Here is a 122,924-nt window from a genome sequence, read left to right on the forward strand (position 1 = left end):
ACTAGCTGGCCTTTTGTTATTTGACATTTCCCAGGAAGACAACGTAATTACGATTGTGTGCACAATGGAACCAACATCCATGTCTGCGACGGTATCCATAATACACATTCCACTATGCAGGTTCCTTCCTCCAAATATTAAGAAGAGATCCTCTTTTGTTTATAGCAGCTTAACCCAGGACAGTGTGCAATGCAAGTCCTCCTCTGTACTTCTTTCTTACAAGGGATAAAAAAACCCCACATACGAGTTCAGACTTTTAGACACTGTAAACAAAAATATTACAAAAAGTATTTTTTATTTTAAATTTCAATAGGTGGTATTATACATAATTCAATCAGTATGCCATGATCCAATCTAGTACCGCTATCCTTTGACATCAAGCTTTACCTGTTTTATACAGGCGGTGGCATCCTTGTTGCCCTTCCCGAGCAGGTCAAAGAGAAGTGGTATGAAAGACACGAGAAGGATGCAGTGCCTCACTGAATGCCAGCACACCAGCCAACTGGCATCACTTACTGAACAACTGAAATTTAGGTTGTGGACGGAGTGATCTTTAATCTCTGACATATATGTACTATACACCTTTCTGTGTGTATATGTAATACAAATATATGGAATAGAAATTATCTTACTAAAACTTAAATTTCAACTGTGCATAGGAGTTCAGAAGTGATTTGGCTGCTTGTCTGCCCATTTGGAGAGGCAACTCCTTCCAGGTAAGCTGACCCCACACTGTAGATTTGGTCAGTGACGGAAGCACAATTTGCCAATAACTATGTGCTGTGATGGTAGGCCTTCCACCATGTAGTTATGGTTCACTTTTGCTGATCTGACAGATCATATCTAAGGAAACTGACTGACGTGTTGCCAGTTTATAGCAACTTCATACTTAGAAGTAATGAAAGTAACAGTGTAGCTGCCTGTGGCAAGCTTGGGGATACCTTTCTAGTGCTGAAAATCCCCCCAACTCTAATCCAGCACCTCACAATACCAGGTACTTCCAGGTACGGGGCACACAAGAACATTACTCCCACCTCCCACAATACAGTGCTTTTCAGCCAATTACTTGGGGGGGCTACAAATCAGTATACCAATACTGACTGAGAAAGCCAGATGTGGGGTGTTGGGTCACTGGGGGCTACAATGATAGGAGTAGGCACCATGTTCATCTAGAAGCTGCAGTTACTTTCAATACTTCGTTCTAAGTAGAAAGTCACTTTAAGGCAGGCTTGATAAGTAGGCAGTCACGAGAGCGGCACAGTGCGGTTTTGCTTCCACTTTCATTCATTCAGTTTGCACTAAAATTAAAATTGACACTGCTAGCTTACCATCTGCTTTAGCATTAATCAGACTGGTATCAATGCAGCAAAAGCCACATCAGATCATATCATAATTCATATCATGGAAGCTAGGCCCACAAGAAACTCAATTTGGCAACAGGAGAGCTGCGATGGCACCTTGTGACCAATGTGGGATCGTACAGTGCAGACAGGAATGGCCGTGAAGTCCTTCCATAAATGAAAGCAGCACACGCTAGTGGCACATCTACCCTCTGATTTGCATTTCTCCTTAAATCTTCATCCAGAAGCCTTCTTTTAAAAGCAGTGACTGGAGTCTCCTCCTGGTCTGTGGCACCCTGTGTGTTGCTACATGGAGGTAACTGCAGAAACCAGCGTTCTTCAGGATTATTCTTGGAAGTCTTTCTGTGCACATTTCAGAACACAAAAATTTTGTCTCTTTCTACGGCATCCAGATCATCATCCAGATACAGCAAAACCTGTGAAGAAAGGGTGTAGTTGTCAAAAGAAAGATTTATAAAGACAATACAAATTAGATAAATGATATGACTGCAAAAAAAATGTTCATGCTGACTACTGTAACTAAAAATGTGAGGCTACAATTCTGGATCTTACATTAAAGTGTCACGAAGGGCATTTTTTTTTAATTTGGATATAGTAAGGGAGAGTTATAATCTCTATCAATGTTTTAGTCATCTGGATAACATTGGGCAAAAAAAAAAAATCCTCCACAAAAATATTTTGCCTTTAGTGACACTTTGAAGTGCACCTATGCCCACACTATGGGTGATATTAAAGTTTGTTTTTTAATTTTTTTTTTTTTTTTAAACAAACTTGTAATATATACCTAATTAAAAGAAATAAAGCGAGCGCTCATAATAATCAGCTGCTAGGACACTCAAAGAAATCACCAGATCTCATATCATAAGTATTAAAATATATAGTGCAGCGCTGTATTAGAAATCTGTAAACAAATGTATGAACAAAGGAGCAAAGAGTTCATAAATCCTCCATGAATGCGACAAGGGTTTTTGTAAGAAAACTTGCAGTGAGAATCCTCTCTATGTCAAAATAGGTGACTGGAACCATATAGATAAAATGCGCACTCACCGACCGCACATTTAAAATGCGCATGTATATGACCATCTAACAGGTGATGAGCCAGACACACGGACCATCCCTTAAAGGTGGATCATCAGACTTGGGTGTAGTAATATGTGGCCAGGACCAAGGAACACTTAGAGCCAGTAAGTGAGGGCGGATGAGCTCCTTCTTCTGGATGCAAGGTGCACTAGGAACCAGCTGCTAATGATCTGAAACCCTCGGAGAGAGGGTTGAAAACAGAGAGGGAGTGCCAATAGTGTAGTAGGTTTCAAATGGATTTATTAGGTCACAAGTAGGATAACAGCCAGGGGTACATGTGTACATATACTGCCAATGTGAAAGCAATAAAAGGACATGCACTGACCTGGCACAATAAGAAGCCGCCGGACCTCCTCGTGGCATTCCCCCTCTGATGATGTGCCGTAGCACGAAAGGCCTCAGGAGGAGCCAACAGCACGTGTGACTTTCCTGCACCGCCGTGACCACGAGGAGGTCCGGCGGCTTCTTATTTTGCCAGGTCAGTGCATGTCCTTTTATTGCTTTCACATTGGCAGTATATGTACACATGTACCCCTGGCTGTTATCCTACTTGTGACCTAATAAATCCATTTGAAACCTACTACACTATTGGCACTCCCTCTCTGTTTTCAACCCTCTCTCCGAGGGTTTCTGATCATTAGCAGCTGGATCCTAGTGCACCTGCTCTGTGCAGTGGTTTTGCAATGAGCAACGCTAATCTTTTTCTTCTCGGGTCCTTCACCGGCGCTCCTGGCCCCTCCCCCTTATCCAGTGCCCCCAATAGCAAGCCACTTGCTATGGGAGTACTGATGCATGGTCGTTCCTGAGCCCTGCTCCATGTGTTCATAAGACACAAAGAGCTGCGACTCGGCCCTGCCCCTGCTCTTTCCTCACTGGTGGTGCTTGACAGGAGTGGGAGCCAATGGATCCCACTGCTGTGTCCCAGCCAATGAGAAGAGAGAGACCTGGGAGAGCCGAGGCTCCCATGCACGTTGCTGGATCAAGAGGGGGCCCAAGGGAGCATTAGGGGGGCTAAGGGGGAGCAGCACACAGAAGATTTTTTTACCTTCATGCATAGAATGTATGAAAATGAAAATGGTTGTAAAGGCTAAAGGTTTTTTAACAATTTACTTATACTTTAGGCCAGGGGTAGCCACCCTAAAGAGTTGGAGATCTACCTGAACAACATGGGAGAAGTCAAAGATCACCAGGCAGAGTGCCACCTCCTTATACGCGATTTAAACCTCTAACTGCCATACTACCATGTCAAAATCGCATGCATTGCACGACAATCATGGATTTAAATCAGGTGGTTAGGAGGCAACTTATCACCGCCTCACCACCCAATATGCTCGGATCATTTTTCAGAGGAGCAGCAGCTCTTCGTTGCATTTGGCAGCTGCATCCTTAGGATTCGGTCACATGTAAAGTTGTGGGGCGGTATAACCCTGCAGTTAAGTCGCATTTTACCACCCCCAACCCCTACCCCCTTTAGCTGCTGAGGCAGGAGCCAAAGGTGTACACATGCTGCAGCAGGGATTAATTTCCCTGTTGCTTTTGGTGGGTGCTACCGCCTGCCAATTATGACCCATTCAAGTAAATGGGGCCACAATGCTGCCCATTTTAACCCCTTGTTTTCTGTACTGCACAAGGTTTCAGGACACTTGCAGAGTGGCCTCATTCACTTGAATTGGCCATGCTTAGCAGGTGCTACACCCACCACCCATGACAGGGCATACAACTCCTGCTGTGGCTGTACACCCCTGGCCATTGCAGCTAAACGGGGTGTGGTTGGGGCAGGGGTGTACATGTACATGTGCCAACAGGGTCCATCAGACAGTACATAGGCTTTAAAATAAAAACAGCCGTGCCGGATCTCCATGTGAGGTTATGCATTCTCAAAAGTCCTCAAAGATCCTAATGGTCCCTGCTGAACCTCGATCAATGTATGTGGTTGTACAAAAGTCAATCTAATCGATCAACTTCTGTACAACTAGCATGTCATGTTTCTCCTCAATGATCAGTGTTGCTGGCTACAGCCGGCAACAATGATCATTGTAATCTGAACGTGGGGGAAGACTCCCTTCTGTCAGAATACAATACCACAGGGGGAAGGAATTCCCCCATCCACAACAAATATGTGGATGCGAGTCAAGGCATTTTCTTTCGTTCAGCCTGCTGGTTGCATAATGTATGGGCTGCCTTAGAAACACTTGCAGACTGTTCACATTAGAGGCATGGCAGGCTGTTAAGATTTTGCTCTCCATAGGAAAAAAGCGGAGATTGTATTGTGAGCTTTCATTTCTCCACAATGCTTGTAGATACAGAGATGACCGAGAACTTGATTTAAATTGACACTAAACTATATCCTTATTTTCCTAAATAAATCCGTACACATCCATGACTGGTCCTGTAATCTATTTTTATGAAATAATTTCTGTGTTTTTCTGCCTCCTTATAAAAACCTCAGTGAGAACCCAAACCTCACTTCTCCTCTCTCACTTCCATTTGCACAGAACAAGCAGTGCACATTAGTCGCAGTCATCTGCACTGCTCCATGCACACTACAAATCCCATCCCAAGACTGAGCAAAGTAGAGTGGCTATGTACCTACATACAGTGGGACAATAGAGAGCGAACGTTTCTCTAAGCTAAATTTGGATTTCTGAGAGCAATAGAAGGTACTTTTTTTTCTTAGGCAGGAAAGCATACTTGGGGGGGGGGAATTTTATATATATAATTTAAACCAGTTTAGAGTCACGTGTTCAGAATGTAAATACTTTTGTTTTGGGAATCTTTTCAAGAAAGAATGATATTCATGGTCCTTAAAGAAGTCATTGCTGCCTTGTGCACATATGAACAATCCTTTAACTGCTCCAATGAAACCTGTACTGAGAAAGTATGGACACGGCCACTGCTAAACTGTCCTGCAAATACCAGTATCCGGATACTGGAACAAGTATGCAGATTAGGAGCTCTGACTTTACCCTGATTTCCCTTATCTGTACGTTTGTCTAACTTTTAAAGCTTTTGACCCAGCAGTATAGTTAAACACACCTGGGACCAAGGGCAAGAATATAGGCCGGGGCCCTTGACCTCGTTCCCACTGCTCTAAAATTAACATTCCCAACCATTTTTTCCCCCGTACAGCTAACATGTTCATCCAATTACATCCTCTAGGTAAACCCATACCCATCAAAACCCCTCCTCTGTATCTACCCCCACCCCCACATACAACTCCCATATCCCCCTCCATCTTGCCTAGCTTGACCTTGTTCTTCAAGCCCCCCAGAAGAACCAGAACCTAGTACTACCTACAACACTTTATTCACTCTTTATCGACCACAGGAATTTTACAATTTTCAGCTATGGGCGTACTCGTTCAACAAGAACTCTTTACACCAGTGTGATATGTATTATGTGGAGAAGGAGCAGTCTACACCTTTTTATTGGTTCTATTGGCTCTCCAAAAATTAATTTCCTGCATATTTTAAGGCAAAATGATTACGTAAAAAAACAGTTCTAACAGATATAAAATATGCTATCTGCTAAATGCAGTTGACTATTCTGTAAGATGAGAAAACTCACAAGGAAGGAACCGAACATAGCAATGGAGGAGAGGAAATGCCAGATGTCATGATCATCGAAGAATCCAAGCAATATGCACTCTCTGTTGTGTTCACGAGACTCAGCTGGGGTTTTCTGAACACAAAACAAACAATTAATAAAAACGCAGAACTGCAGAGAACACATTTAAATAAGCAATTTGTAGAATACCACTTGGCACATGAAACTAAATTTTCCCTCACATTGCGGAGATTTTCTCACTTTCTGTTGTGTCTCTGGGACAGGAATTGAAGGAAAATCTCCCCAGCAGGACACTGTTTTTACCCATTCCATGCATATGATCTAACAAAGAGACAACCTGATAGTGGAATAAATATGGTCTTGTTCCAGTGTTGATATCTTCATTTGTTGCAACTGCCTAGCATTAGAAGGTGTTCTCCAGCATGGAGTACTGCTGTGAACATTGATAGTGATTCCTCCCCATGTGGTGCCTTTGTGGTCCCAGGTTGGTTTGATCGGTTTCATTGGTGACCGTTCCATTTTTCCATCTTTGCCCTTGCCTCCACAGTTTGTACAGAGTGTGGTCTCCATCAGCACAAAAAATAATATTTACCCCCAAAAATAATATTTAAACACAACTTCAATGGCTTATGGATAAAGTATTATGTTGCTATAAATCCATGTATTATGATATGGTTTTCTCTTTTCTTTATCAGTTAAATCCAATTGCACCCTGTAAATCCCTGAAGAAGCTCTTTCTGCGAAATGAATTGGGGGATTAGCATCTCCCTTGATGGTCTTTACTCTGCTATCTATGCCAGTATCCATACAATATATAGTGGATATGAAAAATCTATACACCCCTATAAAAAATGTCAGATTTCTGTGATGTACAAAAATGAGACAAAGATAAATCATTTCAGAACTTTTTCCACCTTTAATGCAAACTATAAACTGTACAACAAACTGAAATCTTTTAGGGGGGGGAGTAAACTTAAATAAACTAACATAATGTGGTTGCATAAGTGTGCACACCCTCTTATAACTGGGGATGTAGCTGTGTTCAGAATTAAGCAATCACATTCAAAATCATGTTAAATAGGAGATTATTATTATTATTATACAGGATTTATATAGCGCCAACAGTTTGCTCAGCGCTTTACAATATAGGAGTCAGTACACACCTGCCATCATTTAAAGTACCTCCGATTAACCCCAAATAAAGTTCAGCTGTTCTAGTAGGTTTTTCCTGACATTTTCTTAGTCGCATTCCCACAGCATTAGATATACCATGGAACACAGTGAAGTCATCAAGTGCAGAAAATATGGCGCAACAGTGACATTACCAAGATCTGGAAGTCCCTCAAAAATTGAGGAAAAGACAAGAAGAAAACTGGTCTGGGAGGCTGCCAAGAGACCTACAGTAACAATAAAGGAGCTGCAGGAATATCTGAAAAGTACCGGCTGTGTGGTACAACAATATGACAACAATCTCCCATATTCTTCATATGTCTCGGCTATGGAGTAGAGTGGCAAGTCGGCCTTTTCTAATGGAGAAAAACATCCAAGCCCGACTAAATTTTGCAAAAACACATCTGAAGTCTCCCAAAAGCATGTGGGAAAATGTGTTATGAGCAAAAAAGTTCAACCTTGGTTTCATCAGACCATAATTCCAAAACATATGTTTGGCGCAAAAACAACACTGCACATCACCAAAAGAACACCATACCAACAGTGAAGCATGGTGGTGGTAGCATCATGCTTTGGGACTGTTTTTCTTCAAACTGGAACTGGGGCCTTAGTCAAGGTAGAGGGAATTATGAACAGTTCCAAATACCAGTCAATATTGGCACAACATCTTCAGGCTTCTTCTAGAAAGCTGAACATGAAGAGGAACTTCATCTTTCAGTATGACAACGACCCAAAGCATACATCCAAATCAACAAAGGAATGGCTTCACCAGAAGAAGATTAAAGTTTTGGAATGGCCCAGCCAGAGCCCAGACCTGAATCCGATGGAAAATCTGTGGGGTGATCTGAAGAGGACTGTGCACAGGAGATGCCCTCACAATCTGACAGATTTGGAGTGTTTTTGCAAGGAAGAGTGGGCAAATATTGCCACGTCAAGACGTGCCATGCTGATAGACTCATACCCAAAAAGACTGAGTGCTGGACTCAAATCAAAAGGTGCTTCAACAAAGTATTAGTTTTAGGGTGTGCACACTTATGCAACTGTATTTTAGTTTTTTATTTTTACTTCCCTCCACCGAAAAGATTTCAGTTTGTTGTTCAACTGAGTTGTACAGTTTATAGGATACTTCAAAAAGGTAGAAAAAATTCAGAAATGATTTATCTTTGTCTCATTTTTTTACATTACAGAAACCTGACATTTTAACAGGGGTGTGTAGACTTTTTATATCCACTGTATGTAACATATATATATATATCTTTACCCAATGGGAGGGGTCACCGAGTGTGGATATATCGTTGATTGGTATATTCAGATGTTTTATGGGGTCCATACCCCAGATACATTTTCAACATGATTTGTAATAAAGATATATTGTTTTAGTTAATTTTGTGTCTTGTTTTTTCCTGAGGGTGAAGTTTCAAGAACCGTTAAAATCCCACTTACTCTTCATTTTGTACATTGACAGTGTACACAGTATATATTCCATGAGATAAAATATTTTAATTAGCATGATAAAGAAATTGTTATTGAACGATTGCCATATAGACTATGAGGTGAATTTATAAGAAAATCTGTAGAGCTGTTCGTCCTGTACGAATGGCAGAAAAATTAAATGTTATTAACCGCTTGCCGCCCTGCCACTGTGTATATACGTGTGCAGGGCGGCAGTGGAGCGCAAAACCACGTTTTAAAACGGGTTCCGCGCTCCCAACACTTTCGCCGGCAGGGGGCGGGCGCGCGCGCTCCCGCCGACCCGCGGGTGACACTATTTGATCCAGGAGGGATCAATCATTAGATTTCAGCCAGTGATTTCTGGCTGAAATCACATGATCGGTCCCTGTCCTATCCTGTCCTGTGTTGACAAATACACAGGGCAGGATATGATGTCATTCTTCTCTGCCTGGACACATTCCGTTCCAGACAGAGAAGAAGACATCCAAAAAGTGAGTACACAAGCACTACACTACAGTTAGAACACTCTAGGACACATTTAACCCCCTGATCGCCCCCCCCTCCAGTTAACCCTACACTGCCCTGTCACCAGTGTTACTGATCAGTGAAGCGATTTTTACTGATCAGTGTCGCTGGCGACTTCCGATAGAGTTAGCGCCCCTCCCAGATAGCGCCAGTTTGCCCGCCAGTACACCAGTAATCCCGTTTAACCCCTTGATCGCCCCCCCCCCCTCCAGTTAACCCCTTCACTGCCTGTCACCCAGTGTCACTGATCAGTGAACCAATTTTTACTGATCACTGTATCAGTGTCGCTGGCGACTTCCGATAGAGTTAGCGCCCCTCCCAGATAGCGCCAGTTTGCCCGCCAGTACACCAGTAATCCCGTTTAACCCCTTGATCGCCCCCCCCCCCTCCAGTTAACCCCTTCACTGCCCTGTCACCCAGTGTCACTGATCAGTGAACCAATTTTTACTGATCACTGTATCAGTGTCGCTGGCGACTTCCGATAGAGTTAGCGCCACTCCCAGATAGCGCCAGTTTGCCCGCCAGTACACCAGTAATCCCGTTTAACCCCTTGATCACCCCCCCCCTCCAGTTAACCCCTTCACTGCCCTGTCACCAGTGTCACTGATCAGTGAACCAATTTTTACTGATCACTGTATCAGTGTCGCTGGCGACTTCCGATAGAGTTAGCGCCCCTCCCAGATAGCGCCAGTTTGCCCGCCAGTACACCAGTAATCCCGTTTAACCCCTTGATCGCCCCCCCCCCCCAGTTAACCCCTGCACTGCCCTGTCACCCAGTGTCACTGATCAGTGAACCAATTTTTACTGATCACTGTATCAGTGTCGCTGGCGACTTCCGATAGAGTTAGCGCCACTCCCAGATAGCGCCAGTTTGCCCGCCAGTACACCAGTAATCCCGTTTAACCCCTTGATCACCCCCCCCCTCCAGTTAACCCCTTCACTGCCCTGTCACCAGTGTCACTGATCAGTGAACCAATTTTTACTGATCACTGTATCAGTGTCGCTGGCGACTTCCGATAGAGTTAGCGCCCCTCCCAGATAGCGCCAGTTTGCCCGCCAGTACACCAGTAATCCCGTTTAACCCCTTGATCGCCCCCCCCCCCCAGTTAACCCCTGCACTGTCCTGTCACCCAGTGTCACTGATCAGTGAACCAATTTTTACTGATCACTGTATCAGTGTCGCTGGCGACTTCCGATAGAGTTAGCGCCCCTCCCAGATAGCGCCAGCTTGCCCGCCAGTACACCAGTAATCCCGTTTAACCCCTTGATCGCCCCCCCAGTTAACCCCTTCACTGCCCTGTCACCAGTGTCACTGATCAGTGAAGCAATTTTTACTGATCACTGTATCAGTGTCGCTGGCGACTTCCGATAGTGTTAGCGCCCCTCCCAGATAGCGCCAGATTGCCCGCCAGTACACCAGTAATCCCGTTTAACCCCTTGATCACCCCCCCCTTCAGTTAACCCCTTCACTGCCCTGTCACCAGTGTCACTGATCAGTGAACCAATTTTTACTGATCACTGTATCAGTGTCGCTGGCGACTTCCGATAGTGTTAGCGCCCCTCCCAGATAGTGCCAGTTTGCCCGCTAGTGCACCAGAAATCCCATTTAACCCCTTGATCACCCCCCCCCCCCCAGTTAACCCCTTCACTGCCCTGTCACCAGTGTCATTGATTACAGTGAACAGATTTTTACTGATCACTGTATTAGTGTCACTGGTGACTTCCGATAGTGTTAGCGCCCCTCCTAGATAGCGCCAGTTTGCCTGCTAATGCACGGGATTTTTTTTACCAAAAACATGTAGCAAAATACATTTTGGCTTAAATTTATGACTTTGAGTTTACGATATATTTTTTATAGCTGAAAGTAGAAAATATTGTTTTTTTTCAAAATTTTTGTGGTTTTTTTGTTTATAGCGCAAAAAATAAAAAGCGCACAGGTGAACAAATACCACCAAAAGAAAGCTCTATTTGTGTGAAAAAAAGGACGTAATTTTCGTTTGGGTGCAGCATTGCATGACTGCGCAATTATCATTTGAGTTAGTGCAGCGCTGTATAGCAAAAAAAGGCATAAATTACAGTATCTATACCATAGTTTGTAGACGCTATAACTTTCACACAAAGCGATCAATATACACTTATTGGGATTTTTTTTACCAAAAACATGGAGCAGAATACATTTTGGCTTAAATTTATGACTAACTTTGAGTTTACGATATATTTTTTATAGCTGAAAGTAGAAAATATTGTTTTTTTTCAAAAATTTCGTGTTTTTTTTGTTTATAGCGCAAAAAATAAAAAGCGCACAGGTGATCAAATACCACCAAAAGAAAGCTCTATTTGTGTGAAAAAAAGGACGTAAATTTTGTTTGGGTACAGCATTGCATGACCGCGCAATTATCATTTGAATTAGTGCAGCGCCAAACAGCAAAAAAAGGCCTGGTCATTAAGGGGGGTAAATCCTCTGGGGCTCAAGTGGTTAAACACTTTCTTCTCCAAGGTGGATGTTCCTAATTCATTAAAACAGTGTGAATAATAAAAAATAACGCATCAGGGTGTATTCACACCTGCAAATGCACCCTGCCTGCAATTATATGTGAAAACCCCAAGGGGAGTGGGGTGCAGGGAAGGTGTCTGTGATTACCTGTGAGAGATGGCCCTGCTGAAAGCTGAATGAATGGGAGGCTGCCGGTTCCTGAAGCAGAAGAGATTGCATGCGAGTGGGTGTGATTAGTTGCAGGAGTCGGCAGTCTCCCATTGCTTTCAATGGGGCTGCCTTTTGCAGCTAATCGCGGGAACCCCTGCTAGGGCTCTTGCATATAATCGGAAGCAAATTGTATTTGTAGGTGTGAATGCACCCTTATGGCCATTGGATGGAGACTACAATCATAGGGAATAAATACTTATTTATTCTGATCGTTAGCTCCATTTAGTGGCAAAGTTCATCTTTTAAAGAAAGCAGGTGATATTTTAACAACTTCAGCTGCCTATATTATATCTCTGCAGAGCTGTGCTTTTTTTGAAAATCATGATCAGCTGTGTAGATATAGATAAAATATGTATTTAGAAACTATAAGCTTCTATTGCTTTAATGTAAGGAATATGAAAGGCTAATAAAGTGACTTTCCATTGACGACCAGTGCATGCATGTGCCGATACAGAATAGAAGGGTTAGGAAGAATCCAGCCATGGAGTGTGGTGATGGACGTACCACACAGTGAAGATAACTGGACAGCACTGTTTTAAGTAAGTATATTATATAATTAAACTGCTGGGGGAGGGGAGAGGATGGAAAGGGTACTTCTAGTGTAATTATGTGTTAATTAAAGTTTAAAGCCTGTAAATTATGCTCTGTTTGGGGTGCCTTATTACAAGGGCAAACTCACACTAGCCACAAAGAAAAAATTCAGTTTTTCTGAGCAGGTATTGATCACAGCTGAGGGGTGGTGCCTTGCGTTTTACAATGCATGGCACCATTTCCCCCATTATTTTTCTAAACTTTAATGGAATGTCACAAAGTGACATTAGGGGTTGTGACAAACCCAACCGAGACAGGGGCTTTTGGAGGGGTCTGCAGGCTAGCCTCGTACCTACTGACCATGGGCCCTGGCATCTGAGTGGTCTTTATTCTTTGGGAGGTGTGTGCCTGGGGGGACCTTTGGAGTAGTTTTACTGCGGATCCAAGTCCATGTCTCTCTGAAACATACAGACTCTGAGAACGGGAGGACCCGCATACAGATTTGGGGCCTCTGTGCCAAAACCAGCATTGTCTGCTTCACCTCCCTCCTAGACTCAAGAGCAGATGTTAATATAATCAGCTCAAAACAACCTGATGCTGAGGTCTCCTGCTGTAATCTGTTTATTAAGGTGTTTACTGTTGTGTCTTTCCCCCACTGTTGAGTTAATTGAGTCACCTATTGTTTCTGTCTGTTGGCTAGTCCAGCTTGAGGTTCCTACATGATGAGATTAGTCTTGTATCAACTTTTGTCCGTTGCCTAATCATTGTGAGATGTTTATCCCAATATGTAATATTTGTTTTTATTGTTCATGTGGCGACTTCCTCAATTTCTGAAGTGTATAGAAACGTGTACTTTTGTTAAAGTAGTTCCTGTTTGCACCTACGTTAGTGTCATCTAGTTCTTGGGTGCAATGTCCAGCTATAATACGTTGGTCCTGTGTCCCAGTGCTGAGGAAGCAGTTTTCTGACGGAATCACCCAGGGGGTGCAAGGTGGTCCATCACAGGGGTTATTAACTAAAACTTGAGAGTGAAAAATCTGGTGCAGCTCTGCATAGAAACCAATGTGCTTCCAGGTTTTATTGACAAATCTTAATTGCACAAGCTGAAGTTAGAAGCTGATTGGCTACCATGCACAGCTGCACCACATTCTGAGTGCATCAGTTTTAGTAAATCCCCCCCTTCCTATTCAATTCTATACACAGCAGCTCATAGAATGGCAGGGTAACACAAACAGCTGCAAAACAGTGAGGAAAAATGCAGACATGGGCAAACAGGACATTGAGAAAACCATTGTTTTCTTCGTGATCTTGTGGAAAGCTGCTATTTTCTTCTACAGAAAAACTCAGCTCTTAGAGCTAGTGTGAACCTACTTTGCTAATCTTCCCTACATTGCTAATCCCTAACTGGGTCTCCTCTGTGCTTCTCACCTCCTTAACATATTTTTTACCAGCTTGAGTACATTATATATTTTATGCTTACCTGCCAAGTGCTGAGCCCCTGGAAGAAGAAGAACAGAGCGAATCCCCAAACCACAGACGTACAGATGATACAAATCAGTGGGGCAGGAAGTATACGCTCCCCACTGCGTAGCTAATAAAATTTAGGAAAAAAGGAACAAAAAAAAAAAAACAAAACATTATATGGACAGATTGCAGTAATCTCCTACTGCTACAAAAGGAACCTGTATCAAAAATATATATCCCAGCGCCAAAAAGAAAATACTAAGTGATTATGCAGCTGTGCAACAGTGAAAAACACCAATAATAAACAACAAAACAGCGCAAAATCCAAAAACAAAAATTACATAAGTAAACAAAAACAAAATTAATAAGAAGTGTCCATATAAAAATAAGTCCTTATCCCCATCAGAACCAGTAATAAATATTCAAAATGTGCTTTCACCTATCCACCACGTGAGAAATAATATTGACCACACTCACCAGATGAAGGTGAGTAATGAGCCTTATAGGATATAAGGGGTCCTATAATCCCTCCAAAAGAGATCAAATCTTCTTTTTCACCCTGCTTAGGTATATAAATCGTCTCCACTTTATTCCTCCATGTATTCCTCAATGGTGTATAGAGAAAGAAACTACATAGTGTAATACTGCCACTTCATATAAAATATAAAGATTTGAGTGGGCTTATTCTATCTTTATAGGTGGAAGCACATTTTGAATATGTATTACTGCTTCTGATGGGAATAAGGACTTATTTTTATATGGACACTTATTATTAATTTTGTTTTTGTTTACTTATGTAATTTTTGTTTTTGGATTTTGTGCTGTTTTGTTGTTGTTTATAAAAAGGAACCTGTAGACTTATTAAACATTATTATAGAATTTTTCATTACTGCTCTGGAGATCCTGCAAACAACCACTTTCTATTGCTGGCTATAGTTGTCCAGAAAGGTGCCTCTGCCTGGTAGATGAGGTTATCAGTCATTAGTTCTGTACAGAATTTACATTGTTAGATCTTTTTTTTTTTTTTTTTTTTTTTACTCGCTTTAGAGTTTGCAGTGCCAGGAGTGTTAATCTGTGTGCAATTGTGGGACTATCTTATGTGTTTTCGGCACAATCTAGGGCACGCTGGTTGAATATGGAAAATGTAACCTTCTCTGAACAAGAGGCCCAGGTTTGGTGGTTAAGCCATCAAGGGACAGTTGGATCTGAATCGTTGTGATAAGACTGCCCTCAATTGTCCACAACCCTTCGCTATCATCATTCATTTAGGGGGTAATGACCTAAGGAGGGAAAGAATGGCAGGGCTAATAGAAAGGATGCAATGGCATATGCAGTGGATGATTGGACAATTCCCTAATACAAAAATAGTCTTTTCACACATCATAGACAGGCATTGTTGGAGAAAACCCAGAGTCAAGAATGTAGAAAGTTTTAGTCAAGAAGTTGGGAAGGTTTTATATGGGGACAATGAATTTGTCTATCATCATTATGGCTTGGGGGGCTAGGACTTGAGGCTATTTAGGAAAAACAAGGTGCATCTAAGTGACAAAGGGTGTGACATCTTTTTGGGGGGTCTACAGGAAATAACTGCATCATGCATAAGTAGAGTGGCTTAAGGTTGATACATGAAGTAGAAAGTTTTTTTTTAGCAAGAGTGTGAATTCCTGCATATGCTAAAGTGTGGAAAATAAGTAAATCATAAAGCTGAGTGCATGCTTTGTGTGATTGCATAGGGCCAATATCCCCATCCATTGCATTCCTGCCCCAGTGGGAGGCATTCCTCCGACAAGCTAATGAGGCTTAGCTTACTTATATGTCCCGGTAAAGGAGAAGAATGGGACATTGTCCACCAAATGGCAAGTTAGTAAGTAAGCTTTTGTACCATCTGCTTCTGGGGAATGAAGTAAGCAAAGAGATGTGAAGTAGTGGAGGACCATGCCTGTGATGTGAGGTAAGGTAAGGGGAGTCAGAGGTGAAAACAGCATCTCAGGGTCCACCTCTTCCAGCAATTATGCTATGTTATTCCCCTAATAGTAGATGTAATAAAGGATGAGTGGTCAGCTATTGCTAGGGGGGGGGGGGGTGGAGTTGCATGAAGGGAGTCTCTCTGTGGCCCTCCTGATGACCATGGTTAAGATCACTGAAACGTCCACATTTATATTGTATTTCTTTGGAAAAATTATTTTCATAAGAGTGAAACTTATGATTTTAGTGCATATAGTCAAGACTCATGTAGATAAATGAAAATCCTCATTTATGCAATGCTGAAGAGTTTGTGCCTTCCCTAACTCATCTGTGTATAAGGAATGAATGTTTGTGATCAGTAATGATCAAAGGAGGGAGTTGTATAGGGATAACTATGATCCTTACGAGTCACATATATAGAGTATTACAAGCTGACTATATATACTCCATTTCATCTAATCAGGGATGCTTAAAATTGTTTACTGCAAATGAAACACACATATCTAGATTGTAACTGTGCCAGCAGGCTTGTGTTACATTTTATGGGGAGTGTGCGCCTTGGTCCTTTAATGTGATATGTTGCTATTTGATAAGAAAGGCTATATAAGCAGAGAATAACTGTATGGAAAGTTGAATACAGTGACGGCGGACACTGTATTTACAATATACGTATATGCAACAATAAATATAATTTGGAGCCTTGACTTGTCTGCAGGTAATTATTCAAGTTTCCTAAAAAAATAAAGGAACTTGAGTAGGCGGTACAATCCTCCCTATACAAAGCAAAGCTGTAATATAAAGCTGCTGTACAGACCGCTCCATAGAAGGTAACTACGCATATTTTGTGATGGATACACTATGATCCTAAGTACAGTATGTAACTTTCCATATTGTATAGTTAATAGTTCAAGGAATAGAGCAGTGTTTCTCAACCGGGGGTTCTGCCGCAAATCAACATTGTGGCGGATGTATACCGCCAAATGTTGTTTGCAGTAGTGTCCTTAATGCACACTGACAGTCAGTACTGTCAGCGCGCATTGATACCTGATGCTTCCTCCTTGGTTCCGGCTCCTGTGAACTCAGAGGGAGGTGCCGGGAGCACTGCACAGAGCGGGAGGTGTCACTTTCTAAGGCAGCGCTGATCACAAGACGGTAAGAGGGAGCACAAGGCGCGAGCCTGTGACTGGAACACTAGGTGAGATCTCAATGACTCTGTGTAGCAGTGCTAGCAGAATGTAGGGAAGGGGGTGCAGAGGGATGGAGCACTGTGTGTGTAGGGCAGCAGTCAATACAGACTGGAGGTTGAGCAGAGGGAAGGCTTCATCTGCATTCACTTGGACCATACACAAGATATCACCTCCTGATCAAGCCACGTGTTCCCACTCTTTGCACTCCACTCGATGTCACCCTTTGAATTCACAGGAACCACAACTACAGAGGAGGCATCAGGTATCAATGCGCACTGTCAGTGCATATTAATAAACAAAATTGGGTGGACATACAGTACATCTGCCACAATATGGATCTGCAGTGGAACCCCATGTGAGAAACCATGTGTTGCAGAACTGTGCAGGTGGACATACAGTACATCTGCCACAATATGGATCTGCAGTGGAACCCCATGTGAGAAACCATGTGTTGCAGAACTGTGCAGGGAAGCATACTGTCATTTACTGCACAGTTCCCCACAGGTCCTCCTCTTCTGTTTGTCTCAGGCTGTTAAATGTAATATCACCTGGGATAGCCAAGAGGAGGACTAGTGGAGATCAAGGAGAAAAGGCATGTTACAACAGCTTCCCTGCACTGCTCTGCATTTGTTTGTTAATTGTTGTTATATCTACAGTTCGCTGTTCAGATCCAATGTTCCATGAGCTGTAGATCTGAACATTTTTTTTTCGGGAGTTCTCAGACATCTCAAACTTTTTGCCAAGGGTTCCTCCATGGAAAAAAGGAGAAACACTGGAATAGAGAAATCACCAACAGTGATCACATCGTACAGACAGACCCAATCACAGCCCATCTGCACCATTAACTGTGGCCAATCACAGCTAATCACAAAAGTAATCACTGAATTAATAGATTTCATTCAGAAAAAAAATGGTTGCTTATAACAGTGAAATTTACAGTTATAAGCAATCATAGGGTGTTATTAAAAGAAAAAAAAACTAGATCACCGCCCCAGAGTAGTACGGTGTTACTATGGTAACACTATTTCTCTGATAACAGTATGTAAAAAAAACAAAATTAAAAAAAAGGAAAAAAAAAAAAAAATTATAATATATATATATACTGTATATATATATTTTTTTTTTTAACATACTGTCATCAGCAGATAGTGACTGTCCGCTACAGAGGCCTTCTTATTGAAAGCAAAGCTGTAATATAAAGTTGCGGTACAGACAGCTCTCATATTTTGTGATTTATACTCTATGGACCTAAGTATGTAACTTTCCAAATTGTATAGGTATTAGTTTAAGGAACAGAGTGGACACCATCATACAAACCTTCCCAGCATTCCATCTCTTACCTTCATGATAATGTAGAAGGCAAAATATAGTAACAAGTTACAAATTCCAATGGCGAGAAGATATGAGGCAAAATCGTTAGGACGTACAATAAGGCCATATGCAGCCCTGCAGACAAAGTAAATACTTGTATTACCAGATAGAAGTACAGGCAGAGAGTAAAGTGCTACAACAATACCAATGAACATGCCGGTAAAATAAGAAAATGATTAAAAGCTGAACTCCGGTTACAACTGCAGCAAAAACTTGCCATTAGGGTGTCCATACTTATTAAACTCAACAATTACAGCTTTTTGTTTAGGAAAGTATAAATAAGTGGTCCCACACAGCCAATCCACTTCAGCTGGTTGTGTGGCCACCTCCTTGCTGATATCATGTACTAAGCAGCACCAATAGTGACTATTGGTACTGTATTGTATGTAATGGTATCAAAGGGCAGCCCACGTTCTTTCTCACCGTGTGAGGAAAAAAAAAAATGAAGGCAAGTATTCCTCTGCACTATCTTACCCCCACTACTAAGCAAACAGTAATGCATAAATGTTTCTATGTTAAAGTGTTACTAAACCCAGGACCCTGCATTCACTATATTTGGTCTCCCCAGACCCTGCATTCACTATATCTGGTCTCCTACAGTACACACAACAGGGAAATGCAATTATTTTAGTAAATAAACTGTGAAATACCTTTTCTCATTAGCAGTTAGAGCAGTCATATGACTTCTATCAGTGTCCAGCCCAGCACTAGCTAAAGCTTGTAGGAGTTTTCTTTCTGCTCTAGGAGGATACAAATCCCCTGACCTCTGTCTGGACAGTGCTGATTGGCCCTGTGCTGATCACATGCACTCTCCCAAGAAAATAAAAAGAAAAACTTTCTAGCAATATACACCAAACTGAGCATGTGCATGCCTACGGTTTAGTCTGGAGATAAGTGGTGGTCGCTTGAAAAAGGGGAGGAACAGAGAAGAAAGGATCAAACTGACTTTTTACACAATGCAGAGGATAACCCCTTAGGTTCCACAGTGAGTATAACAAGCATGCTTTACTGCATATACAGACTGATTTTACTGTTGTGGGTTTAGTAACACTTTAACTTAAGATTTAAAAGGTAACTATTTTGGCAAGAAAGATTAGGTTGGGGAGGGGGCCTTTGTGCATGCAAGGACAGAATATTCCCTATATTGGTGTAAAATTATATTTATATCATTTTACATTTAAGAATGCGAAAAAATAATTGTATGCAAACTACGTTTACCAAATGATTGAATCTGATGGAATTGAAGGCTGATCAAATGATTGTAATTATTATAAACTCTTATGACTCAAGCAAAATATTTACTATTGTGTTTACTTACAAAGACCAGTTTATGATGTTTCCCATGACAAGTAGCACCATGCGGTCCTGAAAGAAGTGGGAAAAGTTGATCTTAATTACTCTGGGGATGGGAAGCATGTATAGGAGAAAGTAAATATTTTTGTCTGCAATGAAGCTGTGTAGAATGCATCTCATAGCTGCTATGGTCACTTGTGATCATTTTATCAATTAATTCATTAGGGAAGCTCTCACCCTTAAAGTGATTGTAAAGGTTCATAATTTTTTAATTTAAAATAAAGAGATGTTATACTTACCTGTTCTGTGCAAAGATATTGCACTGAGCAGGCCCTTACCTACTAAATTTCAGTCCCCCCACCAGTGTTGTCCACATCTTCTTTCTCTGGGTGGCCCCTCAGCAAGCTGGATGCTAAGGAGGCACCTGTGAGGGCGTGTGTCAGGAATGGACTGCCCAGCAATAGTGGGACTCACCTGCCTTATGAGCTGCAGTACCAGGGCTGGCCAGCGGGTGCTCCCAGCAATCAGAGACTCAACCTTGCAGCCAGTCAAACACCTGGAACTGATTATACTGGTGTATTTAAGGGATGGCCAGACCTGCAGACTCTGCCTTGGTGTGTGTTTTTCCTGGGCCCTGTATCCTGTTCCTGCATCCTGTTCCTGTCTTGTCGCTGACCCTGCCTGATCTGACCTCTGCTGACTTCTCCTGCTCTGACCCCGGCTCGTTCCTGACCATCCCTCTGCCTGACCCTCTGTACCACTCTGCCCGCTACCTGCTGAACCTGGCTTGTGACCCCGACCATTCTCCGCTTGCTCCCCCTGTACCTACCTGCCCGATTGATATTGACCCGGCCTGCCTGACGACGCTTGCATTGTATTTACTGTCATCTGTGGGTGGTTGGTTTGGTTTGTTTGCACTGTGTTATGTTTTAGTATTGCACTGCGTTTATGTTTGTATTGTTAGTGTTATTACATTGTTTATAACATATCTGAAGTCTGCGTTTCCCTGCGTCAGTCACACACCTCTGGTCATACCCAGGAGCCCTGACATTACACCAAGGCCAATCCTGACCAGACGTGGCTGCACAGGGAAGCCATCTTGGCTTGTTGAATATAACCCTATAATGTTGCGCTCCCAAAACATATATATAATCACTAATCTATGTCCTGAGAACATATGCAAAAAAGTGAAAAAATTATATAATGAATACCTTAACCAAATAACATATAAAATTAACTTAATTCATTTTTTTTTTTTTTTTTTTTTAAATGTCCGTGATTATACTCAAATAAATTCTGTGATTAAAGAGTACCTAAATTAATATTACTTCAAAAAAAGAAATATATACAAATGATATAAATAAGTATAAATAAATAAATTAATTGATATAACTGTGAAAACAGTGTCCCATATAAACAAAAGTGACTTTGTGCTTTAATTAATCTTCAATCCATGATTGCATGTAAATCCGTGACTGATTGTGAATCCTCCCATTAGTGCAGATGTATGCTCACCTCCTTATCTGCCTATAATTAGGCTATATGCGCTTTCGGTTCTCCTCCTATGGAACCTGCTTGATTAAGACTCTTTCTTTTGGAATACTGGATATCCGTTGTTGCTGATATATGCTCTGGGATTGATCCCTGCTCCAGAGGATTGAACTCCTCTATAATCTCATCTCCATACGACTCTCCACATAGGAAAAAGATCTATACATGGTGTTTTATCCTTTTTAAAGATTGGCTTTATTGACTCCAAGTATTACACTCACATGTGTTGTATTCAAATAAAAGCGTATCACAATGTAGACCGAATCCTTCACTGACTGTAAGAGGCATGCACCCGTGGTCCGGCAAGCGAACTGACTCCCTCCGAGTGACGTTGCAGTCCCACCCCTACGCATTACGCCACAGGGGGATCAAATCCCCCTGATGAAGCCACGTGACCAGTGGCGTAACGCGTAGGGGTGGTACTGCAACGTCACTCGGAGGGAGTCCGTTCGCTTGCCGGACCACGGGTGCATGCCTCTTACAGTCAGTAGAGGACTCGGTCTACATTGTGATACGCTTGTATTTGAATACAACACATGTGAGTGTAATACTTGGAGTCAATAAAGCCAATCTTTAAAAAGGATAAAACACCATGTATAGATCTTTTTCCTATGTGGAGAGTCGTATGGAGATGAGATTATAGAGGAGTTCAATCCTCTGGAGCAGGGATCAATCCCAGAGCATATATCAGCAACAACGGATATCCAGTATTCCAAAAGAAAGAGTCTTAAGCAGGTTCCATAGGAGGAGAACCGAAAGCGCATATAGCCTAATTATAGGCAGATAAGGAGGTGAGCGTACATCTGCACTAATGGGAGGATTCACAATCAGTCACGGATTTACATGCAATCATGGATTGAAGATTAATTAAAGCACAAAGTCACTTTTGTTTATATGGGACACTGTTTTCACAGTTATATCAATTAATTTATTTATTTATACTTATTTATATCATTTGTATATATTTCTTTTTTTGAAGTAATATTAATTTAGGTACTCTTTAATCACAGAATTTGAGTATAATCACGGACATTTAAAAAAAAAAAAAAAAAAAAAGAAATTAATTAAGTTAATTTTATATGTTATTTGGTTAAGGTATTCATTATATAATTTTTTCACTTTTTTGCATATGTTCTCAGGACATAGATTAGTGATTATATATATGTTTTGGGAGCGCAACATTATAGGGTTATATTCACTATTTTTTACACATTGGTAGTTATGTGTCAGATGTTTGCGATCCCACCATATAGAGGATATACATTTTATGTTGTATATTAGGGTGACCTTTTGTTTTTTGGCTCGCAAGATACTTTAAACATCTTGGCTTGTTGCTGGGAAGGATGGATCTTGATGAGGTTGTGTATTTATATCTGCTAGTGTTTGATGACAGAGAGTATGCTTATCAAACTCTGAAGGAGTATCCCCGGGATGAACTGCTAGAATGTATACGGCTCGCTCATGTTCTAGTAGATCAGGGCACAGAATTCTCTGAGGTGCAGCCATTGATTCAGATTTGTGCGGAGTTGGTTTCATCTGGTACCCCCGAATGCAGGGATGAATTTTTGCCGCCATTAAGTGCCGACCAGGTAGAGTCCCTGGTATGGTTATTAGAGGATGATGTGGATTGCTTCTTGGAGCATTATGCTGCATGTTCACCACAGGTACTAAGAGATTGTATAAACGCAGTGCAGTCTTTGGTCAGACAGGCTTTGTGTAAGCTCAGCTTTGTTCAACCCATACTGCAGGCATGGACAGATTTGTTGCACCCAGCCTCAGTCAGCTTACAAAAACCCTTCTAATCTATTTCCTCAAAGTTCTATTCCTGCATTCCCAACAGCTCCTCCTGCCCTGCTATCTACCGCATGTCAGTACCCTGTTCCCACTCACTGCACCTATCCTGCCTTTAACCCTGTAAAGAAGCCCTCTGTAGCAACTGCTCCCTCCCCTGTTCCATCCTCCAGCTCTTCTCTGTCTCCAGCTGCTCCATTCGTTTGCAGACCTGCGTTTACTTGCAGTGCTCCAGTAGTTAAAACCAGAAAAAAGCGAAAATTCTTTCCAACCAATACCATCCTGCCAGTATCCAAACCGGTGAGCCTGCCGTCTGAGAACCTGCCTTCCGTGGTTCAGCCTGATGCCTCTACGCAGCCTGATGCCTCTACGCAGCCTGATGCCTCTACGCAGCCTGATGCCTGCATTCAGCCTGATGCCTCTACCCAGCATGATGAACTGATCCAGCCTGACGATCCTATTAGGCCAGTTGACTCGATGCCCGCTGTTGATCCAGATGATCCGGTACCTGATCCGGTGCCCGCTGTCGTGCCAATTGACTCAGAGCCCGCTGTCGTACCTGGTGACTCGGTGTCCACTGCCTTGCCAGATGACGCGGTGCCCGCTGGCGAGCCAAATGACCTGATGCCTGGTGACCCAGTGCCCGCTGTCATACCTGGTGACCCGATGCCCTCTGTCGAGCCAGACAATCCGGTACCTGATGACCCGGTGCCCGCTGTCGTGCCAATTGACTCAGAGCCCACTGTCGTGCCTGGTGACTCGGTGCCCGCCGCTCCGCCTGGGGGCCCGAGACCTGTCGCTCCGCCTGGGGGTCCGGCGCCCGCCGCTCCGCCTGGGGGTCCGGCGCCCGCCGCTCCGCCTGGGGGCCCGGCGCCCGCCGCTCCGCCTGGGGGCCCGGCGCCCGTCGCTCCGCCCGGTGGCCCGCTGCCTGCTGCTTTGCCTGGTAATCCGATGTGCCTCTGCCCGGAGTCCAGCCCGATGTGCCTCTGCCCAGAGTCCAGCCCGATGTGCCTCTGCCCAGAGTCCAGCCCGATGTGCCTCTGCCCAGAGTCCAGCCCGATGTGCCTCTGCCCAGAGTCCAGCCCGATGTGCCTCTGCCCAGAGTCCAGCCCGATGTGCCTCTGCCCAGAGTCCAGCCCGATGTGCCTCTGCCCAGAGTCCAGCCCGATGTGCCTCTGCCCAGAGTCCAGCCCGATGTGCCTCTGCCCAGAGTCCAGCCCGATGTGCCTCTGCCCAGAGTCCAGCCCGATGTGCCTCTGCCCAGAGTCCAGCCCGATGTGCCTCTGCCCAGAGTCCAGCCCGATGTGCCTCTGCCCAGAGTCCAGCCCGATGTGCCTCTGCCCAGAGTCCAGCCCGATGTGCCTCTGCCCAGAGTCCAGCCCGATGTGCCTCTGCCCAGAGTCCAGCCCGATGTGCCTCTGCCCAGAGTCCAGCCCGATGTGCCTCTGCCCAGAGTCCAGCCCGATGTGCCTCTGCCCAGAGTCCAGCCCGATGTGCCTCTGCCCAGAGTCCAGCCCGATGTGCCTCTGCCCAGAGTCCAGCCCGATGTGCCTCTGCCCAGAGTCCAGCCCGATGTGCCTCTGCCCAGAGTCCAGCCCGATGTGCCTCTGCCCAGAGTCCAGCCCGATGTGCCTCTGCCCAGAGTCCAGCCCGATGTGCCTCTGCCCAGAGTCCAGCCCGATGTGCCTCTGCCCGGAGTCCAGCCCGATGTGCCTCTGCCCGGAGTCCAGCCCGATGTGCCTCTGCCCGGAGTCCTGCCCGGTGTGCCGCTGCCCGGTGTGCCTCTGCCCGGAGTCCTGCCCGGTGTGCCGCTGCCCGGTGTGCCGCTGCCCGGAGTCCTGCCCGGTGTGCCGCTGCCCGGAGTCCTGCCCGGTGTGCCAGTCTTTGATATCCCGCCAGTTACCAGACCCGGGCGGTGGAACATTTTGCCCAGCTAGGACTGTTTGGAGCGTCCTGAGGCCGCTCCTTGAGGGGGGGGTACTGTCAGGAATGGACTGGCCAGCAATAGTAGGACTCACCTGCCTTATGAGCTGCAGTACCAGGGCTGGCCAGCGGGTGCTCCCAGCAATCAGAGACTCAACCTTGCAGCCAGTCAAACACCTGGAACTGATTATACTGGTGTATTTAAGGGATGGCCAGACCTGCAGACTCTGCCTTGGTGTGTGTTTTTCCCGGGCCCTGTATCCTGTTCCTGCATCCTGTTCCTGTCTTGTCGCTGACCCTGCCTGATCTGACCTCTGCTGACTTCTCCTGCTCTGACCCCGGCTTGTTCCTGACCATCCCTCTGCCTGACCCTCTGTACCACTCTGCCCGCTACCTGCTGAACCTGGCTTGTGACCCCGACCATTCTCCGCTTGCTCCCCCTGTACCTACCTGCCCGATTGATATTGACCCGGCCTGCCTGACGACGCTTGCATTGTATGTACTGTCATCTGTGGGTGGTTGGTTTGGTTTGTTTGCACTGTGTTATGTTTTAGTATTGCACTGCGTTTATGTTTGTATTGTTAGTGTTAATAAATTACATTGTTTATAACATATCTGAAGCCTGCGTTTCCCTGCGTCAGTCACACACCTCTGGTCATACCCTGGAGCCCTGACAGCGTGCTTCCAAGCCAGGCTGTGTGCCTCAATAGACGCTTATAATGCCGGTAAGCTCCACCATAGAACTCATCACAGGCATTTAACTGACAGCAGCAGGAGCCTATGGCTCCCACTGCTCTCAGTGTCTCTTGTGAGACCAGAAGAGGAGTGCAGTGTTGCAGCCAGGACAGCGCTGGATCAGTGACTCAGTAAGGTAGGTATTTAGCAATGGGGGTAGGTAGTAAGGAGTTTTTTTTACCTTAATGCAGATAATTCATTAAGGTAAGAAAAACATTTTAAGTTTAGAATCACTGTTCATCTGTTAATATAAGCCAAGCAATATGATGTAAAGAAAGAGAATGCACTTGCATTGATGTATAAGTGTATATTCTGCCCTGTATTGATGAAGCCCAGTTCACTGCTATCCCACTTTTGAATGTGGCTTAGTAATTGTATCAGACAGAGGAATGATGGTGGGCAAGTCTTCTTTCCTGAAGTTATAGAAGTTGAGCTTCTTGTAACAAAGTGAAACTAGTTCCAGAGAGGCACATAGAACAGGGCTGTCTGGCTAACAAAGACAATACTAAGCCCCTTGTCATGTTTAGATGTTTATAATACAGGATAAAGAAAGGGCGCACCAGCCTTGCGCATTACCTAAAAAAAAAAAAACAACTTTATTTATAAAATGTAGCCGATGTATACTCACAAACGCCAAACAGACACAGGCATATCTTAACCGACATTAGTCCATGGTCTGGAGAAGAGAGAGCCTCTGAGGAAGAGGGGATCCCCCCTCGAAACATGTCAGCCATTTGTGAGCATCCTCTTGCATGTGGGACTCTCACAGTACTCCAGACCATGGACTAATGTCGGTTAAAGTGGAGCTCCACCCAAAAGGGGAAGTTCCGCTTTAAAGACTGGTCCCCCGATCCCCATTAAGGATTGGCACCTTTGGGGGGCAGGAGCAGGTACCCGAATTTGACCGGTAGTGGAATGTGTCCTCCCTTCCTCCCTCGCCATAGTCTTTTGGGACAAGTGAAAGGTCCCAGAAGAGTACAGGACCATTCAGGAAGCACAGCACTACTCATGCATGCGCAGTGGGTACCTGGCTGTGAAGCTGCAAGCTGTCACAGCCAGGTGCCCACACTGAAGATGTCGGTACCCAGGGAGAGAAGACGGCCTGTAAAATGGGCTGCAGGGGAGACACCGCGGGACAGGTGAGTGTTTTTTTTTTTAAAGTCAGCAGCTACAGTTTTTGTAGCTGCTTACTTTTATTTTGTGACAGCATGAGTGGAACTCCGCTTTAAGATATGCCTGTGTATTTTTGAGAATACATCTGCTACATTTTAGAAAAAGTTTGTTTTGGGGTAATGCGCAAGGCTGGTGCGCCCCTTTCTTTTTCTTGATTTATAGTGCTAGTTTGGGCTACCCCAGCCCTCAGGGGGCTGCATGGCACTGCACAATCGAATTGAATGCAAAGCTGTATGAACATTCTTCCACGTATGCCAGATCCAGTCTTTTGAGCGTAGCAAGTTTTTCTTCTTTTCGGTGAAAATGTTTAGATGTTTGCTGTGAGGTGCAAGGGCTCATTATCTTCCACTGCTGAAAGGTTTTCATTTAAAAATTGGGGTCTGGTCACAGGGTCTAACTATGCAAGCACAAAACTCAAAAAAAATTGAATTGTGTGTAAAATATATGTTCCTGATACAGAAATGCACCCAAAACCATTAGAACATGACTATTAAAATGTGATACTATAAAACAACTGTCAGGGACCCCAGAGCTGGCCACGATCGTGTACGAGTCTGCGCATGCGCGGTGTGCCCGGCCGCACTAGCGTACGAGCATTGGGACCAGGGCACCCGCGATTGCAGTGGCGCACTCGCGATCGCGAGCCTGGCACCAATCAGGGCGCAGGGAGCCCTATTTAAAACAGGTCAGGGCTGTGTTTAGTTGCCGTATGGTCTTACCTGTATCCTGATTTCCTGCATTGTAGAATGTCTTGCTGCCGACCCTGCCTAACCCTGATTTGCTGTCTGTCTCCTGTTCTGATCCCTGGCTTGTCTGACCATTCTCCTGCTTAACCCTGCACGTTCTGATCTCCTGTTAACGAACCCGGCTTGTAACCTGTTTATCCCTCTGCCTGCTGATTTTGTACCACGCCGCCACCACCGTTACCGATCCGGCCAGCCCGACGCTGCTCTTACCTCCTCACATCAGGCTCTCACCTGCTACACACCTCCAGCGGTGCTTCTACCGCAACTGGGTGAACCCAGGGGCCGTGACCTGGTCTCGGCCTGCTCCAAGTCCATCCCCACCATCAGGGGCCCTGGTGAACAAGCAGGTTGGGGCTTAGATTCCGCGCCTTGGGGGATTCCGTCCTGTGGAGCGCTAGAGGCTACCACTGGTAGGAACCTAACAACAACAAAATTATCAACCAGGGAGTCTGTTTCTTCTAAAGAAAAATCGGGGCAGTCTTCTGCCAATAATTATAATAATAGCGCATTTATATAGCGCCAACAGTTTGTGCAGCACTTTACAAAATGAAGGTAGACATTACAGTTACAAAACAACTTGGTACAAGAGGAAACAGAGGGCCCTAATGACTCTTATTTGTTGACTCAAAGGCCACGACAAGCATAGAAATAAAACTGGACAATGGAAACACATACCCTATCCTGAAAATATAGAAGCACTTACCACATACATTGGGGGGCTACACTGGCGAACACAATCTGTGTATAGAACCTGAAGGATCCTGCGAATAATTCCAGAATCTGAAGGGTTACAAGAGAGTGAACATGGCATTGATTAGAAGGTAAGTCACAGATTGATCGAAATCTTCTTGCACTCATATGTTAAACAGTATATTACCTAGCCTCCAGCGACCCACATAATACAGCTGAGTGCTCAGAACCAGAGTAAACACTATATGGATCACAGAGAATACAATCCAGAAAATGGTATTTCCTTTCCCAAATACCTAGAACAACAAAAGAGACAACAGAAACTCAGGACTTACAAGAGATCACTTGCACATATATACATTTAACTGAAAACATGCTGAGGTTTACAAAATAAGCAGATGGAGTACAAAAATGTGCTGCTAAGTTACGCTGGCCATAGCTGGGTAGAATTTCAAAAGAAAAATCTTGGTAAGAGAATGTTCTAAGAAAGTTTGTTCATTTTTCTAATCATTAGACAGGTCAAATCAATGTTCATATTTGACCACAGTGATGAGAAAATTAAAAGGAGCAGGATGGAAACATTTTTCTTAAACAAGCAAATTTGAACAGTGTATGTGGTTTTCATTCAGTATAGTCCATTCATTCCGCTCTCCAGGCTCCTTCATCTATGTGATGTGGCGGTGTCCTAAATTACATAGGTACTGTAATGCGATTCTCCATACTTTGAATTTTGTTTTTAGGTTATCCTATACCTTGGACTCACTGTTTTGCTTATTAGGTTAAAATGGATGAAGAGCTTGTCCCACCCACTATGCAGTACTTTGTTGCCTTTCCCAAGCTAGAAAACTTATAGCTCACAGATAATTATTGGCACTCCCACCTTCCCATTCTGATTGGATACAAGTAGTAAATTATATCATACTGAAAGAAAAATATATCTATACCAAATGAGGATGTCCAAACAAATTTGATAAGGTTTGGGAACCTTGGTTGGGTACCCCAGGATTGGGGGCTCCAACACTAATAATGGACAGGTTGCTAGGGTAGTCTAGGCAGTTCTTACATTGATTTACTGTTGTACCATTAGCTGGAGATGAAGGTCACTCTCTTTTGTTATTGGGCCTGCTGTGTTGACCTCAAATTTTTATTATAGACGGTATGCTGCCACCTGGACAGCATAGGTAGATGTGCTGAAGTGCTACCTAAACAAATGACCTCAGTCAAGAGGGTTGCATATACAGGTGAAACTCAAAAAATGTGAATATCGTGCAAAAGTTCATTTATTTCAGTAATGCAACTTAAAAGGTGAAACTAATATATGAGATAGACTCATTACATGCAAAGCAAGATAGTTCAAGCCGTGACTTGTCATAATTGTGATGATTATGGATTACAGCTCATGAAAACCCCAAATCCACAATCTCGGAAAATTAGAATATTATGAAAAGGTGCAATATTCTAGGCTCAAAGTGTCCCACTCTAATCAGCTAATTAAGCCTTAACACCTGCAGAGGGTTCCTGAGCCTTTAAATGGTGTCTCAGTCTGGTTCAGTAGGAATCACAATCATGGGAAAGACTGCTGACCTGACAGTTGTGCAGAAAACCATCATGGACACCCTCCATAAGGAGGGAAAGCCTCAAAAGGTAATTGCAAAAGAAGTTGGATGTTCCCAAAGTGCTGTATCAAAGAACATTAATAGAAAGTTATGTGGAAGGGAAAAGTGTGGAAGAAAAAGCTGCACAAGCAGCAGAGATGACCGCAGCCTGGAGAGGATTGTCAGGAAAAGGCCATTCAAAAGTGTTGGGGACTTTCACAAGGAGTGGACTGAGGCTGGAGTCAGTGCATCAAGAGCCACCACACACAGACGGATCCTGGACATGGGCTTCAAATGTTGTATTCCTCTTGTCAAGCTGCTCCTGAACAACAAACAACGTCAGAAGCGTCTTACCTGGGATAAAGAAAAACACACCTAGTCTGTTGCTCAGTGGTCCAAAGTTCTCTTTTCTGATGAGAGCAACTTTTGCATCTCATTTGGAAACCAAGGACCCAGAGTATGGAGGAAGAATGGAGAGGCACACACTGCAAGATGCTTGAAGTCCAGTGTGAAGTTTCCACAGTCTGTGTTGATTTGGGGAGCCATGTCATCTACTGGTGTTGGTCCACTGTGCTTCATTAAGTCCAGGGTCAACGCAGCCATCTACCAGGAGATTTTGGAGCACTTCATGCTTCCTTCCACAGATGAGCTTTATGGGGATGCTGACTTCATTTTCCAGCAGGACTTGGCACCTGCCCGCACTGCCAAAAGCACCAAAACCTGGTTGAATGACCGTGGGATTACTGTGCTTGATTGGCCAGCAAACTCGCCTGACCTGAACCCCATAGATAATCTATGGGGCATTGCCAAGAGAAAGATGAGAGACATGAGACTGAACAATGCAGAAGAGCTGAAGGCCGCTATTGAAGCATCCTGGTCTTCCATAACACCTCAGCAGTGCCACAGGCCGATAGCTTCCATGCCACGCCGCATTGAGGCAGTAATTGCTGCAAAAGGGGCCCAAACCAAGTACTGAGTACATATGCATGCTTATACTTTTCAGAGGTCCGATATTGTTCTATGTACAATCCTTGTTTTATTGATTGCATGTAATATTCTAATTTTCTGAGATTGTGGATTTGGGGTTTTCATGAGCTGTAAGCCATAATCATCACAATTATGACAAATCACGGCTTGAACTGTCTTGCTTTGCATGTAATGAGTCTATCTCATATATTAGTTTCACCTTTTAAGTTGCATTACTGAAATAAGTGAACTTTTGCACGATATTCTAATTTTTCGAGTTTCACCTGTAAGTATCTTTATTGCTTATAGGGGTATATTATAGGACTGTTTATTATATTGTCTTGATTTGATTGCACATATACAGTGTTGAGAGAGCTTACATGGCACACCGTTTGTTTACACTTTACTATTGCTAATAGGTATGTTGGGCTCCAGGTCTCTACTGTTTGGTGGCCTTGGGGTGGTTGGGTTAGGGGTTAATCTTGCAACTTGTATGTAGCACACATGGATTTTTGTATGTTTCTTTTTGTAATTGAAATGTAAAAAACTTCTCTCATCTTTTTACTCATTAAAAATGATTTGATAAAAAAAAAAGAAAAAGAAAAAAAAGCCCATTAATTTCAAAATAAAAATGTTAAAAGCAAGCAAAATCTTTCAAATGACATTTAAATGTTCTGAGAATTTTCATACACCTTTTCCTAAGACTTTTCCTAAGAATTTTTGTTCACATTTCTACCCATCTATGGCAAGCTTTAGATGAATTGCCTAGATTTCCATAGGTGTAAAATCAGACTGCCAACATTTGTGGAGGCTCTCCAGGCCCTCTTCATATTTTACAGAGGTCTACCATTACACTGTTAATTATAATACTAAGACTGTGTAATAAACATGATACTCAAACAGCAATATTTTATTTGCAGTTGTGTGAAATCAACTGAACTCTGGGAAAAATAAAAAATTACCCTTGCATTGTGGCTCCCAACACTGAAGGGGCTAAATGTTCATTAAGTCTATGTCTAGGGAGAACAGAGAAAGCAATTATACCTACCCTTTTCTTGCTCCATCAACAGCCAAAGCTCTTCTCCTCTCTCCAACGCTATGGTTAGTGAACAGGCCCTCAGCATTCTCACTTCAGATGCAAGAATACTGGTCCTGCATTGTAAGTGATGGTTTTGGAGTGTTTGCGGCCAACAGAGTGGCAAATAAAAAAATAAAAAAAAGTGGCTTTAGGGTGAAGCTGGGAAGAATATAATAGGTGTAGTTGTTTGTTTTGTTCTCCCCAGACAAAATGATCATTTAATGCTTGAAGTGTGGGGGGAACTCATTAGAAGGGTAATTTTTTTATTTTTTCTTGAGTTTAGCTTTAAGTAGAATATCAACTAAAGTGGGTGGAAGGCCCCCACAGCCAAATCCTTAGCTCTGACAGGTGTGTCTTGTATACATGTCCCCAGTTTTTGTCCCAGGGGTAATGGTAAATATGACAAATAGCAAGTTAGGAAAGTCCCATTTGCACCATGTTACACACTAAATGATGTGCAAAAGTGGAGTGTGTGTGTGCGCGTATGTGTGTGTTTCATTATATATATATTTATTACAAACAAGGCTCCCTCTTAAATAACTTAGCTTTTTTAATCTTGCAAGGTTCCTTTAACTGACATATCCAAAGGGTACCACCGTTTGCCATTTGAGTATTCACAGTGTAGCAAAAAAGCATTACTACATTGTATAACTTGTGTGCTGTTCTGCTAGTATCCATTTACATAGCAGCAGAATAATCTGCTCCTGTGATAGCAAACAAGCCCTGGCAAAGGTAAGTAAAAAAAATGACAACAGAGTCAATTGAAAACAAATAAACAGAAGGTTGCGATTGGTTTAGTTTGAAAAATTTTATCTTTTAATGTTTTTAAGCATTGTTGGGCAGTTTGTACCTCTACATATTTATATACAGCATCTATAATAATACGTAATATGTATGTATGTATGTATGTATGTATGTATACACATTTTATATATATATATATATATATATATATATATATATATATATATATATATATATATATATATATATATATATATATATATATATATATATAATCACAAAATGTCAGCTAAACTGAGAAGTGAATTTTTGACAACGAGACTATGTACATACCACACCGAGGACGGAGAAGAAGATAACAATGGCTAGGCAGGCATATGCACTGTATGCACTGGCATTAATATCAGGATGCCTTTTCTGATACAACTTCAGCATGCAGAGACCAGCAATCATATACATGAAGGAAGTATCTAAAAAGGAAGATAAATTAGAAGATGAATTAGGCAACACAATGGCATTAAAGGGCTTGGTGAGAAGACAGGAAATATCTGTATATAGGAGATGAATGGGCGAAGACAAACCAAACTGGAAGTTGGTATAGTTGGGGCACACATGATAGCATGCACTGAGTAGTCCCTCCATCATCAGAGCAGTGCCCATGGCATAGAAAAGACCAAAGTGTTTGGGAATCCCACATTCCTGTGTGCGGAAAAAAAAAAAGAAAAGACAATGAGAACTCACTACAGAAATAAATAAAAAAAAAAAAAGTTCAGGTGAAAAGACTGTATCAGATCCTTTATGTACAAACTTTGAGGAAAAAAAAAGTCTGAATACAATTAGCCATATTCAAGGTTCCTGCATGACTGGTTCCAAATGTAATCTCTCTTAATCTGATATATAATAATGGCTCATTTGCTATGAAACAACACACAACACTGTTGACATACTGATAATAAACTACTTGAAAATAATGATTCCTATCCAGAAGTATGTGAACCTCTGAATGTACCCCAATTTATGCCAGTGTACCTCAGGGTAAACATGGCCATGACAAGTTACCGGAGACAAAAAAAGCAGAAAAGCACTTAAAAGTGAACAACTGCACCGGTAACAACTGTCGAAGGAGGAATTTCCTCTGGCTTTCAGAATGTATCCTCTCACTTTCATTGGGACAAGAAGCGAGAAGAAATTGGGCTGAGTACAGCCAGTAATATAAAAAGTATTTTCTGTCTAAAGTTACACTTTAAATACATCAAAACATTGAAATGTCAAACCTTTATCTTTGTTTGTGATGTTATACGACTTACCTCCAGCTGTCCCCTGGTGTACATGCGGTTACGGTTATAACTTAGCTCTCTCTGCAGCACAATGATTAGGAAAAGCAACCCCAACATGATGTACCCTAGGTTGCTTAAAATGTTGTTAAATGCACTAAAAGTAACAAAAAGAATAACAATCAGCATAAGAAGCAACATTCAGGCATGAACAACTGTGAACTAAACCTTCACTGATGTTGAAGCAGTGAGAATACGTCATCAATGGGAAAGCGGTACAGTTATTTCTACATTCAGCATCTGCATGAAATTGTCCATCTTTTAACAATTATTTGGTTTATAATTATGAGAATAAGAGCGGCTTCACACTGCCCCAAAAACTGCAGGTTAGCTGCACTTTAGCAAGCGTGAAGCCGCCCTAAGGCTGAATTCTGGTTAAATATTAGAAAACACCACTTAGTAAAATGATGTACAGTGTGTATGTAAAGGCAAAATGTAATTTCAAGTACAGCTACTGTAAGTATCCAGACAGGTCTTTATATTGATGTACAGTGTGTATGTAAAGGCAAAATGTAATTTCAAGTACAGCTGCTGTAAGTATCCAGACAGGTCTTTATATTGGCTTCTTGTGAACTTCAGTACAGCAGCGCTCAGACTGGGAGAAGTTTGAGCCATCTCAGGATCTATTGCACAGCATGGTCCTACCAATCTAGCACTATAAACATGGTTACAGGACCAAGAAAGACACACCCCCTGATGAACATGAGCCAGAGCTCTCCAATCAGCAGGGGGCATGAGCTTTACAGATTACAGAGCTATAGATATGACTCAGCAGGGGGCGTGTGCTGGACCTCTGCAGAGAGACCACTGCTTCCACACACAGCACAAGAGTCCTGCTTGGCAGCTCCACCCACATGGCTGCATCATTCATTCACAGGGTTCTGTGAATGTACCGTCAGCCACTGTAGCCGACGGCTTGTATTCCTCAATAAACTGAGAGGGTACTGGTGAGTGCTCTTGTAGTTCATGAATTCTTCCTGTCATTCAGTAACTGTCTGCCCATACAGGATGTTCGAGCAGACAGTGTACTGAGAGTATGCAGAAGTCTGGCATTGCACCATAGATCTGCTACAAAAAAAGGATGTGCATTTATAATTTTTTCATAAAAGGTGAACTTATCCTTTAAAAATAAACACTTTTTTTTACAGATATACATTTAATTCACGGTGCTTTAGTGATAAAAAGTGTTTGCTAAGGATAGCAGCCTTGTGAATAGGAATGGCCAGCTGTCGTTATGTAAATGACGGCCTTTGTCTAAGCTGCATGCTCATTCACAGCCCTAGGAGCTGGAAAGGGCCCCTCCTCTGATACATTCAGCTGTATGTGTGCTTGGAATAGCAAATAAACTTGTGCACAGCACAGCAGCAGAATTAATAGGCGAATACAGGAGGAGAACCAACTTCACTGCACCATCTTCTGGCTCAAAATCATACATTCTAAATATTATTATACGATATTTTAGATGTATCCGACTAAAAATGTTAAGGCTTTGAAATAATAAAATCTGTAGATAAAAGCATGATACAGTCCCTTTAAGTAATGCACATTGTTATCCATGATTAGTGATGAGCTTGGGCATGTCTGGACTGGGATCTGACCTGTGTGTGCAAGCCTGCCAGGAGATGTCACCTGTAAGGCCCAATCATCTGTGGCCGGGGAACTCCCCGTCCTGCAGCCGCACGTATATCCTTTGTATGTGTGCGATTATTGGGCAGGGAATACCCCAGCTCATCACTACTCATCAACTGTTTTGGTACTAAATGGCAGGACTAAAAACTATACACTGAATAAATCTTCACAAATACACAGCATTGTACAATTTTTTTTTTTTAAAGCCCCTAAACACAGTTCTTAGTCCAAAATCTGACACTGGTTGTAAGGCCACATGCACATTATTTTCCTTACAGGAAAAAAGCAGCAGGAAAATGTGAACAAAAGCCTTGTTTTTGCATGCACGTTTTTGCGCATTCAGTGTTCATGCATTCTATCAGCCAGAACATTCATTTGTTCAAGCCATTAGAATTTATTAACACGCATAAACACGCCTAGCATTAACATGCATTTGTGTGTTTATTCTGCCCATACGCTCCTCTTCAGATAATGCAAGTGATGGGTTTTTTTTCTGCCTCTCAAAGCCATGCCTCTAAACTCCTGTAAATACCTACAGTATGTGTGCATTAACACAGAGTTTAACATGAAAGGGCAGAAAAAACAAAAACACACCAAAATGAAAAAAAAAAATAAAGTCAAACACCTGTAAAACGGCCATTTTTGGGCTCAAGATTGCATGAGGCCTAGACCTCTGAACCTATATTAAATTTATCAATTCCCAAATATGGACAAACTGAGCTGCTGAAACAGAACCAGAAATAGGTCAGACAGCCTAATCAACATCAAGCAGGTGACAGCGGAATCATTTTAGGAATGGGCAGATGCAAGGTTAGATACAGCTTCCAGCAACGCATACCTAAGAGATCCAAGGGGATGAGCACACATGAAATTATAATAGCAAATGTCTTGATTCCCGGTTACATTCACCACCTAAAAAAGAAGGCAAACAGACCTTAATGAATGAACATTTTGATTTTGGCAAAAAATAACTACAAAGAGCATTTTTTATGCTCTCACCGTTTGGTACGTTATAACAAGCTGTATGACAGGTAGGGCGTAAAACACCGCAATTGTGGAGATATTCCTGTATAGATAGAGAACACAAACGTTTGAGAAAACAAAGTAAGTTCATGGAAAACAATACAGGGAGAAAAATTGTTTTGTGAAAATACAAAGAAACAGCGCAAATAAACACCTTATTTCAAATAATACAAACTTAAAAGTAATAAGATCAATAACAAAATGTCCAAATAAAAATTATTTTCTAAAAAATCATAATAAAAGTCCTTATTCCCAAGTGATTATATATATATATTTATTATGTGAAAAAACAAATAGTCCAAACTAGGAAATTGCTTCCACTATTCACCAGTGAAAAAACCAATAACAACCGCACTCACCAGATGGAGGGGAGTAATACACCTTTTGGGATATCTAGGAATCCCAAGCCCCCTCTAAAACCCCTGGACTCCTTTCCACCATAAATGATTTGGGAAGAACTCCTTATTGGCTCCTGCCTTGTCCTCACTCCAGACTCCAATTTGTCAGATGAAAAAACAGCATTTTTTATTGCCTCCATAGGCTCACATAAAATCCAGTGTTTCCATGCTCAATAGTAGAAACCTCACAGACTGATCAGCAGGAGATGACAGGACAATGTTCAAACAATTCTCAAAATGGCCACTTGGAACGCAACGCACAGCGTGCGTTCCACTCACCGGATATGACACGGGACGTCAAGACGGCAGACCGGAAGTGCATCAACGCATTTCGCCCCACCCACAGGGTGTTCTCCTGTGCGCTGGGCTGTGTGTATTTATAGAAAAATTGTTTTACATAGTGCCCCAGATTTGTTTGTGTTGAAGATAGCGCTGGACTGGTGCCCCTGGAGGCTACCCAGCGGCAAGTTACTGTGTGGAAGGTATAGAGGGAATTGCTTCCAATGGGTTATATCCCAATTGTAGGTGGTGGGTGATAGACACTGTTGGTGTCTAGGGCTGCTACCTTTCTGATAACGACAATGGAGGCGTGTCCAAAAAAAGTCTCACTTGATACATTTTGTTTATTGAAGATAAAAGTAAACAAGTAGACCCAACACATTTCGGCGGAGTGGCTGTCTCTGCTTCACAACACTGGTATACTCTGGAGCGGCTGATCGAATATATTTACCCCGCTCAGAGTCTAACCATTCTCCAAGAAGGAGACGACAATTCCACTGTAATGCGTTGCCTCCACTTCTTTACTCTAATCTTCAATAAACAAACTATAAAAATTCCTCAAGTGAGACTTTTTTTTGGACATCGGGCACTCCTCTCCAATCACCCAGATCTCTTTACAGATGAATGACATCAAATTATACAGTAGGTACCATTGTTGGTTAACCTACTTCTTTCTGCCCAAAATGGTTCAAAGACCATAGCATTTGAAGTAGAACTATGGCCTACCACTAAAAAATATGTGCTGCAGCACTTAAAGTGATTCTAAAGGCTTGTTTTTTTTAAGAAAAAATAAAAAACATGTCTATACTTGGTGTGTGCAGTGGTTTTACACAGAGCAGCCTGGATCCTCCTCTGCTCGGGTTCCCTACAAGCTCTCCTGGCCCCTCCCTCCTGAAGGGTGCTCCGCATGTCCATTCACACAAGGAGCCATGGCTCGGCCCCACCCCCCTCTCTTCTCATTGGCTCACTGGCTGTGATTAACAGCAGTGGTAGCCAATGGCTCCCGCTTCAGTCTCAGCCTATGAGAAGAGGGAGTCCCGGGATAGCTGAGACTCCAGTGCACATCGCTGGATCCAGAGGGGACTTAGGTGAGTATTAGGGGGGTCTGGGGGTGATGCTGCACACAGGTTTTTTACTTTCATGCATAGAATGAGTCTTTACAACCACTTTAATAATACATCCATCTGCACTTACAGTTTTTGTCTCCATACAAGGTCCCATAAATATCTGTTCATCTTGCTAGTGAGTTCCATTTACCCATTTACTGTTATTTGGTGGCAACGCTGCTGCACTGCTTCTGGCTTAAGTGCAAAGTTGTCACTACTATGTAGGCAAAGGGGTGAAAAATGTTGCAGGAGGCAGGTATATCAGCATAGTCACTGTTGATTCATAAGCCCCTAAGCTTGTCAATCAACACCTGGCCACACCTAGTCCTGCCCACTGCTTTCTTGATAGCAATGCCTCTGTTCCAGAAACCCTTCCAATGTGATCTGCAGTGTCTGGGAGGGGGGAATGTGTGACACACATATGATGGAGAATTTGGCAGCTAGGGGTGATAAAGGAAGGTGTTTATTTTATATGTCTTGAGCATCACATAGTAACTGGGTTTGGGACTTAGACATACAGGAGTCTAAGGATGCAATTTAAGAAAATGCAGCTTTAGGTAAGGTTTCGCCTATGACTTTTTTTGATATATTTAACCAGTTGCCGACTGCGCTACAGCTGAATGATGGCTACAGTGCGGTCGGCTAGTTCTGGGAGGGGGTCTATTGACATTCTCCTAAAACCTTGCCCCCCCCCCCAGAGCGAGGTAAAGAGCCAATCACAGCGGCCCTTTACCATGTGATCAGCTGTGTCCAATCACAGATGATCACAGTGTAAACAGACTTTTCGGTTATTGGCAGTCTTTTCCTCATGCGCTGTGACAGAGCGAGGAAAGGAAAGGCATTAACTGGCAATTCTCACAGGCACATTTACACTGATAATTAGGACAATGATCATCAGTGTTCTGATAAACAGTGCATCCCCATTAGTGCAGCCTAGCAGTGCCCATCAGTGTAGCCCATCAGCACAGATCAGTGCCACCTATCAGTGCCCACAGTGCAGCCTCATCAGTATCCATCAGCGAAGAAGAAAAATTACTAATTCACAAAAGTTTCTAACAGAAATGAGGAAAACATTTTTTTTGTGTCCTTACTTATTTACCAAAAACAAAAAAAACTGTGATGATTAAATACCTCCAAAAGAAAGCTGTATCTGTCTAAAAAAAAAAAAAAATTACAAAAATGTCACCTGGGTACAGTGCTGTATGACTGCACAATTGTCATTCAAAATGTGACAGAGCCGAAAGCTGAAAATTGGCCTGGGCAAGAAGGGGGTGAAAGTTCCCAGTAGGCAAGAGGTTAAATATCAGAGTTTCTTACCAGAAATATATTTGGTACTTTTTGCGCATCACGCGTTTGTCTTTTCTTGCGAGGTCAGAAACACAAAGATACTTCTAAAAGAAAAAAAAATAAAATGACAGCTATTATATTGTATGTTTATCAGATCTAAAACTTTTAAAATGTTTCAATAAAATAAAAAAATAAATCCAGTCATGATGAAACACTGCATATAAATACATAAGGTTTACATACACTTCAAAGCTCCTTTGGCTGTACGTCTATGGCTCACAGAGTTGCAGTTTATTCTGCACTCCTGTGACCTATTTTCAGCAATGGGCTAAAGCCTGCTGTCACCAGATGTCACAGTCCCAGTCCTGACTGGGGAAAGACCGTGATTATATGGTCAGGATCCACTCAGGAGCTTGGACTGGCACCTGGCTCAGCCTCTCAGGCTCTGGGAGCCAGCCACTCCCTCCCCTCCTCAGCCTGACTCTCCAATGAGCGCTGGAGGGGCAGAACAGACATCAGTGACTGATAGTCATGGCTCTCTGCTAAGAGCGGAAGGGAGAACTGAGCGCTCAGCTGTTTTTGATCGCTCAGTTCTCAGCCTTAGAGCCGACAGGAGACAGATGCAGCATCAATCCACCTAGGTAAGTTGGTCTGTTAAACATACAAATGAAAGCCTTCTGTTATATCCACTTCATAAGTGCAAAAAAGAAACTAAAACCTGCTGATCCCGACAAAACTCCTGTGCTGATTTCTGTACTAGTGTTATTAAAGTGGCAGTAAACTCAATGTTTTTAATCTGGGCCCCTGTAGCTTTATGCCATGTGTTAGTATGCACCACTACTAGACATTATGGCAGACTTACCTGTCAAAAGGAAGCCCTCCAGCTCTGCACTGTCAGTGCACGGGTGGTTCCATGTTCACCTAGTCTTCCTTCCAAGTTTGTACTTTTGGGCTGGGGTGCAGTGACGTCACTCCCAAGCATGCACATGGAGTCACAGTGCCAAGGAACAAAGCAGGTGCCATAACAGACTCTGAACTGCAAATGCCTGGCTCAGTGTACATTACCGCTAGCAGGTGGGATTTTTATAGCAGAAGAGACCCTTCTCTTCTGACATAAAATCTCTGCCTGTCAGCATTTTTTTTTTAATCCTGCTTTATCCCTGCACTTGCTACCTCCAGGAACTATAGAACACCTCCCCTATATTATGGAGAAGAGAAAAGGAAGGTGCTCTGCAGTCCTGTCCAAGGATAACAATGCTGTTCCTCCATAGATGCAGTTCAGTTCAAGAGCAAGTGTGTTATTTGTTGGATCACCAGGTGAAATCTAAGGAAATAGAGCAAACAAGTGCCGCCACCACATCTAAGGACGGGTAAGGGGCAATACATTTTTTTATCTTGTGTTTAGATATGCATTAAATTCTTATATCTTTATTATAGTTTACCTTTGTCCTGATAACATTCTTATCAGATTCTATGTCAGTCAGTGTGTCATAATCATCCTCCTCTACAGAACTCAGAGACTCCAACCTTGGACGGGACACAAGATTCTCAAGAGATTTATCTGTAAAAAGTAAGTAACCAGAAAACAAAAAATGACTCTGTGTGCATTAATATACCGTGATGTCACTGTATTCTGGCAATACATGCAATCATATATAAAATTAAAAGACGACAGTCTCTACAATGGACTTTGTAAATCTCTCTGTTCTAGATTTATGTCTTTTGTATTATAAAATTATACCATTACTTTTTTTTTTTTTTTTTATACAGATTTACCAAGAAGCCCAAAACATTACATATAATTTTTTAGCAGAGGCCATAGAGAATAAAATGGTGGTTGTTGCAATTTTTTTAAGTCACAAGCAACAGTTTTTCAAACACACAATTTTTTGGGAAAAATGCACTTTAATGAACTTTAATGCAAACAATACAATACATAACCCAATTTTTGGTACAATATAAAAGATAACGTTATGTTGAGTAAATAGACACCTAGCACATCACGCTTTAAAATTGTGCATGCTTGAGAAAAGGAGCCAAACTACAGTACTTCAAAATCTTTATAGGCAATGCTTAAACGTTTTTTTACAAGTTACAAGTTTAGAGTTACAGAGCAGGTCTAGCACTATTGCTCTCACTATAACGTCTACGGCAAAACCGCACATGTGTGGTGCAAACATCGTTTACAAATGCGGGTGCAACCTACGTTTTTACTACTTTTTTTTATTTTTAAACTGTCCTTTTAATTTTTTTAATCACTTTTATTGTTATAACAAGATATGTAAACATCCCATTGATGTGATAACAATAAAGCATGACAGGTCCTGTTTATGGAGAAATATGTGATCTATCAGACCCCAGATCTCTCCTCTACCCTTGAAAGCATCAGATAAAAAAACAAAAACGTAGTTTACATCTACCCTAAACCGGAAGAGACCAGCAGGTCGGGAAAGGGGAGCGGGGAGACAAGTGAGCACCCCCCCCTCCTGAACCATACCACATGCCCTCAACATGGGGGGGGTGCTTTGGGGTGCTCTCTCCCACCCTCAAAGCACCTTGTCCTCATGTTGATGCCCACAGCTGTGGACGGTGGTTGTGGGGGTCTGCGGGCAGGGGTCTTATCAGAATCTGGAACCACTCTTTACCAAGGGGGCCCCCAGATCCCAGCCCCCCCCACCCCATGTGAATGAGTATGGGGTACATGGTACCCCTACTCATTCACAAAAAACAAAAAGTATAGTGTGAAAAAAGACAGGACATGGTCTTTGACAAGTACTTTATTAAAAGAAAAAACTAAAAGAATGTGCCCTGCAGTAGATCCAACGTCAATCACGATGCCCACTGTTACCGCCGCTGCTGACCCAAAGCAATCCCCAATGTTGAGGGCATGTGGCCTGGTATAGTTCGAGATGGGGGGGGGGGGGGGGGGGGACTGCTCGCTTGTCTCCCTCCATTCCTAACCTGCCAGGCTGCATGCTCGAATAAGAGTCTGGTATGGATTTTGGGGGGGACCCTCACACTTTTTTTTTTTTAATTTTGGCGTGGGAGTTCCCCTCAAAATCCATACCAGACCCGAAGGGCTTGGTATGGATGGGAGGGGGGGACCCCATACCGTTTTTTAAATAATTTTTTTAATTGCCGGCAATTCTTTTACATTCAGCTGTCAGTGTGGAACCCCGCTGACAGCTGAAATATTAACACATGGTTGTCACTACTAAAATACCGTATGACTTGACAAAATAACTCATGCAGTTTTTTAGTAGAGTTTACTTTTTCTGACCTTCAGAACGGATTAATTGGTTTTCAATGCATTCCTATGGGAAATGGCGTTTCGATTTTCAAATTTTTCGCTATACGAAAAATCCTGCAGAACAAATTAAATTCGTAAACCGAGGTAATACTGTATATATATATTTTTTTACACATTTTTAAACAAAGAATCTGTCACATTATGATTATTTCCTTGGCCTTTTTCTGAGATACTGAACATGGAGAAGGTGGTGTAATGTCATTAGATTGGAGGAGGTTGAAGGATTCTGCATCATACCCAAGGCATATAGGATCTGTGTTTACAAGTTTGCTGGCTACTTTGGTGATCTGGTGAGTTCCCATTTCAGCCATACACGGTGGTAGAACACAATTTGGAGTTGAAAGAATTAGACACCAGTTACCTGTCACATTAGAATGATTTTTATGTTCTATTGATTCAGATTTTGTATGATTATTACGATTGCACTATTTTATTGAGCGCCTACTTCAATTAACTGCCCAAAACTGAGAAACAGGTGAAATAACCTAACCATGACTACAGAGGGATTTAAACCAGAGACAACCTCCTATTAGACATGCAGTCCCCCCAGGGACTAGGTGATAGTCAGGGCATTCAGTGCATCAGATGTATTGTAATGCATCCAAACATACCATAAGGTTTTACATTTATTCCAGGAATCCGTCTCTAGCGCCTGCAGCTTTCTTGCTAATTAAATCAGGTTGGTCTTATAAGTAATAAAGTTGACATATGTATTGCCTAAGGAGTACTAACTTCCTTTCATATGTATGGCATTAAGTTACCTGTATAACTGTATGAAGCCTCTGCTGAAGATACCGGACTGTCTGTACAATCTTCTGGACTTCCCACTAAACTGTTCTCTGCTACAAAAGAAAGAAGTATGTTTATATAGAAAAACATAAAAACTTAGATATAATTTTCTGTAACTCATTGAAGATTACTGGAGCCACTGTGCCTAATAAACTATATGAACATTTTCTTAATATGGGAGAAATGTCACTGGTTGCTGTGCACAAGATCCTAGTTTTTCCCAGCCCTAGTACTTGTAAATCTGTGTAACTGCTTGTAAGGCCAGTGAAGGAATCAGAGAGCACTCCGCTCCTACAGCACCACTTCCTCACTCTGCCGCTGCTCCCTCGCTGAGTGCGATCCTGTAGTATCAGCCAAAGAGGAGCAATGCCATAGGAGCAAGTGTTTTGTCTCTTTAGCAATCCTGTTGTAGGCGAGTTGCCTCCAGTTACATGACTGAAGTCTTAAGCTGGCCATACAGTGATCAAAATTTGATGGATCTAGCAGGCACATTGTGTAGACTTCCCTGCACAAAGAAGTCAGTTATTTACCCCCGGTTCACATATATGCAGCCGTGCGGGCCACGTTTTGCACGGGCACGAGAGCCCATTCATTTGAACGGACTCCCATGCCCATGACATGCAGAGAAGAAGTCCCTGCACTTCGTTTGAAAACGCAGCCCGCACGGGAACATCGGTTCCCAGTACGATTGCGTTTTCCAGTGCAGGCGGCGTGCCATTAGAACTAATGGCACCCGCTCGCAGGTCCGCATTCCTCCGTGCGGGTGGTGCGGTTGCACGGATTTTCATGCTGATCTGCAGCGGCACCACCAGCACAGGTGTGAACCCAGGGTAAAATGACTTCAGTTGAAGGCACAGGTTGGAAAATTTTCCAATGATCAGCGGCTGCAGCCACCAGTCAGTGTATCCTGACAACAGCAGGTGCTGCTGTCAGAAGACAAGGTCCCGCTGAGGGGGATCCCTCTATCTGCCTCATTTTTGTAGATGAAGAAATCTTTTTTTTTTTTTTTTTGTTTGGCCCACTGGCTGAATGAAAGAAAAGAAAAAAACATGTATAGCCAGACTTACGGTATTTTTTTTTTTTAATCAAAAGCCTGTCAGCAGCTGCAGAGTGGGTCCTTCTGTATGGAAGCAGTGGTCTCACTCCAACATGCCCCCTGTGGAGTCTGAATCATAGCCCTCAAATCAGTAAGTAGCAAGGTCTAGCTAGTAGGGGGCACTAAAGCTCTGCAAGAAGATCACCGCTTCCCCATGGGGTGCAAGGGTCCCTCTGTGCAGCTGCTGGAAGAAACTCAGGCTGTGGCTGCTTTATACATTAAAAAAAAAACAGAAGTACTTTTTGTTTTGATGCATCTCTAATGTGCTTAATAGATTAAACTGAAAGTTCAAGTGGGAACTACTCTTTATGTCTGCAAGAAAAGAATTTTAATCTCCAAACAGGGAAAGGTTTCTTCACCGAGAAAGCTGTGAAAATGTGGAATAGACTCCCTCAAGAGTTGGTTCTGGCCAGCTCAATGGATTGATTTAAAAAAGGCCTGGATTCTTTCTTAGATACACTGAATATAACTGGATACTAACATTTATAGGTAAAGTTGATCCAGGGAATATCCAACTGCCTCTCGGCATTCTTTTCCCTGCAGGAGCAAATTGGATCACGCTTTGCTGGGTTTTTTTTGCCTTCCTCTGGATCACCTGTGGGTATAGGATTATAACTTTTTTTTTTTTTTTAATGGTTGAACTGGATGGACTTTTGTCTTTTTTCAGCCAGACTAATTATGTAACTAAAGTAGATCTAAACCCTAATAGAATGATATTTAGCTTTCTAAAGTACTGAGCACAAACAATTGCCAGGTTTTTGTCTCTTTTTTTAATCTCAGTACTCAGTTCCTCTTTCAGCCACTTCCTGTCTACATTCACACACTCCAGCAGCGCCTTCACATTAGTTGTGTGGATCACCTTTGTGATACTGACAATGGTTGACCTTGCTTGCACAAGGTGTGTCAGCACAGTTTCATATGTGACAATGGGGTTGATTTACTATTATTATACAGGATTTATATAGCGCCAACGGTTTGCTCAGCGCTTTATATTATGGTGGGAGACAATACAGTAACAATACAAGAGGGATTTGAGGGCCCTGCTCCTTGCAGCTTACAATCTAGGAGGGAGGGGTGAATGGTACAGTAGGTAGTCACTGTGGGGGATGGAGTGGTTGGAAGAGTAGAGGATTCCAGAATTAGCAGAGGGTGGGAAAGGCTTCCCTGAAGAGAAAGGTTTTCAGTGATCGCCTAAAGGCAAGTAGAGTAGGTGATAGTCTGACAGATTGGGGTAGGGAGTTCCAGAAGATGGGTGACGCCCTGGAGAAGTCTTGGAGATGAGCATGGGAGGAGGAGATAAGGGAGCTAGAGAGTAGGAGATCTTGCGAGGAGCAGAGAGTACGGTTTGGGTGATATTTAGAGATAAGATCGGTTATGTAAGTTGGGGCAGTGTTGTGGATGGCTTTATATGTCATTGTTAGTTTTGAATTTTATCCATTGGGCAACTGGGAGCCAGTGGAGGGATTGGCAGAGAGGGATGGCAGATACGGAACGGTTAGTAAGGTGGATGAGTCTGGCAGCAGCATTCATGATAGACTGAAGAGGGGATAGCCTGCGATGAGGTAGGCCAATGAGGAGGGAGTTGCAATAGTCGAGGCGAGATATGACGAGGGAGTGAACAAGTTGCTTAGTGGTTACCGGGGTTAGGAACGGGCGTATCTTGGAGATGTTGCAGAGGTGAAGTCTACATGATTTTGTAAGCGATTGGATCTGGGGCTGGAAGGACAGATGGGAGTCTAGGATTACACCTAGTACCCTGGCATGAGGGGAGGGACTGATTGTGTTATTGATCTTGATGGAGAAGTCATGGGAGGGGGCACGGGCTGGAGGGAATACTAGAAGCTCAGTTTTGGAAAGGTTGAGTTTGAGGAAGTGGAGTGACATCCAAGCCGATATGTCGCTTAGTAGGCTAGCGATGCGGGGAGAAGCTGAAGGGGTGAGGTGAGGTAGACAGATAGAGATGGTAGAGATTTACTAAAGACAAATAAACTGTGCACTGCAAATGCAGTTACTCCAGAGCTTAGTAAATTAGGTTCACTTTGAAAAGAATACTCAATCACATGCAAGAAAAATAAAAAAAAACAGCACTTTTGCTTGCACATGATTGGATGATAGAAATCAGCAGAGCTTCTCCTCAGATCTAGAGCAACTGCACTTGCAGTGCATAGAATATTTCCTTTAGTAAATCAACCCCAGCATGTGAATGCAGGAGTACAAGGTGACACCTGTCTCCCTATAACAGGTACTGCTTGAACAATCTTGCATGCCAGGATTACCAGATTTTTTTTTTTCTCCACAAAATACTAATTTTCACACATTCTAGCATTTCAGTGCAGCTGATCTCCTCCAGTCTGTTCCAGCCACTTCCTGACTACATGCAATCATTATAGTGTCGCTGTGTATCAATGCTGGGAACCCCTGATGGTGAGAACAGTGGTGGGTGGTGAAAGCTAGAAATTGATACAAGTATTCAGTGGTTGTGTTTACATATACTTTAATGCAAGTGTACAAGCCGAACGCACACGTTCCTACATTAAAAATGGCTGTGTGTATAAGTGTGTGCTGGAGCAACCATCGTCTGCAACCGAACAGAATCAGCAAGGAAAAATGTCACCAGCACACTGAGGATTACCAATATGGGTCCAAAAGTTTTAATGAACAATCACATAGTTACAGCAAGGCAACGTTTCGGCGTCTCCCGGGACCCCTTCATCAGGCATGTGACATGCGAGATTCCGAAACGTTGCCTTGCTGTAACTATGTGATCGTTCATTATAACTTTTGGACCCATATTGGTGATCCTCAGTGTGCTGGTGACATTTTCCCTTACATATACTTTAAGACACAATATATATGTATATATTGCAATACACATATATATACCCTTTTGTGATATATTATAAAATAAATTAAATAAACATAAATTTAAACATAAAGTGCACAATAAAGTCCAATGAATCAGTAAAAGTGTCCAAAAAAAAGTCCAAACAGTGTCCAAAAAAGTCCCAAATTTTCCAACTTTTTCATCCAATAGAAGGATTAACTCCTCTTCCATCCAATATGCACCTCAAAGTAAAAAATACAAAATCTAGTGCATTACCTTAATAAATAAAAATAATCACCCCGAATCACAATTCACTTAAAAAAAAATTGTGCAACAGAGAAAAAAAAAAAAAGACGAAGTCCGGAAGTGACGAAACGTGTTAGTTGAGTGACGTCAAGACGCACGTACACAGACCGGAAGTGTCGCCGCGGCCATTTTGTCGGTTATCCACACATGGTTTTCCACATGGTTTGGTGGATTGAGTTTAGAACCATGTCTGGAGCTGAATATCTTGAATTTTAATGTAAGTGATTAATAAAAAGTTATCCCTATGCTTTGAATACCAGTCTTGAGACCATTCTTATCTTTCTGAGGACCTTGGAAAAATATATCTTTGAAGAGAGTATGGAGGAGTAATGATCCATAGTATTGCTTAGTATTTCAATACTCATAAAGGGTAATAGTATTTAGTACTACTGTGTGCTGGTTGATGGTATACACTGAGTTGTAGTGATCACTAAGTGCTCACAGTTTGATTTGTGTGATTATAAGCACTATAAGAAAGCAATTTGGATTGGAATAATTTATTTTATTTAAATATATAATTTTTTTTTTTCTCTGTTGCACAAATGTTTTTTTTAAGTGAATTGTGATTTGCACGGGGTGATTATTTTATTTATTAAGGTAATGCACTAGATTTTGTATTTTTTACTTTGAGGTGCATAATGGATGGAAGAGGAGTTAATCCTTCTATTGGATGAAAAAGTTGGAAAATTTGGGACATTTTTTGGACACTGTTTGGACTTTCTTTTTGGACACTTTTACTGATTCATTGGACTTTATTGTACACTTTATGTTTAAATTTATGTTTATTTAATTTATTTATTATAATATATCAAAAAAAGGTATATATATGATATTGCATTTTCTAGGGAGGAAGTATTGACTTTTTGAGGGATTATAAAGGAGAAGGGTAAATATTGATTTAGTGCAATACACAAGTGTTTCATGTAAAGCTGAACTCCAGGCAGATATAAAAGACACAAAATGAATGCAGTTTCATATTCACTAATAAATCATTAAATGGGCTGTGCTGTGGGGCAAAGCTGTGTAAATCACAGGCCTGGACAGTCATACAAATTATCTGGCAGGTATTAAAACCTCCATATTTGGGTTTCATCTGTGAATTTAGCTGTTGGCCTGAAGTTCAGCTTCAAACAGTTTCCATATGGGCAAACAACCAATCATTCGTAAATCTGTTAGAGCAGGTATTGTTAATGACTCCTGTGTGTGTAAAGAATCCATACATCACATCTATGATACATCTGGTAAACACTTACCCAGTGAGCCATACCCGCAGCCATCATATTTTTGTGCTATAGCAGATTTTCCTGTAAGAACAGACAACACAATGAAAGCAGGAATATGGAGAGACTTCCAGAGGTATAACACACTATGTACCGGGACAATGTAGAAGTCATAAAGGTTGTGACCTGTGATTAACACTGCAATTTGTTAAGGCCCATGATACCGGATATAAATTTGTAAGAAAGCACCCCACCATGACGGAATGTCCAGGGGTCACATTATGACATTTTATGTAGGTACTGGGCCAGGATTTACCATTACCATATTTATTATTTGTCAAGTTTAGTTTATCCTGACACACAGTTCACAACCTCTTTCATAAAAGTGTCCCATGCAATATACCACCACATCAACCCGACCAGACTGAGATCTTCATCTTTATTTTTCCACCAATACTATTCTGTACATATCCTGTAGAAATGCTCTCGGCACAAGGGGGAAAGGAGCAAATGTTTTCCATTTTTTTCAAATCATTATTTTTGGTGAATGTCTACTCAAACCCCCTTCTCTTAATTTTGGATGTCATGGAGGAAGGGTTACAACCCTTTTCAGGTTTTCACTGCTATCTGGGGCTTTGTTATAGAGACTTCTTATCCTGCTGACATTTTACCAGATAGGAGGTCAGGGTCCATGCACATAGCCATCCATGGCCGTACAGTGCAAACTTCAGGGGTATTTCTCTGCAGGTGATGTGAACAACCACCCCATAGACATGAATAACTGTACGTGTGGAAGGGCACAGGCATAAAACCCTGAATGCAGACAGTCTGTATGCATGCACAGATTACAAATGTACCCTCATACAGGTCTGTACAGCCATTTATGTCTTTGACACGGCTGTACGCAGCACCTGCAAGGAATTACGGCCAAAAGTTACGCTGTACGGCAACAGGTGTCCGTATGCATGCACCCCAAGAGGGAACTCCAACAACCACACAAGACAAATAAAAATGATGTCCTTTAGTAGAAGAGGGGAAGGCCAGAACCCCTGTCTGGTTTTTATCTGTTTACACCCGTGTTGCAAATTTTCACTTGTTTCCTGTTGGCGAAACCACTGTAAGCAGGGCAGGAAATTAGGGAGAATCTAACAGAGATTCTGGACAGCAGTAAAAACCCAATAGGATCTTTAATCTTTCCCCACTCTTAAAAAAAAAAAAGAAGAAGGCTCGCATGACTAATAAGTACTTTAAATTACTGCATAAACATGTCAGATTACTAAACTTGGATGAAGATATCAGTGCAGGGTCTCTTCAAGGATTTGTGAAAAACAAAACGCAGTGAGTAAACTCATATGAGAATAAAATCTTGTTAGTGAATGGTTATGTGATAAAGAAGAAGTCATACTGTAATTTCAAAGCTTTCTCAATCATACTTGAGGGCATCATTTTAATATCAGTTCTCCCCACAAATCTTACCGAGCAGTGAGGCTGCAAATGGTGAACATCGAAAGCAGAAAAATAAAGGAATAACCAGTTAAATTACAATAAACATAAGAAGATAAAGATACTTTACTAAGTGATTCAAACAAGTGAACTACGGAATATAATCTACAGGTCATTTACATTTCTTGCTTGTATTTGTGATTTCCAAAACAGTGCAATTTGCAAAGACCAGTTCAGTTCAACAAGAGAGCAACTAACCCTACCTAGTAAACTCTGCTAAAGTGTTAAAGTCAGGGATTTCCATTTCATTTTCTATTTCTCTTAATCTTTTTGAAGTAATCCCTGCAGGTTAATTACAAACTTCTTCACAGGATAGGTAGGGTGACAGTCGGTGTATACTTCCTGAATCCTGTGCTGTGTAACTCGCTCTCCCAGCTTTCTTCTTGGCCAATCACAGACCAAATTCAAATGCAGGTTTTATTCAGACATACAGAAATCTTGATATAAAACAATGCCAGAACAAAGGATTTGCTGACAGTCAGAAGCAGCAAGTAGGGTGTTCCAGAGTCACAAGCAAGTGTATTCCAGGATCACCAGTTTACAAAGGGAATGGGGATGGGCTGGTGAAATACTGCAATGTCTAAATGAAAAACTGGAAATGTTGTGGTGGAGAACTGGGCTCAAAGCTTGATGGTAGATTTGACTGTATCACGATTGTTATAGTGTGACAGCTTTCTATTGCTGGTAGGGTGGAACCCCAAAGTGGTTTCTGGGAGAGATATCTAGTATGGAAAGGAAGGATGAAAGCCCCAAGGACATAAGGTTTGGTCCAGATAGTCTATAAAACGTTGACAGTCCATGCATTTCAGGGGTCACAACAAATCCCACTTCACATGGCTATAACAGAATATAAACAATTTATAGAGACTGTTACATAAAATGTGTCTTTATTGTAGTATAGTCCTAATAAACAGTGATTTGTGTATGACCCCCAAAATGCATTTGACAGATTTTTAGGTTACAATTTCCTGAAGTATATCATAGGACAAAGTGTCTTCGACCCATTGCAATATGGTTATACTGTCACCATCAGGTGATTGGACACTGGGGGGGGGGGGGGGAGAAAAAAAAAAAAGGATGAGAAATCCCCTTCTAGGTAGTTTATAACTCCTCCCCATTAGGCAAGGCTTCAGTTTTCATAGCAGGCCATGAACCACAAAGAAAGAGGGTCAGGATAGCTGTGTCCCATCATGTACTCCAAGAAAATTTTGCAAAACTATATACACCAAAGACCAGGCAGCAGCTTTACAACCTTGAGCTACTGAAGCCTGATGTTGAAGAATTTGCCCTTTAAACCATAAGCTTGAGAAATAAGCTGACAGATACATCGGGAAATACTGGATTTGTAAGCTGCATCCTTGAATGCTTCCTTGAATCTTCAGGAATACAAAGAAGGAATCTAACTGATGAATTGCAGCACTCAACTTCAGGTGCAGTTGCAGCTGCATCTGCAGCTTAGGACAAAAATATAAAAAAAAATATACTGCTTGAAATGGAACCAAGAAACCACCTTAGGTAAAAATGATGGCTGAGGCCGTACAACCACCTTGTCATGGTGTAGCACCAGGAGCAAGTAAGACCAGGTAATTCCAAAACTCTGTTGACCAAAGTAATGGCATAAGAAGAAGGGTCAGCCACACACCGGAGAATAGATGAATATAGTGTGTATTTATTGATCCATAGGACATACAAAACACCAGGACATGAATAACGCATTTCACACGATCTCATCCAAAACTCTGTGGGCCAAAGTAATGGCAACTAGAAAAATACCCTTCTGAGTCAAAAGGACTAAATGAATATTGTTGGAGTCCTGACCAGTGAAACAATATGCATGATGCCTTGCACAAAAGCCTGTGTCAAGCAATGTGAAGCAATTGGTCTCTGAAAAGGACCAGCAAAACCAAAATCTGATCCTAGACCATACTCAAGACTAGTCCCAGAGCAACTCCAGACTGGAGAAAAGCCAGAATGCAACAATATACTTGCAAGGATGAAATTCCTTAGCATCACACAATGCAAAATAAGATTTCCAAGTTCCATAGTAAATCTTTTTAACCACTTGCCCTCCTGAGGATTTACCCCCCTTTATGACCAACGCATTTTTTTGTGTTACGGCGCTGCGTTATTTTAACTGACAATTGCACGGTAATGCAACGCTGCACCCGAATGAAATTTACGTCCTTTCTTTCCCCACACATTGAGCTTTCTTTTGGTGATATTTGATCGCCTGTGGGGTTTTTATTTTTTTTGCATAATAAGCAGAAAAAGCCTGTCAATTTTGCGAAAAAAAAAAAAACCCCAAAAAAACAAAACAAAAACAATGTTTTGGACTTTTTGCTATTAAACATGTCCAGTAAAAAAATTTCAAAAAAATCTAATTTTGTCATACATTTCGGCCAAAATGTAATCTGCTACATGTCTTTGCTAACAAAAATCCTAATACTTGTAAATTAATTGGTTTACGTGAACGTTATAGTGTTCACAAATGGCAGTATAGATACTGGGATTTTTTTTTTCTTTCTACTAGTAATGGCAGCGATCAGCGACTTTTAGGGGGACTGGGGGGGAACTAGGTCTCACTGACACCCCAGTGACACCAATACAGTGATCAGTGCTAAAAAAAAAAAAGCACTGACATTGTACTAATGGCACTGGGCAAGAAGGGTTTAATGTGAGGGGCAATAAAATGGTTAAATATGTGCTGGGAGTGTTTTACTAGGGGGCGGGTGTGTGTGCGCTTTACTGTAAGCACATTGATTGGGATGGTTGTGCCGTGCACAGCCATCCTGAGCAGTGTGCTTGAACTGACAGGGAGGAAGACTGTTTGTAAACAAACCCGTTGGTGATTGTCGGTAATCACAGTAATTAGTGTCCAGGACCCGGTGATTGACATCTGCAGCCGCGAATGGCGGCACGGGTAGGGCGCGTATCCCATACCCAGAAAGGCGACATCACGTATGTATACCTGATTTTGTGCATAGGTGCCGTCATGTAGCAGTATATCTGCTATATGGCGGCGTGGAAGCAGTTAAAGTAACCTTGCAAGTCTTCAGTAGGGTAGGAATGATTGAATCAAGACTCTCCTCCCAAGACCCTGACTTCAATAGCCATGCCGTTAATGTCAGAGACTGTAAAGAAGAATGGAAGATTGGACCGTGCAACAAAAGGTTGAGTCAATCTGGAAGAATCCAAGGGTCAGAGTACCAAGTCCTCCTGGGTTCAGAACAGGGTGACCAGAATCACTGGAATTCTTTCCACTTTAATTCTGTGAAGAAGACAAGGTAAAAGCTAGGAGAGTTGTCAGTGTATTGAGAAAGTCTACCCGAGTCCTTAGAGCAAGACATTTTTCCAGAAGGAGGCTCACTCTCGCCTGCAAGGTATCCAGCGTCAGGCCTAACTTTTCCAACTTTGGGTTGAAGCTAAGAATGACTCCTGTAAATTCAGAACCCATCCGAATCTCTCCAAAGTGTGCATCACGTGAGACACATTGGTCTCCAGCAGGTAATCAGATTGCTTCCTCAGAACTAGAGGGTACCCTGGGTATAAAGGGGCCATAGGACTGGAGCCAGAACCTTGGTGAACACTCTGGGGGCTATGAAAAGGCTAAATGGCAGGGCCACAAACTAAACGTGGCAGTCCTTCAAGGCAGACTGCAAAAACCTTTGGTGAGGTGAAAGGATTGGAACAGGTAAACATCCTTGATATCCACTGAAACCAAGAAATCTACTTGCACCAAATCATATCTGAAAGGTTTATTCTCTTTCCACAACCCTACACCCTGGTATCCTACCTTATCATGGTAAAGATGTTCACCCATTAAAGCTACACTGCCACCTTCCAGTCAGTCATCAGTCCCACGCATATCGATGCCAACACTTTCCATCATCAATATCACAGTGTATTAGTGTAGGTAAGACTAGTAAACTAGCTCATATTGCAGAGACCATTAGTGAATGCAGAGTGAAAATGTAGCAATTAAAGAGAAAATTATCAGGGCCTTCATCCTGGTATAAAAAAAGTCACAGAAAAGAACTGATAAGGGGTCCAAAAAACACCTAGGCTAGTTCACGTTACAAGGGGTAAAGTATTTTTGTTTCAAAAAGGAATAAAAATTGGCAGATCAGCAAATACCCTGTAGATTTCTATTTGAACCGCAAATGGAGAAATGTAAAACCTTATATTAACATTTAGGAATACGAGTTAAACACAAAGCTTTATTCACATCCACTGCACCAAGTTTAAATGCACTTAAGTAACCTTTTTATTACTATACCAGTGATTCCTAAAGGGTCAGCGCACAAAAAAATGATCTTACAAGTATAGGTGAAATTTAATTAGCTGATGTTTTTTTTATCCCTAGGGTACTGATGTGATGAACACTCCCCACCACAGTTGTAAGTTCTGTTCCCACTCAACTCTTGAGGTGTGTCAACAGTTCCCTTTTGCCCTGTTGCATTCTCCATGGTATAAAACATATTAAAGATCCGGTATAAATATTGGGCCTTTCCCATAATTACTGTTGTGTATGTACAGACTTCAGCACCTAAGTCTCTCAGGGACTTGGAGTTCCAGTAAGACACTAACCATGACATTTAATGTTATTTAGGCAATTTAAAGGTGAACTTTGGAAAACAAAAAAAGACTTCCTTTGCCATAAGGCGCTGCCAGCACTGCAAGGGGAAGGTACAACAGGTAAAATAAGTATTGAACACATCACCATTTTTCTCAGTAAATATATTTCCATAAGGTGCTATTGGCATGAAATTTTTCACCACATGTCAGCAACGACCCATGTAATTCATACATACAAAGATACACAACAAGCTCAGAATATAAGTTATGTGTAATAAAATGGATTGACACAGGGAAAAAAAGTATTGAACGTGGTAACTGAAATTTATTTAAAACATCGTACAAAATCCTTTGTTGGCAATGACAGCTTCAAGACGCATGGAGAAAGTAGTCGCATGCATTGCTCAGGTGTGATTTTGGCCCATTCTTCTACAGTCTTCAAATCTTGAAGGTTCCGTGGGCCTCTTCGATGAATTCTGATCTTTAGTTCTTTCCATAGATTTTCTATTGGATTCAAGTCAGGTGATTGGCTGGGTCATTCTAGCAGCTTTGTTTTCTTTCTTTGAAACCAGTTGAGTTTTCTTGGCTTTATGTTTAGGATCATTGTCTTGCTGAAATATCCACCCTCATTTCATCTTCATCATCCTGGTAGATGGCAGCAGATTTTTATCAAGAATGTGTCTTGGTACATTTTTCCATTCATCCTTCCTTCAATGAAACGTAGTCCGCCAGTAGCGTATGCTGAAAAACAGCCCCACACCATGATGTCCCCACCCCCAAACATCACTGTTGGTATGGTGTTTTTGGGGTGATGTGCAGTGCCATTCGACCTCCATAGTGTGTAATATGGCATCCCAAGAGTTCACTTTTGGTCTCATCTGACCAGACTATATTCTCCCAGTATTTCACAGGCTTCTCTAAATGTTGTGCAGCAAACTTTAAATAAGCTTCAACATGCTTTTCCTTCAGCAATGGAGTCTTGTATGGTGAGCGTGCATACAGGCCATGGCAGTTGAGAGTAAGTACAATGTTTCAAAGAAAACAATAAGTAATGCAAATTCCAGGTCTTTCTAAATCTCTCCACAAGTAGTCCTTGGCTGTTGGACAACTATTCTGATAATTCTTTTCACTCCTCTGTCAGAAATTTTGCAAAGAGCACCTGGTCATGGCCAGTTTATGGTGAAATGATGTCCTTTCCAATTCCGGATTAATGCCCCATCAGTGCTCACTGGAACATTCAGACATTTAGAAATCCTTCTGTAACCAAATGCCATCAGTATAGTTTGCAACAATAAGGTTACAAGGGTCTTGAGAGAAATGCTTGCTTTTACCCATCATGAGATGTTTATTGCATGACATCTTGGTAATGAGACACCTTTTTATAGGCCACCAGTTGAGACTGAACCAGCTGATATTAATTTGCACTGACAAGGGGCAGATTGCTTTTTAATTACTGATAGATTTCAGCTGGTGTCTCGGCTTTCTATGCCTTTTTGCACCTCCCTTTCTTCATGTGTTCAATACTTTTTCCGTGTATCATTGCATTTTATTACACATAACTTAATTTCTGAACTTGTTTTGGTTTCTTTTATGTATGGATTGCATGGGTTGTTACCGACATGTGGTGAAAATTAAATATCAATAGCACTTGTAGAAATGTATTTACTAAGAAAAATGGTAACATGTTCAGTACTTATTTTACCTGCTGTATAAGCATGTTTACTTACTTGGTCCTCTGCTCCCTTGGCAGACCATGCTCCCCTTCACTCCAGAAGCAAACTTTCCCTTGGCATTCTTGTTTTCAATGCAGGGCTATGGACCCTGCAACAGTACTGATGACTTCAAAGGACCTTAGACCGACGAGCATAGTGGAGAAGAGGATATTGCAGGAGCAGAGAATCAGGTAGGTAAAACAGCTTTTCACTGTCCCCTAGGCATAGATGAGCAGCTAACCCCTGCAATACAGCTGCAGCCCCACTGCAAGGGAGGACTTGTTAGTTTTCCAGAGTTCTGCTTTAAGACTCCAGCATCTGCCAAAAAACTCAATCACCCATTTTAGGTGGATTGCCCTTATAACATCTCTAAATGTTCTTCTAAATTTGTCAAATGACAACTGCTCCTTCCCCTAACAGCATAATTACCTGTTTCATCATTCAGAGCACCCACAGAATGCAGCAAGCCTGTGTCTTTCTTGTTTCTTCTAGATGCAAAAACACATAATAGTGAGAAAATCCATATGCAAAGTACAGCATGATTTCCCTGTATTCTGAATATACATTAGAAGCCATTAGGCAGAGGGTGAGTAATATCATCCTTAGTTTTTACAATCAGGGTACTATTCCTTATAATTCCTGAAGAGTAATATCTGACAATTAAAGTGGTTGTAAAGAATTGATAGCCCCTGCGTGGGCGTGATTTGTTGCTCCTGTGTTAATTGTTATAAATTAATAAAAACCATTGAAATACAAAGTGGTTGTAAAGGCTAAAGGTTTTTTATCTTCATGCATTTGCGACCTACTGCTGTCAATTACAGCCAGTGAGAAGAGAGCAAGGGACGGGGAAGAGCCAAGGCTCTATGTGTCTTAAGCGGGGTACACACTAAGAAAAATCGGGCGAACATTTCCACATGAGGAACAATCGTACGATTTTCTGATTCCAAACAAAAATGCCAGAAGCTCATTTATAAATCCATAACAGAGAAAACATTGCAGCTTTATTTGATGAGTGCCAATGCAGTAATCTAAACCAATTAATCAAGATTAACCTTATCCCGAAGAGACATTCGATTTCTATAGGATACTGCACTTCAGAACAAACACTTCTCAATACACGGCTGGTAATGTTTCTCAGACCAGTCAATCAAAATGAAATTTAACATCTATTTAGTTGATAAAGATTGCAAAAAAGTATATTCCCTGCTCGATCATTTATAAATGAGCCCTATAATCTCCATGTGATTGACAATACAGCATTCATCTAGCCCAAAGGTGTATATTTCTAGGATACATAAATCAGCCTGTGACCTAGGAAGCTGTATGCCACTATATTACATAGCCATGATCAGCTTTGGCATATGTCTGCACATATCCTCTCATGACTAGCCATCCATACAATGTTTTGGAGACAATGTAGAACAGATAGTGCTCTGCAATCATTTTACACGCAGTCACACTTTTCTGAACAAATCCTAGGCTCGGACCTATGTATAAGCGCCTATGCAATCTGTTATCTTTGCAAAGCAACAGCAAGTTTAGAAACACATGTGCAGATCAAAAAACGATCATTATTTCCTACAATGGCCAGTATTTTACACAACGATGGACACAAATTGTAGACATATCTAAAAAGAACGATTGGTATGGTAAAGATACAGCTTTGTGAACAGAAAGCTCTGTGACTTAGGAACTAAATTGGCTTTGCTATATTTCTCAGTAATCATAAAACATGACGGCTTCAAGGAACATTTTAATCTATTGCAATCCCTCTGCCACGTGGCAGTGCATTGGGAAAGCATTCTGCAGGCAGCATGTTTTGTGAGCTGGCTTACATAGTCGCAAAACAAGTCTACCAAATTTGATCTTTCAGTAATGTATAACCACACGACTTGCCATGTTGGTTATAGTGAGAGTCACTCCTAAAGCGAATGCCAAAATGCGTTTCAAGTAGACGCCAAAGCCAAAACAGATGTGTCTGCATTCAAAAAGGACAATCAACATGTTAAGAGAATAAAGTTCGTTGGATAGTCTATACACAATTGGACTCATCTTTGTTCTTCTTTGTGCCATGTTCAAACCTATGTTTTAAATGCACAGCAGTAATCTTTTTCTCTTGCTAAACTAATAAAAAATATTGAAAAAGGAGAATAAAGCTAAAGTTTGATCTGCTTGTATTTTGCCCTCCTTGACTCATTTTCCTCTTTCTCAACATGCTTCTGTTTTCCTGAAATACCTTACTTTAGGCCTAATGATTTTGACTGTGATTCTCTATGCACAGCAGGCAGATCATGGCTGGTGAGAGGAGCTGACAGGGTGATTTACATAGCTCCTGAAAACATTACAGCACCCTACCTCAGTACTCCACTCATCAGCCCACAGCCCTGATGCAAGCAGTGGGCTGGCTCTTAGGAGGAGTTATGCAGGTATCAAAATTCCTTGATGAGTGGGTGTCAGCCTGGAGTAGCTAGCACTGCAAGATAGGGTGCATTTGCATGCATACCACCCTAGGTAATGTCTACATGAGATGCTGAGCCTCAATGATTGAAAGAAATAAAATCCAATCAATGAAAAGGGGGTGGCCAGTAAGCCTGGGAAGGAAAGACCTGGATGATGTTAGATATCCTCCAGCCAGGAATGAGGTGGGCTCTGACCCGCTGTAGCTTTTAATGTACACTGTGAGAAACACAGAGTGTGCAGTGAAATGACAGTAAGCAATTTCAGTAAAAACCTGTACAAATCTGCAAAAAACTGAAGGAAAGGCTGGTGTTCAGCTTTAGCTCGCTGAATATTCCAACCTATTTTGAAAAACATTCCCATAAAAGGTTAGTTTATCTGCATAGAAAAAACAAAAAGGTGAACTAACACCAGACCTTACCTCCAGCGATCCTGAGTGGTCAGGCCTCTCACAACTGATCCAGCATGCTGGGGATTCCAAATGCCTGCTGTTCTCCCTCTTCTTCCTTTGTGCTTCCAGAACAGACCAAATGGATTTTGATTGATCAGCTCCATCAATGTGACAGTGCTGACCAATCAAAATCCACCTGGACCGTCCTAGTAGCACTGACAGAAAAGAGGGAGAACAGTGTGACCACTGGACCGGCTGTGGGAGCCCTTACAGCTCAGGATTACCAGAGGTAAGTGTAGTGGGAATGGGAGGTAAGTGTAGTGGGGATGGGAGGGTGGGAGGTAAGTGTAGTGGGGATGGGAGGGTGGGAGGTAAGTGTAGTGGGGATTGGGGGGGGGGGGGTCAAGTGTTAGTTCACCTTTACATTTTTATTCTTAAAAATGTTTATACCTTAACAAGCCAATCACAGTTTTTGCTTACTGAAACATTTTGGTTGCATCTGTATATTACAATCAACAGCACAGGAATTCTATAACTAAAAAGACAGGGCCTAGAGCTCAATATATCATGCTGACTGTGCGTCAAAGCAGAATAATTAGTCCCATGTTTAAATAATCACTTGTCTAAATGAAAGTTTATATCTTTACAGGTATACAGAAGTACTCCTGAATGTTTCCAATATTCACAGCTCATTGTCACCCAGAAATCTCATTGTCCTTCTAAGATCCTGCAGCCTAGGCATACTAGGATTTACCACTGAGCCCTGACTAGCTCTGATTCATCACATGGAGTTTACTCTAAACATTCTTGCCATAACATGAGGCAACAAGGAAAGAATTTTACAGATGCCATACTATTAATATCAGCTTTTACTTTGCTATTGAGAGACATATTATTGAGAGAACATTTATGAGCCACTTCTTTCTGGTTTATGTTGATTGAGAACATTCAAAGCTTACCTCCATTGCTCCAAACAATATATAAGTAGTGCAAATATGTAGAAAGACAAGAAAACACCTAAGCAGAACAGCATCCCGCCAACATAAGTAGTCCCTGAGAGAGAAAAAACAACGTAAGCATTATGAAATGGACACATAAATAATCAGCAATGCTGTCCAATCTACGTACTGCTTATGGCAGGGCTGACCAAGACTTCCAGCATCTTTTGGCGTTCTCCAGGCTCTATAGGGGTATCTGAAAAAAAAGTAATTATAATCATTAAGACTTTAATAATATCTACCATTAAAACAATCCCACCTCCACTCTGTGTAGTAGGGACATCTGGTATTGTTACATTGCCCGCCAACTCCCATTGACTACACCAATCCCCACAATCATATACACAAAATTCCTGAAAGCGGAGTCAAGCACATAATTGGGCACACCTCTCACCTATCATGTGACAGTGGCCAGGACTTGTAACCTGCTAGTCGAAGACTAGGGGCTGCAATGTGCAAGGGAAGGAAATCATGTCCTATATCCACAACTAGTGGGATTTCTATGGAAAGGTGAATAGGAGCAAGGTGATGAGTCAAGGCAAAAGTCTACTGCATTTACACCAGGGTGAAGCAATTGAGGATTTTATTTTGAACAAGCATGTTTTAAAAATAGCCTGGCATGAAAAAATTTAATTTCAATAGCAGATTTGTCCCCTTAACTGTTTAATGCATGAAGGTAAAAAACCTTGTGTGTGCAGCAGTGCACCCAGCCCACTCAATACTTACCTGTGCCTCAATGTGATCCAGCAACGTGAATGACAGCCTCAGCTGTCCTGGGTCTCTGCCTCCTCATTGGCTGAGAAAGCAAGCAGGAGCCCTTGGCTCCCACTGCTGTCAATCACAGTCAGCCAATGAGGAGAGCGAGGGGGTGGGGCCAATCCACAACTGTGTGTGTGAATGGACACATGGAGCAGCAGGTGACCCCATAGCAAGCTGCTTGCAGTGGGGGCACCCGACAGGAGGTAGGGGCCAGGAGAGCCTGCAGGGGACCTGAGAAGAGGAGGATCCAGGCTGCTCTGTGCAAAACCACTGTACACAGTAGGTGAGTATAGACATGTTTGTTATTTTCCAAAAAAAAAAAAAACAACCTTTAAAAATCGCCTTAGAAGATGTACAGCCAAAACTTGTTTGCTTGTACTTCTCCTGTGGATCACAAGAGTGCAGTTTGTCCCACCCAGGACCCTGAACCAGCACCTGGCTCAGCCTCTGTGATCTGCTGAGAACCTGAGCCAGATGGGCCCTCCTGCTCCAGGTGAGGTGGGGGAGAGAGGAGGGCTTAGGAGCAGAGAGCCGGAGACTGACAGTCCCAGCTCTCTGCTCCGAGCGGCAGGGAGAACTGAGTGATCAGTGGTGTCTGATCACTCAGTTCTCACCCTTAGAACCGGCAGGGGGGGCAAATGCAGCATCGGGTCGATGCTACATTCAGCTAGGCAGGTATAAGTAAAATTAAAAAAAAAAAAATTCCCATGCATCTCTTTAAAAGCTAATCTCCAGGCTTCATTTAACTTTGAATAGTTTGTCTGGACTAAGCTGGTCCGTAAAAAACGATTTACTTCACGAAGGCCCCTTTCACACTCCGTTGGGATCCGCCTGTTTTTCAGGTGGGCTCAATTGGACCATCCATTGTTCCCTATGGAGAAGTGGATGTAAACGTGTCCATTTACACCCGCCTGCATCTGATCTGATCAAAACAGACGAATGAGGGATCCCTTCCCCATTCGTATAGCAGATCGGATGACAGTTGGATGTAAACGGACAAGCTTTGAATTCTATGAATGAAAACAAAGCTTCCTCTGATCAGATTCCTTCCTGTGAATGGCTGAGCAGCCACCTTTATTTTGTCCTGGCAGTTGGACAGAAAGTTCCCATCACGCTGCCAGAACACAGCACTGTATACTGTATGTAGTTGAGACTACAAACAGTTTATATTGCGCACACAACTGCTGCAATTGTTAGTGAAGAGTTCATTTGGACCTGCTTGGACCATTTAAAGTTAAATGAAACCTGCAGATCAGCTTTAGCCACTTTGTCTCTGTGGATGTAAAAGAGTAGCAGCCATTAACTTATATTGACTTTCTTAAGCCTGCTCCCCGTTGTCAGGTAAAAGTGATCTGGGCAGCTATAGAGCCACCCAATCACTATTTCAGTGCAGACAGCGTAATCCCCCTTCCCACATACACGCATACAAAATTGCATTTGTGTGCAATAAAATTCATTTTAGTGTATTTTTTCCTGAAAATATAGATTTGACATACAGTTGCATAAATATGCCCTCTGCTGTAAGAAACTATATAATGTACTGGGTTTTTAAGTATTTTTATAGCCGAAAATGCAGATTTTTAACATGTGCACAAAAAAGGACTTTAGTATACAGAGCAAAGTATAAGCCCTGGCTCACAACGATGAACTTTATTGTGCGATTTGACAATTCAAAATCACATGACAAGGCGCACCCTATTTGTGGCAATGGAACCATTTTAATCACAGAGAATTTGAAAAAGGTTCCTGCACTTGGATTGAATTCTGTTCAATGAAGTCGCAAGCCTCAATTATTATACAGGATTTATATAGCGCCAACAGTTTGCTCAGCGCTTTAACTAACTGTGGGGGATGGACTGGTAGGAGGAATAGAAGATTCCATTATTGGCTGAGGGCAGAATAGGCTTCCCTGAAGAGATAGGTTTTCAGAAATCGCCTAAAAGTGAGCAGAGTAGGCGATATTCTGATAAATTGGGGTAGAGAGTTCCAGAGGATGGGGGAAGCTCTGGAGAAGTCCTGGAGATGAGCATGGGAGGAGGAGACAAGGGAGCGAGAGAGCAGGAGGGCGTGCGAGTGGAGAGTACGGTTTGGGTGATATTTGGAGACAAGATTGGTGATGTAATTTGGGGCAGAGTTATAAATGGCTTTAAATTGCACATCAAAAATAGCACTGATCAGTGCCTTTGCAATCACGCTGAAGTAGCACAATTTCAAAGCCGCACTGGTGTGAAGCAGGGCTTATAGTAATAATAGTATTAAAGCTGAACTCCAGGTAGATCGAAAAGACACAAATTAATGCACCCGTTAAATACAGATACTGTAAGTACCACAATTTTACTTGCTAACAGCCTCATGCAATCCCCTATACAGTGGCACTCAGATTGGAAGAGGGAGAGGCAGGACTGGGACCAATGAGGTGCACTGCCTGCACATGTCATGACAGAAAACATGCTGATAGGAGGAGAAGCAGCCAGTCAGCCAGCAGGTGAGAGATGACACCATTATACTCCATGTACAGTCTATGTAAAGCTGCCTGTGCTGTATTGCAGGGCTGTTAATTCTCAAGACTGGATGGATAAAAAAAACTAAATACTTTGGCATGTAAACCAGCTCTTATTTAAGTATTTCATCTGTTATTTGGCTGTTTCGCTGGAGGATCAAGAAGAAAAATGAGTGTATGATAAAGAAGGATACCTGGATTAAAGGGATAATAAGGCAGGGCTCCACCACAGGCTTCATCCTCTGTCTTTACAACGACGACAACATAGAAACCACCTTTGTTAAAATCCTTTTTCTGAAAGGTGATGAGAGGATAACAGTAAGACACAACTTTTAAAATAGGAAAAACAAAGCCGCAGCCCGCATTGTACTGATAAAATACATCACAGCACAAATGGACAAGGAACACCAACACAAACATAAAGCCATATCACATACAGTACATGGATCATTTACATTAAAGTGATGCCATGTCAAATATAATGATGGTTTACACCAGTATAGAAGATCATGTCACGTTTCATACATTGATGGAGAGCATTAAGAAAAATCTAACAGTTAAAACAAAAGCAGACAACTTTTGACGGACGTGGTAGATAACTATACCTTAAGCTTCTAGGTATATACACAAACAGATAAAGGATTAAACAAAATTAGATATTGAATATTTAGGGGAAAAAAAAAACGAACATTCAAAATTGTATAAAGGGAGAAGGGGGTGAAGCCAGTATAGAAATAAAATCTGAAGCTCAGTCACCTGCACTGTGATAGCAGCTTTTTTGGTCATTGTCTGATACATGCCGGTGAAAGCCACATTATTATCAAGGTCATATACTGGGCACTGCAAGAAAAAGGTAACAATACTTGCAAATAAAAAAAGCTATTAATGTTAGACTTTCAACTACAAACAACATTATCTAGAGTACACAAACCAACTGTGCTCTTCAACTTCACAGAAAGGTCACAACTACATATACAGTATAAATATTAACTTTACAGTCTGTTTAATCAACTCGAATACTGGAAAAAATTTTTTATATATATATATATATATATATATATATATATATATATATATATATATATATATATATATATATATAATGCTTCTGCTTGGTAGCACTAGAACAGCTTTTTTCAAGCTTTATATAGGGGAACCCTTCATATATTGTTCTGGTCTTAGGGAACCCCTAATAAAAATGCATGTACAGCTTACTGTACATTAGTGTGATGGTTAAGGAGAAGAATATACCCGACACTTGGGGTCTGTGGAAATAATCCTCCTCTTACAGATAGCTCTACAAAGATTATTTGCCAAGTTATCGGAGTAGCAGAAATTTCCCCTTGCTTTAGGAACATCTAGCAACCTCTGGAGGAGCCCTGGCTGAGAAAGGCTACACTAAAAGATGCCTACTCCTAACCTGGGTGACTCCTAGATGCCGCCCTAGAAACCAGAAAAACCCAGTGCTTTTGGGTACGGGCAAACATGGCACTTCTCCTGCATCCCACAATGCAGTAGCCATTTGCCAAGCACTGTCACGTGAGATGTGGAGTATTCCTATTTTTGGAAATCCTGGCATTCATAGCCTTTTTTGAGGGCTTTGGCAATAGAGTCAGAGCAGACATGAAAAAGCAACTTATGGTGCCTGCTGCCAACATGCCAGATTACTCTCATTTATTTTAGAAGTGCAAATTCAAGAAACCCCAGTGCATAATCTCCCCTCTAGTGTCACTTCTTCCAATGTGTTAAACAGTCAGAAGCAACTACTGCCAGTAACTGAACACTCTATGACATTATTGTCTGATAACTCCTGTAGTGCTTAAAGGAGAAATATACCCAAAACTAACTTTGGCTATACTTCTCATGTAGGTCACAGGAATTAGTTTTTTTTGCTCTCGTTTGATTCGTTTTCAGCTGACAGCGGGCTAAAGTCTGCAGTCGGCTGACATCACTCAGCCGGTCCAGGCTCAAGAAAGATCCTAACCCTATGGTAAGGATCTACCCAGAACCCTGGACCAGCACCTGGCTCAGCCTCTCAACAATCTGCAGAGAGCCTGAGCTAGCCCCTCCTGCCCCATCCACAGGCCAGCGTTCCAGTGAGCGTTAAATGGGGAAAACAGAGAGCTGGTGACTGACAGTCCCGGCTCTCTGCTCAGAGTGGAGGTGGAGAACTGAGTGATCAGCGGTGCTTGATCGCTCAGTTCCCACTGCAGTGGCGGTGGGGGACAGATGCAGCATCGGATCGATGCTGCATCCATCTAGGTGAGCATAATTTTTTTTTTTTTTAAGCCTATACTTCTCTTTTGTTTCAAATAAAGTAAAAAATTAACGTGTATGCAAACAATCAACTTCTCTTATTTGCTCGCTTTTGGTCTGGTAAATACCATCGGAAGTACTTTATTATATCTGTTAAAGTGCAAACAATACCTGTTGACCATGTTGGAAATTCAGAACTATCCTGTGCTCTCTGCTCACCTGAAGAGTCTGTTAACCCTGTTCATTTCTGTTAATTTGCTTTATAAAGAGAAGTTCAGGAATGCAAGAAAATAAAGTCAGAACTGCTGATCTGTATACCTGTTCTGGGCCAGTGACTTGGAAAGTACTGAACCATAGAATTAGCATGGCAGCCAGTTATCTAGCATTTTCAAAAGTGGTCAACAATGGTAGCCCTACATATTTCTCTCAAGACAAATTTCAATTGAAGTGACCATGTCACACACATACATATATATACATATATATATATACACATATATATATATATATATATATATATATTACATACATACATATATACATATACACACACACACACACATATATACACACACACATATATACATACACACACACACACATATATACATATATATATATATATATATATATATATATATATATATATTCCCTGTTACCTGTACAAGACTCTAAATGGTTTCTCTTCTGAACTGCCACTGTAGGACACAGTAGTGGCAAGGTGTTCAGCAAGAGGAATAAGTGAAAACTGTGGGGAACATATAAGAATGACACTCCTGGATGTTTCGGTTTCTCAGTAGATTCATGGAATAAGACTTCTTGAAAGAAGCAATGTTTGGTAGCATGTGCAAAAGGTGAGAGCTTGGGATTTCATGTTAAGGCTGTCATTGGTGATCTCTTGAAAATGCCAACTGCCTGGCTGTCCATCGCTTTAATGACCTGGAAAAAAGTATCTGGCAAATAAGTCAACGTTAACCATCTGCACATGTTCTGGGTAATATTGCTCCCTGAACACCTTTGCTTTTATTTTCCAATGATTTTTATCTGATTTTATTTGATATTTATGCGTTGAATAAGCATTAAGAAAAACATGACAAATGTTGTAGAACAAAGACACCTTTCCTTTTAAATAAATGATCTAATATGCTCCCAACCAAACAGCTCCTTGTGGTGTGTACCCACCAGAACATCTTGAATGGAGATGACAGAACAGGGGAAGGCAGACGGAGAAGAAACCTTTACAATCACAGAGTCCACCTCCGCAGGAAACACATATTTAAAATACTGCAAAGAAACAAAAGTAAAGGAGTGAGGAAGGGCAAAAAATATGTTCAACAATAACATACATGAGCTTTCATAAATTAGAAGACTTATTACTTCATAAAAGCCTGAAAGCTCTCATAACGTATACCATGTTCCATGTTTATTTTGAAGGGGAACAAAAACACATTTTGATAGTTCAAGGACCTCCGTATGCCATAACCCACTGAGCCGGTATACAGGGATTAGACAAAAATGGAAATACTACTACAGGATTTGCAGGTGTGCAACTGATGACATGTTTTTCATTGAAAGTGGAAGTGACGCAACATTCTTTTGCTTCTGCTGTGTGATGAGACACCCAACAGGTGGGAAAACACACTTTCGCCATTCACCGTGTGCGCTGCTAGTAATACAGAGTCATGTCAGAGCTTACTGAGCTACAAAGAGGGCCAGTTGTTGGTGCCACTTAGCTGGTGCCCCGGTGACTGAAACTTCCAATTTATTTGCGGTGTCGGGAGGTACAGTATCAAAGGTTATGACGGCATAAACAGTTTCTGGGAAAAAGTCATCTGAGAAGCATAAGTGCGGTCAACTGACTGAAAGAGACAAAAGGACATTGTGCAGGATTAAGTTAATCAATGTTTTCCCAGAAACTGTATATGCTGTCATAATCTTTAATACTGTACCTTGCGACACGGCAAATAAATTGGCTCAGAAAGCTCTGACATGACGCCGTATTACCAGCAGCGCATGTAGTGAATGATGAAAGTGAGGCTTCCCAGCTGTTAGGTAGGTGTCTCATCACACAGCAAAAGAGCATTACATCACTTACACTTTCAACGTGAAACATGTCATCACTTTCACACCTTTTTTTGTCCAACCCCAGTACATAGGTTGTCTATAAACTTGCACATTTGTGTAGTACAAAAAGTTAATCATAAACCTCAATACACTGCTATTCAAAGATCAATCAGGTGTATTTCCAAGATTCTAAACATTCCAGTTAGGCTGACTGTGGTTCAGAGATGCTACAATGTTTGTGACCATTTATAGAATCTGATTTCAGATACTTCAAATGTGTTGAAAAATAAGGTGACAGCCATCAGCGAATTGTGCTTTGAATATACGGTTGTACAGACTTGGCATCTTCAAGACCAGGCACCAGCATCCATATAAATTACAGCTTTAAAACAATCAACAAATGTTCAATCCCAAAATAAAACCTTGTTTGGATATGCCCACAGGCAGTGCGAGCAGCTGAAAAAATACGAAATATACAAACTATAGGTTTGTTTAGAAAAGTCATACTACTATATTTTTGAATCTGGCATTTAAAAAGGGAAACTATATTTGTTTTGGGCAGATTTTATTTGCCACTCAACATGCAATACATGCCAAAGGATTCCCATAGCCCTGTTGCTTAGCTAAAGAGTCTGCACAACAGAACTGCATGCTTTAAGACGATTTGTCGGAATGAAACGTCAGGCTGGGCTGTCCAAGAAGAGTCATTGAGATGTGTGACCAACAGACTTCTGTCATCATGTAGTCATTCCTGCTCTCTAGCTCCCTTGTCTCCTCCCCCCATGCTCATCTTCAGGACTTCTCCAGAGCCTCACCCATCCTCTGGAACTCTGTACCCCAATCTATCTGACTATCACCTACTCTGCTCACTTTTAGGCGATCTCTGAAAACCTCTCTCTTCAGGGAAGCCTATCCTGCCTTCTGCTAATAACCGAATCTTCTATTTCTCCTACCAGTCCATCCCCCACAGTTATTACTTTTTGTACCACCAGCCCCTCCCTCTTAGATTGTAAGCTCCAAGGAGCAGGGCCCTCCGAACTCTATTGTATTTAACTGTATCATTGCTGTATTGTCTCCCTTTATATTGTAAAGAGCTGAGCAAACTGTTGGTGCAATATAAATCCTGTATAATAATAATAATTAAACAGGTACCTAACCGAAGGCTTCCCCTGCTGGTTCAAAAGCACATCATTTGCCAAAGTAGAAGCACCAGAAGGCCTGCAAAGGTTGTGCCAGCTCCATTCACATCAGCTGGCAAAACACTTTATGATTTATAAAAGGTAGGGCTCTTATTACACATTACCGCACTAAACTGTAGGAAGGAGATCCCTACATGTGTGATCACATACCTTGCAGAACACCATAGGAGCCCCTTACAGCTCTCATACACAAACAGCTACATCAGGAACTGAAGCCCATCTATCACACCTCAATAATAGGCGGTCAATGATAGTGATGGACCACTAGTAAGTGGCGGGAGGGGGCAGTGTCAAGCACAATTTCAGTTTTTGAAGACTTTAGAGCTTAGGAACACCCAGGAAAATCTACAAAGTATGTAAGCATTTTCAAGTGCGTATCTTAAATGTCTGTCTGTAGTTTAGCAGATTTTAAGTGAACAAAGACTTCTTTCAAATCCAGATATCAAACATTTTGCTGCAGGGGGCAGGGAGTAGGGTTACTATTGAAACTGAGGTTCTAGTATATCTTGGCTGGTACAGGTATTATAGCAGGAGACACTTGACATTGCTGTATTTCTTTTCTCAAGGATATAGGTTTCATTATAGCATCAAGGCGTCTATAACCCAGTATATGGAAGCTTAGAGCCAAAATCTTTGGTATGCAGGTGTAGGAAACCCATCTACCTTTATTTAAATGCTGGCACAAAATGAATTTCACACAAGCGTTGAAGAGTGGTGGATTATATATTTGCAGTTATTTTGGACTTTCTTCATCTATTAAATTTTCATCTGTTTTTTTTTTAAAGATATTTATTCACGTTTTTTTCACAAATATGTATTTATATTTATTTAGCACTGCATTAGAAAATTAATCTCATGAATTATTCATACTGATTAACTGTGAGTATTATAAATATTTATTTAAAAAGGAACAGGGCATTTTATTACGTTTTTATAAAAGTCAATTAACTGTTTCTCCTCTAGTCACAGTGTTCTCTTTGCTCTGTTCTCCATTTTAAATGGCCCCCCAAGTCACACCGTTTCAGATCAAGACAATGTATCAAGAAATATAAAGTGTAAAGCTAATCATAGACTATGACAAAACACGATTGGTAACTTTTCACTCTAGATCATGACTATGTGTCCGCATGCAGTAAATGGTCTGCTGCACTTTGGGAGAACCAACAATTGGACTGGTTAGAAAATTCATTTAGACTGTTTCCCCTTGTGATAATTGGCTCCAGCACATCTGCCCACATTGCTTCTCAATAAACATGAATGTAAGATTTTACTTTTATGTTTATATACACAGCAGCTAGCTGTGTATGTAAACATACCAGGTACTGTATCCAACTGAAATATGTTGTCAAGTTCAATTGTAATGGTTCCAAGGCTATGGACATTTAAATATTTACATATCCTTTACAAGCAGTAACTTTGATTTAAAACAAACACCCACCTACCTTTGTAACCACAGGCACTATGGAGCAATTCATCCTCAAATTAACAACAGAAGCACTAAAGCCTTTCAAGTCGTTTTTTAAGCAGCACAGCTCCCTTCCCAGAGTAACTACTCTGTTTTTAGATTAGAGATTAGAGTGCTGGAAAGCTGTTGAGTGACTGCGTGGAGAGGGAGTAGGGTGAGATGACCTGCTGAGAGAATGGCTTGAAAGACTTCTGTAGTGCTTCTGCAGTTAACTTTGAAGACAAAGTGCTCCACAGTGTCTGCAGCTAATGAGGTCAGAATCTTAGCAGCTTTCACAGTACACTCTAGATTCCCCTCCCACCTCTCTCATTTACTGACATTTTTAGATAGTGCTCTGCAACCTTTAGTACTCCAAATTCACCCAATATGTTTCAATATTTTTCTCAGGTCTGTGCTGCTATGATATAGCACATTGTTTTATCTCCTTTTCAACCATCCCTCATCTCCCATGGGGCCACCAGAATAAGAAGAGAGGGGAATTTTCCTAAAGGCATACAGACAACATAAAAAAACCTAAGATCACCATAAACATCAACTGTCCGTACAACCTTTGTACAATCAACATTAGATTTATTGCAACTATGTAATACAAGGACCTACCCAATCTATCCAATCAATTTGTATCCAATCTGGCAGGCCCTTGCATTATATAGTTGGTAGATTGCACAAATAAATTGTAAAATGTGTGAGCTGAAAGGAGAACTATCTTTTTATTTTTTAACTCCTCAGAGGAACAAGTACTGTTCCCATTCCCATTCTGTCTCCATTGTTCCCTAAAAACACTTCTATATGCTGGCTGCTCCGTCCCCTTTTGAAGGCCAAATTATGGGAGTCTTGTGGGCAAGGTACATTCAGTACAATGCCCCTCCCCCCTCTAAGCTGAGTGATCGGTCACTATTATGAATGAGCAATCAGTGCTGCTTGATCATTCAAAATAGTAAAAGATCATTCAGAGCTTAGCTCTTTGCAAAGTATCTGCCCTGTATGTATACAAGCACCTGCAGATATATTACACAGAGCCTCAACTCTGAATGACTTTTGACGATTATGAATAAACAAGCAGCACTGCTCACTCATCAGTGACAGATCAGTCAAGAGATGCGGCTGTGTGTCTATCAGGGCTGATAGTATGTATACATAGCCCGACCAATGGATCGCAGAGCACTGCAGCGATGTGTGAGCTTTCACTATATAGGACTGAACGATCAGAAATGTCAGGCAGTTGCTGTGTAGCACAGTGTCAAGGTCCTACCTTTTCCCAGAGGTTATGTTACTCCATGTGCTGGCATCCATCTTGGATTTCGGCTGAGCATGGTGGGAAGCTTTTATGCCTTCAGGTCTCTGAGGTCCATCCCCCAGAGAAGTGTGGCTGAGTACATATAAGCCTGTGATCCGCACATGTGTCTTGTGTCTTTGTCTTGCTACAGCTCTGTGTATACGCTCGTGACTCTTCTGGTATTCTGACTCGGCTTGTGACTAAGACCATTCTCTGTGTTTTCCTTCGATCTGACCCTCCGTTGCTGAACCCGGCCCGTGACCTGTGATTCTCTGTCTACTGTTCTGTACTGTTTTGTCCCGTTGTTGTTGACCCGGCTTGCCTGACTACGCTATTGTCATTCTCAACAGCTACACGCCATTGGCGGCGGGCATTACCGCAGCCGGGGTGTCTCGGGGGTCGCGACCTGGTTCCTGGCTGCGTCAAGTCCATCCCCACCATCAGGGGCCCTGGTGAAGGGCAGCCTGGGACTTAGACTCCGCGCCCTGAGGGACTTCGGTCTGTTGGTGGTGGTTGTCGTCAGCCAGTGCGTTACCCTGCCACTAGGCCTACCTGTCCGTTCCACAGCCCTGCCCTGACACACAGCCCAACAATGTTGATCACTCATTCATAAAACTGAGAGCTCACACAGCCCTGCAGTGTTGTGTCATTCATTGGTCACACTGTGCATGTATAATATCAGCCTTGATGGACATGCAGCTGGCTGTGTGGTCTGTTTGTGTGAACGGTGATCCCTACTGGCAGACACCAGAGCTGTCAATCACATATCCATCTCCTTTTTATCAGTGTTGCTGAACAGGGCTGGGACACCGGTCTGACCATGCTGCTTAGAAATGAAGGGACGGATCTGAACGAGACCAAGTGCTACAGTATATGTACTTGGTCCCCTAGGGCAGTGTTTCTCATACTTTTTTGAGTCAAGGCACCCTTTAAAATTCTGAACAATCTTGAGGCACCCCATTCTTAATGTAAAAAGACTAAACTAATAGTTTTCTATAATGCAGCAACATCCAAATACGTAGTACATCCAATGCTAGAGGTGCACCTTTGCACACTGGTACGGACTAATATTCCAATTCTGGCTCTGGTTGTTAGGACGCTGGCAGCTAAAAGGTCATAATGGTACACAATGAAAACCTGTGGCTTTGTGTAACTAAAAGGCAGGCTTTATCCACCCTCTGGCTTGTATACAAATTTTATGGGCAATTTTTAGCATTTGGCCAAGGCACCCCTGAAGAAACCAGAGGGCACCCTGGTTGAAAAAGGCTGTCCTAGGGAGTTAAAAAAATGAAAATGTATTATATCCCAAAAAAATGAGAAGCATTTATGAAAAAAAAAAAAATGCTCTGTGCAGTGGTTTTGCACAGAGCAGCCCGGAGCCTCCTCTTCTCTGGTACCCTGCCGATGCTCCAAGCCCCTCCCTTCTGCCCTCATAGCAAACTGCTTGCTATGGGGGCACCTGAGTAGGCTCGCTCCAAAGCTGCTGCTCTGCATGTCCATTCACACACAGAGCCACAGCTTGGCTCCACCCACTTTCTCTCTTCACTGGCTGCGATTGACAGCAGCGAGAGCCAACGGCTCCGGCTGCTGTCTCAGCCAACAAGGAGATAGAGTTCTCGGAGAGCCAAGGTTCTTGTGCACATTGTTGGATCGCAAGGGGGCTCAGGTAAATATTGGGGGGGAGAACTGCTGCACACAAAAGGTTTTTTCACCTTCGTGCATACAATTCATGAAGATATAAATCTCGGAGCCTTTACAGCCACTATACAGTGTTGTCGGCAGTTTCATTTTTTAGCAGTCAGAAGTGACCCTGCTTGTATGGACCAGAGAGCTAGATTTGGAACAGATGTAGATTGTAAGCTCGAAAGAGCAGGGCCCTCGAACCCCTCGTGTTGTATTGTATTGTTACTGTATTGTCTCATGTTCTGTCCCCCGCGCTATTGTACAGCGCTGAGGAAACCCTTTGGCGCTATATAAATACTGTATAATAATAATAATGTATAAAAGGAGGAGTTCTGAGGTTATAAGCCAGACTCACACCACCTTTTTCTATGGAACCATGTTCTGAAAAACTGCTGCTTCCAGCAAATATAGTATACAAGAAAATATACAGATCTAGTAATAACTCATGTAATAAAATTACATTGCAAGCCTCAGTAAAGAACGCTTTATCCTGACTATGAGAGCACAATCTCTGATGACATATTTAACCCCTTCACACCTAAGAGTAAAACAATTCTTAAAGCCCAAGTAAAATTTTACAAATTTCACATGAGTTCGTAAAACCGTACATATCATCATAACTACTTTGTACATCCAGGTGAATTATACCGCGTATTTTTCTCAAGACAAATTGGGCTTTCATTTGGTGGTAAATGGTAATGGTTATATCCCGATTTTGTTTTTATTACCAACAAGGAAAACTGGCCTAAAATAGTAAAAAAAAAATCTTTTTTTTATTTAGCTGTGGGTTTCTTGTTACTACTATAACCTACCACCAAAAGACAACCCAAAATAAATTTTCCAGCTCCTGTCCAACAGCATCAATACCATATATGTGTATGTTATTTGTTGTTTGTACCTGTACTACAGCCCAGAAACAATAGTGCGCTTTTTTTTTACCTAAAACACACGGACACAAAAAAAAAAAAAAATTAAAAAAGAAATCCTGACCTTTGACCCTGAACTTGACCCGAACACTAACCCTGGCACTGAACTAGACCAAACCTTGATCAAGGTACTTTTTCTTTATTTTAGTTTTTAATATTTAACTTATTCTTTTTTTACAGTTTTCTTGAGAGAGAGAGAGAGAGAGAGAGAGAGAGAGAGAGAGAGAGAGAGAGAGAGAGAGAGACAGAGAGAGAGAGAGAGAGAGAGAGAGAGAGAGAGAGAGAGACAAGAGAGAGAGAGAGAGAGAGAGAGAGAGAGAGAGAGAGAGAGACAATGTATCTATCTCCTCCATTCAGAGAAAAAAAAAAAAACAAGGGGGGGCGGGCTTCACAGTGACTCATCACTGTGATAGCCAATCAGCAGCTATCATAGTGATCATGTGACCCAGGATCGGGAGTCCCGATCGTTCGAACGGGACAAGGGGCTCTCAGTGACACCCTGGTTTTTGTGCTGGGAGCGCGCAGTGCGGCGTACAAGACAGATACGCAAATTTGCAGCCCCATGGAAAAAAGCCCATTTCTGTGAGGCCGCGTATTTGTGTGATGTCAGCTCTCTGCAGAAACCCAACAGGAAGTGAGAGGATTCACTACAAAATGAGAGGAATTTCCAATAGATGTAACCAAAACAGGTGTCCCCATTATAAGAATACCCCTCATCTGCTGTTCCAGTGGCAACTCGCAAATGTTGGATTTCTGATCAATTTTTGTACTGGGACAAATAACAGAGTGAATCTCCCCAGCAGTGACAGACAAAGACCAGACAGAAATCCTAGCCCCCCTCCACCTTATCCAATACTAAAAAATAGGTTATACATGTACTTTAATGGAAATTTCCTGGAAAAAGTGAAAATCGTGTTATGTTGACCTCCTCCATGCATGCACACATCCTGGGTTAAACCTCAGAGTGTTCCGATTCCTCAATGGGCTGGCTCTAGTTTTCTTTAAATTCCTTGAATTTATGACGACGATCATCACCATCAACCACAGAGAGCAAAGGGAGTGAAACATTAACCGTGTAAGCCCTGGTTCACACTGAATTCAACTTTGAAATTGCGCTGCTTCACTGGAATCAGTGCGATTTGTACCTCTGATTTCACTGTGGCTTGTAACTTCATTTAACAGAAGTCAATGCAAGTCGCAATGAAATCATAAAAAATAACTATTTTTGAAATTGCACTACTTCAAATCACACGGATTAGGACAGCGCCAAAGAAATACATTAGATGCAACTTTGTAAATCTCACCTGAAGTCGCAGCGGTGTGAACCAGGGCTAAGTGACAAATATTTGTTTTTTTAGACTATGTACCTTACCTATGCTGTGTAAAGAGCACTGCTAGTTAATATTCAATATAAAATACACACAACACCAACATATCCACAACTGCAAACACATCATTCTTGTCTGGAGCCAATACACAACATATACTTGCCACCTTTTACACATTATACCTGAGGCTGAGCAGGAGTTGCATTAAAACTGAACCGTTCTTTTGTCCTACAAAGACAAAGATCCCATGAATTTCACTCTGGCAGAGACATATCACCAAACAAGCATACACAAACAGTATAGATTGCTTCTCACCGCAGTACAAAATTCTCCACGTGTGTGACACGTAGAAGGTAGGTGATATTTTTCTCCGCCAAGGTGGAAACATCCACATAGAAGGACTCCGTCTCTGCCTCTGCTCTGGTTGGTGGTTGGCACAGTGTGCGTCCAACATCCCGGTACTGGTAATTCCGCTGAAATCTAAGAAGAAAAACATGTCATTCTGTATATTATTAGTAAGGGCTCCATGTACACTGCAGCTGATAAACTCATGTTCAGGAGCTTTTCTGCAGTTTTTTTTTTTTTTTTAGCAGCCCCTGAACTCTCCCTAATGTTTTCCTATTTGTCCATGTACACTTTGTCGTTTACAGGCAGTTGCGTTTACAGTCGTTTTTTTGAACGCACCAAACTTGCATTCAGAAGTAGATTTTATCAGCATTTCAAACACCAAATGCTTGTAAATGCAGCTAACCGCGTTTAGAAGCGTTTAACTGTTCCATATCCAGATGCTGTCCGGAGCCTTTTTTCATCATCAGAAATGCATGCAAAGTGTTTTCCATGTACCGTATATACTCGAGTATAAGCCGACCCGAATATAAGCTGAGGTACCTAATTTTACCACAAAAAACTGGGAAAAACTATTGACTCGAGTATAAGCCGAGGGTGGGAAATGAGGCACCTACTAGTAATGTAAAAAATTGGTGTCAGTGGGAGGAATAGTGCCCCATCATTGGTGTCAGTGGGAGGAATAGTGCCCCATCGTTGGTGTCAGTGGGAGGAATAATGGGAGGAATAATGCCCCATCATTAGTATCAGTGGGAGGAATAGTGCCCCATCATTGGTGTCAGTGGGAGGAATAGTGCCCCATCATTGGTGTCAGTGGGAGGAATAGTGCCCCATCATTGGTGTCAGTGGGAGGAATAGTGCCCCATCATTGGTATCAGTGGGAGGAATAGTGCCCCATCATTGGTGTCAGTGGGAGGAATAGTGCCCCATCATTGGTGTCAGTGGGAGGAATAGTGCCCCATCATTGGTGTCAGTGGGAGGAATAGTGCCCCATCATTGGTGTCAGTGGGAGGAATAGTGCCCCATCATTAGTATCAGTGGGAGGAATAGTGCCTCATCATTGGTGTCAGTGGGAGGAATAGTGCCCCATCATTGGTATCACTGGGAGGAATAGTGCCCCATCGTTGGTGTCAGTGGGAGGAATAATGCCCCATCATTGGTATCAGTGGGAGGAATAGTGCCCCATCATTGGTGTCAGTGGGAGGAATAGTGCCCCATCATTAGTATCAGTGGGAGGAATAGTGCCTCATCATTGGTGTCAGTGGGAGGAATAGTGCCCCATCATTGGTATCACTGGGAGGAATAGTGCCCCATCGTTGGTGTCAGTGGGAGGAATAATGCCCCATCATTGGTATCAGTGGGAGGAATAGTGCCCCATCATTGGTGTCAGTGGGAGGAATAGTGCCCCATCATTGGTGTCAGTGGGAGGAATAGTGCCCCATCATTGGTGTCAGTGGGAGGAATAGTGCCCCATCATTGGTGTCAGTGGGAGGAATAGTGCCCCATCGTTGGTGTCAGTGGGAGGAATAATGCCCCATCATTAGTATCAGTGACACCAATGATGTGGCACTATTCCTCCCACTGACACCAATGACACTTGCTGACCCCTGTTGCAGTATGGTGGTGCTGCTGCAGCCAGCATATGTGGTTGCAGCAGCACCTCTGCACTGCACACTTACCGGCTTTTCCCTCACTCGATTTTCGCGGGTCCGCTCGGCTCCGCCTCCTCGCCCGTGATTGGCCGCCTGTGTACCTTTCCTGAGCTACAGTTCTGGCGGCCAATCACCGGTGAGGAGGCGGAGCAGAGCAGCAGGAGTGAGGGAGTGGCCGGAGTGACGGAAGGAGCAGCGCTTCCTGGAAGGATCATCGTGGGACCGGAGCCAGGTAAGAGACAGCAGCCCTCTGCCCACCCCTGTACGCGCCCCCCTTGACGGAGCCTCGCGCCCCCCCTGGGGGGCGCGCCCCACTATCTGCAGATGTTGACTCGAGTATAAGCCGAAGGGGCCGTTTTTCAGCACAAAAAATGTGCTGAAAAACTCGGCTTATACTCGAGTATATACGGTATTCGAATGGACCCGGTACACCAGCACAGTCAGTTCCAGGTTTTGTGCGAAGGAAAAAATGGCAGAACGTGCTGCATTATGCTCATGATGGGATCCATAGTGAATACAACCAGAAAAGATAGGAAATCTCAACACACACTGCTCTCTCTCTGCTTCTGCTCTCTCTGTTTCTCTCAAAACTTCTGAAATAGTTAATTTTTTTTTACTGGTTTTCAGTGCATTCTGGGTATTTTGGAAGGTCTCCTGAGGTCATTTAAAAAACGCTTCTAAATACAAACGCTCATAAACGCACATAGATGCAGTATGCAAACACGGCTAAACAGACTTTTTTTAACCGACTTTTTCAAGCAGTGCATTCTGGGCATTTTGGAAGGTCTCCTGAGGTTATCTTTAACCGCTTCCTGTCCGGACACTTTTACCCCCTTCCTGCCCAGGCCAATTTTCAGCTTTCAGCACTATCACAATTTGAATGACAATTGCGCAGTCATGCAACACTGTACCCATATGAATTTTTTACCATTTTTTTGAGACAGATAAAGCTTTATTTTGGTGGCATTTATTCACCGCTGGGATTTTTATTTTTTTTGCTATGTAAATGAAAAAGTCCAAAAATTTTGAAAAAAAGTGTTTTTCTTATAAAATTTTGCAAATAAATAATATTTCATCATAAATCTTGGCCATAATTTATTCCGTTATCTTTTTAGTAAAAAAAAAAAAAAAAAAAAAAAGGCCTAATTAGTTTATAACTAGTGGGGGGTGATGCAGATTTATTTTTTTCCTTTTACACTGATTGCTTTTACACCCATATAGGATGTAAAAGCAATAATTTCTCTTTCTCTGTCTGCATTCTTGCAGCCATTGAGAACTACTGAGTGAGCTGTGATTGGTCACAGCTTGTCATATGGTACAAGACTGTTGTGAATACCCTTTTACCATGTGACCTCTGTGATCATTCACAGATTTCACACGTAGTAAGCAATGATGTCACAAGTGACATCTTACTTACTACTTTGCATGCGATCACTGATTGTACAAGGTCCCGATCATGTGATCACTGATTGGCCAGAGGTCCCGTCCAACGATCGGTGTTTCACTGTGTCCGGAGGACACAGCGGGCACTGGATCGTGGTGCTGCGCACTCGGCGGGTGCCGTTTATGAACGGCAACCCGCCCCTGGAGTACCACCGTCCTGCCGTTTATAAACAGCAGGCGGACGGCAAGTGGTTAAAAACCGCTTCTAAACGCAAACACTCATAAACGCGCATAAATGCAGTGTGCAAACGCGACTAAACAGACGTTTTTTAACCTCCGTTTTCCAGCAGTCAGTTTCCATCATTCAGAAGTGTTTCCCAAATGTCACGTGTACATGGAGCCGTACAGTACAGGGATACGTACAGTTTGGTGTAACCATTTAGATTTCAAATATGTGTTCATTTAAAAAAGGAAATAAAAATCTTTACTTACAGTCCTCTGAGGGTAAGAGGTACTTGGAAAGACACAACTGCTTCCTTCTGTCGGACGCCAAAAAGCAATGGTGTTCCCTTCTGATTCGGCAGCACTTTAACAGAAACTCTGACCCCTTCAGTCTAGGTAAGAATAAAGACAATGCATGGCACTAAATAAATGGAAAAAAAAAATCAACAAAAATCCTTACAGTGTTACTTAACCGAGGACGCTGCATTCACTATATCTGGTCTCCCACAGTACACAGAACATGGGAATGCAATTATTTTAGTAAATATAACGGCTAAATACCTTTTCTCATCAGCATTTAGAGCAGTCTTGGGACTTCTATCAGTGTGCAGCAGAGTACTGGTTAAAACTTGTAGGAGTTTTCATTCTCTCCCTATTGTCCTATGAGGCTGCAGGACCCACGACCCTCTGCCTAGACAGCGCTGATTAGCCCTGTGCTGATCACATGCACCCTCCCAAAGAAAAAAAAAACTCTCCATAGACATACACACTAAAATGAGCATCTGCAGTGTGACTCCTAGAGCTCTGTACTATCAGCAAATTAATTGGGGACCGCAGAAGAAGGGTAGGATCAGAGAAGACAGGATCAAACTGCCTTTTTACACAATGTGGAAGATTAACCCCCTAGGTTCCACAGTGAGTATAACAAGCATGCTTTACTGCATATACAGACTGATTTTACCATTATGGGTTTAGTAACACTTTAACTAGAAAAGCTGACAGAGTCTCTAACCCATTGGCTGTCAACTCATATGATATAGGGGGCCTCAAGTGCAGTGACACACTCAAAGGGCCACATATAATATTCAGTGAATGGAATGCTACAGAAAGCTGTCAGAGACTCCCCTGGATCAATTGTGGGTATAGGATTAGAACTTTTTTTTTTTTAATGGTTGAACTGGATGGACTTTTGTCTTTTTTCAGCCAGACTAATTATGTAACTGCTGTTGTTGGAGACCAGGGACCTGCTTCAGGAGACAACCATAGACTGGTCAGTACCATATCAGTATCTAGGTACTACTGATAGATCAGTCACTACTGATAGATTACATGAGACTTCTAGAGATCAATGCTATGACAGCCCCGTAGGCCTGATTCACACCTATGCATTTTAAGGTGCTTCTTGCAGAAACGCACTACAGTCCATTTAACATGGTTTCCGGTGGGACACGATCACATCTATGCTTTTTTCAGCTGCTGCGTTTTTGGAGATGCTGCAGAAAGGCATGTAGTGCGTTTTTGAGGCATTTTGCATTTTTGTTTTATCTCCTGCCCAACAAGAGGTTGGCCAAAAAAAAAAAAAAAAAACGCGAAACCTGTGAAAACCACATGTGCAAAAATGTAAAAAGCACTGCAGAAATGGATCAAAAGCAAACTGCATCGGTGTGAACCAAGCCAGATAAATGTTTCCACTTCTGTGCTCCCAACAGTCCCCTTAAAATTACTTGTAGCACATGGGTGGTTTGGCCTCGGGGTGTCAAATCCTGGCATTTTCCAGCGCCCAGGGGGCAAAGGTGGAGCATCCAGCCCTGCTGTTAGCAGCCTGTCAAAACCTGCAACAGACTAAACCACTGCATCTAGCTGCTGCATATTTCAGCCTGTCAGCAATTTTGACAAGCTGTTAGCAGTGGGGTGGACACTGCACCTGTGGCACCTTGGCAACCTGAAAATGCTGGGGTGCATGAGGCCTTACACATTAAAGGAAAAAAACAAAAACAAAAAAAAAAAAAAAAAGATGAACGGCACAGAAAGAAACAAGAAGACAGTTAAGAAGCAATAAAACAAATGACACTATATGGGTGGTGATAAGGTGCCATACAAGTAAACAACTGCGCAAAAAAAAACATGGATTTTCAGTGCACCATAAAACAGAAAGGCCCCGAAGATTACATAATATATACTTTATTTGTACTTGTACGTTTTTAAGATTTAAAATTATGAATAAAGTCTGTGCAGAATAAAACAGGTTCTGGTAATTCACTGCTACACTCCCCTCATCATCTACCTCAGACAATAAATCATCAAAAGGGATAACCAAGCCAAGATCATAGACAGTGTATTAGTAGGGCAATCACTCCCCAAGACGAGTCCTTGAAGATTCCAGAGAAGAGTAACATCACTTTTCTATGTGTTTCCCAGCCAAACCAAGCATCGGGAGTACAGTATTATCAGAATCCAAATACATATGTGATAGTCCAGACATCATAGCTGGCCAACCACAGCCCACCAAGGCCACAGTACAGCAGACCGCTGGTGCAACAAGGCGCACACCAGATACACAAAGCCAGCGAAAAAAAAACCACACAGTCATCATACAGTAAGAGTACCAAAATATAGGTTACTCTCTGCATGGGTCCTGAGGGTCGTACTGTAAGTGCCAAAGGGCTGCCTGTGGCCCCTGGGCTCCAACCCTACCCACAGTATCCAAATACTGTAAAAGTTTGTCTGGAGTTTGGCTTTTCTCACAAGATACCGCACAGCAGGCAGGTGAACGTATTACCCCCAGCAACCTGTCACACACTAGTTCCAGCCTCCTAACCTGGTATCTGGTTTGTGGACAAAACACATTTCTTAGGATCAGTTTGACCATCCACAAGGAATGGCTGATGCTACAGACTTCCTTGTACTTTGTATTTCCACAACAAACCTTTAACGACATTTAGCAGTGTTGAAATACATTATACCTTGACTGACAGGACGAACAGGAAGAACGATTTTAAATAAACAAACCTTCACCTCTAACTGGGGAAACCCATGTATGTCTTCACTGTTATACAAATACAGTAACTGGTGTGACAAGTGTCAGGCCCAATCAGGTGACTTGTATATTGTAACATTGTAAGGCCTCGTTCACACCATCCCTGCATGAGAACTGATGGGAAAAACGTGCAGACTTCACTTGCAGAGACATCAGTTTTCATGCACATTTCAGTGCATTTTAATGAACGCTGACATCAGTTTTCATGTGCGTCAGTTACGTGCCCTGTTCACACCACAGTGTTGAGGTCACATCTGGTTTATTTTCCCGCACAGAAAACTGCATATTCCTACGCAGAAAAAAAATCCACACGATACCCATGTTATGGTGTGAACAGGACACATAGAGAACAATTGTTTTTTTTTGTGCTCTTGCAGAATGTGTGCAGAAAAACAGATGTCTGCACACCGGTGTGAACAAGGCCTAAAAACTGGACTCCAGGTATAATCCTAATTGCATACTTACATGGGTCCAACTTGGACTAACGTATGTATACATATCTCCTACCAGAGGGACCCCTCTGCAGACAATCACTGTAAGGGCTGGTTCACACCATGGTGCAGAGACGGCGGTTTTTCTGCATGCGTTCTGCAAGGGCACAACAAAATCAATTGTTCTCTATGTGCCCTGTACACACCACAACACTGGTATCACGTGAAGATTTTTTCTGCAAAGTAATCTGCAACAAGTATAGAACTCATTGAAGCACACATGAAAACTTATGTAACCTGATGTCTCTGCAAGTGAAATCTGTGCATCAGTTTCCATCAGTTTCTCTGCATGTATGATATGAACAAGGCCTAATAGTTGAAGATACTATAGTGATGACCATAATCTGCTGAGTCCTATGCCAGGTAGATGCCCCACTGCACAAATGACCACAGTGGGTCGCTCCCTTGGCACTGCCGCCATTCACAGAATGCCTTGCATTTATTTATTTTTTCTTCTCTAAAACAATGCCTTGAAAACAAGGCTTTTTCTGATTGAATGCCATGCAGTGGAGGAGCAGTGATGTCACAATCTGCACCTCATCCAATCAGAGAATGCCTTGTAGTCAATAAAAAAAATACAAGGCGTTCTGTGAACAGCGGCCATGAAAAGCAAGTAACCCACTGGGGTCAGTGTGCAGAGAAGAAGCTGCTCGGTAGAGGACCTGGAAGATGGCGGCTATCACTGTAGTGGCGCTGACTACTACAGTGATTTCCAGCTTTCACAGTGAACTCTCAGGTATGCAGTACGCATATATACATTACTCCAAGCTGGACCAATGCAAATAGATTATTCCTGGAGTTTTGTCACTTAGGCCCCTTACACATGGGGCCATCTAGCTGTTCTGCGTTTCCTGCATTCATCCCTGAACACACAGGGCCCTGAACGTGGGTGCCACTTGACACAGCATGCAGCTCCATCCAGCTTAGACTTTGACAGGCTGCAGGCAGTGGGGCTGGAGGCTGCACCTTCCCCTCTATGGCACACTGAAACGCCAGGAGGGGCGCACAACAGCCAGACGGCCCTGTGTGCAAACTGCCTCAAATGGACCACAAATGGAAATGATATTGTAGAATAATAAATAAAGTCTAAAGATCTTACTGGATATATGAATCTCTTCTCATTTCACATGCTTTTATGGATACATTTCTCCTCATTAACATGCAGACCAAGCTGTATAAGTGGTAAGGACAGGGGAAGGGACAAACTAGAAACCTTTCAGGGATACTTGAGATTTGAAGAATTATTAAACCCAACATCAAAAATAGAATATATTGCAGCTTATCAATCATTAGATTGGGTGGCTGCATTAGTTTTCTTGTTTAGGCTTTTTCCTGGTGATCTGGCCAGTAACACCTCGTGTGTTAAAATGCATCCCCACTCTGGATGAATGAGCACAGGGGGCACCTTTGGACAGAGCAATGTCAGTCGGGAGAGAAAGGGGGGGGGGGTGAAGGAGGGGTGTGTTAGATGTACTAGTCGATTTAAATACACTAACAAACTGAAGCCAAACTCCAACTAAAACACTTTATAATTAGTTACAGTAACAGTTTTTTTTTTACCTTTTTGGATTAAGATTTCACATAAATAAATAAAAGCTGTAAGCACCCCTGTCCGTGGTAAATGGTTTGTCTCATCTCTGTATCAACTGATACACATGGAAGAGAGTTTGTTCTTTTGAAAACAACAGCCTTACGCTGTCTGATTACCCTACAGGTACTGCTGATCCAGATACCCTTCATGTATAGGATTGTAGTGGCCAAACTCAGGTTTTGATGTTACCTGCTCTATCACCCATGCTAGTCCCATGGATTATGATGAGACCTTATTTTCAACACCCCTAGTGATTGGTATCGCTACCAGCAATCTTTATGCCAACGTTCTGTAATTTATATCTCCATACTATTTTGTAGTGCTTGTTTCGAATTGTAAATCTAATAAAAATGATTGAAACCGAAACACAACAGACTTACTGGCCAGATCACTGGCTTTAAATCATGTGACTGTGAAGATGGCTGTTGTAAGCACTCCCGACAGTTTTATAGTCCTATCACCAATTACTGTCACTTGGTTGGCATGGAAAAGTAGAGACATCCAGAAATTAAAGCTAAAAGAATGAATTTTCTATGTATGACAATTATAATTATTAGGGGCAATATTTTGTGTTAGTAGTCCCTTATGAAGACCTATCCCATAATATCATGTAAACTGGATTTCACCTTTACTAGAATTCTAAGGATAATAATACAATTAGGTTAGTCATACAACGCCAACAAGGCAATGACCAATCACCAACACTGAGCACAGCGACACCATATTTTGCAGTTTAAAGCAGTAGCAGAGCTGACAAGCAGATTTATGGCCTGATATATGATGTACTATACCCCTGGGGTCATTCTGTTGGAAGAAGGAAGTTTTATTAGAATGCAAAAGTCTCTGCAGATATCGCCTGATTAAAGTGCATCTAAATTCAAGAACAAAAACATATTTATTTATTTCAGGTACTTCTATAGCGCTGTCAGCTTATACAGTGCTATACACACACATATATTGTACATTCACATCAGTCCCTAACCCTTAAGGGGCGTACAATCTAAGGTCCCTAACTCACATTCATACATACACATTCTAGGGCCAATTTAGACAGGAGCCAATTAACCTACCAGTAAGTCTTTGGAGTGTGGGAGGAAACCAGAGTACCCGGGGAAACCCACGCAGGCACAGGGAGAACATGCAAACTCCAGGCAGGTGGTGCCGTGGTTGGGATTCAAACCAACGACCCTAGTACTGACAGGTGGAAGTGCTAACCATTTAGCCACTGTGCTGCCCAAAAATGGAATATATCCTTGCCTACCAGTCCTTGGATGTGGTGGCTTGATTAGTTCTCTTTTTTATACTAAAATATGTTCCGTGAGTACAGAAAATAAAGTTGATCCTGCCAGAAATATTGCATCTGTCACTTCCTGCAAACTGAACTCTCAAATAATCAGTTATCAGCTTTTCCAGCTACCTTCCATGAACTATAGAACCCTTCCTCCCTATGTTATGGAGATGGGGGAGGGGGTAGGTGCTTATAGTCCAAATCAGGGCAGTCTATGGTGACAATGCAGCTTCCCAGCAAAATGGGCAAGTGTTGTCACCCTGGGACAGGAAGTGTTATTTTCAGGATTTCCAGGTGAAAATAAATGTGAAAAAAAGAAAACTAATGCAGCCACCACACCCAAGGACTAGAAAGCTGCAATACATTACATTTTGTTTTTCAGTTTAGATATGCTGTAATAAGTGTATGTATGCTATAGATCAGGGGTGCTCAACCTCTTGAAGAGCGAGGGACACTTAAGTAATTTGGTAACCGGTCAAGGGCCACAATGAAATGAAATGGTTCAGAGATTAGAATTATTCTGATTAGCATAATGAACATTTTCCTCCTGCAACTGCTGAACGCTGGTGGGAGGGAGAAGAGGAAAAGCCATCTTTCAGCAGTTGCAGGAGGAAAATGGATTGGTTTCTGTATATGCCCCCCCCCCCTTACACTACATCAGTGGTTGGGGGGTTGTGGTAAAAACACGTCTCACCTATGGGGTTTTACCACCCTTGAAACCACAAATGTAAACAAGCCCTTAGTGTCCTGACCCCCCTATAACGCTGCTTTCACACTGATATTCTGCGGATTACCCGCACACCGTGTGCAGCGCAGTGCTTTCCTGCAGTGTTAGCTGCGCTTTGCCGTAGATTTCTATTATATCTTGTGGGTGTGGTGAACTTTCTGAAAGTGCGCAAAACCCACAGGATATAATAGAAGTCTATAGCTCAGTGCAGCTAACCCGCAGGAAACCCACATATGCACTGCGCTGCACCCACGGATCAATGTGAAATCAGTGGTGGTGTCAATATGATCATTCAATGATCGAGCTGAATAGGAATCATAAACCACAGACCTTCCTAGCAGTCAATTTAGTGAGCTTTCGAAGAATTTTGATGCTGGAAAGTCGACTGACAGTGGCGGCATTTAATGTATCAATCAAATGAATATCTGCATGTTAGTCAGACAACTAATTATTGCTGATAAATCATTTTAATTCAGTATTGTATGTGATGCATCCCTTCATGTTATAAATGATGAACTCTCTGTACCTAGATCGATCACAAATCGTTACATGTATGGCTACTCTGAGGGAATTATTTTGCATTGAATTCTAGTTTACAGTAGAACTAAAAAGGCATCTTTTTAGATTGCGATAGAGGGGAGAGAGATTAGAACACCGGTTATATTTTTTAACACTTAAACTCTGGAAGATTTTACCCCCCTTCATGACCAGGCCATTTTTTGCTACTGTAACTGGCAAATGTGCAGTCATGCTACACTGTACAAAAAGTAAACTTAGATAAATTTTTATCACACAAAAATAGAGCTTTATTTTGGTTGTATTTGTTCACCACTGGATTTTTATTTTTTATTGTATAAACGAAAAAAGGCAAAAAATATATATATATATACACACATACATACATATACACATACATACATATATACACACACATGCATATATATATATATATATATATATATATATATATATATATATATACATACATATACACACACACATATATATATATATATATATATATATATATATATATATATATATATATATATATACATATACACACACACACACACATACATACATACATGCATATACATGCACACACACAGCATCTCACAGGAGTACATTTGTGTAAATATTTTATTCTATCTTTTCACTGAAGAAATGACACTTTGCTACAATGTGACGTAGTGAGTGTACAGCTTGTATAACATGTAAATTTGCTGTCCCCTCAAAATAGCACAACACACAGCCACTAATGTCTAAACTACTGGCAACAAAAGTGAGTACACCCCTAAGTGACAATGTCCAAATTGGGCCCAAAAGTGTCAATATTTTGTTTGTCCACCATTATTTTCCAACACTGCCTTAACCCTCTTGGGCATGGAGTTCACCAGAGCTTCACAGGTTGCCACTGGAGTCCTCTTTCACTCCTCCATGACAACATCACAGAGCTGGTGGATGTTAGAGACCTTGCACTCCTCCACCTTCCGTTTGAGGATGCCCCACAGATGCTCAATAGGGTTTAGGTCTGGAGACATGCTTGGCCAGTCCATCACCTTTGCCCTCAGCTTCTTTAGCAAGGCAGTGGTCGTCTTGGAGGTGTGTTTGGGGTCGTTATGTTGGAATACTGCCCTGCGGCCCAGTCTCTGAAGGGAGGGGATCATGCTCTGTTTCAGTATGTCACAGTACATGTTGGCATTAATGTTTCCCTCAATGAACTGTAGCTCCCCAGTGCCGGCAGCACTCATCCAGCCCCAGACCATGACACTCCCACCACCATGCTTGACTGTAGACAAGACACACTTGTCTTTGTACTCCTCACCTGGTTGCCGCCACACACGCTTGACACCATCTGAACCAAATACGTTTATCTTGGTGTCATCAAACTACAGGACATGGTTCCTGTAATCCGTGTCCTTAGTCTGCTTGTCTAAAGAAAACTGTTTGCAGGCTTTCTTGTACATCATCTTTAGAAGAGGCTTCCTTCTGGGATGACAGCCATGCAGACCAATTTGATGCAGTGTTCGGCGTATGGTCTGAGCACTGACAGACCGACCCCCCACCCCTTCAACCTCTGCAGCAATGCTGGCAGCACTCATACATCTATTTCCCACAGACAACCTCTGGATATGACGCTGAGCATGTACACTCAACTTCTTTGGTCGACCATAGCGAGGCCTGTTCTGAGTGGAATCTGTCCTGTTAAACAGCTGTATGGTCTTGGCCACCATGCTGCAGCTCAGTTTCAGGGTCTTGGCAATCTTCTTATAGCCTAGGCCATCTTTATGTAGAGCAACAATTCTTTTTTTCAGATCCTCAGAGAGTTCTGTGCCATGAGGTGCCATGTTGAACTTCCAGGGACCAGTAACAGAGCGAGAGCAATAATACCAAATTTAACATACCTGCTCCCCATTCACACCTGAGACCTTGTAACACTAACGAGTCACATGACACCAGGGAGGGAAAATGGCTAATTGGGCCCAATTTGGACATTTTCACTTAGGGGTGTACTCACTTTTGTTGCCAGCGGTTTAGACATTAATGGCTGTGTGTTGAGTTATTTTGAGGGGACAGCAAATTTACATGTTATACAATCTGTACACTCACTATGTCACATTGTAGCAAAGTGTCATTTCTTCAGTGTTGTCACATGAAAAGATAGAATAAAATATTTACAATAACGTGAGGGGTGTACTCACTTCTGTGAGATGCTATGTGTATACATATATATATATAAAAATTTTTTTTTTTTTGCCTTTTTTGTTTATACTCACTTCTGGGAGATACTGCATTTGACAAGGCCCTTAAAATGTAAGGAAAGTACACATGCCCCCAAAATGACCCATTTCTGGAAATTAGACAGACCAAGGTATTTAGTAAAAGGCACAGCAAGTTTTTTGAAGTTGTACATTTTTTGACAAGTTTTCTGCATACCATCACCAGCACAGTACAGTGCCATCACATGACTGGTGTGGCAGTGATCAGGGATACGGACTGGTGACAGTACGTTAAAAAAAAGAAAAAGAAAACCTAATAAAAAAATGTTTCAATAATGTTTTATTTTATTTACTTTTTACATACTTTCATCAGAGTAGTTCAGTGTCACCATAGTAATGCTGCACTACTTTGGGGGGAAAATCAGGGATTTTTTTTTTAATACTTTGATGGCTGTTACAATGAAGATCATTGTATCAGCAATGCTTGGAACTGTCATGGAGTTTAATTCATGACAGCTGTGATTACTAGTGATCTGTGATTGGCTACAGCTAATCACATGGTGCAGGGTGCTGTGATTAGCCCAGATACCATGTGATAGATGTGGACCAATTAAAGCCCACTAGTATAGGAAGAAGAGCTGTTATGAATGAAATTCATAGGGGTGCAGCACAAGCACAATGATGTACATATACGTCTTTGTGCCTGTACGTGCCGCTCGCCCACAGTGAATTTACTGTGGGTAGTTGGCAAGTGGTTAAAAGGATAAGCTCACCCTTTGGAAAAAAAAAATTATGATAATTATAAAATTATTATTATAAATGCACTTTTTTTGCAGGTATTGAATGTACATTTATTATTTCTTTTCTAGGGAGCCTGCAGAGCACTATACCCATGATCAGTAGATCGTGCGATCAATGTCAGGCTCCTGCAGACTCTCAGGAAATCTGTATACCCATACCTCTCATACAGAGCAGCAAAATTAATGAACTGTAAGAGTGCCCACTAGCACCCTCGTAGATCATGAAGAACTAAAAGCCATCAGCTGCAATGGCTTACAGTACTTGTGGTCTATTCATTCACTAAAAACTGAATGAATGACGCAGCCGTGTTGTTTTCCATTTGTGACAGCAGGTGGGGGAAGAGGATCCCCCCGCCCACTGACACAGTGAGGGGTGGGGATCAAGCGGTAGAGGGGATGCATGCTGAACATATTATACCCTAAATGAGGGTGTAACATGTAACATATTCAGAAAGGTGAACTTATCCTTTAATTGATGCCTGTGTCTCCATTAGAGGGATTCGTTCTCTCTATTTGTCATGTTTACTTTTATCCCGGAGAGTGAAAGTGAAAGAAAATCCCAAATTCTGGGTTGTCACCAGGAAGAGAGCGTAAATCTTCCAATGGGGACACTAGTTCTGGTGGTCTTGGTGACAACAAGGGATTCCATCACTTTGATGGGATTTCCTTTTACTTCCTATGTGGCTACAAGACAGGAAGTGAAGGGAAATTTCCCCAATGGGACACAGACGGGGGTTAAAACACACCTCTACTCTATTCAAAATGGGAAAAAAAGTTTTGCCTTTAGTTTTACTTTAAAAAGGTATGTAAAGGCAACATTTCATATTCCTGAAATGTGCCTGGTGTACCATGTACTTGTATGAAAAAGTATCCTGTTCTCTTTGTATTGCTTCTTGTGTGTGAAATCCCTGGTGTTCCTGCCAGGCCCTCTGCTTTCCTAGTGACCACACTAGGCTGGAGAGCACAGCTTGGTCAGTTCTCTAGCTGTGCTGGAATTCAGCCTGCTTTCCTCTAATGATCAGACTTGTGTTGACAGTCCCTCTCTGCATAGCTATTCACTGGAAAGACTAGTATGCTGCGGCTTCTCTTCCCCAAGCTCTTATGAGTATAGAGAATATGTGAACACTTAAAAAAAAAAAAAAAAAAAAAAAAGGGTGTATAGAATTATAGAATGTTTTTTACTGTATATCTCTACACAAATGGTTTGCCTTACATTTCTATTTTAAACTGAATACTTTAAGCTATCCTTCTGATTAATGCCCGATATGGCAGGCTCAGACACTATACAGCTGTTCAAAAATCTAAAGCAGATTATATGGTCAGATTAGAACATGTGTGACCAGCTTTAGACCGAAAACATCCACATCAATTCCGTAAACCAGAAGATATTCACATACATGAGCTGCCTTGTATTGTGAAAGGAATGTATCTTTCACTTACAGAATTGTAAGATTCGATCGTCCTTCCATACCCCTACACCTACTATACATCCAGACCCCTTGGTTTGGATCCCAGATATTGGCATGTCATCCATGCAGCTGGCAGACGGCTGACAGCAGCTATCAGAGCTACTTTGGACTTTTAGTTTGTTTGCATGGCAGAGAGGCATACGGTATTAAACGGACATTCTCTAGCAGTAATGTATTGCATTGTGTTAGCCATAGACAGCAGCACGGAAGTAAAAAAAAAATACAAAGGCCTTTCATTAGATAACTGAACGTATTTTTTTCATCCAAGCTTTTCTGAATACTCAGTTCCTCGCTCCATGCCTGATGAAGAGAACTGACTATTCACCAAGACTTGCACCACAAAATATATTCGGTTACGTCTTCCTTGTACGCCCATTTTTCCATGTCACACTAATCGTAGGGTCTATCAGAGTATATCTTACCTTGTTTCTTAGCATGGTATGGTTGAAGGCATATATACTTTGTATGTCATTGTTCACAGAGTCATTATATTCCTTGTTAAATTCAGCGGTTGTCTGTTGGATTGCTTTGGCCGATGCTTCATCCACCCCCTTGGCAGACCACAGTACCAGCAGCCATATTCCCAGGGTGAACATCTCCAGCGAGGAGTGCAGAGATCCTGCCGTCCTGGGGACCTTCCAGCATCAGCAGTTCATACCACACCTTATGTAATCAGAGACTGCATGCCTGACTCACCACCAGATAGCTGTTTACCTATGAAGATATGAAAAGAGAACATTAAAATACTGAGATATGACAGCTCCCGCTGCTCTTACAGATCATCCACTGGCTGTGGGAGCACAACTGCTGGAATTCATCCCCCCCACCCCACCGTATCCAGATACAACAAAGTGGTGGACCTTCCAAGGTTTTTTTTAAGTTGATATCCAACAAGATTCACTGCAAGTAGTACAAACTCACCACACCAGACTGGGGTACAATGATCACCAATGCCTGTCAACAGAGCAGAGAAGGGTCTGGTGGTGAATGAAATGCCACGGTCTCTTTGTGAGTTTGTACTACTGGCAATAAAGCTTGTTGGACATCGGGGACAGTGATGGGTTTAGGCGTGTTCCACATTAGCTATCCCACTGGGAAGACGTCAAAGCCAACCATAGTCGGCAGAGGCATTCCCTGCCCTGAAGCTGCACACATACTCCCTGCATACATTGGCCAAGGGCAGGGAATGCCTCTGCCACCTATTATTGGCTGATGACTTTGACAGCTGGGATCGCTCATGTCAGGGCTGGGGACCCTGGAAATTAAGACTGAGAGCTCAGATTGGCTCCTTGTGCCCAATCAGTTGCATGACAATGCAGGCAGTGTGCTGATAGGAGGAAAGAGCAGAGTGACAGAGGAAAACCTATTAAGCTTCTACTTCTTTCACTATCAGATCACAGGTTGGGGGAGGGACAAGACCAGCAGGGGTTACCGAACTACAGCAGTGAAAGATCGGGTCTCCTGCACTGTCAGACAGGGCTGTGCTGTGTGGCAAAGCTGTGCAAATCTCAAGACTGAATGAACGGAAATACAAATCCTTTGGCAGGTAAACAGCTGCCTTGTATTTTTTTTATCTGGGTAATTAGCAGTTTGTCCAGAGTTCAGCTTTAATGTGGGTTGTGAAGATATACCACTAAATACACTGATGATATACATAGAATAGAGCTGCTTTCCCTTCCAAACTATTTGAACTTCTATCCATCCAGCTCAGAGGCACAGCACAGCTCAGTCTGGCCGGTCAGGAGACATGATTTTTCATTTCCATAGTTAAAGTCCTTGTCACTGCACAGCCTGGGACTGGAGATATAAGGGACAAGCAGCAGTCAGATGAGCTCATCTCTCTGCTCTCTCCTCCTACCAGCAAGTCCCATGGTAGCACATTAGCACTGCAGCATAGCAGATTGTGTTGCTTCTCCCAATCTCGGTCTAAGCTCTGTTGTACAAGGGATTGCAAGTAAAATTCAGGTACCTACATTGCTTGATCTTACAGCCTTTAAATATAAATTAAATGATGTATTACCAAATACAGACCTGCATTAGACCTCATGTACAATGCTGATCCTAAACGTGAGTTTAGGAGCTTTTGGCATTTTTTGCCAAAGCCCCTGAACTCCACTCAAAAGCCTAATGTCCATGTACACATAGGCTTTTATTAGAGTTTAGGAGCAGTTAAATGTTCCTCTTCTGACTGCAGAATAGTCGCGTTCAGGAGAGGAATGTTTTGGCCAAAAATCGCTAAGCACAGCAAAAACGCAGCTAAACGCTAGCCATGTTTTTCAGGTAAAAAAAAAAAAAAAAGTGCATTCACTATTTTTTTGTTTTTTTTATTTGTAGAAACTTGGAAAGCATTGCATTCACAATTAGCAGATCAGTGGTGCCATTCGGAAGTCCTACAGACTGTCACTATAAGCTGTACAGGCCAGCAGTTTCACACCGACAGGAATAATCAAAGAACTATCAAAGTGCTCAACAACTCCATGGCAGTTCATAGAGAAGTACAAGCTGACAGCTACAAGGAACAAGTCTTCTCCCCAAAGCCAGCCTCCCCTTTTCCTGTGCCCTCTGGAACGCCCGCTCTGTCTGTAACAAACTCACCTCCCTCCACGACCTCTCTATCACAAATTCCTGTAACCTACCTGCCATTACCGAGATCTGGCTTCATGATTGTGACACTGCTTCCCTTTCCCATGGTGGCCTTCTCTGGACTCACTCTCCTAGACCCAGAGGACAGAAGGGAGGTAGAGTAGAAATCCTACTTGCCACACAGAGCACCTATCAGGTACTTCACCCACCTCCCTCTCGGACACCCTTTTGAGGCACATTGTATACCTCTATTCTCTCCTGTTTCTCTAAGGCTTGCTGTCATCTACCGGTCCCCTGGGACTGGTATCTACCTTCCTCGATGACTTCTCTGCCTGGCTACCCTTCTTTCTCTCTTCTGAAATCCCCACAATCACTCTTGGCGACTTCAACATCCCTTTTAATGCGAACACTACTGCTACTTCAAAACTTTTTAACCTAGCCTCCTCTTTTGGCCTGACGCAATGGATACAGGCTTCTACTCACTCCAATTGCAATACCCTTGACCGTGTATTCTCCTATCTATGAATAGATATGAATATATCTATTTCTCCGTCACATCCAACAACTCCACCATCAAACCCGCCCTGCAGGCCAGAGTACTGGGTGTCATTCTGGACTCCAACCTATCCTTCCAGCCCCAAGTCCAATCTTTAACAAACTCGTGCAGACTCCACCTCCGCAACATCGCCAAAATCCGCACGTTCCTAACCCCAGAAACCACTAAACAGCTCATCCACTCCCTCATCATATCACGACTCGACTACTGCAACTCCCTCCTCACTGGCCTGCCTCGCCGCTGGCTATCCCCGCTTCAGTCGATCCTGAATACGGCTGCCAGACTCATTCACCTTTCCAACCGCTCTGTCTCCGCCACCCCCCTCTGCCAATCCCTCCACTGGCTTCCGATTGCGCAACAGATCAAATTTAAAATCCTAACGCTGACGTACAAAGCTGTCCACCATACTGCCCCGAACTACATCACTGACCTAATATCCAAGTACCGCCCAGCACGCACACTCCGCTCCTCACAAGACCTCCTTCTCTCTAGTTCCCTGGTCTCCTCCTCCCATGCCCGCCTCCAGGACTTCTCCAGGGTGTCACCCATCCTCTGGAACTCCCTGCCCCAATCCATCAGATTATCACCTACTCTCCTCTCCTTTAGGCGCACCCTGAAAACCCATCTCTTCAGGGAAGCCTACCCCACCCCCTGCTAACTTGCCGACCTCCTCCACTCTTCCTACCACTCCATCCCCCACAGCTATCTCCTCCTGTGCCGCCACCCCCTCCCTCCTAGATTGTAAGCTCGAAAGAGCAGGGCCCTCGATCCCCTCATGTTTTGCATTGTATTGGTATTGTTCTGTCACATGTTCTGTCCCCCTTTGTAATGTACAGCGCTGAGCGAACTATTGGCGCTTTATAAATACTGTATAATAATAATAATAATAATCTATGAACTCCGGGCAACCTCTCCCAACAACCCTCCCTTGCTTTCTGATCACCACCTTATTAGCTTCACTCTCTCCGTGTCTCCCACCTCCTCTCACTCCGATCACCTAACAAATTACCTGTAGAATCCTTTGCCACCTCAACCCTTTCCTTCTCTACTCTGATACTGACCACCTCTATGACAAAATATCATCGCTGTCCTGCCCAGACCTAGCCAATCCTGTCTACAACAGTTCACTGTCATCCTCCCTAGACAAGCTTGCCCCCCTCACTACATACACAGTCAGGCCCGACCCCTACAACCTTGGCAAACAGATGACACCAGAGGTCTCAAAAAACAGAGTTGCGCTCTTGAGCGTCTGTGGTGTAAGACCAAGTCTCAGACTGACTTCAACCAAAATAAATCTGCCTTCCAGAAATACTATTCCTGCCTCCACACTGCCAAGCAGACCTATTTCATCACTCTCATTAACACCTTCTCATCCAGTCCCAGTCAACTCTTCTCTACCTTCAACTCTCTTCTTCGTCCTCCACTGCCTCCGGCCACTAACTCACTCACTGTCCAGGAGATCGTCAATCACTTCAAAATGAAAATTGATACAATTCATGAGGAGATCTCCAATGCACAGATGCCTCCCCTACTTAACACTCCACATCCACAGGGACAATCACTACTTCCTGCATTCAACCCCACTACTATAGACGAGGTTGCTAAACTTTTTTCTAACGCCCACCTAACCACGTTCCCTTCTGGACCCTGCTCAGTCGCAAATGCTATGGTCACCCTCTGGCTGTGTCCTACATGCTCTAAATCAACTAAAAATTCTTCCTGCGCCTAGTGAAACACTCTACTACAGGTTCTATCCTGCTGCTGTGCACTGTGATCAACACAAATAATGAAAAAATAAAGAAAAACAGCGCAAACATAGACCTCTAAATAAAATCAATATACAAAGTGTATTTTTATTTTTTTTATTTTTATTTTCATTTTCATTTTTATTTATTTTTCATTTTCAATAAAAAATTTTACATTTTATTGCTATTTAGTAGTGATGTTATTCATTGCTCATATATTAAAGAAAGTTTTTGTAATAGTGAGGCATTGTTTAATACTTTGTTCGTGTTTTTCCCACTGGGGACATGTGGTAATATACATGTCGCTTCTGGGAGATAATTCAACAGTGTCGGGAATACTTGAAAAAGGATTTCTAATTGTGTAGGCATATACCTCATCTGTAAAGGACTCTCACGTCACATTACAGGAGGAGTGGTTTTTTTGATAATCCCGGGGAGGGTTTTGACCAATTGGAACGGAGGGGTGGGTCCCTGCTGGGTATATAAGGGAGCTTCAGACAGGAAATGAACGTCTTGAGAACGCCCGATGGGAGGGGCGAAACGCGTTGACGCATTTCCGGTTTCTATTCCGTACGTCTGACGTCACTTCCGGTGAGTGGAGCGCACGCTGAGCGGTGCGTTCCAGCGGCAATCTTTTGGGATCTGTATATGCGGTGTCTCTGTAGAGCTTCTGCTGTAACCTGGAGCTGTGATGTGAGATTCCGTGGGAGGTTGCCTTGCATCTACTGTTCATCTGAAAGAAGCTGGTCCTAATAAATATGCCTTTTTAAAGTGAATTTAATGTGAGTGGCCTTAATCCTTGATTTCACTTATGAATGGTGTCTTACAATATTACACTATCTGAGATTTTTTTCTCCCTGGTCGGATGGTGGAGCCTATGCTGGAGAGGAGGATTCCTATAGAGTGGATATGAAAGAGGGTTTAGGATCCCATAAAATTCCTAAGAGGCGTTTTATTCACCTATATCTGGTGAGTGCATTTGATATTGGTTTTCACGGGTGGAAGGTGGAAGTTCCTTTATAATAGAAGAAGAATTTGAAAATATTTCTTTTTGCACAAATATTTTTTGATATTTTTTGAACTTTGGTTTATCTTGATGGACTTCACTATTGATCAATTTTTCATTTATGTTTGCACTTTGTATATTGATTTTATTTAGAGGTCTATGTTTGCGCTGTTTTTCTTTATTTTTTCATGCTCTAAATCACATCTTCAATCTCTCCCTCTCTTCCGACATCTTCCCCAATTCTTTAAAACATGCACTAGCCACCACCATACTTAAAAAGCGCTCACTAGACCCCAGAAATCTTAACAACCTACGAATCATCTCCTTAATCCCCTTTACCTCCAAACTCCTTGAATGCCTGGTCTACAGCCAGCTGAGCAACCACCTCACTGAAAATAACCTTCTAGATCCCCTTCAGTCTGGATTTTGCTCTCAGCACTCCATGGAAACTGCTCTCCTCAAAATTACAAACTAATGGCTAAAACTAATGGACACTATTCTGTACTCCTACTCCTGGACCTCTCTGCTGCCTTTGACACAGTGAACCACTCCCTCCTCCTCCTCAAAAAACTCTACTCCTTTGGTCTCCATGACTGTGCTCTTCCTTGGTTCTCATCCTATCTAACCCACCGCACCTTCAGTGTCACTTATAATTTTACTTCCTCTTACTTTCTTGATTGGGGTTCCCTAAGGCTCTGTTGTGGGACCCCTCCGATTCTCAATCTACACCTCCTCTCTGGGTCATTTGATTGCCTCCCATGGCTTTCAATACCATTTCTAAGCTGATGACACCCAAATCTATCTCTCTACCCCTCAGCTCACTCCATCAGTCTCCTCACTAATCTACTAACAGACATACCAGACGTGATGTCACACCACTTCCTGAAAATTAATCTATCCAAAACTGAGCTCATAATATTTCCTCCCCTACGTGCCCCTTTCACTGACTTCTCTGTCAAAATCAACGGCTCAACCATTAACGTGTCCCCACATGCAAGGGTACTAGGTGTAATCCTGGACGCTGAACTATCCTTTTGGCCCCACATCCAATCACTGTCCAAAGCTTGCCGGCACAAACTCCACAACATATCCAAGATACGCCATTTCCTAACCAATGACACCACAAAGCTTCTAACTCACCTCCTGGTCATTTCGCACCTTGACTACTGCAACTCCCTCCTCACTGGCTTACCTTAGCATAGGCTATCCCCCCCTCTAGTCCACCATGAATGCTGCTGCCAGACTCATCCACCTTACCAACCGTTCAGTATCTGCCACCCTCTTTGCCTATCCCTCCACTGGCTCTCACTCACCCAATGAATAACATTCAAGATACTTACAACTTATAAAGCCATCCACAACTCAGCCCCTAGTTACATCACTAACCTAGTCTCAAAATACCAACCAAATTGTTCTCTTCGTTCCTCCCAAGACCTTCTGCTCTCTAGCTCGCTTGTCACCTTCTCCCATGCTCACCTCTAGGACTTCACCAGAGCAGCTCCCATCCTCTGGAACTCCCTTCCCCAATGTGTCTGACTATCTCCATCTCTGTCCACTTTTAGGCGATCCCTGAAAACTCATCTCTTCAAAGAGGCCTATCCTTACCCCACCTAACAACTGTACATGTATTTTGTCCATCAGCCCAACCCCCACAGTTATTACCTTTTGTATCTCTGGACCCTCCCTCTAAGATTGTAAGCTCTAACGAGCATTAATTAATATTGTACTGTCTGCCCTTATATTGTAAAACGCTACGGAAACTGTTGGAGCTATATAAATCCTGTATAATAATAATTTTCACATTCACAGAACTCTCTGAATGAATGACGCAACTGGGTGGGCGAAGCCCCGCACAGCTGTGTTTTTTTTTTCAGAGGGCCATGCTACAGTAAGACGTTACACCTTGAATGTGGGTATAACATGTTATGAAAGGTGAACATTAGGCGTCAGAGCCAGTGCAAACCACAATTTCTGGATTCTAGATGTGTTTCTGCATGCGCATTTTTTAATGAATTTTACTACACTTTGAGGCGCTTTCCCCAGCCCCCTGTAAACTGTAACCACTTTCACTTTTATCAAGGTGAAGCAGCAATGACCGCTCAGGAATGATCCAGTTTATTGCCAGCACAGGTTTTACAAGGAACAATACGTCACCTGTGAGTCAGTAGAACACACTGCTGGGACATATCACTCAGCAGCTGGTGCTCTCCTCTAGATGCAGAAAAATGTTCATTTCAATGGCGCTGTCAATTAGAATAATTGCAGCAGCTCAGTTCTCAAATGTTTTTTATAACCTATATTTCAGAACTTATTTTAGTAGCTAATTAGATTTATTTCAACAGCTTTTTTTCTTAGTGCTTTGCAATGACTTTTTAGTAACAATCAACAAATTAACTTAATGTTATTTAGTACTTTTCTTTAACATTTTGTTGTTTTGTTATTGCAGTAGCCATTCAGTAGTTTGCTCTCTTGAGCCCAATATACACTATAGGCAAATCAGACGAATGATCATCCAGTTTTTCTAGATTTACAGCAGGTCAGAACCAAGGATGGTACGAATTGTACGAAAAATCTCGTATGACAAAGGCTTGTTTTTGTTATTTATTGTTTCTGTTCATGCGCACTTTTTCGTATCTTATTTTTCTTGTATGAAAACAGTACACATTAAAAGGCAAATTGTTATTTCTGCTCAGTTACGAGACAAATGGTGAAGTTTGTCTATTGGGAAATTTTTGTTTGAAAAGTTTGAATTGTAAGTCAAAAGTTGTGTACACACTATATGAAAATCTAATGATCGTTACTCGTACAGAATTTTTCTTCCAATTTTCTCAGCGTGTACAACACTTTCATTTTTTAGTACTGGTAGTTAAGGGTCCATGCACACTGCCTTGAAAAAACTCCAGTGCCTTTGGCAGAACAAAAACGTTCATTTTGAGCATTTTTGTTACTAGCATTTAGGAACATTTAGCATTTTTTCTTCTACCAGAAAACCACTTTAACCATTTGCCTAGTGGGCACTTTTACCCCCTTCGTGCCCAGGCCAATTTTCAGCTTTCAGTGCTGTCACACTTTGAATGACAATTGTGCGGTCATGCAACACTGTACCCATATGAAATTTTTAACATTTTGTTCACACAAATAGAGCTTTCTTTTTGGTGGTATTTAATTGCCACTGTGTGTTTCATTTTCTGCGCTTTGTTTCTATTACAAAGTTTTGCAAACAGGTAATTTTTCTCTTTCCTTTATGTGCATTGATGAGGCTGCACCGATAGGCCACACTGAGGGGCACTGATGAGATGGCATGGATAGGCCGCACTGATGGGCTGCAATGATGATGATGCACTGATATTCAGCAATGATGGGTACTGATAGGCAGTACACATGGTGACACTGACGGGCAGCGCTGACTGGCGGCACTGCCAGGTACTGATGGGCAGCACTGCTTGGCACTGATGGGCGTAACTGCTGGGCAGCACTGATGAGTGGTACTGATGGGGGCATTAGTGGGCAATGATGTTCACTGGTGGGTGGCACTGCTGGGCACTGATCATCAGTGCCCTAATGATCAGTGCAGATCTGTTCTATGACAATTGCCGGTTATCAGCAGCACTTTCCTCACGCTGTGACAGCATGAGGACAGTGCTGCTGATATCTGGCAACTGTATTTACTCTGTGATCTGCTGTGTCATTGGACACAGCTGGTTACATGGTAAATGGCTGCTGTGATTGGTCTTTTATCTCATCACGTGATTGGTCTTCTATCTCATCAAGTGGTCAGCTGTGTCCATAGGACACAGCAATCATGGATATAGTCGGCTGCGCCGCTGGGGGCACGTTCTGGGAGGACGTCATATGATGCCCTCCCAGAACTGGACAACTGTACTGTAGCCGTCATTCGCCTATAGCGCGGTTGGCAAGAGGTTAAAAAATGCAAAACAGGCGGGGGGGGTTTTCCTGCCTCTTAAAGCTGAGCTTAAAATATGCCTCTAAAAGTCCTAATGTGTATGGACACATAGGATGACATTAGTTGCTTCTACAGGCAAAACGCTAAACTCCTCTAGGAGTAGGGTTTATTGAAGCCAGAGTGCATGGACCTCAAATGGTTTTATTTCAGCATCTTGGTTTCTAAGCCTGCGTTCACACTGCTGCACTGCATTTTTCCTACACCACGGGTGCAGCGCAGCTTTCCCATGTGTTTGGGTTAGTGTGTCTTCCTACAGAGTTAGATTGTGTCCTGTGTGTTTGGTAAGCTTTACGAAAGGCAACAAAACTGCTGCAAGCTGCATCTTTGGTACTCTTTCAGAAAGCGCACCGAACATACAGGACACAATATAACTCTAGGGGAAAGTGCAGCTAACTCTCTCCAAACATATGGGTAAGCTGCACAGCACCCACGGTTCACGAAAAACACACCGCAGCAGTGTGAACGCAAGCTAACGTCTATCACACACGATGACAATAATCAGACAAATAATCTTCCTCTTTTCTTTCATGCTAGTCTCATACTGAGAATGAATGAATACGTTACTAAAGTTATGACAATTCCCCTAAAGACAGAATACAACTTAGAAAGTGATGTATTGTAATGTATTCTTTCATTTCCAAATATGCTTGGACTTGGTCCCTCAGTTTACTTTGTACGAATGCTATACTAACTACATGAAAACCGTTCATTCTGATATTTCTGAGAACAATTTTCATGCTTGTCTCTTCGGATAGTTTCGCATGAACTGTCATAAGTCGGCTCTTGAAAGCTGTGAACTAACAGATTATTGGATGATCTCTCCGAAAGCGTTTTTTTTTTCGTCTGATTTTCTCGTGTGTATGAGGCATAAGTGTGTTTTTAGCAGCAAAATAATCCTTTTTCAGCAGTTTGCTTTTTCTGTACTTTTTTGCACATTTTCTTTTTGATGCCATTTAGTTTAGGTTTACATGTTATTTTTCTACTTTATTTGATGTTTTACTGTGTATCATTTGGAACATACTTTTTCATTACTATGACGCCATTGTATGTTTATTCTTATAGCCCTGATGTGGAAGGTGCAATGGGGAAGGGGGAGGGGGGGGGGGGGGGGGGGGAGTTGATGCAGTGTTGCCCCTGAAACGCGTTGCCTAGGTTTCTATGACTTTTTTTTTACCAACAAGTACAATTATCTTGGATTCTTTTGGTCTGGTGCTTCTTTCTGTATTTCTAGAATATTGTCTGTGTCTGTCCTGGAATCAGTCATAGGGACCTATTGGAAAATGAACAAACAGAGGGCGCACCATTACCATAAAAAATGTTTAATAAGAGAGAATAGTAGGTATTGTACTCACAAATGACAGTAAAGTCAAAGGCACATCATAAAAGAACAGCTTGGTCAAATCCGTGCTACGTGACGGTCCACAATAGGAAGTGTAGACATCCAATAGTCTAATGCGTTTTGAGGACTTGCCTCTTCCTCAGAGCCCTGAGGAAGAGGCAAGTCCTCAAAACGCGTCAGATATTGGATGGTAGTGCACTAGGCCAGTGCGCCCTCTGTTTGTTCTTTCTCCATTTAGTATATTTGGATTTCCCCGGTCTCTTAAGGACAGCAAGGTGTGCATATTCCAGGATATTCATGATGTGGTCCTAGCCTACATTGAGTCCATCCCCAAGCGCAGGAGCATTTGGAAAATGTTTTCACATTGATAGGGAAAACCAATCACAATATCTTCTACGACGCTGGAAAATCTTTTCAATGTTATCCCATCCGTTATTATTCAGGAACCTTTTATTGGGCGGCACAAGTCCCGCAATTTTGTTCGTGCGATCATGAAGCATTTGTCACACAAAGAAAGGCGTCACGGTCACGGAAAAAACACCCCATTGAAATGAATGGCACCTGTACATGCAAATATGCGTTTTCACATTTTCACAACGTGTTTTCAAACTGCAGGCAGAATCATGGCGATTCCACCTGCGATTTGATATGCCCAAGTGTGAATGGAGCCTAAGAGGTAGGTCACCAAGTCTCAGTTCAACCCTCCTGGGCCTGACACCCAAAATATGATAAAGCACATGCACAGCCAACATGTACACACATAAATATCTCAATTTAAATAGGAGCCAACTAACCTACCAGCAGGTCTTTGGAGAATGAGAAAAAAATGGAATAGCCAGAAGAAGCCCTAACAAGCCAGGTAGAACACTTAACCTAGGATCACACTATAGCGGGCCATGTGGTCTGCGTTCACTCAAGCATGGCCGCTCATTTATTTGAATGGGTTGCCCAAGTTTTCCCACAGTGCTTTTTAAAAAACGCGGCCGCAGGGAAACTGCATGGTCTTTTTGACCATGCGGTTTCCCTGTGGTTCCCACACCCACAAACTCAATGCGGGTGGAGATGAGTGGGGGTGCCATTCAGAATGAACGGCAGCCCTGCATGCCTTGTAAGAGCAGCACCACTTGTCCATTCTGCAAAATGGAACTCAGAATTTAACACCTTCCGCTTTACAGCAATTTTTCCATTTTTTTGCACACATGTAAAAATCTGCATTTTGATCATATTAACTAAAACTCCCAGACCAGTCTGTATTTTCTGAAAAAAGAGGCCCAGTAGAATAAAAAGGCAGTAGTTGCAATTTTGTATGTTGCAGGAAACAAGTGACCAAATCATTGTCACCTCGGCTTCATTCAGTGTAGAGGAGATCAGGGAATGGATGTTCCTCGGTCTCCTCCTGCTTAGCATCCTCAGCCCATTTGATGCGATCCCAGAGTAAGAGCAGGAGAGCCGAGAACCACTTCTTGGGGCTTCAGTTTTGGATGGAGTAGAGAGGGATTACAACACCTGTCAGGTTTTGCCCCCGATAGAGATTCACCCTCTCTATTTGTCCTGTTTACTGTTATCAAAAGGGAAAGTAAAAGAAAATCCCAATACAGTAATAGAGAGGAAATCTTTCAATGGGGACACTAGTTCTGGTAACACATAGGGATTCCCTCACTTTGGCTATAGGACAGGAATTGAACAGAAATCTCCTCAATAGAATATGGATGGCAGAAAAAAAAAAAAAAAAAAACCCGACAAAGTTTATAACCCACCCGTCCTCTATTTCGCTTGAGGCAATTGTAGCCATATTAACATCAAATACTGGTGAAGCGCTTCCAATATGACAACATATCAAATAACACACACATACTAAAAAGCTTTAAAAAAAAACCAAAACACAAAAATGTATAGTCCAATATGAGAGTCCCATACACCAACCAATCTTTGTGCAATATTCAAATCAATATAATCAATCATTCTTGTCAGAACATATTACATTGATATATCGATTGAAGATTGCATGAAGATTGGTTGGCGTATGGGACTCCCAAATTGGACTTTTTGTTTTATGCTTTAAGAGCTATACTGTGTGTAATATAAATGTATTTATTTATTTCAGGTACTTGTATAGCGCCGTCAATTTATGCAGCACATATATATATATATATTATACATTCACATCAGTTCCTAACCCTCAAGGGGTGTACAATATAAGGTCCCTAACTCACATTCATACATACACATACTAGGGCCAATTTAGACGGGAGCCAATTCACCTATCAGCATGTCTTTGGAGTGTGGGAGAAAACCGGAGTACCCGGAGGAAACCCACGCAGGCACAGGGAGAACATGCGAACTCCAGGCAGGTGGTGCCGTGGCTGGGATTCGAACCAACAACCCTAGAACTGCCAGGTGGAAGTGCTAACCATTTAGCCACTGTGCTGCCCATATATATATATATATATATTTTTTTTTTTGCACATTCACAAAAGCATACTGAATACTGGAGGAATCTGTTTATAATAGTAGGTTATGGTGTGAGGTTATATCAGGGCTTGACAACTTTCCCTTGAATCTAGGAGCCAGCTAAAAAAGTTAGGAGCCATTTCTTTTGACTGGAAAGGTTTTGTTTTCAGTGACATATGACCAACAGTTGATTTCTCAAAGGGGGGCGCTGATAAAAGGGGTGCTAATAAGGAACAGACTAACGGTCGGGTCTCTAAGGGGGGGGGGGGTACTAATATAAAAAGGGACCCTGATCTAATGGGAGGTCTTTAAGAGAGTGAGGATGATATAGGGAGACTCTGATCAAATGGGGGGGGGGTCTGATTAGCAGCAGTCAGCACCACCCCTTAGAGACCCCCATTAGCTCACAGTCTCCCTTCCCTTTAAAGAGCTCCATTATATCAAAAAGGCCCCCCTCCCTCATATAAACGCCCCTACCCATGGATTGCTCCGGGACTCAGGAGCAGCTGAAAGCCAGTAAGTGTCTGAGGCTTTGGCAATAAACCCTGGAAGCTGATTGGTTTCTATGCAGAAATACACCTGATTTTGCACTCTGTAGCTTTAGTAAATAAACCGCAGTATGTACATCCAAAGAGCTGAAGTGGTCCATCAAGATATCAGGCAATTAGTCCCATGCACACCTATGCGTTGGCCGAAAAGTTCATGTCTGTTTTTTTAATCTGTTGCCATGTTGGAAGGACTTTCAGCGACACATGTCAATGAATGACAACACACATTCCAAAAGCAATGAAAGAGCACAGATGACCACATATGAATATGTATGAATCCCGCCTTTAATTAGAATGCCTGGCACCACCTAACTAATCCGAAAACGGTCTCCTCCCCCTCCTATCACCTATTCTGAGTAACTTGGGTAAGAAAGATCTGTATACTTACCTACTGCAAGCCCCCGCCTTGGAAAACAACCCATTCAGCTTAAAATGAAAAGCAAAACATTTGTGTGTGTAGGGATCACACGCGCTCTGATCTCTGCGGTACAAGTCCCCAGATCCTTTTTGCTCAGCAGGGGATCTGACCGCTGATCCCATGCTGAGCGGAGTAGAATGGTCCGCTCTGCTTATGCAGAGCAGACACAGCCCACTCTGCTCTATGGGCAGTTAGATGTAAACAGACCTGTAGTGCGTTTACACTAGACTGACCTCCAATCAGGCCAAACGGAGCAGAACAGATCCCCTTCTGTTTGTTTTTACCGGATCGGAGGTAGCCAGGTGTAAATAGACACAAGTCTGTTTATATCTAACTGCCCAGAGAGAAAACTGGAGGGTCAGGTCGGGTCTGCCTGAAAGGTGGACACGATTGGGCCCCTCATGTGAAAGGTGCTGGGACAAGAGAAACAGCAGAACACTGATCTTCCCAGAGAATGGCTGTGCAGACAGGGGGGCGTGTCAGAACAAGTCTGATCATTGGAGAGCAGGCTGAGTTCCAGCACAGCTAGAGAACTGACCATGCTGTGCTACCCTTCCTAAAGTGGTCAGTTTTTTAATAGGAAAGCAGAGGGACTGGCAAGAACACCAGGGATTTTACACAAAGGAAGCAATACAGAGAGAACAGAATACATTTCATACAGGTACATGCTACAGCAGGCACATATCAGGAATATGAAAATGTTGGGTTTACACACACTTAAGTGGAACTATATTGCATCTGAGCACAACAAACCAAAAACGTTAATATTTGATATTCAACGCAGACTCCCCCATCCACCCATGTCTCCATGTTTTATTGCGCTGAGAAATCAATTAGAAAAACATCCCCCTAGCATTTCTGTAAGTAAATATAATATACCATCCTATCTATTTACTAATGACAGCAGCAAAAGGATTACAACCAGTCATTGTTGATTGAGAGAGTGAAGTTCCACTTTAAGCCCACTCTGGTCAGGTCACATGATCTGGCTCCCCTGTATCAGCCAGTGCAGCTGCAGGGGAGAGGAGAGTGCGCTCTGACAATGGCTGGTAATGCTTGGGAATGGTGACCTCACCCATAGGCTTCAATGGCCCAATTGTTATTGGAGCTCCCACCTCTCTCCTGCAGCTGACAGAGGAATCGGATCAAGCGACTGGACTGGAACAGGCTGACAATAGGAAAGTATACAGATCTTTTCTTACACAGGTTTGTTACATAGTTAGTCTGGCTGAAAAAAGACAAAAGTCCATCCAGTTCAACCATTAAAAAAAAAAAAAAAAGTTATAATCCTATACCCACAATTGATCCAGAGGAAGGCAAACAAACCCAGCAAAGCATGATCTAATTTGCTCCTGCAGGGAAAAAAAAATCCTCCCTGATCCCCCGAGAGGCAATCAGATATTCCCTGGATCAACTTTACCTATAAATGTTAGTATCCAGTTATATTCTGTGTATCCAGGAAAGAATCCAGGACTTTTGTAAAGCAATCCACTGAGCTGGCCAGAACCAACTCTTGAGGGAGTCTATTCCACATTTTCACAGCTCTCACTGTGAAGAAAAATTTCCATGTTTGGAGATTAAACTTCTTTTCCTCCAGATATAAAGAGTGCCCCCTTGTCCTCTGTGATGACCTCAGAGTGAATAGCTCTACACCGAGTTCACGATATGAACCACTGATGTATTTATACATGTTGATCATATCCCCCCTTAATCTCCTCTTCTCAAGAGAGAATAAATTCAGTTCCTCTAATCTTTCCTCATAGCTGATCTCCTCCATGCCTCGTCAGTTTGGTTGCCCTTCTCTGTACTTTCTCCAGTTCCCCAATGTTCTTTTTGTGAATTGGTGCCCAAAACTGAACTGCATATTCCAGATGAGGTCTTAGTAATGATTTGTACCGGGGTAATATGATATCTCTCTCTCTCTGGAGTCTATACCTCTTTTAATACAAGAGAGGATTTTGCTCGCTTTAGAAACCACAGCTTGGCATTGCATGCCATTATTAAGCTTGTGATCTACCAGAACTCCCAGATCCTTCTCCACCATTGATTCCCCCAGTTGTACCCCCCCCCCCCCCCCCAGTATGTATGATGCATGCGTATTCTTAGCCCCCAAGTGCAGAGCTTTACATTTATCAACATTAAACCTCATTTGCCACATAGTTGCCCAATATTAATTTTTAGAGAACATTAGTGAACAAACAGCATCGTGAAGGCCAAGGAAAACACCAAACAGGTCAGGGATAAAGTTGTGGAAACATTTAAAGCAGGGTTAGGTTATAAAAAAAAAGCTTAAAACATCTCACGGAGCACTGTTCAATCCATCATCCAAAAATAGAAAGAGTATGGCACAACTGCAAACCAACCAAGACATGGCCGCCACCTAAACTGAGAGACCTGGCAAGGAGAGCATTCATCAGAGAAGCAGCCAAGAGGCCCATAGTAACTCTGGAGGAGCTGCAGAGATCCACAGCTCAGGTGGGAGAATCTGTCCACAAATCTGGCCTTTTCAAGGGTTCCATGGCACCGTAGGACCTCAAATGCAAATTTTTGTATTTGATTTTCTTAGTGCAACTTAACAGATCAAGCAGAACCCAACTGTATCTGAGCGCCACAAACTGAAGAAGCCATCTAATTCATTTATGACATTCAATGCAAACTCCCCCATCCATGTCTCCATGCTATAGGCCCCTGTCACACAAAGGGTATGATCAGGACCACTTGTCAGTCTTTCCAGTAGGAGCTGACAAGACGTTCATTCACCCCTATGAATCGGTGGGTGTAAATGGACTTGTCCTCAACCCCAACAAAGCCCAAATTATTTCAGTGCAGACCTACTGTACCTCCCAGCTCCCGCTCTGCAGGGAAATTCAGTGTCCTGTACCACAGTAATTTCACATACAGCGTGGCTGTGAGAGGGACGGCAGTTGTAGTAGGTCTGCACTAAAGCCAGCCCTTGAGAGGGACAAGACAGCAGTAACGGGCACTGAAGGAGGAAATAAGGTGGTGCAGGGAGACTGATGGGGAAACAAACGTACAGGGGGAGCTCTGCTGGGGAAACAATTGTGCAAAGGTGTGTTAATGGGGACACAAATGTGCAGGGAGTCTGGCGAGGTCACAATTGTCTGGGGGTAGGGGAACATGATGGGGACACAGACGTACGGGGACACTCTGATGGGGACACAGACCTACGGGGGGGGAGACTTTCATGGGGACACAGACCTACGGGGAGGGGGAGACTCTCATGGGGACACAGACCTACCGGGGGGGGGTTGGAGACTCTCATGGGGACACAGACCTACGGGGGGGGGGGGGAGATTCTCATGGGCAGACAGACCTACGGGGGGGGGGGGGGGAGACTCTCATGGGGACACAGACCTACGGGGGGGGGAGACTCTCATGGGGACACAGACCTACGGGGGGGGGGGAGACTCTCATGGGGACACAGACCTACGGGGGGAGGGGGGGGGTGGGAACGACTCTCATGGGGACATAGTTCAGGTTCACAGGGCCCTGGTTCACACTGAATACAACTTTGAAATCACACTACTTCACATGAAGATTTCAAAGCCTCAGGTAAGTGCGATCTCATGTGCGACTTACCTGCCATCTGTGCGACTTCATGCAGAAATGTCTATGAAAGTCACCATGAAATTACAAACAATAGTGCAGGAACTTTTCTTCCAAATCAGTGCAGCACCGCAGAGACACACTGATCTGAACAGTTCCATTGCAGGCAATACAGTGCGACTTGTCATGTGATCTGAAATCACCTGCCAAGTCACACCTGTGGCCCCGGTCTCAGGGGGTTTAGTTGCTCATTAGACAGCGGTGTGTGTGGCCCATAGAGACCAATATGGATGTGCTGAGATGTGTAAAGTACAGGTTACTGATGGAATGGCTGTGTGTATGACCCCCAACACCACACATCCCAGTGTACTCTGCCAGACAAGGAGATCAAACAGCACAAAGCACCATGTGGCCGGCCCAGCGCCAGATTCATCACCAAACCCTGCAGCCATGGCTGGTGAGCAGGACCAACACATCACCATAGACTACTGTCCACAGGAACCACACCAGCAGGTGTGCATCCCTCCCTCCATCACACAACACAAAGCCTGACTCCGCTCTGTCTGTTCATTCCTAGTACTGAGTGTGGTCACCTACCGATCACTCACCTCTCCCCTCTCCCCTCTCCTCTTCATCCTCCTCCCCCCTCCGCCGTCCCCAGCACAGCCTCCGCTCAGCTGGAAGAGCACAGCAATGGTGGGCGGGGCCTCCGCTGACATCTAGGCGGAGCCGCATGCTATTGGAAGGGATGCTGAAAGCTGTGGGCGGAAGAGGCGGGGAAGACTCTGTTTGGAAATATCAGAAAGTGAAGTGACGAAATGTTTACAGGAGAGTCACGTGTCCGGGGCGGTGTTTACTATCACAGACAGCGGGGGGTCCGCTCAGGACGTCACCGGGAGACACACAATCCGCTCCGAGAACTGAACACACCCGGGGGTGTCACACCGATCACCGAGTGCAGTAGGATCGTGTGCGATAAACGGGGTGCCACGATCATATTAGTCAAACGGGAAAAATGGAAAGTCTCATATCAATCAAGCCCAAAGAAAATATGACAAATATTGTCCACCATAGAATGCCTGAGAAAGAGGACATAGTGACAGGAATGACAGCATGGAATCACATAGACTTTACCAGAGCAGCCGAATGTCCATAGAGAGTAACGGAAGAGAAGGGAATGTCCATAGAGAATAATGGAAGGGATTGTCCATAGAGAGTAATGGAAGGGATTGTCCATAGAGAATAATGGAAGGGATTGTCCATAGAGAGTAACGGAAGAGAAGGGAATGTCCATAGAGAATAATGGAAGGGATTGTCCATAGAGAATAACGGAAGAGAAGGGAATGTCCATAGAGAATAACGGAAGAGAAGGGAATGTCCGTAGAGAATAACGGAAGAGAAGGGAATGTCCGTAGAGAATGACTGAAGAGAAGGGATTGTCCGTAGAGAATAACGGAAGAGAAGGGATTGTCCATAGAGAATAATGGAAGGGATTGTCCATAGAGAGTAATGGAAGGGATTGTCCATAGAGAATAATGGAAGGGATTGTCCATAGAGAGTAACGGAAGAGAAGGGAATGTCCATAGAGAATAACGGAAGAGAAGGGAATGTCCGTAGAGAATAACGGAAGAGAAGGGAATGTCCGTAGAGAATGACTGAAGAGAAGGGATTGTCCGTAGAGAATAACGGAAGAGAAGGGATTGTCCGTAGAGAATAATGGAAGAGAAGGGAATGTCCGTAGAGAATGACTGAAGAGAAGGGATTGTCCGTAGAGAATAACGGAAGAGAAGGGATTGTCCGTAGAGAATAACGGAAGAGAAGGGATTGTCCGTAGAGAATAACGGAAGAGAAGGGATTGTCCGTAGAGAATAACGGAAGAGAAGGGATTGTCCGTAGAGAATAACGGAAGAGAAGGGAATGTCCGTAGAGAATAACGAAAGAGAAGGGAATGTCCGTAGAGAATAACGGAAGAGAAGGGAATGTCCATAGAGAATAACGGAAGAGAAGGGATTGTCCGTAGAGAATAACGGAAGAGAAGGGAATGTCCGTAGAGAATAACGGAAGAGAAGGGAATGTCCATAGAGAATGGAATGTCCGTAGAGAATGACGGAAGAGAAGGGAATGTCCATAGAGAATGACGGAAGAGAAGGGATTGTCCGTAGAGAATAACGGAAGAGAAGGGAATGTCCGTAGAGAATAACGGAAGAGAAGGGAATGTCCGTAGAGAATAACGGAAGAGAAGGGAATGTCCATAGAGAATAACGGAAGAGAAGGGAACGTCCATAGAGAATAACGGAAGAGAAGGGAACATCCGTAGAGAGTAACGGAAAAGAAGGGAATGTCCGTAGAGAATAACGGAAGAGAAGGGAATGTCCGTAGAGAATAACTGAAGAGAAGGGACTGTCCGTAGAGAATGACGGAAGAGAAGGGACTGTCCGTAGAGAATGACTGAAGAGAATGGAATGTCCGTAGAGAATGACGGAAGAGAAGGGATTGTCCGTAGAGAATGACCGAAGAGAAGGGAATGTCCGTAGAGAATGACGGAAGAGAAAGGAATGACGGAAGAGAAGGGATTGTCCGTAGAGAGTAACGGAAGAGAAGGGATTGTCCGTAGAGAGTAACGGAAGAGAAGGGATTGTCCGTAGAGAGTAACGGAAGAGAAGGGATTGTCCGTAGAGAGTAACGGAAGAGAAGGGATTGTCCGTAGAGAGTATCGGAAGAGAAGGGATTGTCCGTAGAGAGTAACAGAAGAGAAGGGATTGTCCGTAGAGAGTAACGAAAGAGAAGGAATTGTCCGTAGAGAGTAACGGAAGAGAAGGAATTGTCCGTAGAGAATAACGGAAGAGAAGGGAATGTCCGTAGAGAGTAACGGAAGAGAAGGGATTGTCCGTAGAGAATATCGGAAGAGAGGGGATTGTCCGTAGAGAGTGACGGAAGAGAAGGGATTGTCCGTAGAGAATGACGGAAGAGAAGGGAATGTCCGTAGAGAATAACGGAAGAGAAGGGATTGTCCGTAGAGAGTAACGGAAGAGAAGGGATTGTCCGTAGAGAGTAACGGAAGAGAAGGGATTGTCCGTAGAGAGTAACGGAAGAGAAGGGATTGTCCGTAGAGAGTAACGGAAGAGAAGGGATTGTCCGTAGAGAGTAACGGAAGAGAAGGGATTGTCCGTAGAGAGTAACGGAAGAGAAGGGATTGTCCGTAGAGAGTAACGGAAGAGAAGGAATTGTCCGTAGAGAATAACGGAAGAGAAGGGAATGTCCGTAGAGAGTAACGGAAGAGAAGGGATTGTCCGTAGAGAATATCGGAAGAGAAGGGATTGTCCGTAGAGAGTGACAGAAGAGAAGGGATTGTCCGTAGAGAATGACGGAAGAGAAGGGAATGTCCGTAGAGAATGACGGAAGAGAATGGAATGTCCGTAGAGAATGACTGAAGAGAAGGGAATGTCCGTAGAGAATGACGGAAGAGAATGGAATGTCCGTAGAGAATGACTGAAGAGAAGGGAATGTCCGTAGAGAATGACGGAAGAGAAGGGAATGTCCGTAGAGAATGACGGAAGAGAAGGGAATGTCCGTAGAGAATAACTGAAGAGAAGGGAATGTCCGTAGAGAGTAACGGAAGAGAAGGGAATGTCTGTAGAGAGTAACGGAAGAGAAGGGAATGTCCGTAGAGAGTAACGGAAGAGAAGAGAATGTCCGTAGAGAGTAACTGAAGAGAAGGGAATGTCCGTAGAGAGTAACGGAAGAGAAGGGAATGTCCGTAGAGAGTAACGGAAGAGAAGGGATTGTCCGTAGAGAGAATAACGGAAAAGAAGGGATTGTCCGTAGAGAATAACGGAAGAGAAGGAATTGTCCGTAGAGAATAATGGAAGAGAAGGGAATGTCCGTAGAGAATGACTGAAGAGAAGGAATTGTCCGTAGAGAATAACGGAAGAGAAGGGATTGTCCGTAGAGAATAACGGAAGAGAAGGGATTGTCCGTAGAGAATAACGGAAGAGAAGGGATTGTCCGTAGAGAATAACGGAAGAGAAGGGATTGTCCGTAGAGAATAACGGAAGAGAAGGGAATGTCCGTAGAGAATAACGGAAGAGAAGGGAATGTCCGTAGAGAATAACGGAAGAGAAGGGAATGTCCGTAGAGAATAACGGAAGAGAAGGGATTGTCCGTAGAGAATAACGGAAGAGAAGGGATTGTCCGTAGAGAATAACGGAAGAGAAGGGAATGTCCGTAGAGAATAACGGAAGAGAAGGGAATGTCCGTAGAGAATAACGGAAGAGAAGGGAATGTCCGTAGAGAATAACGGAAGAGAAGGGATTGTCCGTAGAGAATAACGGAAGAGAAGGGAATGTCCATAGAGAATAACGGAAAAGAAGGGAATGTCCATAGAGAATGGAATGTCCGTAGAGAATGACGGAAGAGAAGGGAATGTCCATAGAGAATGACGGAAGAGAAGGGATTGTCCGTAGAGAATAACGGAAGAGAAGGGAATGTCCGTAGAGAATAACGGAAGAGAAGGGAATGTCCGTAGAGAATAACGGAAGAGAAGGGAATGTCCATAGAGAATAACGGAAGAGAAGGGAATGTCCATAGAGAATAACGGAAGAGAAGGGAACATCCGTAGAGAGTAACGGAAAAGAAGGGAATGTCCGTAGAGAATAACGGAAGAGAAGGGAATGTCCGTAGAGAATAACTGAAGAGAAGGGATTGTCCGTAGAGAATGACGGAAGAGAAGGGACTGTCCGTAGAGAATGACTGAAGAGAATGGAATGTCCGTAGAGAATGACGGAAGAGAAGGGATTGTCCGTAGAGAATGACCGAAGAGAAGGGAATGTCCGTAGAGAATGACGGAAGAGAAGGGAATGACGGAAGAGAAGGGATTGTCCGTAGAGAGTAACGGAAGAGAAGGGATTGTCCGTAGAGAGTAACGGAAGAGAAGGGATTGTCCGTAGAGAGTAACGGAAGAGAAGGGATTGTCCGTAGAGAGTAACGGAAGAGAAGGGATTGTCCGTAGAGAGTAACGGAAGAGAAGGGATTGTCCGTAGAAAGTAACGGAAGAGAAGGAATTGTCCATAGAGAATAACGGAAGAGAAGGGAATGTCTGTAGAGAGTAACAGAAGAGAAGGGATTGTCCGTAGAGAATATCGGAAGAGAAGGGATTGTCCGTAGAGAGTGACGGAAGAGAAGGGATTGTCCGTAGAGAATGACGGAAGAGAAGGGAATGTCCGTAGAGAGTAACAGAAGAGAAGGGATTGTCCGTAGAGAGTAACGGAAGAGAAGGGATTGTCCGTAGAGAGTAACGGAAGAGAAGGGATTGTCCGTAGAGAGTAACGGAAGAGAAGGGATTGTCCGTAGAGAGTAACGGAAGAGAAGGGATTGTCCGTAGAGAGTAACGGAAGAGAAGGGATTGTCCGTAGAGAGTAACGGAAGAGAAGGGATTGTCCGTAGAGAGTAACGGAAGAGAAGGAATTGTTCGTAGAGAATAACGGAAGAGAAGGGAATGTCCATAGAGAGTAACGGAAGAGAAGGGATTGTCCGTAGAGAATATCGGAAGAGAAGGGATTGTCCGTAGAGAGTGACAGAAGAGAAGGGATTGTCCGTAGAGAATGACAGAAGAGAAGGGAATGTCCGTAGAGAATGACAGAAGAGAATGGAATGTCCGTAGAGAATGACTGAAGAGAAGGGAATGTCCGTAGAGAATGACGGAAGAGAATGGAATGTCCGTAGAGAATGACTGAAGAGAAGGGAATGTCCGTAGAGAATGACGGAAGAGAAGGGAATGTCCGTAGAGAATAACTGAAGAGAAGGGAATGTCCGTAGAGAGTAACGGAAGAGAAGGGAATGTCCGTAGAGAGTAACGGAAGAGAAGGGAATGTCCGTAGAGAGTAACGGAAGAGAAGAGAATGTCCGTAGAGAGTAACTGAAGAGAAGGGAATGTCCGTAGAGAGTAACGGAAGAGAAGGGAATGTCCGTAGAGAGTAACGGAAGAGAAGGGAATGTCCGTAGAGAGTAACGGAAGAGAAGGGAATGTCCGTAGAGAGTAACGGAAAAGAAGGGATTGTCCGTAGAGAGTAACGGAAGAGAAGGAATTGTCCGAAGAGAGTAACGGAAGAGAAGGGATTGTCCGTAGAGAGAATAACGGAAAAGAAGGGAATGTCCGTAGAGAATAAGGGAAGAGAAGGGAATGTCCGTAGAGAATAACGGAAGAGAAGGGATTGTCCGTAGAGAATAACGGAAGAGAAGGGAATGTCCGTAGAGAATAACGGAAGAGAAGGGATTGTCCGTAGAGAATAACGGAAGAGAAGGGATTGTCCGTAGAGAATAAGGGAAGAGAAGGGAATGTCCGTAGAGAATAACGGAAGAGAAGGGAATGTCCGTAGAGAATAACGGAAGAGAAGGGATTGTCCGTAGAGAATAACGGAAGAGAAGGGATTGTCCGTAGAGAATAACGGAAGAGAAGGGAATGTCCGTAGAGAATAACGGAAGAGAAGGTATTGTCCATAAAGAATAACGGAAGAGAAGGGAATGGCCATAGAGAATAATGGAAAACAAAATATCCACTCATTTACAGGCAAATCTGAGAAACAACAATGTCACCTTCCCACAGGTGTTTCCCAAGTAGAGTATTAGATTGTAAGAATACAATTATTTGGTATTATAGCTGTTTTCTATGGAATTACAGATGAATGACACAAAGGAATACTATAGAGTATAATGGGAACCAATATGTGACCTGGAGTCAGAACCATTCAACATTGCAAGTAAATCCTTAGCAGACATACTCTCCACGTTCAGTGGTGATGTTTAAAATAGAGATGAAGCAGGATTATCATTGCTTTCTATAGAATTACAAGGGTGAATGACAGAAAGGAATGCCCATCAAGTATAATGTGAATATAATGTGAGTATACTTTAAAATGTAATACTTACCTGTTCTGTGTAATGGTTTTGCACAGAACAGCCACAATCCTCCTCTTCTTGGATCCCTCGCAGGCGTTCCTGGCCCCTGCTGAGTGACCCTAGAGCAAGCCACTTGCTCTGGTGGTACTCATGCTTGCCTTGAGCCCTACTCTTTGCACCCATAAGACACGCAGAGCAGGGATCGGGGCCTGAAAGGATCTAGATAACTTCCATTTTGTATTATGTACGCCATTTTAAGTATTAAGTATTAAGTTAGCTTTTTGTAGAGATATTAGAAGTTTAATGAAACTGTTTTCAGTTGTTCAAGGATGTATCAACAGAAGCTAACACGACCCTGACAATGTCTTTGTCTGGCTGTTTTCCCAGAAAGTTAGCCAAAATAATTTGTACCAAGAAATGTATATGTTATGAGCATGTAGTTAGCTCATGATGGAAAGTTACAAGTTACAGTTTTGAAACTCGCTCCCCCCCTCCCTTATGATTATCTGTAGTCTATATAATCTTATTAATGTCTAATAAACTTTGAACATCTCTGAACATTAGCTGTCGTGATTTCCGTGTTCAAGGGGTGTTCCCAGAATTCTGCTGATAAACCAGGAATCTCTCCACAGACCGGGGGTCTCTGAGGAGGAAAGAAAATCATTCCTTTCAGCTGGGGGCTCGTCCGGGATGACCACCCACCTCACTTGGTAAGTAAACCTTTTGTCTTTTTATGACTAAAAGCTCTTTCTTGCCCTGTGTTGAAGGGAAGGTCTTGAATCATTCTGTATTGTCTATATAGACCCGTGATAACCTGTAGCTGCTTTTGGTAAAGCAGACTTAACTCTTTGGTAAGAGTTACAAAATAGTGCACTATAATATAAAAAAAAGGTGTTTTGGTAAACACAGTTCTCTGGAAGAACACACTGTTTTTGGTAAAACAGTGAAGAGATAACTTTGGGAAGTTATCAAGAGGTTAATAAGTCTGTGGAGCAGATTCTGGTTTATCTGTCTTTTGCTTTTTCTTTCTGTTGCGTAGAAGTATAAGATAATTTGTTGTGTGGAACAAAATAAGATTTTAAGCTAAAATTGTTTTATCCACTGTCTAAATATGGGTCAAGGAGGTAGTTACCCACCAGGTCCCCCAGAAAAGGGAGAAAATTGTAAGGATTATGTTGCTAGAGTTTGTGGAACGGACTGTTATTTAATAAATCCCTGGGTGGATTGTATGGCAGGCTGGACAGAAGCTATGGGGAGTACAGACCCATTCCCAAGAAAGGGGGAGAAAACTGGTTAAAATGGTCACCGTATTGGGTTGATAATAGCAAGGGAAAGTTCAATTTGATTTTCTCTTTAAAACAAAAGAGGAAGTTGAAATTGGATACATTAAAAATATGCCAGGAAAAGCATCAATCTGAAAAGACATGCAGACCCAAGATTGGACTGAAAACAGTTCAGACACCAACCCCACCCCCTCCGTATAATATATATCCTTCATTAACTTGTTTTAAAAATGCTGCTGATGATGATTTTTTGATTAGTTTGGGGATGATTACTCCCCAGCCTAATGCCCCTCCAGCCCCTGCCCCTCCAGTCCCTGCCCCTGTCCCTGCGCCACTTCCCGTCCCGGATCTACAACCAATACAGCCAGGCCCCTCCACTAGACCCAAACAGATTATTAGTATAAAATCACCAGAGGAGGGTAGCCAAGTTCAAGGCATCCTTACAGAGAATAATGACAACGAAGGAGAGTTGGAATACGAAGAACAGGGACAGGTAAATATAATAAAATTACAGAAAAAGGATGGTCAATGGAGAAGAAGTGACACCAGTCATAGAAAGGGCAGAGAGAGGTGGAGGAATTTAGAATGCAGCTTAGATCCATGGATAAGAAACTAGAGGGAAAAAGAGAAGATGAGGGGGCCGTAGGAGGAAAGGAGTTGGCTATAATGACACTACCTTTTCTCACAGCAGGAGAACTAATTCTAAAAAACCCCATAGAATTAGAAGATATTAATAAGATTGTTAAACATTGTCCCAAGCCTACAGTATCTCCTGGAGGTACACTTGCTTATTTAAAAAAGGCATGTTTAGGAAGAAGTTACACACAGGAAGATATGAGATTGATCATTGATGGTATTCTGGGAAATAATCCAGCTTGGGATTGGATAAATGTAAAAAGCATTAGTCACATAGAACCAAGTAATACACAGGCTACTGCCTATAAACTGAACACCACAGAAGGTAGAAGAAACGGTTTCTCCTTACAACACACCTATCAATCCTGTTAAGAAGCCGGATGGCTCTTACAGGTTTGTACAAGATTTGAGGGCCATAAATAATTTGGTGGTTCCATTAGCCCCAATAGTGCCTGATGTGCCATCACTCCTAACCTCCATTCCGTCCGATGCAGAATATTTTACAGTGATTGATTTAACAAATGCATTTTTTTCAGTTCCTGTGGACCACCAGACAAGGGCGCTATTTGTATTTATATTCTGAAAATTGCCAGATGACCTGGTGTAGAATGCCTAGGGCTATGTAGATTTGTTTGCAGTCTACTCACTTGCCCTCCAGACCACACCGAGGTCCTGGACCCCTCCCAATGGTTCGGTCCTCATTATATATGTGGGACCTATTGATTTGTAGTTCAAGTCAGGAGGCCAGTCAGGAGGATAGTTGGTCTCTGTTAGAATGGTTGTCAGGGAATGGTCACAAAGCATCTAAAAAGAAATTGCAATGGTGCCAAAAACAGGTTGAATACCTTGGTTTTATTCTAAGTCATGGTGAGAGGAATGTCAGTCACAAAAGAGCTGCGGCTCTCGTGGGTCTGCCCCGCCCACAAACAAAAAAGGACATGCTAACTTTTCTTGGTATGATTGGTTACTGCCGCCAATGGATACCTGATTGTTCATTTTATGATCACACTCTGAGGTCTGCCACACTTTCAGAATCACCTGACATTCTCACATGGTCAAATGAAATGGTTGATGCCTTTGTGTACCTGAAGAATGCTATGGTAACGGCCCCTGGTCTTGGACTACCTGACTATAAGAAAATGTTTCATCTGTATGCTAGGGAAAATTGTACAACCATGGCGGGGGTCCTGGCTCAGGAACATGGAGGCAAGCTCCGCCCTGTAGCTTTTTTTTCCAAAGTAGTGCCAACTCAGGTTCAGGGCATGCCTGCTTGTCTGAGAGCTGTTGCATCGTGCGCAATTCTGGTGGGGAGGGCTATTTCTTTCACATTGGGACATGAAACTACCCTACACACCACACACCAAGTGTCCTTACTACTGAAAAACATACACACTCAACACATGTCAGCACAAAGGTTGAGCGGATATGAAGTGATCCTTCTATCTGATCCCAACTTGATTATTAAATATTCTTCAGCAAATTCAGGTCCTACTCCAATTTTGAATGCCCTACTGGGACTAAAGGGGGAACAGGATGAAGTGGCACCAGAACACAATTGTATAACCCACATACAGCAAGACACTTCCCCTAGGTCCGACATGTCAGCTGTGGCTCTTGATGGGGCCCCAGATGTGTTTGTAGATGGTTCATGTTCTAGGCCAAATGATAGTATTTACCATGCAGGATACGGCATTGTGCAACTTCCTGACAAAATACTCGAGGCAAAGCCAATTCCATATCAGTCAGCCCAAGCAGCTGAACTGATTGCCCTTACAAGAGCATGTCAATTATTTGCAGGACAGGATGTCAACATTTACACAGACTCCAAGTACGCCCATGGTGCTGTACATGATTTTGGGGTCATTTGGGAGAGAAGAGGATTCATTGCTGCTGATGGCAAAACCATATCTCACTCTTCTTTGATATCTGATCTACTCAAAGCCATACAGTTACCAAAAACATTAGCCATTCTACATTGCAGGGCACATACAAATCGCAGAGATCATATTGCCAAAGGAAATGCATTAGCAGATAAGGTAGCAAAGGAAGCCACATTACAACAGGTGGCCAGTGAGCAGATGCCTTTGCTCACTTCAGGCATCACAACCACCCCACATGACCAGATGTATGCAGATTTACAGAAATTTGCTACAAAAATCGATTTAGCAGACTGGGATGGTTCTGGAGCACAACTAGATCCAGCTTCTGGTCTATTGTGCTTAGAGGGGAAACCATGCATTCCCATGTCAAGTGCCCCATTGTTCATTGCACAGTACCACGGTCTAGGACACAAAGGATGGAAAACAACATGTGAAACATTATTGCAGGATTTTTACATTACAGGTTTATCTAGGTTGGTGAAAGAATATGTTTCCAGGTGCATTACATGTATAAGGAACAATCCACAGAACCCAAAGAAATCACAACACCAGCATCTAGTGTACCCAACTACACCTTTCACCCATTTACAAATAGATTTTACCCACATGCCAAAAACAGGACAGAGGCAAGAGTTTTTGTTGGTAATGGTGGATATGTTCAGCAGATGGGTGGAAGCATTTGTCACTAATAAAGAAGATGCGCAGACTGTAGTCAGAATTCTTACACAGGAGATAATACCCAGATGGGGATGTCCGCTGCAGATAAATTCTGATAACGGACCAGCCTTTGTGGCCAAGGTATGTCAAGATTTGGTAAAAGTACTTAAGATAGATTGGAAGTTTCATATTCCCTATCATCCTCAAAGTTCGGGTATAGTAGAAAGGATGAACAGGAGGATTAAGGATAAGTTGAGGAAGGCCACTGGAGGAACCTATACCCACTGGAAGAAGATGTTACCTGCAATTATAGCAGAGGTAAGAATGACACCTAATAAGACTACAGGGTTATCTCCTTTTGAAATATTAATGGGAAGACCGTTCCCCACTCCTTGGGCTAGACAGCCACTTATGTTAGAAAGAGGGGACCTTGACCTGGTACAACAAGAATATGTGAGAAAATTGATTCAAACTTTAGATAAGGTTGAAAGAAATGTTGCTCGCACCTCTTCTTTATCTTTTCAGGAACCAACACACCTTTTCCAAGTGGGAGATGTCGTAGTGGTCCGCCAACTCGCTAAAGACAAGAAGCAAGGCTACCCCTTTGGACCACCTACTACGGTGATAGTGGTTACCAGAACGGCTGTTCTGGTGGAGAACTCCCAGTCCTGGATCCATGCTAGTCAAGTGAAGAAGGTGAACCAAACACCTGAGAAACATGAGATGGAAAAAGGAGGTGAAGTATGAGAGAAAAATCCTCGAAGAGTGGGTGAAGTAAGTGAAAAAGGCCCTGAAGATTAAATTTTTTACTGCCCCTCATGGTGCTTTGAAACTCTGGGTCCTATTGGGCACACTGACTGTGCTCTTTTTCCTGCCAGTATGGATCCTAACTAACTGTATTTATCACCCTGAGGACTTGGGCCTAATAAAAGGTATCTGTGGTCAAGGACTAGTTTTAAATGAGACCCTGATAACCAAAAGTGAAAGAAAGTCAAAAAGAAAGTTTTGAAGAGAACAATCCTTTTTCAGGAAAAATGTTGATGATGCAGTTTAAATATGCTTATGCTCAAAAGTCAGGTTATGATAAATGTTGGATCTGTAGTAAGTTACATCCCAGCACATATGAAATTCCTCTTCTGGCCGCTCCAGTCAAAATATTTTTGTTAATAAAAGGGAATGTAAGTATTGGTTTGACCAATATTACTTCTAATGCCACCATATCTTTTCCAACTCTGGGAGTCACTCAACTCCCCGATTGGTGTTTTAGACTGGGGAATACTTCCCACAAGGGAAAGGGAATGTGCTCTCAGTCCA

The 122,924-nt window shown here is 42.7% G+C and overlaps 1 protein-coding gene across 2 annotated transcripts; it reads right to left on the minus strand.

The window, feature by feature from the left end:
- Nucleotides 1-276: 276 nt before the first annotated feature.
- SIDT2 (SID1 transmembrane family member 2) lies at nucleotides 277-92,797 on the minus strand. 2 transcript variants are annotated; one of them, XM_089670143.1, is made up of 27 exons: nucleotides 92,506-92,797; nucleotides 80,228-80,349; nucleotides 76,671-76,835; nucleotides 76,538-76,583; nucleotides 67,597-67,698; nucleotides 64,915-64,998; nucleotides 64,353-64,452; nucleotides 61,030-61,095; nucleotides 60,861-60,954; nucleotides 57,483-57,541; nucleotides 50,740-50,751; nucleotides 49,297-49,347; nucleotides 43,790-43,870; nucleotides 41,161-41,279; nucleotides 39,749-39,822; nucleotides 36,625-36,691; nucleotides 36,464-36,537; nucleotides 33,970-34,093; nucleotides 33,244-33,361; nucleotides 32,996-33,132; nucleotides 28,467-28,575; nucleotides 28,293-28,369; nucleotides 19,696-19,742; nucleotides 18,347-18,452; nucleotides 13,871-13,981; nucleotides 6,009-6,122; nucleotides 277-1,777 (listed from the first exon to the last, which is right to left on the minus strand). In XM_089670143.1, exons 1-27 carry the CDS (start codon nucleotides 92,677-92,679, stop codon nucleotides 1,715-1,717), a joined length of 2,496 nt encoding a protein of 831 aa, XP_089526269.1. In that variant the 5' UTR covers nucleotides 92,680-92,797; the 3' UTR covers nucleotides 277-1,714. The 2 variants fall into 2 exon arrangements, with proteins under 2 accessions (XP_089526269.1, XP_089526270.1); XM_089670144.1 differs by lacking the exon at nucleotides 50,740-50,751.
- Between the last annotated feature and the right edge of the window lie 30,127 nt (nucleotides 92,798-122,924).

The sequence above is a fragment of the Staurois parvus genome, unplaced genomic scaffold (assembly GCF_062004578.1).
Source record: "Staurois parvus isolate SC_StPar_1 unplaced genomic scaffold, SC_StPar_1.0 ptg000087l, whole genome shotgun sequence".
Lineage (NCBI taxonomy): Eukaryota > Metazoa > Chordata > Amphibia > Anura > Ranidae > Staurois > Staurois parvus.

What these genes read in the sequence shown, in the direction of transcription:
- SIDT2 (XM_089670143.1), bottom strand. Translation starts at nt 92,679, where the DNA reads ATGTTCACCCTGGGAATATGGCTGCTGGTACTGTGGTCTGCCAAGGGG. An exon ending in GGCTTCATACAGTTATACAG is followed by an intron (nt 41,280 to 43,789) that starts GTAACTTAATGC and finishes TACTTTTTACAG; the next exon opens with ATAAATCTCTTGAGAATCTT. An exon ending in CTATACCAACTTCCAGTTTG is followed by an intron (nt 33,133 to 33,243) that starts GTTTGTCTTCGC and finishes CTTCCTTTTTAG; the next exon opens with ATACTTCCTTCATGTATATG.